Source organism: Akebia trifoliata, chromosome 4, assembly GCF_017979445.1.
Source record: "Akebia trifoliata isolate Shusen 1 chromosome 4, ASM1797944v1, whole genome shotgun sequence".
In the NCBI taxonomy this organism is placed as follows: domain Eukaryota; kingdom Viridiplantae; phylum Streptophyta; class Magnoliopsida; order Ranunculales; family Lardizabalaceae; genus Akebia; species Akebia trifoliata.
Window position 1 is genome coordinate 14,484,870 of NC_141378.1, and position 115,380 is coordinate 14,600,249.

The 115,380-nt window shown below is 34.2% G+C and overlaps 8 protein-coding genes and 2 pseudogenes across 10 annotated transcripts; 3 read left to right on the forward strand and 7 right to left on the reverse strand.

Moving 5' to 3' along the window:
- Positions 1–2,254: 2,254 nt before the first annotated feature.
- On the reverse strand, positions 2,255–9,307 carry LOC147404016 (protein ROLLING AND ERECT LEAF 2-like). Its single transcript, XM_086439819.1, has 5 exons — positions 7,350–9,307; positions 7,081–7,158; positions 4,921–5,135; positions 3,708–3,931; positions 2,255–3,077 (listed from the first exon to the last, which is right to left on the reverse strand). Exons 1-5 carry the CDS (start codon positions 8,326–8,328, stop codon positions 2,432–2,434), a joined length of 2,142 nt encoding a protein of 713 aa, XP_086295945.1. The 5' UTR covers positions 8,329–9,307; the 3' UTR covers positions 2,255–2,431.
- An 18,707-nt stretch (positions 9,308–28,014) lies between these two features.
- LOC147404017 (Glycosyl hydrolase family protein) lies at positions 28,015–32,267 on the forward strand. The gene is made up of 6 exons (XM_086439820.1): positions 28,015–28,548; positions 28,636–28,935; positions 29,603–29,772; positions 29,880–29,977; positions 30,456–31,220; positions 31,600–32,267. Exons 1-6 carry the CDS (start codon positions 28,168–28,170, stop codon positions 32,187–32,189), a joined length of 2,304 nt encoding a protein of 767 aa, XP_086295946.1. The 5' UTR covers positions 28,015–28,167; the 3' UTR covers positions 32,190–32,267.
- A 696-nt stretch (positions 32,268–32,963) lies between these two features.
- On the reverse strand, positions 32,964–34,498 carry LOC147404018 (annexin Gh1-like). The gene is made up of 4 exons (XM_086437697.1): positions 34,379–34,498; positions 34,040–34,191; positions 33,725–33,943; positions 32,964–33,651 (listed from the first exon to the last, which is right to left on the reverse strand). The coding sequence occupies exons 1-4, from the start codon at positions 34,446–34,448 to the stop codon at positions 33,109–33,111; spliced, it is 984 nt and encodes a 327-aa protein (XP_086293823.1). The 5' UTR covers positions 34,449–34,498; the 3' UTR covers positions 32,964–33,108.
- Positions 34,499–38,784: 4,286 nt separating this feature from the next.
- LOC147404019 (peroxidase N1-like) lies at positions 38,785–40,210 on the reverse strand. Its single transcript, XM_086437699.1, has 3 exons — positions 39,740–40,210; positions 39,366–39,528; positions 38,785–39,275 (listed from the first exon to the last, which is right to left on the reverse strand). Exons 1-3 carry the CDS (start codon positions 40,136–40,138, stop codon positions 38,869–38,871), a joined length of 969 nt encoding a protein of 322 aa, XP_086293825.1. The 5' UTR covers positions 40,139–40,210; the 3' UTR covers positions 38,785–38,868.
- A 16,560-nt stretch (positions 40,211–56,770) lies between these two features.
- LOC147404020 (cationic peroxidase 2-like) lies at positions 56,771–58,384 on the forward strand. The gene is made up of 3 exons (XM_086439821.1): positions 56,771–57,220; positions 57,453–57,615; positions 57,713–58,384. The coding sequence occupies exons 1-3, from the start codon at positions 56,822–56,824 to the stop codon at positions 58,117–58,119; spliced, it is 969 nt and encodes a 322-aa protein (XP_086295947.1). The 5' UTR covers positions 56,771–56,821; the 3' UTR covers positions 58,120–58,384.
- A 3,760-nt stretch (positions 58,385–62,144) lies between these two features.
- LOC147404021 (cationic peroxidase 2-like) lies at positions 62,145–63,634 on the reverse strand. Its single transcript, XM_086437700.1, has 3 exons — positions 63,167–63,634; positions 62,790–62,952; positions 62,145–62,693 (listed from the first exon to the last, which is right to left on the reverse strand). The coding sequence occupies exons 1-3, from the start codon at positions 63,563–63,565 to the stop codon at positions 62,287–62,289; spliced, it is 969 nt and encodes a 322-aa protein (XP_086293826.1). The 5' UTR covers positions 63,566–63,634; the 3' UTR covers positions 62,145–62,286.
- Positions 63,635–70,188: 6,554 nt separating this feature from the next.
- LOC147404022 (cationic peroxidase 2-like) lies at positions 70,189–71,576 on the forward strand (annotated as a pseudogene).
- Positions 71,577–74,030: 2,454 nt separating this feature from the next.
- Positions 74,031–83,049, reverse strand: LOC147404023 (type I inositol polyphosphate 5-phosphatase 5-like). 2 transcript variants are annotated; one of them, XM_086439822.1, is made up of 10 exons: positions 82,834–83,049; positions 82,590–82,677; positions 82,404–82,478; positions 81,892–81,970; positions 81,663–81,767; positions 79,355–79,931; positions 78,195–78,388; positions 76,947–77,055; positions 76,176–76,324; positions 74,031–74,449 (listed from the first exon to the last, which is right to left on the reverse strand). In XM_086439822.1, exons 1-10 carry the CDS (start codon positions 82,930–82,932, stop codon positions 74,227–74,229), a joined length of 1,698 nt encoding a protein of 565 aa, XP_086295948.1. In that variant the 5' UTR covers positions 82,933–83,049; the 3' UTR covers positions 74,031–74,226. The 2 variants fall into 2 exon arrangements, with proteins under 2 accessions (XP_086295948.1, XP_086295949.1); XM_086439823.1 differs by lacking the exons at positions 82,590–82,677; positions 82,834–83,049 and having other exon boundaries at positions 81,876–81,970; positions 82,404–82,420.
- Positions 83,050–84,458: 1,409 nt separating this feature from the next.
- On the reverse strand, positions 84,459–88,473 carry LOC147404024 (pollen-specific protein C13-like; annotated as a pseudogene). Its single transcript, XR_015177673.1, has 2 exons — positions 88,306–88,473; positions 84,459–84,963 (listed from the first exon to the last, which is right to left on the reverse strand). The product of XR_015177673.1 is annotated as a pollen-specific protein C13-like (transcript).
- A 5,157-nt stretch (positions 88,474–93,630) lies between these two features.
- Positions 93,631–96,759, reverse strand: LOC147404025 (protein SOSEKI 2-like). The gene is made up of 5 exons (XM_086437701.1): positions 96,505–96,759; positions 96,342–96,411; positions 96,120–96,232; positions 94,939–95,575; positions 93,631–93,855 (listed from the first exon to the last, which is right to left on the reverse strand). Exons 1-5 carry the CDS (start codon positions 96,692–96,694, stop codon positions 93,741–93,743), a joined length of 1,125 nt encoding a protein of 374 aa, XP_086293827.1. The 5' UTR covers positions 96,695–96,759; the 3' UTR covers positions 93,631–93,740.
- Between the last annotated feature and the right edge of the window lie 18,621 nt (positions 96,760–115,380).

Below are 115,380 nucleotides of genomic sequence, written 5' to 3' on the forward strand. Positions count from 1 at the left end.
CTTAGACTCAATCATGGTTATAAAGAGACTTCGCCTAATTTAACATACCCTATTTGTGTAATAGAAAATGTTTATGAAATTTTAGGTAATTGCTTGAGCCAATGTAGTGATATAGGGCTGTTTTGTACAACTACGCTCTCAATAGAAGTGTTTATATGGAATCACTTTTATTTGAATCATTTTCATAAGAATCAAAATCAGGACATTGATTATTTGTTGACATTGCTCAAGGAAGTGCTTTTGGGGGTCTCGAACTGTTCTGAGAAATTCGGGGAGCGTTTGGTGAAAAACAACTTATGTCACATTGTGGACGCCAAGGTTCCTGTTCATTAACTTGAAATTGTTAGCATTTTCTTCCAAAAGATTTTTTTTTCTTTACATTTCACCAAAATTTTCTTAAAGACCAGTGCTTATGGGGCTCTAATTAGGGTTCTTAGGGATCTTCTAAAATGTAACCCTAGAAATCCTACATTATTTCTCCATCTTACCAATTTGTTAGAGTGTCCAAATCGTTGAATCCTTGACACAGTTCGGACTTTCTCAAGTTTCCATTCCATGCTTCTTCTTTTGATTGCTCATTTTTTTAAGTCCCACCCCACTAGACACTATTGTGAGGAATTTTTGTGCACAGAAAAATCAATTTGAAATGTATAAATTTTTGTTTGATCAATCGCACAACTAAGGACATCCCCAATTTAGAAAGAACCCAAATAGGGATGCCTTCAATACATGCGACATCTTGAGAAAAACAAAAGCAATGAAGACCACAACAAGAAGAAAAAAAGATGCGATACACATACAGAAACACAGATTTTACGTGGTTTCCTGACGATCAAGGTACATGTACGGATCATATTGATTCCACTATGAAGAGAAAACCTGCATTTACAAGTTATACCCTTTCATCCAAAAAGAGAAATATATACCCGAGAAAACATAACTAGGGTTTTACATATACTAGTGAAATTGTGAAAATATCCTAGAAAATTTTCTTTCAGGAGCTCCACCCTTGAACCCCCACCTTCTGAGGAAGGGGGCCGTCGGCCCCCCTCTAAACCCACCAGCAAGTTCAACACTAAACTCTACCAACAAACACTATGTTAAATGATGAACAATACTCCTTACTAACCAATACTATCATACTTCACAACAATAAAACATTGTACCAAACTTAAGAACAAAAAACACAAAGATAAGTATCATGAGAGGATTGACAGTTTGGAATATTCAGGTTGTTTTGCTATGACAGAACTCCACCACAGTGAGCTTTTCTACCTCCCTCGTTGTTCTTGATTTCTGTATCTGTGAATTCCGCTGTTTGGATAAGCCTTCTTGACTAGTGGAAGAATTTCTGTACCTTTCGTACTCATTTTTATTCAAAAAACTGCCAAGGTTTATGCGTCAAGGCAGGGTTTAGGGTATTCAAGCCCAAGGCTTGCACAAAAGAATGATAAATTTCTTGTTTGTTGTAGTTTACTTACTGGAGTAGTATTGTTCATATTTATTTTTATTTTTAGTGGAGATCTCCTAGTTAAGATTAATGAGTGGCAACCCAAATCTATGTCATGTGCACTGCTACCATGGTAGCGAAGTTTCTCCCTATTCAAATGATCTCCCTATCATAGATTATCAGTCTCAGCAGCACAAGCTCATGCCCATGCTGGCTTCAATATATGCCAACTTTACGACCCTAGATTTCGTGGAGAAATATTCAGAGATGAAGAAATCACACGATGAAAAAATTGTGGGGGACGTCCATGCCCTCTCTGCTGGCATCAAAGCTTATGTTGTGGTTTATGGAGCCTAATGATACTGGTCAATAAGGAGATTCTTTTAATCAAGCCACGTGTCCTGCCAATCGAGCTTTGGTAAAATCCTAATTATGTTTTAATGAGGTATATATTTCTGTTCTTTGGTAAAAGGGTGTAATTTATTACTGCAAATCCTCTTCATAATAGAATCAGTGTGATCCATGGAAGTATCTCAATCTTAGGGAATCACGTAAAATCTCTATTTCTGTGTAATTTGCGTTTCTTGGTTCGATTACCTGTTTTCTTAACATATGTGACATCTTATACGTCCAGTTATTTGAGTGTCCGTCAAGTAGCATGTGGAGGCCCATGCTTCCGCAGAAGGTCGTGGACAAGTCCAATGACACACTTCACTTATTTCGCCTTGAGAACATGTATACATTTCCATCAGATAGTAAGGTTACTTTGGTATAATTTCTTCAATGCAGTATCGAACATCCCGGTTGCTTCAAAGTATTGCTGTCATTGACTTATTGTGAAAGAATTTTATTTGTATGAGATGTTACCAAACAAGCAACAAGTTTATTAATTTCAAAATTTTACAAATCCATAATCTTACAAATATCTACTCCTCAAACTTCCCTACCAGGTGCCTATATCTAATTTAATTACATATCTCTTCACAATCTATTTGTCCTGCAATTTGTGTATGCCGCACGAGCTGCTTCGCACCCTTGTCGAATATTTTCACACAATTTCAACGAGGCCTCTGTGAATTTGGTCAGCCGATCGAGTACTTTAGTCAAACTTGTCTGTATGCTACTTAAGTTAGATAATGATTTATCGTACTTTTCATCCTCTTTGCTTTCTGTCTCGCCATTGTTGTCTGAATCCGAGGGTCCTTGTTGTTCCACTTGGAGTACCACCGAACTACGCATATCAGATATAAAGGCTTTGATGGCATCTGTGAGTTCCACAGATGGCAAGGTTTTGATTCCAGCACACCAATCCCGGCAAAGAACAAAGATGGGTGGAGCCAGAGCTCTACGAGGTGAGAAGACCCTTCTTCCCTTGGAACGTTCTCGAGGCATTACAATGCAGTTTTGAAGCCACCCATTGAGAGATTCCACATACGATTTGTGTGCATCAATCAAATGTGCAAAACTTGAACCAAAACATTCAATCTCATGTTGGAGATGAGCCAGAACTAGCTTATAAGATTCCCCTTGCGTTTGCCCCATCGAACTCTTCGTGTGATAGGCTAACGAGATGGTGATGTACTGTGCATGGTGGCACTCTAGCATTGCCTTCCACATCCGTATCAATCTGCAGAGGGCCCATCAGTCATGAATCTGAGGTTTACTCTGATTTAGATACATCCCAGCCATCCACTCAAATGATGGATGCAAAAAATATTGAACCCAAAATTAGAGGATAAATGGGTCGGATTTTATCCGAGAATGGAGTGAGCCAAAATCTGAACTTATCGGGTTTGGGTCCTTGGTTTGATGTCCCATGATCTGGGTCGGATACGGATCGATTAATATATCTGCCTAGATAGGAATTATATTTTGTTTTCAAAATTATATTTTAGGTCTTTCAAAATATCCTTTTCCACTACTTTAATAAAACATAAATTCTTACAAAATAAAATGATTAAAATGGTAAAATAGAATAATATAGCAATTAACAAACAAGTATAGGTGAAATAATGTTGAATTATCGGACCCGAATCAAGCAATTCGATTGGGTCGGATTCAGAGTTTATCGAGTAAGATCCAAGTCAGATCCGGATCCATATAAAAGAATTTCGGATCTGAATATGGATATACTCAGATCCAAGATGAATCTGACCCATTTTAAGCCCTACCCAAAATGCATACACCCAACCAGCTCAAGAGGAAAACTTAAAAGTCAAATTGTTATCCAAGATGAATGAAACTAGAGAAGCATTACCCATGTATCAGCTCTACGAGCTGTGGTTGCAACTCTTCATCCCTCATTTTCTCAATCCGCTTTGCAATTGAATCAACAGCATGAAGGGCCACTCTAATTCGTGAATGAAGATCCTTTACAACTGCACGAGTTGTATCAACCACTTGGGTGCTTGCATCTCTTGCAAATTGGTGCTTGAGTTGGTCACACTTGTGATCATATTCCTTCCTGATAAATTCACTAGCCTACAAAAGAACATATGAAGGAATACTAGCAATTTAGTCTTCTAAACCAATATGTATGAATTGATTAGTTGATGGGCAAAGTAATGTTTAGGCAAAGCATGATTGATTTTTGTGGAAAGATTTTCTAAATAGCAAAGTTGTTGGGTATTTGTATTTGGAAACAAATAAAGCAATGATAACCCATTGATTGTTATTTATGACCCTAATCTCAGGTTACTTTTGTGGAGGTATGCAGGATTCGAGTTTATGGAAGAGTGCTGGGGGTTCAGGGATCAGAAGGTCCCCAATTTGCCTCGTGTTGTTTTTGGTGCCCGTACAACCATTGGGAGTATTTTCAGTATTAGAAAATATGTGGGAAGCCCTAGGATGCTATATATTTGTTCTCTGGAAAACTTTAAAATTGTATTGTTTTTTGTGACTTCATCAGCAACAAATCTTCATCGCCACCCGTGGACGTAGGCAATTTTGCTGAACCAAGTAAAATCTTGTGTCTGAGTATGATTGGTGTTTTTTATTCTCTTTTGCATGAATTTCTTTGTGTTCATTGTCTGATTCGTAGGGTATTCAGGTGCTTCCGCACAACATTGATAACCTTTCTAAGTTGCTGAGAACATATATAGATCCAATCTTCATTCTCTTCAATTGATTTTATTTCTAGTAGAGCAATACCACTAACAAATATATTTCAGAATATTACAAGGAAATAATGAGTTCTTTGAGGTACACGAAGTCCTCAAAAAAGGGATATCAAAACCTGAGATTAGAACAAACTAAAGAACTGGTTTGTCATCAAAACTTGATGGGATCGAGAAATGAAAGACCCTTACAATTGAACAACAATGTTGAATTTGGAACTTAATTGTTCTAGATCCAGAAGAGGAGATAATTAGGAACAAAAACCGATAGAAAGTAGATGCAATATAACTAACTAGGCAATCAAGAGGAGTTGGTACACAATTTATTTGAGTTGATTGGATCAGACAAAGTACCTTCACTTCATCATAAAGTTTTCTCTCCCATGCATATAGTCTGTCCAAGGTAGACGAATGGCTTCCTGAGATCATGCAGAACTCTTCAACAAAGTCACTCCCACTGTCATCGATGTCATCCTTTGATGCCGAAGTAAGAGGATTCTTGGACAAAGATGATTGTGAAGATATTGATCGGTTCCACGTGATAACCTTTGCCATATGTTGAGGAGGTTCTATACAGATATCATTAAATTAGATACGCCAATCCGAAAAACATATGTACCGAGCTAAATGTTCAATAGGTGATGCCAAATATATATATATATATATATATATATATATATATGGGTCGGGTTCCGTAGACACATAAAGCTACTCACATTGCGACACAGTGTTTTGTCTTATATGGGCAAAAATGTTTGGAATGGGCTGATTTTTTGTGAGGATGATCTCTATGGCGAGGAGATCATCCTTGCCAAAAATCAGCTCATTATGAAACTTCTAGCCCCATGTTTCCAAGTTGAAAAATTTTAGACCGTCCAATTTTTGTAAATCAATTTTGATGGGGTTAGAAGTTTTGGAATGGGATGATCCCCTCATCACAGAGATCATCCTCACAAAAAATCAGCCCATTCCAAACCTTTTTGCCCATATAAGACAAAAACGGTGTCGCAATGTGAGTCGCAATATGGGTCATAGGAACGTCACCCTATATATATATATATATGGGGGGCGTTCAATGGCAAACTTTTTGGCAAAACATTTTTCAAAACATGAGTTAGAGGTTTTGGAATGGGCTGATTTTTGGTGAGGATGATCTCTACGGTGAGGAGATCATCATCACCAAAAATCAGCCCATTCCAAAACTTCTAACCCCATAAAAAACAGTTTACAAAAAATGGACGGTCCACGATTTTTCAGCTTGTAAACATGGGTTAGAAGTTTTGGAATGGGCTGATTTTTGGTGAGGATGATCTCCTCACCGTAGAGATCATCCTCACCAAAAATCAGCCCATTCCAAAACTTCTAACTCATGTTTTGAAAAATGTTTTGCCAAAAAGTTTGCCATTGAACGCTACCCTATATATATATATATATATATATATATATATAGATATATATATATATATATATATATATGTATATGTATATATATATATATATAGGGTGGGGTTCCTACGACCACCATTACGACTCACATTGCGACACACCGTTTGTCTTATATGGGCAAAAATGTTTGGAATGGGCTGATTTTTTGTGAGAATGATCTCTGTGATGAGGGGATCATCCTTGCAAAAAATCATCCCATTCCAAAACTTCTAACCCCATCAAAATTGATTTACAAAAATTGGATGGTCTAAAATTTTTCAACTTGCAAACATGGGGCTAGAAGTTTCATAATGAGCTGATTTTTGGCAAGGATGATCTCCTCACTATAGAGATCATCCTCACAAAAAATCAGCCCATTCCAAACATTTTTGCCCATATAAGACAAAACGGTGTGTCGCAATGTGAATCGTAATGGGGATCTACGGAACCCGACCCATATATATATATGGGTAGCGTTCAATGGCAAACTTTTTGGCAAAACATTTTTCAAAACATGAGTTAGAAGTTTTGGAATGGGCTGATTTTTGGTGAGGATGATCTCTACAGTGAGGAGATCATCCTCACCAAAAATCAGCCCATTCCAAAACTTCTAACCCATGTTTACAAGTTGAAAAATCGTGGACCGTCCATTTTTTGTAAACTGTTTTTGATGGGGTTAGAAGTTTTGGAACGGGCTGATTTTTGGTGATGATGATCTCCTCACTGTAGAGATCATCCTCACCAAAAATCAGCCCATTCCAAAACTTCTAACTCATGTTTTGAAAAATGTTTTGCCAAAAAGTTTGCTAAAAAGTTTGCCATTGAACGTGACCCTATATATATATATATGCAACCCCAAATTCATGGCAGACAAGCATTGGCAAACCAAGTTGTTGATTGGTTTTTCATTCCGATGATAAAGATGGTCAGCTATTATGATTTTGGAGCTCATTAACAATCAAAGAAGTTAATAATTGATTTAACAGATCAAATTGACACATAGGGTAGCTACATACACAATGTTGCGTCAAAGACACAATCTTAGTGAGTTGCAAACGAGAATAACATTACCAAGAAATGAAAACCTACTATGAGGAGCAGAGTTGGTTTCCCTACGACAACAAGCTATATAACAAGCCGCCAAAAATACTGAGGCCGGCGATCTTCCTGCAAGAAATATAATTCAATGAGCTTATGCCATGAAACTTACATTGCCATGCCAAATGCATTCAATCCTAAAGAGAGTACTAGAAGTGAACCATAATGCTAATAGACTAACAAAGAACCAAAATCCAACTAGAAAATTATAAAATGTAGACCAATGTTTCACACATAAACCACACAGGCATATAGAATACCTTTGACCTCGGAACAACTGAGCCGAATTTTGTTCACCTCAAGCATTCTAGAAACCTCCTTACCAGATTCAGAAGCTCTAAAAAACCGGTGCTCGATATCCTTCATACTTGACAAGAAATCTTTAGCCCTATGAGTGATGAACTCCGAAGGATCCTCTCTTTCTTCACAAAAATCCTTCACCAATCCAAGTTTCTCACTTTTTGAGCCTGACTGATCCAAAGCAGCATTGCCCACCAAAGTTTGGTCTGCATCTTCATATCGTTGCGAGGGTGTAATTTGTTTACTTTGAGTAACTGAATTACCCGAAATTTTGCCAATCCTTTGTTCGTATTCGGACCTTATTAATCCCCCAAAATTTTCATTTTTACCTTCTAAATCAGACTTCTCCCTACCCTCTTCAATAAAAGGAACAACTTCCTCTTCCCTAAATTGCCCCAACCCTTTAACATTATCGAAATTGTGGTTGAACCCATTTACACCGCTGAACCTAAAACTTGATTTTTCATCAATTGGATCAAAAAAATCCCAAGAAGAATCTGTTTCAAGTGGTGGAGGAGGTGGAGGGAACATCAAGGTCTCACCTTCAACAAAAGATGGATCAAGTCTAACTGTTACGGCAGTGTTCACACACGATCTCATGTAGTTCAAGTTGAAGAGTGGAGGAGAGAGGGGACTCTCACTGTGTAGTGGAGAATCCATTGCTTCAGCATTGTGAGAAGGAGATGGAGATGGGTATGAAGAGTGAGATGGAGTTTTTTCAAGTTCAGTTGCAGAGGTCGATAGAGACGACTCTATTAAGGCCTCAGCTTCTGCGAACCTCCTTAAAGCGATCCCAATACTTCGAAGAGATTGAACATAAGAGAGATGAGCGGCTGAAAGATCGTACCTAGAATCAATGGCTTGCTTTATGAATCTCTTCCTTTCCTTGCAGAGACGAAGAGCTTCGCTTTTCTCGATTCTAGAGCTCGAACCACCCATTTTTCAAGTAAAACAACTGAAACTAAAAACCCCACTTCAGTAAACGTCCATTAACGAATCCTCCACAATACCCACTTGAGAAAAACTGGTGTTTTTTGCCTTCCTTTCTAGAAAGTTGAAACCCTACTTGCTTCTAAAAAACAGAGCAACCTTTAGTTCATCTGAAACTTTTTGGGTTGTCCATGAAATCGAAGACCACTCTGAGAAAACTTCAGGTTTAGAGTCTAAACGAAACCATGATGAGAAGAGATACTACTAGCTTTCGTTCCTCTTTTATTTTTTTCTTCCACAACTCGTGTTCTTCTGTGCGAGCGAAACAGAGGAAATTTTAGAAGTAAAGGTGGTGGAGCAGGGGAGGAGTGAGTAGAAGTAGTTGGGTAAACATAAAGTTTTTACCATAAGAGGATAAACTGAATCAATGCGAGAAAACGATGTGTGGTATCTGCTCTGAGTCTCCTTTCTGGGTTTCAAGCACAAATGGAATGATGAGAGAGAGGAATCTGTTCAGTCGATTCTGAGAACGAAGGATCCTCGTGGAGAGAGAGAGAGAGAGAGAGGTTATTGATCAATCAGAGAGAAGAAAACTGGGGATGCTTTCAAACAGAATCTGTATCGTCTTCTCTATGTATGTAGAGAGAGAGAGAGAGAGCATTTCCTTGGTGGTGTATTTTATGCAAAAATACAGACTACAGAGTAAGGTGTCAGAGGAGGAACACCTGTATTTGAAAAAGTGATGAGACAAAAATGCACCTAGGGTTCCTTAGAGATATTCTTCTATAGGCTCGTTCAAGTCCGGGTTTTTCGGTAAATGGGGTTGTGAGTTGTGACGGACTGCATCTACATGGAAGAAATGTATTAAAAACAAGGATGGTCGTGGCTAGTGGAAGAGTGAGTTGGTTCCACTACATGGAGAAGATGGGTTATGGCGGTGGTGGTGTATTTTATGCAAAAATAGAATTTTTTTCTTAGTGGTAGTATCGTCATTTTCGAAGACATGAATGTGATTTTCTGAGGAGATTAGTGATGATGTGCATGAGAACTTTAGAAAGATAGTAAAGTTGTCTTCTCTATCTTTAGATAATTAAAGAAATATGGGTTTTGTTAACGTGTGTCGTTAGGACACATGTTAAGTTGCATTTAAAACGCTTTGAAAATTAGCATTTTGAGGTGTTTTTGGTAGGAAATAAAGTTTTGGAGGCATTTTAAGTAGTAATGTGTGCCTAATCCTATTTAGTTTTAGCTGGCCCACATACCCATATTTGAAAGGAAAATATTGGAATGACACAAAAGAAGATACAAAGATGACAAAAATAATATGGTGGCACGCACATAACTGTAGATACTTTTTACTCATATCATGTGGAAAAGTATCTACAAATATGTGCATGACACCAGGCGTTTTTGTCACTCTTGTGTCTCCTTTTGTGTCACCCCAACAAAATTCAATTTGAAATTAGTATCCCAATCTTCTTCTTTTTTTTTTTCTAATTTAGGAAATTTAATAAACCTTCTTGATAAATCGAGGATGTTAAGTTTACTTTTTTGTAGAATGCAAAATTAGGGGTGTGTTTGATAATTGTATGTGAGAGTTGATTGCCTGCGCAAGTTTGTAAATTTATCATGTTTGAAAGCGCAATTTACGTGAATTGACAACTCACCAACTCTCAAAATACTTTGTCGTTTGTGTAGTTTAACATTCATCTTAAGGAGTGAATGTTAAGAACATTTGTTGTGAAGCCACAACCCATGCTCTTCATCACAGGTAATCTCTTTCTCTCCCCCCTATCCCAATCATTTATCTCCTTTTTCTTTTATAGTCCCAACCATATTTTGAATCATCTACCCTGTAATCAATTCTATTTGAGGAATTGTTAACCTGTTTGTTGTAACTCTCATCATTCACCAATCATTGAAGTTCATATTAACCCTTATTGTAAACTTTCGATAGTTGAACTCTTGAAAGTTCAATTATCAAGATTAACTCTCCCCTTTCAAATACACTCAAGGTTTATCCAAATTATCAAAAGTCAAGGTCATTTTTTCTATGAATTAAGATTGAAAATTTAATTTATTCATAATTTTCTTTAATAATTTAAGTTTTAAAGGGTATAAAAAATCAAAATCCCACCTTTAATTCATCAATAAAAAGAGTCATTGACTATCGATCAAGGGGCGAACCTAATCTTGTTTATTGTAGGAGGGTAAACCTAATTTCTCCAATTTCTGAAAGTGATTTTATTGAATGAGTTAGAATATGTAGACTCGTGGAAAAAAAACTCACATGTTCACACATGATTCCAAATGTGTAAGCGATAAATCCAATGGTTAAAAATAAAATACATATTTTTAAGAATATATTGAATATCTTTAAGATAAATCTCAACTGTTAGATTTCACATTTACACGATTGGGATCATGTGTGAATATATATGAGTTTCATTTCATGAATCTACAAATCCCAACCCTTAGTAATTAATTACCCTATTTTTTTCTTTTTGTGAGAATGCCATAATATAAATTAAATTTAATGAACAATAATATTATTTATATTAAGATTTATTTTCCTACCTTGGTTATTAATTTGTTATAAAGTTCTTTTGTTTTCTAAGTCTAGTGAAATAAATGTGACAACTTACTAAGATGGTCAATGTATGTGAATGTTGACTTCCAAATCTTATGTTAAGGCTTTGATGATGATTATTATATTTCATATGGACTAAAATAATTGAAGAACAAAAATATAATTAAAAATAATAATAATAACCTAATTTTCCTGGGCTAATTACTTACAACATTGAAGTAGTCACCTTTTACCACTAATGACTCCCCATTTCAAAATTTCAAAGAAATTACTTATCAAGTACATTTCAATTGAAGTTGCCTCCAATATTTTAAATTTTTTCTACTCATCTTGGTGAATATTTGAATTATCATTGTATTAAAATTTTTAGACAAATAAAAATAATAATATAAACGTCGTCCGATCTTCAACTTATAAAGAAAAAAATACTTGATCTTTCTTTTCGAAATTATTTATCTTCCACTTCTAAGTGAAAAAAAAAAAAAACTTTTTATGATAGATAATTTTGAAATTTTATTTATTTAAACTTGAAAAATAAATAAAAATTTACCTCTATCTTTAATGTTAAGATTCTATCCACATCAACCCTCAAATGTCAAGAATAAAATTCAATATATTATAAAAATAATTTAGTTATTACAATTACGACATTTTTTCTTCTCAAAATATATCGGTATGGTTGAGGGGTGTAAAGTCGTAACAATGTTATTATTACTACACACGTGCCACAGACAGGTGTGATGACATAATGTACTGTTGACAAGGCAGTCGAGAAGTAATGATAGAACATGAAGACTAAAGTACAATAAAAACAATCAAAGATCATAATAGAATTTTATTGGAAGAAAAACAAGATCTTATGTAATTATAAATCTCTTGATTTCTTCGTATCTCAGTCCATTACTATACTCTCTCTCTCCCAGTAAGACACCTCGTGACACATTAGTCCAGTTTCACTTTGTAAAGTTGTCACGCTCACACCATAACACACTGTCCCGAAACGTTACAAAACTGATTGGGAAGAAACATTCAACCATAAATAAATCGAATCCGTACAAAGGAAGAGATTCACAAAATCCTTGATGTGGGAAAAAGGGCGAAAAGATGGGTTGACATGTCACGGGCCAAATTTAAAGAATATTAAGTTTAAATTTTAAAAAATAAATAAAAATTATCTTAGGAGAGAGATGCTTTTGTTAGGGTTGCCACAATTGCCATTTCCGTTCCCAAATCTAACTCAAAACACTTCGCTGTAATTCAGACACTTTGATGAAAAAGCTTCGAACGGGGCAATCCGATTCAAAATTTTAAAGAATCCCCACTATTAGATCTCACGTGGCATTTCAAAGGAGATTGATCGATATATTAGAGATCATAAAAATTATAAAAATATGAAATTGAACAAATAATGAGATAAAATTTTAATGAGTAAGATTCGTTTCATAGGATTAATCGTGATTCAAATTTTCTTTTGAATTTAAACTAAAATAGAATTTTGAAAACAAAATTTTTAAAAATAAATTAGAATAATTACAACTAAGAAGTGAATTAAAATTGAAATAAGAGAAATAATAGAGATTGAAAATAATATAAAAGAGACTTAGAAATATTAAATTAATCTTTGCAAGTTATCCTATTACTGAATAATTCTCATTTTAACTCAATTAACGTAACAAATCGTTGTTCGTGGATTGAAAAATAAATCAATTAACACTTGAAAGTAACTAAAAAATAACAATTGTGAATCTTAAATTTAGAAGAGATTATCCAACTTATATATCAAATTCATTACAAAACATGATAAATTTTAAACTCATCAAAGTTAGAATTGGAAATACAAAGTTGATGATCTCACCTTAAGAGCCTTTACAATAGGGCTGTCAATGGATAGGTATCTGATCGAATACTGTTATATCCAAATTCGAATCCGAAAAAATAATAATACCGTCCGAATTCGAATCCGAATCCGATCGAATATCCCTAATAAACATTCGAATTCGAATCCAAAAAATATATCGGATATCCGATAATATCTGATCCGATCGGAGTTCGCACAGTCGAAACCCACAGATTTTATCTAAAAAATTATTCCGACGGGTTCAGATCGTAGAGAGAGAGAGAGAGAGAGAGAGAATATGTACCTGGATGCTCGCCAGCGGGAGTAGATGTATCAGAGTTCGCATAGTTGAAAGTTGAAACCCACGTATTTCCTTTAAAAAATTACTCCGATTGGTTCAGATCGGAGGGAGAGAGAGAGAGAGAGTTTTTGACCGAAGTAATGCTCTCATTTATAATTCGATCGAAACGGAAACCTCCATTACCGTATGGTGTTTTAGTGCTGGCGGGTTTGAGAAGATAATGTGTTGAAATTAAGTTTTGTTGTATGACAGCAATACTTACCACTATATATTTATATATATAAAGTTTTGTTGTAAAACATAAATACATAATATGTGTATTATTATCAGAGCGGATATTATCGAATTCGAATATCGCAATATCCGAATTCGTATCTGAAACTCATTCGAATGTTTAAATGACATCTGAATCCAAATCCGATATCCGAAAATTTCGAATTCAAATTCGGATTTTGGCTATCCATTGACACCCCTACTTTACAAGAACACAATTAAAGTATAAATAATGGAATTGAAACAACAATATTAAGATGAAGTCGCTTCGGTGTCATTGACCTCTTTAAAGAAAGTCTAGTCGATCATTGCAAGGAGCAAGTTGCAGTAATAGTAAAAAAAAGAAAACATGTTAGAGAAGATGATGAGATAAGTCTTTATTGTAATTCGATTCTCTCTTGATGATCTTTCAATGGAGTTACAAAAAGAAATTAAAGAACAAAGATGAAAGAAAAATATTTTTGAGATTTCATTTCTACAAGAACACTTTCTTTATAAAATTTTTTTTTTAGAAAATTATAAAAATTTTAGAAGAAGAAGAGGGACCCATTCATTTGGGACAACCACTCAATTTATAGTTTTCTAATCGGGTTATTGGGTCGGATTTTCGTCTTAATTGATTCGAGAAAGACCTTCCATTATAACGATCGAAGAGTCTGAAATTTGCAACTCGAATCTCAAGGCAAAATTCCTCGAGATTACTACGGCATTGTAAAGACCTATCGCCGCACGGTAACGTGGCGGATTTTGGCTCCGAAATTTGATGTGATGTTCCCTTTCGACTTGTACATTATAACAAAAATTGTTACAAAAATATTTGATCTCTAGTTTTGCCATTTTTACCTGTAAATAGTAGGAAAAATTATTAGTTTCAATATTTTGACAAATTAATACAATTTATAACTACTTGAGATAATTAACAATTACATGTTAATCATTTTTGTGTAATTATGACCTCAAAAAGTTATTATACGGGACCTTATTAGAGGTATTTAAAAATTTAGTGAAAATATAAAGACGTAAAGTAAATAGAATATGATTCCTCGGGTGGCATACTCATATGACTTGACAAGTTCGGATACTCTAGATCTGAACGGCCTCAGGATACACAACTTCACTTTCTCATAAAAAGTGTATCTCGAGGCTTATGGATCTACGATTCCCAAACTTGTCCATGTCATTGAGTCACACTACATGAAAACTGAAAAAATCAACACAAAAATTTGATGGGCCAAGGCCCACGAATTTTAGAAACTGAATTTTGACGGTCTAGGACCGTCAAAATTCTCGATTTTCCTAGATTTGACAGCTTAGAGCTGTTGAATTTCTCTCATCCTTCATTAATTTGACAATTTCGACCTATCAAAAAAAAAAAAAATTGACAATGAAAAATTCGATGCCAATTGGACCTATTAGTCCGTCGAATTTTTTGAAATTTGACGGCTCAAGACCTTCAAATTTGGGCCCTTTTCACATTGTGTCATTTGAGTATGCCACCTGACAGATCATATTATCAAGATTCAAATAGAAAATGCCACATGTTTTATAATGAAGAGAGTTCCTGTGAAATTTGAAGAAGTTGGACTTACACTTTGAGAGTTATTTTTGTTGTTTTACTCACAAATTTTGGGAATCTGTTTAACTTTAGGTGAAACTTGGTCCGGTTCAAATTGATAATCGAATCAAACCAAGAGCTTTGGATTGGTTCGGTTCGATTTATAATAAACTTCGGTTTGGTTCCATGTTAACAAAATAGATAATCGGCCAATTTAATTCGGTTCTTAGTTCATGCCTTGTATAGAACTGAACCAAACCGAGAATGGAATCCAAATAAAATTATTTAATTACCCACTTTTTGCTGGATAAATTAATTATTTTTTGTGGAATGGTATTTTTTTTTGGATGGATGGATGGATTAATGACTTTCTTTAATTGATGAAAAAATTATTGACTTTTGCTTTTTATGAATGGATACATTAATGATTTTATTTTATTTAATTGATAGAAAGATTAATGATTTATTATTTGAGATTTCATACACATATTTATTTATTTTTATAAAGAATATGTTGATTCAATTAGATTTTTAAGATATTAACAACCCATAGAACAGAACCAAACCAAACTAACCTTAGTTCGATTCAGATTGCTTTGGTTTTATGGGAATTTGGTTTAGTTCTGATATGGCTCCAAATATAACCAAGTTGCACCCCTACTTTTAACAGATTGAATATAAGATGAAGTAATAGAATCATAAATATGGGTTAAGTGAATCTTAGATTGAGTCACGTACTGTCGTGAAGCAATAATACAGAGATTTAAGAGTTTGTTGGGACATTTTGGTTACATCAATTCTAAAAGCTTTTGAATTTCCTACACCACAACCTCTTCAATGTTTAAGTTAATATCCAAAATTAACAAAGTATTTCAAGAATCCTTTCACCTTGATTCAATAGTTATTTTACCTCTTTAAAAATTTTGGTTAAGAGAACTTTTCTAGATTTATCTCAATATGTTCCTTTTAATGAGAATACTTATCCATATTTACCATTTTATCCTTTTTTTTTTTCTTGGGATTTGGATTGATCCACCAATGTTGCCTTTTCTGTTCTGGCTTTCAAGCTCCTTATTTTCCGAGCTTATTGATCGAGGGGAAGATAAGACTGGGGCTTAGGGTGACACGTGGAAGATCAGAGTTTTTTTTTTCCTCCAGAGCGTTGATATGAGGTTAGCAGACATCCATTCACATAATTCAATAATTAGAATAATTTAGAGCAGTTTCATTTCAATCTCTAAGTTAATTATGTGATCGATCCAACAATAATATTTTACATTTTCAATCGAAGGACAAAAGGATAAGGATTATAAAATTCCAAAAAAGAAGGTTTGCGCAGAAGAGAGAATACATAGATTATATAGTTCAGCTTGTTTTTTCTATTGTAGAAATAATCATGAGAAGTCTCTTTATATAGACTTTGAAATTTGATTTTTCTATCACCAAAGTAATTTATCAAACAGCTGAATATATAGATATCAAGAAATTATTTCTCAGATTTGAACCATGCTTTAGGATAGAGAAAATGAGACAAATAAGCTAATAAAAAATGATTACCAAGCATGGTTTTAAATCTTGTCCGATATATCTTGGTATCGTCCACTAAAGAAGTGAACAGACAAGTCAAATGCATCAAACAAGATTTAAAATCATGGTTCATTTTTTTCATTGTTAAACGAGACCACTCAAACATATCGGAAAACTTGTCTGAGACGACTCGATCTCTTTCATGGACGAGACAAGACGTCAAAACGAGTTTTAAAACCATGGTACCAAAAGACCCCATTCATCAGTGCATTATAGAAAATTTAAAGAGAAAATAATACATTTGAATTTTTGAATTGTAGGGATCGAACCACTGATTTACAAATCACTAATAGTCCTTCTCCAAGCCCCACTCTCAAAATATAAGGATTAACTCGAACAATATTTGAAATTTATTCTCCATGAAGAACCTGACTTCATCCTTCGTGTTAGTTATTTTTCTTTCTCAAATAGGTATTAATCCATAGTGATTGTAAAAATAATATTGTGGTCCTTGCAACTAGAAAATATTAGTATAATAGTGAAAATTTCATCAAACTTTAAAAACAAATGAAATTTCAGTTGTTAAAGACGTATTAAATGTTCATCAACAGCATATAATGATGATGTTGATTAGAGTGCTTAGTTGCACGTAGTTGGACATTCTCAGTTAAGTAACAACATTGGTGATATCAATCAACTCATAACAATAGTTAACAGGAAATGCATCTAAGCTGTAGACATATACATCTAAACTATGGATCACAATTATTTTTTGAAGGTTCATTCTAATTAATTAAAATTAATTTACCTTATCAGAGATAACAATTTAAGGTTGCAAAAATGACTTTTTTAATGTGAAATACTAAGTGGTGATAGAATGGTTAAACTTAAAAAAAAAAAAGAAATGGATAATGTTTTGGAGGGGCTTCACACCTTAAAATGATGAGTCGAGCTGGGGTGACATTAGATTTACTGCGGGTTTTCACATTTCTGATGTGGAGGTGCGCACATAACCGTAAATGTGTTACGAGGAAATGTAAAACTCCATAGTAAATCCTTTCACTCCAGCATCAATCATCAAGGATTCAAGATGTAGTGTTCCAAAAAGTGTTATTTCCTAATGACTAGGGTTCATAACAGTGTCCCGTTCCTAACCAAGGTCAGGTGGCACTCCATTTTATGCCTAGTGGCAATTTTTTTTTCTTGTTGATGTCCATCCCTTGATGACTCCACATGCAAAAGATTAGTTTGATTGGTGATGTGCATCCATTGATAATAGTGTTGTCTAAAGAATGATTTCCTAAATGTGTAACACGTGAGGTGCTACTGGCATCCAATATCATTGAAATTTTTATATGTCCCACAACCTAGGGCTGGCAATGACCTTAAATATACTCAATGTCCAAACCGATTCAATCCAATCTAAAAAAAATAGGATTGTCGGATCGGATTTGGATTTACAATGTGAAAAAAGCCCAAATTTGATAGTCTTGGACTGTCAAATTCATAAAATTCGATGGACCAAAAGGTTGAATTGGCGTTGAAGTTTTCATTGTCAAATTTTTTTTATGGGCCCGAATTTGCCAAATTAATGAAGGATGGGAGAAATTCGACAGCTCTAAGCCGTCAAATCTGGGAACATCAAGAATTTGACAGTCCTAGATTGTCAAAATTTAGTTTCTAAATTTCGTGGGCCTTGGCCTGTCAATTGTTTCTATCGAATTTTCCAGTTTTCACGTAGTGATTGAAATCTTAGATCCTATACAATTTCGGATTGGATTTGGTTGTACCCCAATTCGTTAAGAAAAGAAATCCGATCTGAACATATTTTAATATTTTTATTATTATTATTCTTAATTTCATATAAATACATATAGATAAAACATTTTAGTCTTTTTGATTTCCCTCTGTATTTGTAGTTGAAAAGTGGATTTTTTGAAATTTTATATGATTTTAAATTTTTTGAATACTGATCATTTGAAAATAAGGTATGTGCTTGAATCGAATTGGATCGATTTCAGATTAAGGATGAAATGAAACAGATTAGATTCGGTTCATATATTCATTAATCCGATCGGATCGGACAGGTACATGTTTACAAACATTTGGATCGGTATTGGAGTGGTACTAATTCGGTACTAAATTGATCCGTTGCCAGCCCCACCACCACCTAGGATTGGCAATGATCCAAAGTATACCCGTTTGAAACTATCCCATTTGAAAAATATGAAAAATCGGATTTTTGAATCAGGTCAACGAAAATCAACCTTTGCATTCAAATTTCAGTATTTGAAGGTGCCAACTTGCTAAGTTTGATAAAGTTTGTGAGTATTGATAATACGACTTAGTTTCAAACCGCACCTTCTTCTTCTAGTCACCAACCAATTACCCACTTGCTTATAATAAAAAAAAGCAAAATAGGTTTTTGGGAGTGTAGATGCTGATAGATTTTGGTTAGAAAAATTAAGGGTTTTCTGGCAATAATTGAAGATGAGATTGAATAGATTACTTTTAATAAGAGGTTATGATCTTGAAGATGAAGAGTTTAGGGAGAAAAATGAAGGGTTTTCGATCGGAGATTGGATGAAGGCATATAAGTTATTTTCTATTAATCTTTCAAAAAAGACCTAGGTTAAGGGAAGCATGTCATCAATTTGAAAGCACGGATATGCATCTCAAATATTAATCAAAATGAGGAAAGGTACATCTAAATCTCTGTACAAGTGAAAAAACATCTATGGTTCCTATCTACTTTCATGTCAAGATGTGCGATATGAGGTCCAATCTTAAGGTCACTCCAGCACCACTCCACAAAAAAATAAATAAATAAATAAAAATCCTTCAACTTATAGATTCTAATGTTTCTACACATTATAGAAGGAAACCGTAGCTGTTGAAAACAAATATTTGTTAGATGTGTTACTGTTAATGTTAGCCATGTCAGATATTATATGTTTCATGTTCGCCCTGATGGGCCTAAGTGTTAACCCTACCCCGAGCCTCTAAAAAAATCAGATGTTGCTTAGCCTGTTTACAACCTTTAACGGGCCTACTTTTAAAATCTACGACTGGTCCATGGGAATGTGCCGGGCTAAGGCCCAAGCCTTTGACATGAAAACCATCCATAATTGCACCTAATGTCACTTTATAGCCATCCATAAGTCGAAGAGTAGGCCTAAATTAACTAACATAGTCAAGCTAGAAAGCCTAATTAAGGGTTTTTTGTTTGCCATGTGGATCGAGTAGTGAAGGAAACCAGCTATATCCTTGTGTAGGATAACTTGCTATAGTCGATTTTTCCTCTGCAGGATGCACTCAACACCTTATTAGGACTAGAGTTTTCTAATTGGGATAAAGTCAAGTCCTTGAATTTGACATTTATTTTGAAATCCATCCATTATAGAGCCTATGTTTAGAAAATCGGCAATTCTAGTAACTATAACTCGGTCGTCAAGCTGATTTTTGACTGATGGAGTCCACAAGAAGTGTGTTTTATTCACATTAGTAGACCCAAAAGAATGTCACATGGTATTGTGTGTAGATATATAAGTTAGTCTCTATTTATTCGTTACTTGAACTCCTAGTTGTGGGGCTTATTATATAAAAATCATATTTATATGGCATCAATTACAAACTGATTAGTTTTAGAAGGAATAAATTTCATGAAAGGTTGGCTTGAATTTGAAAATTCTAATCAGAGAAAGATTAAAAATGATTGTGTATTCTTCAAAATTACTTTCCCAGCCATGTTTAATATATATTTATTTATATTTTTCTAAAGGTCTACATACCTATTTTGCTATTTATTGAGAAAGCTGCTATTGGCACCCAATGTTTACTTATTACACCCCAATTAAAAATAAAGAAGATAAATTAATGGTTGAATAAATAAAAGTTGGGGTGCCAATAGAAGTTCTCTCTTTTTCTATTAGATTTTTATTTTTTGGATTTAGGATTTTAAATGAGCCTAATTATAATTGTAAACTACTAAAATTATTTGAATGGGTATTATAATGTTTTGTAATGTTGAGATTATAATTTGAGTCAAAGCTTTGTAACGTTTGAAGGTGTGTTTTAATCTTTTAATTGGGGTGAAATAATTTAAGAAATTGGGGTGTAATAAGTAAAAGTTGGGGTGCCAATAACCCTTTCTTTATTTATTTTAACCAAAATGGGTACAGTCACATGAAAGGTTAACTTGAATTTTGAAAATTTTAATCAGAAAAAAAGTTAAAAGAATAATCATGTATTTTTTTTTTAAATCATTGGTCCATTCACATTTTTAAAATATTTAGCAAAAGGGCCATGTACTTATTTTGATATTTATTTGTTTACTAAAACAGGTATCTGTACGACTACGTTTACTAATTAAGTTTTTTAGCCATGTTGTGAACTTCAAATGAAAAAAATAATTACTTTTTTGAAAAATATCAGTTGATTTGTATGAAATTTTAAAAAATAAATTAAATTAAATATCGGTATCATTATATTATTAGAGCAATTAGAAAGTATGTATTGTAATAAGATGTATTGCGATGCATGGAATCTAAATAAGATTAAATCTGTTTATATAAGATAAGATCTTCAGAAAAGAGGAGATCTTCTCTATATTGAATCTGAGGAATATGCTGAAGTGACATTGGATTGACAACTATTTACTACTGATGTGGATGTATGTACCGAGTCATAGAATCTTTTCATCAAGATACAAGTGAGAAGGATTTATTGTTCTCTAATCACCTCCACGTCAGTGATATGTGATTTATTGTCAAGTTTATTGGTACTCCAACACCGACTCCAAAAATTATTCAAAAAGATTAAGTGACGATTTGTTAAATTGAAAGATTATAATTATTAAAATTTTATAAATGTTGAATTTAAGTGCTGAGAATATTATCTATTTTTCTATTTAAAATGTGTTGAACTGATTCAAATTAAACATTGTAATTACATAATATAATTTATTAGTTATTGTTGAAAGTTAATAAAAAAAATTGTATTACATTTTTAATCATAATATATTCTACTTGATTATTTTAATTGTTAATTCACACCACACATAATAAAAAAAATATAATGTAAAAGATAATATGTTTTGATATTCTAAATTATGTACACAATTCATTATACCCAAATTTTAAATTATAAGATAATAATTTTTTCATCCAAATTTAAATCTATTCATACAACACGTATGTTCTTTTCTCTCTCGTAGTAATAATTAGAGCATCCCATCGTCTTATTTTAAAGATGAAATAATTTAATTTTGGATGAATAATTTTTTTATGAAAATGAAGGATAAGTAATTATAAAAGCACCCCACAAATTAATATGGGCAACCTAAATCATAGTCAATTTTTTTTTTATGTCTTACATGAGTTAAATTTTTTGGAATGAGCCAATTTTGGCGAGGATGATCTATATGGTCTGGAGAACATCCTCACCAAAAATCAACCCCTTCTGAAATTTCTAACAACATCAAAATTGATTTTTTTTTATAAAATAGACGATTTACGGTTTGAATTTGTTTTGATGGGATTAGAGGTTTCAAGATAGGCTGAGGATGATCTCTTCATTGTAAAGATCATCCTCACAAAAAATCGGCTCATTCTAAAAATTTTAACCCATATAAGACAAAATAATTCGACTATGGTGTGGGTTGCCTCATTAATTTGTGGAGTGCTTATATCATTATCCATGGGACATAAGAGATATCCTTTTAAGTATAAAGGCATATTTGTTTGTGTCGAAAAATATCGGTGCTTATCGTTTTAACGAAAAAAAATTAAATGATCTAACTTCACCTAATTTTTTTCACTTATTTTTTGGCCATAAGTGCCGAAAATATGGAGTAAACAAACAGATTGATTTGACAAAAAGTATTGAATTATTTTTTTTCAGTAATAAATACTGAAAATAAGTGCAAACAAACAACCCCTAAGTCTAATCTAAGTCCAATTTTCAAGTTGATTTGATGCATAGTAGTAAATCTTATTATTATTATACATTCCATCCAATTGTGTAATAAATATCTATTTTGATAATTAATTTTTTTCGTTAAAGTAGATCTATGACCCTTCTGGAAAAAAAATCTTGAAATGTAGTTTGACTGATAATTTTGACTAAATACATTACCATTGTTATATAACACCCATTATAATGTGAATGCGACTTACTGTAATAATAAAATGAGCGAGAGAGAGTTGAACGAGGTGGGGGGAAGAAAAATGGTGATAAGTGGTAAATGAAAAAGGAAAGTTGTATATTCTTGGACATAAAGTGAACAAGACCAACGACTCTTTCAACTACTATTCATGTTTTCCTTTTAGGCAAGGCTAGTGGTGGCCACTCAAGCCCACTTTACTTTAACATTTGCCCAAAGTCAAGAAAATTGAATGCTAGATGGTACCATTATTTTGGAACATGTCTTTAGGTGTCATATTTCCCTCACAATTGAGATAAGATCAAAATGTAAGAATCATAGAATAATAACAATCATGGTTTACAATATCATAATGTATAGGTCAATACGTGCCAATAGACCGATACAAAACATTGAATGTTTTGGGAATGTATCAGATTTGCATTGGAATGTATCAGTTTGTATCGAACTTCTAAAAGAATATAGTCTTATTTCAACTTCTAAAAGAATTTCACCCTTCCTTTCATTTTGTCCAAAGCGAAGTTTTTTAGGATCTAAAACTAATTTTGTGTATATTTCCACTCTCAACATTTACATAAAATATATTTCTATTAATTTGGTTTTTTTCAATAACATTTTACGAACTCTAACTTAATTTGACAGTTTTTAAATATGATTATTCTAATTTTTTTTCTTTTCTGAATCTTTCCACTCATTCATCTCATCTTCCGTGTCTTTGTTATATTCAATATATTGGCACGATATGTCACTAATGAACATCATTCAGTTCTATAAATTATAGTTGATTTAACCATGATCTTCTAATATTTTTCTTCAAATTTGATTTCTACGTGTTTGTTACATGGCACTATAGAAGTGCATCCCCACTTTATTATCTAGCTCTGATTACGTTTTATTTATTTATTTATTATTATCAATGTTTAAAAAACCAAACCACCGACCATATCAAAAAAATCTGTCAAATTGACTAGACCACAATTGGACCCCAGTTCAATTTTGTTGGCCCAATTCATAATTATCATTGTTAAAATATTTAAAACCAAACCAGTGTGACCTGATCGGTCTACCGGTTTGGTCCGGTCTGGTTTGTTGAAATACATAATTACAGATAGGATGAATCCAAGCTGTAAAATCTCATCAAAACCGTGTAGTCTCTTTTCCCAAGTGGATGAAATCTTCTTGAATCATAAGGGACAGAAAAGCCAAGTGGACCCAATCCTTTTTGTCCTTTTTTTAGTTTTTGATCGTAAATCCAATCCAATTGTTTTACTTTTTACCTAAATCAGATCTGACACCAAAATTACCATAACCAATTGTCAAGGGCACATGACCACCAGATCACCACTCTACCTAAATTGCCCACCCACACCCCTTTGTTTCCGAAACCAAAGGAAAATAAGTAGAAAATCCAATGTAGAAGAAAAAAGATGAAATATCCTTGTTTTCCGAATGAAAACAAAACAAAAGCTTTAGAGATGAAAAACAGTAAAATATTAAAGGTACAAAGCAGATGCTCTATCCATCTAAAACCATAAAAAAGGGGATGAAGACGAATAAATGGTAAAGCAGGAAATAAAAATAAAGTAGAAAATTAATAATTAAAAAAAGAAAAAAAAGAAAAAAAAGAAAAAAGAGGAGAGGATGTCAAAAGCCCTTGAAATAACTTGAGAAAGGAAGAAGAAAAATAAAGAGAAATGCAGAAGAAAAGAAGACATTTGGTGTATTAAATGATATGTTTTTTTAAAAAAAATAATAATAATAAAAGGTTGGATAAATTCCATTTTGACCCTTGTAATTTGGCATAATTCCATTTTAACCCCTTAAGGTTTTGATAATTGCACTTACCTACTCTTTCACTGTTAAAATTCAGATGTTATTTTATATTTTACCCTCTTATTTTATCCTTTTTTTATTATTTAAAAATAGATTTTCAAACAATAATTAAAATGCCCGAACCTAAGCATTCATTGAACCTATTCTTCCACAGGCATAGTTTTATTTATAAAAAAAAAAAAAAACATAACATTTTAAAAAGAATTAAATGGTCTTTATAAAAGAAATTTAATTGTTAGGTTGACAACAATTTGATGGACGAGGGTAAGTGAACCCCTTTTATAATTATAAGTGAGGTAAGTGCAGTTAGGGGTCAAAAATGAAATTATGTCAAACTATAGGGGTCAATGTGAAATTTACCCTAAAAAGTTGGTGTGGCAACTTTAATCAAAGTGTTAAATTCTCAAATTTTAATACCCAAGCCTGGACCATATCTACAATGGATTTTATAAATAATTATGACATCCAACTAACAAAATTCACAAAACACTAGTCTAATTTGTTTGCTTTGTAATTTGTGAGAAGTCATCTAATCATTGGTGATAAACCTTGCTTATCATACCCACCATATATTAAATATTATTTTATTGGGCGTAATGACTGATAATGGACATTATTTTTATTTTTATAGGAATAAATCGGTCTTGAGCTCAGTATGTCAAGTTGTGTTGCAAGATGTCAACCAATTGAGCTATGGATACAGGTCCGGATTGATATTGTTGATCAAAATCATTATATTTAATAATAATAATTGGAAATATATTAACATCCCTCCCACGCACAATCCCCCCCCCCCCCCTCCTCCCACACACGTGGTGGTGGTGGGTGGGTGTATGTGTGTGTGTACGAGTGTTTGGAGGCCCTAAAGAGAGCCAAACATTTTTCAAAATATGGATTATAAGTTTTGGAATTGACTGATTTTTTTTTTTTGTGAGGATGGTCTCTGTGGTGAAGAGATCATTCTCACAAAAAATTAGCTCATTTTTAAAACTTCTAACCCTAGTTTACAAGTTGAAGAATTGTAGACTGTCTGAATTTTATAAATCATTGTTGACAAGGTTACAAGTTTCAGAATGGGCTGATTTTTTGTGAGGATGATTTTCTCATCATGCAAAAAATCAACCATTTTTTAAAACCTCTAACCTATATATCGAAAAAAATGTTTGGCCCTCTTTAGGGCTTTCAAACGCCACACACTATATATATGTATATGGGTAGCGTTCAATGGTTAACTTTTTGGCAAAATATTTTTCAAAACATGAGTTAGAAGTTTTGGAATGGGCTGATTTTTGGTGAGGATGATCTCTACGGTGAGGAGATCATCATCACCAAAAATCAGCCCATTCCAAAACTTCTAACCCATGTTAACAAGTTGGAAAAATCGTGGACCGTCCATTTTTTGTAAACTATTTTTGATGGGGTTAGAAGTTTTGGAATGGGTTGATTTTTGGTGATGATGATCTCCTCACCGTAGAGATCATCCTCACCAAAAATCAGCCCATTCCAAAACTTCTAACTTATGTTTTGAAAAATGTTATGCCAAAAAGTTAGCCATTGAACAAGACCCTATATATATATAAAGGGTTGGGATGCATAGTTAACATTCTAGACAACATGTTTTATCTTATATGAGTAAAAAGTTTTGGAATGGACTGATTTTTGTGAGGATGATCTCTATGGTGAAGGGATCATCATCCTTGCAAAACATCGGCCCATTCTAAAACTTCTAACCCCATCAAAAATAATTTACAAAAAATGGACTCGGGTTTTTTTGTGAGGATGATCTCTATTGTAAAAATCAACTCATTCCGAAATTTCTAATCCTTATTTTGAAAAATGTTTGGCTCTCTTTAGGGCTTTCGAATGCGTCCTCTCTCACTCTCTCTCTCTCTCTATATATATATATATATATGGGGCATGTTTGACACCTTACTATTTACCTTACGTGTTTTGTCCTACATGGGTTAGAAGTTTTAGAATGGGCAAAATTTTTTATAGAGAAATCATCCTCACCAAAAATCAACCCATTTTGAAACTTTTAACCCCATCAAAAATGATTTACAAAAAATGGACAATCCACGATTCTTCAACTTGTAAAAATGGGGTTAGAAGTTTCGGAATGGGCTAGTTTTTGGTGAAGACGATCTTCTCACCATAGAAATCACCCTCACCAAAAATCAGTCCATTCCAACACTTCTAACCCATGTAGGACAAAACACATAGGACAAATAATAGGGTGCCGAATATTTTCTTATCTATATATATATTATTTAGTTGAATTAAGTGAAGTTTTAAAGCTTCTAACTATGTTAAATTGCACAACTCATTGATCTCTACTATCAATAACCCATAGTAATTATGAATATATTTTGTAAGTCATATGCAAATGTGTATACAATCCGCTAAAATAATGACTAATCATTGTAGACCAACTTGTAAGGATTGATTTCACCTACTCTAAATTTGTGAGGTATGTAATTGGTAGGTTTGATCTTTCAAAATTTGACCCATTCTGGTTGAACGAAGGATTGATAAAAAGTACTTCTTGAAATCTTTTTTTTTTCCCTTTTCCTTTTAAGTTTTCACTGTTCTCGATACACATGACATCTGAATTAATAGAGAGCATTTTGTTTGTATGAATCAATATTGTCTGTGTGTGAGCTTTTAGAAAAATGTGTACTAGAAACAAAAACAACAATAGAAAATGTAAGTTTATATGAATAAAACATAACGATGAACTATGCAACAATTTTGTGGGTATAAACATCCATGTATCAATAATTTTGTGTGGGTGTAAACATTGAGACAAAGGATTTATGTCCACACAACTTTACTTTATTACATTTCATCTTCTTTCCCATCTAACTTTATGGTCTTTCTTTTCCTCCCTTATTTTTTAATAATACCCTTCTAGTTTTTTAATTTTTCTTCTTTTACTTCTTTAATCTCAAAAATGATGTTCATACCGTGAGCATGGGACAAACTCTAGTTATAAATGAAGAGATAACATTCCATTGAATTTACGTGGGTTAACAATATTGTCTATGTCCATTGATGATAATGAAATGTCTACGTCCACGCAATTCGTGGTAAAGCCTTTAGGATATTTAAATTGTGCAAAAGAGTGACTTACCCCCTAAGATAAATAATTATGATACTAAATAGAAATTAAACCCTGAAATTCAGGATTACGATCACTTAATCTCATTTTGTCTTAATAATACTGAAAAAAACTAGAAAAAATAAAAATAAAATTACAAATCCTAAATTTGTTATGAATATGTAAATCATAAAAAAAGATGCCCTAAAATAGATAGATAATTGTGAAAAAAACAATAACTCATTTTTATTTTTTAAGAGTCAGAGGCTCCACCCCCAAACCACAACCAAAGGTAGATCCACAATGTCAGCTCATTCATGTACAATCTCATATCAATGCAAAGTCACACAAGAATAGAAGACAAAAGCAACAAAAATGAAACTTGACCAAACAGACGCTCCCATCAATAAATCACTAAGAGCCTTGTTTTAATGGACCTTCTTACCCAACCACCCAACCCAACACTTACACCTCTTTTTGCATACATGAGGGAGACAAGGGTGTTTTAGTCATTCAAATCAACAACAGCAACTTGACAAGTGATCCAATCACACACTCAACTCTCAAGATTTGACACCGATAAATGTGAACTCTATTAAGTTTTTAACTCTACAAGTCTCTCACCACTACTCACTGTAAACTTCACTAAAACTCTTCAAGAAATCCACAATGAGACTTCAATTCTATCTTCTTCTCACCATTCTGATCTCTGCAAACGCATCTCAGCCTCCATTCTCTTGTGATTCATCAAACCCTTCAACAAACTCCTGCCCATTCTGCAAAACCTCCTTACCCATCGAAGAAAGAGTTCATGACCTCGTCTCTCGACTCACATTAGACGAGAAAATATCCCAACTCGTTAACACAGCTCCAGAGATTCCCAGACTCGGTATCCCCAATTATCAATGGTGGTCTGAAGCCTTACATGGCGTTGCCAATGTTGGACTCGGCATCCATCTCAATGGAACGATTCGTTCTGCCACGAGCTTCCCTCAAGTCATCCTCACTGCGTCCTCATTCGATGCTCATCTATGGTATCGGATCGGCCAAGTAAGTAATCAAACTCAACTAATTAACTAAAATAAAACTAGCCCATTTCGTTTATAGATTTTAATTCTTCAATGGGTGTGTTTGAAGGCTATCGGTACTGAAGCTCGAGCTATTTACAATGCTGGGCAAGCAAATGGGATGACGTTTTGGGCACCAAATATAAATATTTTTAGGGATCCAAGATGGGGTAGAGGGCAAGAGACACCTGGTGAAGATCCTTTGGTTACTAGCAAGTACTCTGTTTCTTATGTGAGAGGGGTTCAAGGTGATTCATTTAAAGGAGGGAAACTTGGTGAGAATCTTCAAGCTTCAGCTTGTTGTAAGCATTTTGCTGCTTATGATCTCGATAATTGGAAGGGAAACAATCGATTCGTCTTTGATGCTCGAGTAAGTGCTAATTAAAGCTTGGAAGATTTGAAATTGAGCTCTGTTTCATGTTTATGGGGTATTATTTCTTGGGTTTGGTTTTCCTCTGTTTTTTTAACTAATGGGTACTCTGTTCTTCTTCGACTTAAAATGGCTGTTGACAAACAAGTTTTAATTCATATTTGTTGGGCATTCTTTCTTGGGTTCCTGTTTCATCCGTTTTTTAACTAATGGGTACTCTGTTCTTCTTCGATTAAAATGGGGTTTTAACAAAAAAGTTTTACAAGGGATTCTGCTTTTAGTTAGGTTTTAACCGAGCTCTGTTTCATCCTTGTTGGGTATTTTTTTCTGGGGTTTGGGTTTCCTCTGCTTTTTGACTAATGGGTACTCTGTTATTCTTCATTTAAAAATCGGGAATTCTGCTTATAGTTAGGTTTTAACTGAGCTCCGTTTCATCTTTTTTGGGTATCTAGTATCCTTTTGTTGCGTTTGGGTTTCCTCTGTTTCTTTACTAGTGGCTTCTCAATTTTCTTCGATTAAAACTGGGTTTTGGACAAAAAGTTTTAATTTTTATTGGGACTTCTGCTTTTAGTTAGATTTTGGGATTTACTATTTGTTTTTTGGAGTGATGGGCAGTCTTGAATCTTGATTAAGGTACCTTAATGGTGAAACATTTTGATTTCTTCAGGTCTCTTTGCAAGATTTAGCAGATACTTACCAGCCTCCATTTCGAAGTTGCATCAAAGAGGGTCGAGCGAGTGGGGTTATGTGTGCTTATAATCAGGTCAATGGAGTCCCTAGTTGTGCAGATTTCAATCTCTTAACAAAGACTGCAAGAGAACAGTGGGGTTTCAATGGGTAGGTTTTAGAACTTAATATAATTGAACTTAATCACAATATTATACAATTACAAGGGTGTTTTGTGTGATTTTGAGAGTGTGGGTTTGTTTTATGATGATGATTAGGTACATCACGTCCGACTGTGATGCAGTTTCCATCATCTATGATTCTCAAAAATATGCTAAAACACCAGAAGATGCAGTTGGGGAAGTCCTCAAAGCTGGTATGTGGGACCTTTTTCTACATTGATTTTAGGAAAATGTTCTACCAGACATAAAATTTCGTGTCTTCGTTTTCTATTGAACTGCACTGTACCCTATGGGATAATAATAGAACTGCACTGTTCCCTATGGGATAATAATAGATCTGGACCGTTCAGTAGGTGGGGAAGCTCATAGTGATGGGTTCATCATGGCTGTCCATACTCCATACCCTCATCAACTTTTTGTCATCTGTGTCTCAACTATTTTTTATTTTTGATTATATTTTTTCGGTTCCTGGTAAATGGGTATCCATTGACACCCCCTAATTTGATGAAGTGGTTGGCCAAAAATTAAATGGCGTCGATGAATCTGAATAATGGCATGGTAGAAGTTCTTCATACATCTCAATGAGCAAATCTTCAGTTTCACATTGATTTCTATATGATCTAATACTTGAAAACTCCATAATTTTAATTGGGTCCTTAATTTGTTTGACAGGCATGGATGTCAACTGTGGCTCCTACTTGCAACAACACTCTAAATCAGCAATTCAACTTAATAAACTGTCGGAAACCGACATAAACCGAGCTCTCTATAACCTCTTCTCAGTTAGAATGAGATTAGGATTATTCAATGGCAACCCAAGCAAACTCCAATTCGGTGACATTGGTCCGAAACATGTCTGCTCGCCAAGACATCAAAGTCTAGCCCTTGAAGCTGCCCGTGATGGCATCGTCCTATTAAAGAACTCTGCCAAGCTCCTCCCACTACAGAAAACTAAGGTCAAGACGCTTGGTGTCATTGGACCGAACGCTAATGTTGCACAAACACTTCTCGGAAACTATGCTGGTCCTCCTTGTAAATCGGTCACACCGTTACAAGCATTGAATAATTACGTTAAGGAGACATTTTCTATCTCAGGTTGTGATTCGGTAGCATGTTCTTCAGTTTCTATGCATGATGCATTGGAGCTTGCAAAATCTGTGGATTACCTTATATTGATAATGGGGTTGGATCAGACACAAGAAAAGGAGGAAAAAGATCGAGTCGACTTGGTGCTCCCTGGTAAACAACAGAGTCTAATTGAAAGTGTATCGAAAGTAGCAAAGAAGCCAGTGATCTTGGTGATTCTCAGTGGAGGTCCAGTTGATATTACATTTGCTAAATATGATCGGAGCATCGGAAGCATCTTGTGGGCTGGTTATCCTGGCGAAGCTGGAGGAATTGCATTGGCTGAAATCATCTTTGGCGACCATAACCCAGGTAAATTTTTTGTTTAACCAACCAATTACTCCAAAAAACCAATCTGTTGGAAAGGGGGAGAACTATGAATATAAGAGGGGTCACGGGGCTTAATTAGGGTATGACACACTCAAGAGTGGAGGAAAATATATACACTCAACACTCTCCCTCACCTATAAGGATGGAAAGAATCAAACCCATGACCTATATGAACCTAGTACTCTGATACCATGTTTACCAACCAACCAAGCTACTCCAAAAGACCGGTCTATGGGAGAGGGGGAGAACTATGAATATAAGAGGGCCACAGAGCTTAATTGGGTAGGGCATAACATTTATCAAATTATTGACCTTTAATTGGTCAAATTATGAATTAATGGCTTTCATGTTGTTATTGCAGGGGGAAGATTGCCCGTCACTTGGTATCCACAAGATTTCACCAAAGTACCGATGACAGACATGAGGATGCGACCTGATCCAGCATCGGGTTATCCTGGACGCACTTATCGATTCTATAGAGGCAGAAAAGTGTTCAAATTCGGTTATGGTCTCAGCTACTCGACCTACTCATACAAGTTCACCTCTGTTAATAAAAACTTGATTTACTTAAACCAATCTAGCAATCTTGAGGCAGTTGGAAGCCAAGATTCTGTACGTTACCTCTCTGTCTTGGAGATGGGAACTTTGAACTGTGAGAAATTGAAGTTCTCGGCTACTGTTGGAGTTAAAAATACTGGGGAGATGTCTGGAAAGCATCCGGTGTTGCTCTTTGCACGGCAGTCCGAGGTTCCACATGGTAGCCCAGTAAAGCAGTTGGTTGGATTCCAAAGTGTGCACTTGAATGGAGGTGAAAGAACTGAAATTGAATTTGTTTTGAGCCCTTGTGAGCACCTTAGTAGAGCTAATGAAGATGGTTTGATGGTGATGGAAGAAGGGTCTCATTTCTTGGTTGTTGGAGATGAAGAGTACAAGGTTACTATTGTTGTTTAATTCACAATGGGAGGAAACTACAAATTAAAAGCCATTTAAGTGAAGTTATGAATAATATTTATGCTTTAGCCCAAGTTATTACAGAGACTATTTGAGTTTAAGTTTGCTTTTTTGTAGTTCTTATTTTAGACTTACTCAAAATCAACACACTTATGCATAGTGATTCCTCTGGACTACAAAGAAATGCCAGAGTGAACCATTATCTTCCAAAGCACTAACATGGTAAAACTTTTTTAATTACAGGCTTTTAATAAGGAAAGTAATACTGCACCATATTAATGGTAAACTTTCTTTGTAGTTTCTGTTTAATGATTTTCTTTCTATTTACCCAAATAATATCGTATAATATGCGTTTCTTGTATAAGTTCCTTTCAATGCTTCGAATCTCTCTAGGAAAATTATGGTAAGGTTCCTATGTAAAGGTGATGTGCTATATAGTCTCCACTTAACATTCGTGATCACGAAATGGTGTATCACTAGGATTTAAGTGTTTCGAGGATGTCTGGAATGTAGTTGGTGATTGATCACCAGGGATGAACTGTAGGGGATTCTACCCAAATTGGGAGTCAGAATTTCTAGCCGAAAGCAGGGGCAATTTTGGTATTTTGAAAATATTTGTATACATATATTTATTTATATATGTATGTATGTACGTATGTTCTTTATTTTTATTACCTTTATGGTTTTATTGGGATTTTCATTTACAAGACCATATATATCACAATGACCAAATTATATTTAACCATGCCGAAGTGAGAGACACTATTCAGAAAATTATTCAATCCCATTTATTCATCACTGGTAGTTCCAACTTACATGTTGAAAAATCCTAAAATACATAATCTCATTTATTCATCACCAATACTTCCAACTTACACATCTAAACTTCCAGCGTGACAGATGCACACCTAAAACATCCTTAAAAGCATTTAAGAAGACCAATTAGTAATTCAGCAACCAAACCATTGGCATTGTTGGTAGAATTATTTCGACTACTAGTCGCATTGAACTCCCTTCTAACAAGGCTCTCTAATGAGCAACCTGTTTTAGCTGCAAAAGCATTGTTAATATCTTTAATATCAACTCCTGATCGGGTGATAACTGTTCGGATCAGAACCTCACGGGCATCAAAGTTGTTTAGTGTTTTTCGTAGCTTCTTGGCAAAGTACTTCTCCGGATATTGTATAGATTGAATTACAATACGGAGTTCCTTTCCAAATTGTCCGCATTTGTTTCGTTTAAGTGACTTTGAGAATTCGTGGCCATAGAGTTGCTTATATGAGACAAGAATCGCTTTAAGTTGTCCGGTAGATCTTTGGCTCATGAGAGAAATGATGGTATTTTGATCTACGTATTTCCCACTCTCCATTGCTTCATAGAGTGTCTTGGCATCACACATGGCCATGCTCATGTCAACTTTACCACCATAGTTGCGACTAGACTTCAAAACCGCGATCAAAATCTAAAAATTTCACATGAAAATATATTACAAATTTGGCAACAAAAGATTTGAGAGTAAAAAAATAAAAATTTACCTCTTCGAAACCACCCATAGTTTTGTGAGAAACATCGTGCTCAATAGAAGAACTGTATCGAGAGTAGTATGCTTGCTTCACCGATTGAAGCCCCAATGAAGAGCGAGTGCAAACTACCTCAATAAGGGTGTAAAGGTCTGTACTTGCTCCAAACAATGCATCCCTGATTATCTCGGCATCACGTTCATTTGGATCGCTCATCAGAAGATATGTCGCTCTCTATTGATCCACCAACACATAATGGATACATTAGTATATTAGTTTTTCAAGCTCAAGTTGTGGAGAGTTCAACTTAGATGCATTTTTTAAGCTTACTGCGAACACGTTATCCCTTTGAGCATTATAAAGGACTCGGAGAAGATCTTGGTTGTAAAGAGCATTGTAAAGTTGTCGAATAAGCTTGATTTCTTCCAACTTCCTGCTTGTTAGGATCTCCACAAGCTTTTTGTTATTGCTTGCATCAATGTCTGTCAAGAAAGCAATTTAAATTCAACTTAAATAGAATTTCTTTAATGGGTTTTGTTCAAAACCAATCAAGAACAAGATTTAGGAGGTGTTTGGTGGCAATGATAAAACTGTGTGAACAGACTTAACACCAGAATAACTCTATTGCAACCAAACACCCCCCCTAACATTATAGATACAGAAAGTTACCTGAGAAATAAGAGCGAAGATGTTGGCAATCCAATTCATACTTCTTAGAAACTTGTGTGGAGCTACCCATCTCTAATAAGAGACTTGTTGTGTACAAGTTTTACAATGTAAGTAAGAGAGGCTTTAGAGCCACATTTTTATAGGCTAATGCGACCTTGTGTGTCTCCATCCCAAGGAATATTTACTTTATTTTTTCAAAAAAAAAAAAACTTTTCTCAAAGGAAGCATTAACAGAGGATGGAATAACATCCACATCTCAAGTCAAGGAACATAAGGAACATATCCTTCTTTCCAATTTCAACCATACTCTTACTACAACCCTTCATTTTCTCTACCAAGCTCTCTTTTTCAAAACATAAAATATTTCAGTTGATTTTGATGTGTCTCAAAGGAACCTATACAAAATAACAGGCTCTCCTAATGTCAAACATCTCAGTGGGACCATGATTTTGATTAAGTAGAGAGTGCATAACATCTGAATTAAAGTAAATATTCAATGTTAGAACCTTATGTACCCATGACAGCGTCATGCCTGCATTGGTGGGCCATTGACACCAATGTCATTCGAAGTGTCCACCTTGGAATTCTTCTACAGTGAAATCGTCTGATCAAATGATTCTGACCATCCAATATGTAGACCTTTATGAATGTCAGAAAGTTCCACTGTTAAATTAATTAATTGACTTTAATTCTTTTTTAGTAGAAAAATATGTAGCCATCCACATACTTTCCATTGAAATGTTTAGTTTGGTCATAACCCAATAAACATTTTGGTACTATATACATGTCCACTAGATGAAGTCAACTCAGCTAGATGCAGATGCTTTTGTTGAGGACAACATCAAATCAGATTGCATTTTAACCATTTTTCGACGTAAGGGATGACTTGGTTGATCCCACTTTTAAGAAATTGCACCACATTATGGAAATCTTACTTGGCTCATGATCGACCCATTCCTTAAGCAAAGTATCTTGAATATATGTAGATTGTGCCAATACACTGCTACATTGGTATTAAGTCTTTGGGCATTGGGTGGCACTAGGACCCAACATGAACACCACTGGAATACTGCACGAGTCGCAAAGACGCCACGTGCCAATAAAAAGTCATGTCATATTCCTTTGGAATGTTCAAGACACTTGCTCAACGCGTTAGGCATGTTTTGACACAAATCAGGGACAAAATTAACCTTATTTTTTTACTCCCCGTGATAGGTTCTTGGGGGGTGGGGGGAGGTCAATAAGTAATAAATTAAGGGGGGTATGTTTGATTGCACATGGAAAATATGGTGGAAAATCAATTTCCATGGAAAATGGCATTTTTCAAGTGTTTGATTGCACATGGAAATGGAAATTCATTTTCCACCCTATTCAAAAAGTCTACTAAATAATGGATTTCACATTCCCACCCATATGGGTGGGAAAATGAAATCCACCCATATTTTCCATCCTCAATTCTTCCCTACCACCACCATTACCACCACCACCACCACCATTACACTAACCTCACCGTCATTGTCGTCACTATCGCCATCGCCGTCGGCTTCGTCTTCGACTACCTTCTCTCTCTCTCTGTCTTCTTCTTCTTCTTCTCCTTCTTCTCCATCCCTCACCTCCTCTGCCATCACCACCACCACCACCACGTTTTCCCCCCATCTTCCTTACTTACCTCCGTCACCGTCGCCACATCCTCCCCCTTTCCTCTTCCTCGTCATCTTTTTCTTCCTCTCCCCCTCCTCTCATCTTCTTCCTCCTTCTCCTCTTCTCCTTTTTTCTCATATTTTTTCTATGATTTTATCCAAGTGAATTCAAACAATGGAATCTGATTTTCCAACTCTACCTATTTTCCACTACTAATTTTCCATGAATTTCAAATTCCATGGAAAGTGACTTTCCATGCAATCAAACATACCCTAAGAGAAAATCAGCTACATGATTTGGAAATGTTCAATGGAGACCAATTACAACCTTAATTAGAAGAAGTTTTCATGATGAATGTCCTAAAAGAATGAAAGAAAGATCCCCAAAGAATATGGGAGACAATGAAAGCAGAGATCATTAGGGCTGGAAAATGTATCAATATCTCCAATTTTGCAGGTGCGAATTACTAAATTCCTCCATTTTTTTGGGAAAATTACTTAAAGGATCCTGGCAGAGGGATTTCTTTCTAATTAGTCCCTGAGTTTTGAGTGATTGCTTGATAGTCCATTTATTAAACTTTCTTTTCTTAATGGCCCCTCATCCTCATCTCAGGTTATAGTATTTTTGAAATACCTAAACTACCATTTTTTCATCTTCTTCACATACTAAGGTTTTCAAAGCACGATTCCAATCATTTCTGTTGATTTTTTTTATTTTATGTTGTGAATGATGAATGGAAATGATATACTTCTTATTTTGAACATTTAGATATATTTTTTTAATCAATTTCAAATATTTAAAGGAAAAAAAAAAATGAGGAATGAAACCAAGATTCAAAACCATAGACTTTTTTCTAAGGATACACAACTACACATCCCCATAAAAATGCGCAGTTGCGTATCCCAATGAAAAAAATCTTTGGTTCTGGCACATGCCATGTTAGGAGTGTAAGGGGGAGTATGCCACGTGGGGGCGTCAAATTATCATTATTCATAATGAAAAGAGTCTTGATCTAAAACAGTATCCCATTCCTATAGCAACATAAATGGTGTCAACGTGGCACGCTTTAATTGGGGATTAAATACATCGGACTGTGTGCTATTTAGAAAACAATCATGATAATTTGACTCTCCCCTCTATAGCATACTCCCTTGACATGGAATGTGCATAAAACCATAGATTTTTCCTCGGGATACTCATTTGCACACCCCCATAAATATGTGCAGTTGTGTATCCCAAGGGAAAAAAAATCTATGATTCTATACACATGCCACGTCAAGAGAGTAGAGGGTAAAAACCTGCCACACATACACCATTCCTAGTCTATAGGAACGACAATCCTTACGTGATCAATTTTTTTATAGCTTAGCATAGGTATCGTCCCCCTTTTGGTGAGACTAATCCCACTGTCACATGCACCACCCCCTCGGAAAGTCTTATGTGCAACTGGTTGAGTCAAGGATCAATCGACCCTAGTGGGTGGCCCTAAGGAATTCATTGCTTTGTGGGGTTTTCGAACACTTAACCTATCCTTTCTGAGAGCTTATCAAGGCTCGGCTTGCCACTAGGCCAACCCCTTGGGTTTACCTTACCTGATTCTAATTCTAATGAAAAATACATTCTTCATCTTCATGTACAAAATATATGCTAACCAAAACAGTAAAATTTTCTAATTCTTATAAAAGTCATCTGCTAATCCTAAAATTCTTGATAATGAATATAACCCAAAAAAATGTAAAAAAATAAACAATTAGTGCTGATATTCTAACTAGAAAGTCTTCACTCGACTGACGTGTTACGGACACAGAATCATAGATCTGTTTCCTCGGAATCATAGATGTGCATTTGTGTAACCTGAGGAAACAGATTTATGGTTTCGTGTCTGTAACACGTCAGATGAGTATTGAGTATTGACCGAGTGAAGACTTTCTAGTTAGAAAATCATTATTCTAAAAAGAATCATGATAATATAACTACCCTGGCAAAGTCAATCGACTATCCTACCGTGACAAGTTTGGGAACCGGAGATCTGTGCTCCTCGGGATACATGGCTGCACTTCCCCATAAAAAAATGTGTATCTAGAGAGAACTGTGTATTCCAAGGAGTGCAGATCTACTGTTCCTGAGCTTGTCACGTTAGGTAGTCCATTGACAAATTATCACAGACTCTTCAACAAATAATAAGACGTGATACTCAAAAGGTATATTTTGACTATGAAACAGTATATTTTTCATGATCGCAACCACCATTGGCAATTGTTACGGTCATATAGTAGCTACATCTGTTTTATAAATTAGTACTATAATAGACGTTCTGATTTATGAATGCAGAGTTATATCCATTAATTAGATGTTAAGGTATGCATTTAGTCTTTCAAACTATTCTTCCCTTTGTGTCATCACCCCATATATTGTTTCCTGCTTTGTTGTTTTGTCGTAATCAGGGCAGGCTATTAAACGTTGCTTGAAATTAGAAAATTCCTCATGGAATTCTTTTATGAACATTTTCCCTTTTTTAGAGCTCTTTATTTATGAATACAGAATTATATATATGAGTGATAATAAGAGGTAAAATGGGTGGCCTTACGAAGAATAAATCCAAAATCTACTACGAATATAGAAGAAGCTTGGGCGGCCTTACGATGCCTTCTTGCCCAATACATTCAAGTGAAAAGGGATGGAGGATGATCAGGAATATAATTTCCAATTATTCAAAACATCAATAAATTAATTTGTTGATACATGCAATTAAATCTTCTTAAAAAATGATAACATGTTTCTTAGCTTACGCTAAGAAGCACATTCTTGAATTGATACATATGATCAGCACACTCAGATCAAAATTAGCACTAATTAATATCAGAACAAGCTCTACGAATCTCGCCTTGTGTACCCGTCTTCACCCCTATGTTACTCATCTTCACCATTGACCTCCCAAACTGCACATTAAATCTATTTGGACCACTTAAGCCTTGTACAAATGTTCTAGTGGAAGCATCAGTCCATAGCTTCTGATCAGATTCCAGTACTCCCCGCCCATTTCTCAAGTTTGTAAAGAACGAAGCGTCGAATTTGTTTTGGCTACCCGTGTCTAGCGCTATACGTCTGCTATCATCTCCGTTTTCTGGACAGAGATTTCGTAATTGAGTAAGAAATGAAGGGTTGATGCTCGGGTCGGCACCATTTCCAGTTGTATTGAAGTTATATAATCTGTCTTTGAAGAACTGACAAGCTGAAGTTCCAATGGTGTGCCCTCCTATTAACATAAAAACATATATTGTACCTTAGAAATTGGACTTACACAGTATTATAATCAATTAGAAAGAAAAAAATGTTAATTACTTACCAACTAGAGTAACAAGATCCTGAGTATTAAGTCCCTTATCCAAAAATTTTTGCTTTTGTACATCAATGGAGTCGGTGAAACCGGGAAGATTAGAAGTATCAGAAGCCAATGAGACTCGTCCATCTCTACGCCCAGTTGGCACTGACCAGCTTGGTCCATTAGTCTGCATGAATTAGTATGGCCATTTTGTTAAATTGGGACAATAGAGTATGCGAGTAATGTAATAAAATATATGGGTTACATCAAATCGTAGTACATCATCATAAATAATAATTCGTGATAGAGATGACATATGTTACTAAAAGATATGTAGGGCATGTTATTGAATTGTAAGCTCTCCTCTTTCTCTCAATCACCCTAGAGTGTATAATTACCAGAACGACGGAGTCTCGGGCAGCAAGGGCTAGAATATCAGCGCAAGAAACAACACCAGGACAAGCGGCTTCAAGTTGGGTCTTAGCATCATCGATGACATTGTATCCTCTCAATAATTGATTGGGTATTGCAGTTTTTTCGGTTGATGCTCCATTGATAAGGATAGAGGCGTCACACCCTTGGACGAAACAATCATGGAAATGCATTCTAAGCAAACCAGGTGCAAATGAAGGATTGGAACGGAAATGAGATTGCACGGTGGACCGTACTATGGACTCAGCTCGTGGGCACGTAGTCGAATAGAAACCGACTCGGGTTCCTTGTTCTTGAGCAGTAATGGTGGCAAAGGTAAACAAGAAAAATAGTGGGAAAGCAATGTAGGAATAGAACCCTTCCATAATGTAGTACTAGATGAGAATAAAAATAGAAGAGAGGAGAAGATATTGAAGGGTTTAGAAAGAGAGTCGGGGTTTTGCTGATTTTGATTTATGGAGAGGTGGTGGAGTTGAGGAAGTATTTATAGGCATAAAATTTAAGGTCAACAGTAAGAAAAATGGGTTCATTAGAAATGATCAACTTAGAGAGAAAATTTCAATCTTCAATAAAGAGAAGGCTGCGAATGGTCTTCATGTAATGGAATATTTGTGGGCCTGCCAATGGATAAAACTTTAAAATTCTCTCTTGATGCGTTTGTAATACATTGCATGGTCATGCCATGGTGCTATGGTGACTCTCCGCACCGATGGTCCAGAATTGAAGTCTGGATTGCATAGGTTTCCCCCTTAGTCTTGTAATATTATAGGTTTGGACAGCAATATTATCTTATGTGGCAGTTGAGGTTGAGGGCCCAAGAGGTCCACTTGTTTATCCACGTCACTCTCTAATTAATCTCTTCCTTCATGTGGCAAAATTATGAGGTAGATTCTTCGGTGTTTTCCATTAAAGTGAGAATCAAGGGATGACATTGTTAAGGGGGGTAATGTGAAGTATATGAATGAAAAATGTCCACATGAGAGATCCTGATTATCATATATCAATCCGAATTGAACACATCAACCCTCCAAGTGGCATAGTTAAGGAATGTCAGTGGAGAGAAGGGATTTGGACTGCCAGTGCAGGGGAAAAAATTGCCAATTCTACTCTATCCGTAGATGGAGTTGGTGTGAGACTCGTACGCGCTTTGAGGGAAAAACAAGAAAACTTCAAATATACGTACCGTCATTTCTAATTGTTTGACCGCAGAGAATAGTTGACTTTTGTAGGTTGGTTTTGCCTCTTTCATCTCTTTTTTCCTTTGTTTTTTGACTTGGCTACTTCCATCTCTTTTTCCTTCTTCTTGGGACTTTTTGAGAGTTTTACTAACAATTAGAGCTATCAATGGATTGATCAGACCTGAAATCCAATTTGATAATTTCAGATCTAGATGGAGAATTTGGGTTTCAAGAAGGATCTTATTTGATAACTAATTGGATCGGTTCTAGATCATTCAAGTCCCAATGCTTGATAAGCCTCGGTCCAATAAAATGTGAAAAATTATATAAATTATATTACATATTTTATTATGGGATCGGTACCATTGAATCAAGAAATAACACATGATCTTGAGCTAGAAAACATAAAATTCACGAGTTGGGAATTTTCTTCAAGATCAATGTCATCAAGTTATGTATTATCAAGATGTGCATAAATATCAATTGTGGATATTCTACTTACATAATTGAGATCGTGTGTTATTTCTTGAGTCAATGGAACCCTTTATTTAAATAAATAGAGCAATTAAGATGATCCAAAGAACTCTATCCTTATACCTTGGAGTGCTAAAGCAAAAAGCTTGGTGAATGATAGGAGGGCTGTGTTGTGTATTTTGGTATTATATTCGTGTATTCTATCCTTGTGGAGAGGATGGGGTTCTTTCGTTTAATCTATTGGTATGCTATTCTCTCAGTGATGATGATAATAAACTCATAGATCGATCAATCCAAACTTGTAAAAAAGTTCTGTCTATGCATAATGTGATACCTGCTAAGAAACTCTAATGCCAAAGTCAAATACCTGACATGTTGATGTGTTATGTGTATTATGTGAATATTTTCTTTATCAGGTAAATTTTCATTAGGCAATTTTTTAGATGAGATGCTGTTAAAATTTCGGTAGAATGATAATATTTATAAATTTATTTAAATTAACTTTAAATAATTATTTATAACATTTGTATCAAAATAACAAGTGTATTTATATTAATTATATATTTGTTGGCATCATTCTGTTTTAAATTGGTGCATTTTGAGTGTTAAACATTAAGGGCATTCTAGTCATTTTATCATAATATAGCATAATCTAATAGTTGTATCAATCATCAATTACCAAATTCTGGTAAACAACATAGTATTTTTACAGGATTTTATCAAACAAACTTTTTAGAGTTTCAATTTTTTACAGCTATTTTTTATAATTATTTCCAATCATAGAATTTGAGTATTTGACAACAAAAACTGACAACGTTATCAAACGAGCCTTTATTTTTCAAAATTACAAAAATATAATTAGGGTCGTGTTAAATTACAAAAAAGGCCTTTAATACATGTGTGTTTGCACATGCCACCTTCTACTTGTGTATAATGAAATTGGATTCAGTTCAATCAGATATATCGGATCTGGATCCAATTCGATCCTTATTTGATTGATCTTTGATTGTCCTAACTCAATCCTTGCCCAAATCCATTGAAGACCCTACACTAATGGTTTAAATGGGCCTAGGCATAACGTTTTCCTATAGTCTAGTTTTCTTAATTGGGAATCTTGTGGGACTATTTCCTCATGGAAGAACATTTAATTTAGCTACAATGCTAAAAAGTTGGTTAAAAATACAATGGCTTGCACATACCCTGGGACTCGTCCTTGGATGACAACATGGTCTATGGACTAGCAAAGCCCAAATACGGGCCCAGTCCGTTGTTTACAAGGATTCTCAGTTATAGGAAATATTTAGAGGCAAACATATTTTAACTGAAGTGCTAAAAGGTGGAATATAATAATAATAGTGGTGTGGTTGTACTTTGACTTTTTAATATATATAGGGAAGCGTTCGGAGGCCCTAAAGAGAGCCAAGCATTGTGCCAAACATTTTTCTAAACATGGGTGGTTAGAAGTTTTGGAATTGTCTGATTTTTTGTGAGGATATATCTCTATGATGAAGAGATCGTCCTCACCAAAAATCAGCCCATTCTGAAACTTCTAACCCAATCAAAAGTGGTTTACAAAATTAGACGGTCCACATTCTTCAACTTGTAAATTAGGGTTACAAGTTTCAGAATGAGCTGATTTTTGGTGAGGATGATCTCTATACCATATAGATCATAGAGATCATCCTCACAAAAAATCAGCCCATTTTAAAACTTGTAACCCATGTTTTGGAAAATGTTTGCCACAATGTTTAGCTCTCTTTAAGGTCTCCGAACGCTCCCCATGTATATATATATATAGGGTTAGGATCCGTAGGCAACATTCTAGACAACGTTCTAAACAATGTGTTTTGTCCTATATGGTAAAAAAGTTCTAAATTTTTTTTTTAAATTCATTAAAAGTGATTTACAAATTTTTGATAAAAAATTGACGATTCACAATTCTAAACCATTTTTGACGAACTTAAAAGTTTCAGATTTGACTGATTTTTGGTGAAGATGATCTCTGTACCATAGAGATCATCCTCACCAAAAATCAGCTCAATCCAAAAACTTTAAGCCACATAGGAAAAATGTGTTGGCTCCCTATATATATATATGAGATGGTGTTCGAAGGCCCTTAAGAGAGTCAAACATTTTTTCAATCTATAGGTTAGAAATTTCAAAATAGGCTGATTTTTTGTGAGGATGATCTTTATGATGAGGAGATCGTCCTCACAAAAAAATCAGCTCATTCCGAAACTTTTAACCCCATCAAAAGTGGTTTATAAAAATTTGATGGTCCACGATTCTTCAACTTGTAAATTAGAGTTAGAAGTTTTGGAATGAGTTGGTTTTTGACGTGGTTGATCTCCTCACCATAGAAATCATCATCACCAAAAATATCAGCTCATTCCGAAACTTCTAACCCTTATTTTGAAAAATGATTGGTTCTTTTTAAGGCCTCTGAACACTTCCCATATATATATATAGGGTCGGGTTATTACAACCCCCATTACGACCCCCTTTGTGACACACCATTTTGTCTTATATGGGCAAAAATGTTTGGAATGGTGAGAAGTTTGCTAAAAATTTCTAACTCATGTTTTGAAAAATATTTTGCCAAAAAGTTTGCTAAAAAGTTTGTCATTGAACGTGACCCATATATATATGGGAAATGTTCAGCACCCTAAGTTTTACCACACACTTTAACAAACGTTTTTTGTCCTACATGGGTTAGAAGTTTTGGAATGGGCTGATTTTTGGTGAGGATGATCTCTATGATTAGAAGATCATCCTCCCCAAAAATCAGCCCATTCTGAAATGTTTAGCCCCATGTTTACACGTTGAAAAATCGTGAACCGTCCATTTTTTGTAAACCATTTTTGATGGGGTTAGAAGTTTTGGAATGAGCTGATTTTTGGTGAGGATGATCTCCTCACCATAAAGATCATCCTCACCAAAAATCAGCCCATTCCAAAACTTCTAACCCATGTAAGACAAAACACGTTTGTTAAAATGTGTGGTAAAGCTTAGGGTGCTGAACGGGACACTCTATATATATATATATATGGGAAATGTTCAGCAACAAACATTTTGACAAACATTTTGGCAAAACATGGGTTAGAGGTTTTGGAATGGGATGATTTTTGGTGAGGATGATCTCTACGGTGAGGAGATCATCCTCACCAAAAATCAGCCCAATCCTAAACTTCTAATCCCATAAAAATGGACGGTCCACAATTTTTCAACTTGTAAACTGGGGCTAGAAGTTTTGGAATTAGCTGATTTTTGGTGAGGATGATCTCCTCACCGTAGAGATCATCCTCACAAAAAAAATCAACCCATTTCAAAACCTCTAACCCATGCTTTGAAAAATGTTTTGCCAAAATGTTTGTCAAAATGTTTGTTGCTGAACGGGACATATATATATGGGAAATGTTCAGCAACAAACATTTTGGCCAAACATTTTTCAAAACATGGGTTAGAGGTTTTGGAATGGGCTGATTTTTGGTGAGGATGATCTCTTCGGTGAGGAGATCATCATTACCAAAAATCAGCCCATTCCAAAACTTCTAACCCCATCAAAAATGGTTTACAAAAAATGGACGGTCCACGATTTTTCAACTTGTAAATTGGGGCTAGAAGTTTTGGAATGAGCTGATTTTGGCAAAACATTTTTCAAAACATGGGTTAGAGGTCTTGGAATGGGCTGATTTTTGGTGAGGATGATCTCTACAGTGAGAGATCATCCTCACCAAAAATCAGCCCATTCCAAAACTTCTAGCCCCAGTTTACAAGTTGAAAAATCGTGGACCGTCAATTTTTTGTAAATCATTTTTGATGGGGTTAGAAGTTTTGGAATGGGCTGATTTTTGGTGATGATGATCTCCTCACCGTAGAGATCATCCTCACCAAAAATCAGCACATTCCAAAACCTCTAACCCATGTTTTGAAAAATGTTTTGCCAAAATGTTTGTTGCTAAAAATTTCCCATATATATATATATATATATATATGGGGTAGCGTTCAATGGAAAACTTTTTGGCAAAACATTTTTCAAAACATGAGTTAGAAGTTTTGGAATGGGCTGATTTTTGGTGAGGATGGTTTCTATGGTGAGGAGATCATCTTCACCAAAAATCTGCCCATTCCAAAACTTCTAACCCATGTTTACAAGTTGAAAAATCGTGGACCGTCCATTTTTTGTAAACTGTTTTTGATGGGGTTAGAAGTTTTATAATGGGCTGATTTTTGGTGATGATGATCTCCTCACCGTATAGATCATTCTCAACAAAAATCAGCCCATTCCAAAACTTCTAACTCAAGTTTTGATAAATGTTTTGCCAAAAAGTTTGCTAAAAAGTTTGCCATTGAACGTGACCCTATATATATATATATATATATATATATATATATATATATATATATATATATATATATATATTTATTTATTGCATAGGGGTTCGTTCTATACAAACTTGATCCGAGAATCGAACCAAATTGATCGGTTCTTCATTTTGGTAGTCCGGAACCGAACCGCAACTTATTCCAAACTGAACCAAACCACCCCAAAGCTATCGATTTGGTTCGGTTCTCGGTTTGAACCGGTCCAAGTTGCACCCCTATATATGGGTAGCATTCTTTTGACAAAATTCTAGACAGCATTTTGTCATATATGGGCTAAAAGTTTCGGAATGGGTTGATTTTTTGTAAGGATGATCTCTATGATGAGAAAATCATTCTCATAAAAGATAAGCTAATTTTGGAATTTCTAACCCTAGTTTATAAGTTAAAGAATTATGAATCGTCATTTTTTTACAGTTAGTTTGTAACCACTTTTCATGGGGTTAAAAGTTTCAGAATTGACTAATTTTTATGAGGATTATTTACTCACTATAGAGATTATCCTTGCAAAAAGTCAGCCTATTCCAAAAAATATTAGCCATATAAGATTAAACTTTGTCTAAAGTGAGTTAAACATTTTTCAAAATATGGGTTAGAAGTTTCATAATGAGCTGATTTTTGGTGAGGATGATCTTTTCATTGTAGATATTATCCTCATCAAAAATCAGTTCATTCTGAAACTTCTAACACTAGTTTACAAGTTGAAGAATCATGGATCGTCCGATTTTTGTAAATCACTTTTGATGGGGTTAGAAGTTTTGGAATGGGCTGATTTTTGGTGAGGATAATTTCTTTATCATATACATCATCCTCACAAAAAAAAAATAGCTCATTCCGAAACTTCTAACCCATACATTGGCACAATGTTTGGTTCACTTTAGGGCCTTCAAATGCCACCCGATATATATAGGATGGCATTCGGAGACCCGAAAGAGAGTCAATTTTTTTTCAATTTATTGGTTAGAAGTTTCATAATGGACTGATTTTTTGTGAGGATAATCTATATGATGAGAAGATTATCCTCACAAAAAATCAGCCCATTCTGAAACTTCTAACCCCATCAAAAATGGTTTACAAAAATCGAATGGTCTACGATTCTTCAATTTGTAAACTAGGGTTAGAAATTTTGGAATGAGCTGATTTTTAGTGAGGATGATCTCTAAAAATCAGCTCATTCCAAAACTTCTAACCCTTATTTAAAAAAAATGCTTGGCACATTATTATCGGGATTCTTATGAAATGGAATTAATTAGGCTGAAATAATTCATTTGTTTAAGGAGATGTCATGAAACTCAAATTAAATAATACCGCTATTTAATAGTTGACTTGGCCTTCTTGTTCACGCTTTAAAAAAAAATACAAATTTCGTAGAGAAAAGCACATATTTAAGTCACAAAGCTAAAAGGTCGATTATAATAATACAATAGCATCCGTGTACTTTAAGCTTTTAAAAATTTCTTAGAAATTAGTACATAATTATAGGGATTCTTATGTAATGGAATCAGTTCATCTGAAATAAGGGCGATTGGGCATGATTTCTAGGTCACACCTTCGAATCTCTAGATGCCCTCCACTTAAAAAGTGATTATTTTTAATGACTAGCACGTGCTAAGGTGATTGGTATGTGCAGCTCACCCAAAAAAAAAAAAAAAAAAACTCAAATTAAATAACACCGCTGCTAATATTTGAAGGGATTAGTACATATTTTAGCTAGCCTACAATGCTAAAAGTTTTATTATAATAATACAATGGCCTCCGTAAACTTGGACCATCTTTTAAAAAAAAATACAAAAATTTCTTAGAAATTAGTATGTAATTATACAAATTCTGATGAACTGGTATCAGTTTATTTGAAATAATTTATTTACCTAAGGAGATATTATCAAACTCAAATTACACCGTTATATAGGTAATTCACTTGGCTTTCTTACGGATCAAAGTTTACCATTATTCTGCTAAATCTGGTGGGCCCTTGCATGAAGGTCATCCTAACTGTTCGATCTCAAGAAGCAAGCTCTAAAGTGGATTGTTATAATGGTATTGGAACTAAATTGTGGATCCACACCAGCTACACGTAATATGATATTAAAATGTTTGAAAAAAGGAAAAGAAAATATCACAACGAAATTTGAAATTAAAATCAGTTTGTTCTCTTTCCTGACAAATTTTACACATCGCAATTGTTTTTTCTAGGAGGACTTTATGTAAAGAGAGCATAGCAAGGCACATGAATCTTGACATTTGGATTTTATATGGGAGAATCAGGATCATGTAAGGTGTTCCCATAATAGGAACGGTGCCTAGGTGACACGTTTTGGTTGGATTTTAAAACAAATTGTTCCGAATGAAATCGTTTTCTACAATGGATGCAATCCAATGTATTTAATCTTCAACCAAAACGTGTCACTTAGACACTGTATACTGCTATGGAAATACGATATCCCAAAACTCAATCAATAATCAACTTTTCGAGTTTATGGAATGAATCATCAAGTTAATTCATCAAATCAGTCAAGTCTACTTGAGAAATGTATTGAGTTATATTAGGATCAAGACGAGTTAGACAAGTATATATGATATTTTTGAAGAAGAAAAAAAAATCATTTTCTAAATATTTTTAATTTAAATATATTGGTCATGTTGGTCAAATTTTAGATCTTCAATTTTTTGAATCTTGCCCACAATGTAGGAAAATCATTTTCCTAAGGGGTGGGATGGGCAAACATATTTTCTCATAGGTAGAAATTACTTAGGGTTAAAGTTGAATTCTAAGAAATTTCAAACCCCATGTTTATGAGTTGAAGAACCGTGGACCATCTATTTTGGGTAAATCACTTTTGATGGGATTAGAAGTCTAGAATGGGCCGATTTTTTATTAGTATGATCTCCTCATCATAGAGATCATCTTCACCAAAAATCAGCCCATTCTAAAACTTTTAACTTATATAGGATAAAACGTTTTAGCCAAATAGCTAACATCCGAATGGTCCTATATATATATATGAGTCGGACACAAGAACCAAAGTTTTTGTTTTATATGGACTAAATGTTTTGGAATAAATTGATTATTTGTGAGGATGATCTCTATGGTGAGGAGATCATCCTCACCAAAATCATCCAAAAATTTCTAACCTGATCAAAAGTGATTTACAAAAAATTGTACGGTTTACGATTCTTCAACTTATAAACATGAAATTAGAAATTTTCGAATAGATTACTTTTTTGTAAGGATGATCTCCTCATCATAAATATAATATATATAGGTGGCGTTTGAAAGTCTTAATGAGAGTCAAACATTTTTTCAATGTATGAGAAGATCATTTTTCCTAAAAATCAATTCATTCTGAAATTTCTAACTTTATCAAAAGTAATTTATAAAAATTGAACGATCTATGACTCTTTAATTTATAATTTAGAGTTAGAAGTTTCGGAATGAATTGATTTTTGGTTAAGATTATCTTTTTACAATAAATATCATCTTCACAAAAAATTAGTGCATTATGAAATTAGAGATAGTGTTTAGCTCTTTTTAAGATCTACGAATGCTTTCCTGAATATTATTCATATAAAATAATAAAGTTTTATCCAAATGGGAAAGAATGTAAAACTTGTAGATAAGAGATTGGGCATCAGTCATTGAATTTAGCTAAGAAAAGTCGAACTTTTTGCATTGCTTGGTGTCAAGCATCGAGACGTGGCAAATTCGAATCCTTAAAAAAAAAAAACATCCAATCAGAGATTTTCCATTGGTTGACAAACGCACACACTCTCCGACAGATACTATCATTCCGAGATATTTCCCTTCTATCCCGTACGCTTCTCAATCACTCCATACGTACGTAAGGGAATCTACGTCATCAAATGATGTACGGTTGAGATGAAAGAAAATTCTTAGAGATTCTACATTATTGATATTAGGAGAACTATATGATCCTCTGCCATCTCAGCCGTACATTTGAGGTTAGAAAAGTCCTACGTGCCAAAATATTTTTGTTGATATGCAATGTATTTTCAAAGAAAATGTTTTGGCAGTTGCCTATATTTTATTAAAAGGTCATTTTCACATGACAAGGGATGGGGGGACTGAGGAATAAAATTAAGAAGGGTGATTTAAACATAAGTTTGGTTAATATTTAAGGTATCCTATGTTTTTAAATTGATGTCATGCTCCCTTGACTCAAGTCTTAATAAAGATTAACATAAAATGACATAAATGCCTTTATCTTAAGCATCTTTCAGAAATCATTGATTTCCTTCTCAAAATCAATAATTTTTAATTTCTTATAGTTTAATCTTTAATTCATCTTATTCAATCTGTTGAATAAACCCTTAATTTTTCTATCAAAAATTTCATTCTTAAATTTTTTTTAATTATATTCTTGAGTTTTGAAGGTTGAAGAAGATCATATCTTAAGGTTGAAAATGAACTTAAAAGTATCGATATTCAAGTTGTTAACATTTAGAGTAACTTATTTTAAACTTATTCAATCTCCTTTTCAATCCAATTTCTTACAAAAAATCATTGATTTTTGTACATAAAAATCTAACATCTTGCTTCTCTAAAAATTCAAATCTTATCCTTGAGATATGAAGGTTGATCAAAGAAGATAGAATTTTAAAAATTTGAAGTCAAGGGTTAAAAACCTTTGCCCTAATGTTGAAGATGGTTGATTTTATTTATTTATTTTTGGGAGGGGGCATAGTGTTTTTGACAAAGGTTGAAGAGAAGACCTTTAAGTCATTTTACAATGTCCTTCTTACAAAACCTAGGTCAAGTGGAGGGGGTATGACTAAATTAAAATCCAATAATAAAAAAAGTTAGGCTAACCTAGCTAGTAAGATTTAAAATCTTACAAAGGGTCGTTGGGCCCAAATGATCATGGTCTACTCCATCTTTAAAAAAATAATATAAAAAAAGAATAATTCAAAATATAAATAATTTTTTTTTCTATGATATTTTCTCTCCATGTTATTGCACATTTGCTCTTATCATTGTTAGTGACTCAGTGTACATAAATTCTCTAAATTTCCTTGAGGGTCACTGAAGTTGAAAAGATCTCCTCACTGTAGAGATCATCCTCACCAAAAATCAACCCATTTCAAAACTTCTAACCCATGTTTACAAGTTGAAAAATCGTGGACCGTCCATTTTTTGTAAACTATTTTTGATGGGGTTAGAAGTTTTGGAATGGGCTGATTTTTGGTGATAATGATCTCCTCACCGTAGAGATCATCCTCACCAAAAATCAGCCCATTCTAAAACTTCTAACTTATGTTTTGAAAAATATTTTGCCAAAAAGTTAGTCATTGAACGGGACCCGTATATATATATATATCGGTCAGGTTCAAAGGACAACCATTTCAACACACATATAGACAACGTGTTTTGTCTTATATGGGCAAAAATGTTTGGAATGGACTGATTTTTTGTGAGGATGATCTCTGTGATGAGGAGATCATCCTTGCCAGAAATCAGCTCATTATGAAACTTCTAGACCGTCCAATTTTTGTTGAAAAATTATAGACCTTCCAATTTTTGTAAATCAATTTTGATGGGGTTACAAGTTTTGGAATGGGATGATTTTTTTCCAGGATGATCCCCTCATCACAGAGATCATCCTCACAAAAAATCAGTCAATTCCAAATATTTTTACCCATATAAGACAAAACACATTGTCTATATGTGTGTTGAAATGGTTGTCCTTTGAACCTGACCCTATATATATATATATATATATATATATATATATATATATATATATATGGGAAATGTTCAGCACCCTAAGTTTTACTACACACTTTAACAAACGTTTTTTGTCCTACATGGATTAGAAGTTTTGGAATGGGCTGATTTTTGGTGAGGATGATCTCTATGATTAGACGATCATCCTCCCCAAAAATCAGCCCATTCCGAAATGTTTAGCCCCATGTTTACACGTTGAAAAATCGTGGACCGTCCATTTTTTGTAAACCATTTTTGATGGGGTTAGAAGTTTTGAATGGGCTGATTTTTGGTGAGGATGATCTCCTCACCATAGAGATCATCCTCACCAAAAATCAGCCCATTCCAAAACTTCTAACTCATGTAAGACAAAACACGTTTGTTAAAGTGTGTGGTAAAATTAAGGGTGCCGAACGGGACCCTATATATATATATATATATATATATATATATATATATATATATATATATATATATATATGTATATGGGTAGCGTTCAATGGCAAACTTTTTAGCAAATTTTTTGGCAAAACATTTTTCAAAACATGAGTTAGAGGTTTTGGAATGGGCTGATTTTTGGTGAGGATGATCTCTACGGTGAGGAGATCATCATCACCAAAAATCAGCCCATTCCAAAACTTCTAACTCCATCAAAAATAGTTTACAAAAAATGGACGGTCCACGATATTTTAGCTTGTAAACATGGGTTAGAAGTTTTGGAATGGGCTGATTTTTGGTGATGATGATCTCCTCACTGTAGAGATCATCCTCACCAAAAATCAGCCCATTCCAAAACCTCTAACTCATGTTTTGAAAAATGTTTTGCCAAAAAGTTTGCTAAAAAGTTTGCCATTGAACGCCCTCTATATATATATTATATATATATATGTGTGTGTGTGTCATTTGAAGGCCTTAACGAGAGTTAAACATTGTGCCAAACATTTTTTCAATGTATAAGGAGATCATCCATACCAAAAATGAGTTTATTCTAAAACTTATAACCATATCAAAAGTGATATACAAAAATCAAACGGTCCGGGATTCTTCAACTTGCAAACTAGGGTTAGAAGTTTCAAAATGAATTGATTTTTGGTGAGGATGATCTCTTCACCATAAGGATCATCCTCATTAAAAATCAATGCATTCCGAAATTTTTAATTTTTATTTTAAAAAATGTTTGGCACAATGTTTAGGTCTCTTTAAGACCTTTGAACTCTTTCCTATATATATATAAATATATATAGGGTCCCGTTCGCCACCCTTAGTTTTACCACACACTTTAACAAACGCGTTTTGTCTTACATGGGTTAGAAGTTTCGGAATGAACTGATTTTTGGTGAGGATGATCTCTATGGTGAGGAGATCATCCTCACCAAAAATCAGCTCATTCCAAAACTTCTAACCCCATCAAAATTGATTTACAAAAAATGGACGGTCCACGATTTTTCAACGTGTAAACATGGGGCTAAACATTTCGGAATGGGCTGATTTTTGGGGAGGATGATCTTTTAATCATAGAGATCATCCTCACCAAAAATCAACTCATTCCAAAACTTCTAACCCATGTAGGACAAAAAACGTTTGTTAAAGTGTGTGGTAAAACTTAGGGTGCTGAACATTTCCCATATATATATATATATATATAGGGTCCCTTTCAGCAACAAACATTTTGACAAACATTTTGGCAAAACATTTTTCAAAACATGGGTTAGAGGTTTTGGAATGGGCTGATTTTTGGTGAGGATGATCTCTACGGTGAGGAGATCATCCTCATCAAAAATCAGCCCATTCCAAAACTTCTAGCCTCATGTTAACAGGTTGAAAAATTGTGAACCGTCCATTTTTTGTAACCATTTTTGATGGGTTAGAAGTTTTGGAATGGGCTGATTTTTGGTGATGATGATCTATTCCCTGTAGAGATCATCCTCACCAAAAATCAGCCCATTCCAAAACCTGTAACCCATATTTTCAAAAATGTTTTGCCAAAATGTTTGTTGCTGAACATTTCCCATATATATATAGGGGGCGTTCAATGGCCAACTTTTTAGCAAAACTTTGGCAAAACATTTTTCAAAACATGAGTTAGAGGTTTTGGAATGGGCTGATTTTTGGTGAGGATGATCTCTACGGTGAGGAGATCATCATCACCAAAAATCAGCCCATTCCAAAACTTCTAACCCCATCAAAAACAGTTTACAAAAAATGGACGGTCCACGATTTTTCAGCTGGTAAACATGGGTTAGAATTTTTGGAACGGGCTGATTTTTGGTGAGGATGATCTACTCACCGTAGAGATCATCCTCACCAAAAATCAGCCCATTCCATATATGGGTCAGGCTCAAGGGCCATATGAGAAAACTTTCGACGGTAAATAAAATTTTAAAATATGGGTTAGAAATTTTGGATTGAGCTGATTTTTTGTGAGGATGATCTCTATGATGGGAAGATCATCCAAAAAAAATAAAAATCAGTCCAATCTGAAACTTCTAACCCCATTAAAAGTGATTTAGAATGTGGATCGTCGATTTTTTACTAATTTTTATCACTAATTTGTAAATCACTTTTGATGGATTTAGAAGTTTCTGATTGAGCTGATTTTTTGTGAGGATGATCTTCTCATCATAGTGACCATCCTTGCAAAAAATCAGCTCAATCCAAAACCTCTAACCCTTATTTTGAAAAACGAAAGTTTTCTCATATGTTTTCTCATATGGCCCTTGAACCTGACCCTATATATATGTATATAATTTGAAAAGTATTTACTGTGATTCTCACAAATTTGACATGGGATATGTACATAACCATAGATGTATTTTCTCATGATACGAGTAAAAATCATTTATGGTTATGTTTGCATGTCCACGTAAGACTTCTAAGAATCGTAGTAAATCATGTGTCACCGCCAGCACGACTCATATAATTTTAAATTGAGCTAAACTATTTGTCTCATTTGAGACTAGATGACTCTCACGAGAATGTTTTTACACATATAAAGTAATGAAGTTTGATTCAAATGAGAAAGAACGAAGAACTTCTAGATAAGAGATTAGGCATCAGTCGTTGAATTAAACTAAGAAAAGTCATGCACTGCATGGTGTCAATCAGCTAAACGTGGCAAAATCGAATTAAAAAAAACATCCAATCAGACATTTTCCATTGATTGACAAACGCACACACTCTACGACAGATACTATCATTTTTTTTAGCATTCCGGGATATCTCCTTCTATCCCGTACGCCTCTCAATCACTCCACTTGTACGTCACGGGGATCTACTTCATCTAATGATGTACGGTTGAGATGGAATAAAATTCCTAGAGATTCTATTGTTATTGATCATTAGGAGAACCATGTGACCCTCTGCCATCTCAGCCGTACATTTGAGGTTAGAGAAGTCCTGTGTGACAAAATATTTTTGTTGACATGCGATGTATTTCCAAAGAAAATGTTCTGGCAGTCCAAACTATTTGCCGATATTTTATTAAAAGGTCAGTTTTGCCGACTAGGGGTGGGGAATTGAGGTTCGTCGATATCGATAAAATTAAGAAGGGTGAGTTAGACATATGTTTGATTAATAATTGAGATATCCTTTATTTTTAAATTGATGTCATGTTCCCTTGACACGTCTTGATAATGATAAACATGAAATGACAAAAATACTTTTATCTTTAAGCATTTTTCAGAAATCATTGATTTTCTTCTCAAAATCAATCATTTTTAATTTTTTATAGTCTCATTTCTATCAAAAATTTCATTCTTAAAAAATTCTACCATATTCTTGAGCTTTAAAGGTTGAAGATGAACTTAAAATTATCGATATTCAAGTTGTTAACCTTTAGAGTAACTTATTTTAAACCTATTCAATCCAATATACATAAAAATCTAACATCCCACTTTTCTAAAAATTCAAATCTTATCCTTAAGATTTGAAGTTAGATCAAAGAAGATAGAATCTTAAAAGATTGAAGTCAGGGGTTAAAAACCATTGCCCTAATGCTCAAGATGGCTGATTTTATTTATTTATTTATTTTTGGGAGGGGGCCCAAGTGAAGGGTGTATGTCTAAATTAAAACCCAATAAAAAAAAGGTTAGACTAGCCTAGCTAATAAGATTTCAAATCTTACATAGGGTCATTGGGCCCACATGTTCATGGTCTACACCATCTTTATAAAAAAAGAAAAGAATAATTCAAAATAAAAATAGATTTTTTTTTAATAATATTTTCTCTCCATGTTATTGCACCTGTGCTCTTATCATTGTTACTGACTCAGTGTACATAAATTCTCTATATTTACTTGAGAGTCATTGAAGTTGAAAGAATGTCATCCTATCCCACTCGGTAATAAAGGAAAGACTCACATCTCTAGTAACTAGAAAGAAAAGAATAAAATCATGGAAGTCCCTTCAACAAGAATTGAGATTTTGTAACAAAAAGTAAGGCTAAGCTAATGAATTAATGGCATGATGTCATATGCATTGGAAAAAATATCCAATTGTTTAAGTGGAGAGAAAATTGCAAAAGGAGGTGATTAAGCGCACGGCTATGATTTTTGGATTTTACCCCTTTTCATTTAGTACATGTGATGTCAAACCATTGGTTAATTTATCAGCTTAGCATAATTTTTTATTATCCGAAAATTCCACTACATAAAAAAACAGGTAAATTTGACGAATCTTGACATCAAGTTTTACCCTTATTTTTACGTAGCGTTCAAAATCTTTGACTAATACCACAACAATGCCAAAAATGGAACATACCTAAGTGAAGAACATTATCATGTATCTCAAGGTCTTGGTGAATGAAATAAGATGTCTTTATAATTGATCATCCTAAGAATAAAAAATATTCTAAGAAAGTGAAACTTTTCATGAAAGAGAAGAAAACAAAATCTCTTAGGATCAAAATGAAGTTTTGATCCAATTTCTTTCAAGTCCTACAGATTCTTAAAAACAAGGAAGCCAGCTGTGCCATCCACACTTGACTTTTAATTTGTCAATCAGCAAAGAGAGCCAGCCATGCACGTGTTTCAAATAACCATGCAACCTATTACACACTAAGGGACAGAATCTTAAAGTTGGCCATTAGAGGTCCCACTTCAATTGATGAGGATCCCACATGCTTGTTTTTGTTCAAATTTTCTCTAAGTTGATAAGTTTTAGTGAGCCGGCTTTGCTTACTTTGACCTCACATTTTTAGTTTATAAATACTACATTTTCATTCATCAACTTCACTACCACACTCAAAACATTCTAATCAACCCAAAACCCTATCATCACCTCCTCTCTTCAAGTATGGAAGGGTTCTACTCCTACATTGCTTTTCCACTCTTTTTCTTGCTTACCTTTGCCACCATTTCTACTCATGGCCAAGGAACCCGAGTAGGTTTCTATTCGACTACGTGTCCACGAGTCGAATCCATAGTACGGGCCACTGTTCAATCCCATTTCAGTTCCAATCCTTCCATTGCCGCCGCTTTGCTCAGAATGCATTTCCACGATTGTTTCGTCCAAGGGTGCGATGCGTCTATCCTTATCAGTGGACCCAACACAGAAAGAACTGCAGGACCCAATCAATTTATTAGAGGATATGAAGTCATTGATGATGCTAAGACCCAACTTGAAGCCATTTGTCCTGGCGTCGTCTCTTGCGCTGATATTGTCGCTTTAGCTGCCCGAGATTCTGTCGTTTTGGTAATATAATGACATGACTTATATGATTAGAACATATTAATTCATATAACTAATCTTGAATATGTATTCTTAATCTCTACAATTTATCATTTATGATGAAATAAATTAATGATGATTTGGTTATCTCGTATTTATATATATATATATATATCATATTAGTAATTACTAGACATATATGCTCTATTATTTCAATTAAATAATAACTATACTAATTAATGGAAAATTCATGCAGACTAGAGGACAAACCTGGTTAGTGCCGACTGGGCGTAGAGATGGACGAGTATCATTGGCTTCTGATACCAATAATCTTCCTGGTTTCACTGACTCTGTCGATGTACAAAAGCAAAAATTTGCTGATAAAGGACTTAACACTCAAGATCTTGTTGCCCTAGTTGGTAATTAATTAACATTTTTTTTCCAAGTGATTATAGTTATAAAACTTGTTGAAAAAAACACATTTCTTAGGTATCATATATGTTTTCTTGTTATTAGGGGGTCACACCATTGGAACTACAGCTTGTCAGTTCTTCAGTTACAGATTATACAACTTCACTACAACTGGAAATGGGGCCGACCCAAGCATCGATCCTTCATTTGTTCCTACATTAAGGAATCTATGTCCCCAAAACGGAGATGGTAACAGGCGTGTACCACTAGATACGGGTAGCGAAAACAGATTCGACACTTCATACTTTACAAACTTGGTGAATGGGCGAGGAGTGCTTGAATCAGATCAGAAGCTATGGACTGATTCTTCCACTAAACCTCTCGTGCAGCGGTTCAATGGTCCGGGTAGCTTTAATGTTGAGTTTGGGAGATCAATGGTGAAGATGAGCAACATAGGAGTGAAGACTGGTACACAAGGCGAAATTCGTACCATTTGCTCTGCCATTAATTAGTGTTAGATTTGATACGGGTGTGTGCCAATTTGTATCATCAAGAAGAACATGTTTCTTAGCGTAAGCTAAGAAACATGCTATTATTTATTAGGAAGATATATAGATATACATAAGTGTCATCAAGTATAGTTAAGGATCTTTTGAATTATTAATTGGAAAAATGTATTCCTCATATCCTTGTACCCTGCATGGATAAGTTCTATCCAGGATTAGGACAAAGCAACTTCTGCACGCAAAAGCATCAATAAAACTATTTCTTACGTCACCAGATTTTGGACACCTGGCTTGTGAAATTAAAAGCATCTATATATAATTCGTGGGATAATTTAATAGTGATTTACAGAATCTTATGTTGACAAAATCGCAGTTTGTCACCTATCCCTATTGGAACATATCCTTCTTTCCAATTTCAATCATACTCTTACTACCGCCCTTAATTTTCTCTACCAAACTCTCTTTTTCAAAACATAAAAATATTTCGGTTGATCTTGATGTGTCTCAAACATCTCAGTGGGACCATGATTTGGATTAACTAGAGAGTCCATAAAATCTGAATTAAAGTAAATATTTGACATTAGAAATGACGTAGTGGAAGCTTATGAAGAAGTAGGCACTGCTTGCTTCTTGGAAAATCGTTCGAATCCACGAGCTTAGAGAATAAGATCTCAGAAAAGAAAAAGATTCTTTATTGAATGAAAAGTTGACCTTACAATGAAAAGAAACAGTCTTTATATAGGCTACAAAATCTACTTCTGTTGGAATTATAACTTTAGGAAAGAAATAACTAAAATAAGGAAAAATACTAACAATTCAAAAACTATGAAAAATTCTAATTAGAAGCATAAATCAAAAGTCCTAAACTTAAGCAGCAATCTAATGAAAAGGACAACTCCAAATGACAACTTCCGAAATTAAGCAGCACATTATTGCCAAAAATAGCAAAATGAAGGAACTTGCTCGAAAAGCATCATAGATCCTGGCTAACAGCAAGAGTATTGGACAGCACATTGAGTCCAAATCACCCATTGAATTTCATGCAATATGTTCTACATCAAGAAACTTAAGTACCCATGACCTTTTCATGGCTGCATTGGTGGACCATTGACACCAACGTCGTTCAAAGGGTCCACCTTGGAATTCTTCTACAGTCAAATCGTCTTTGATCAAATGATTCTGACCATCCAATATGTAGACCTTTATGAATGTCAGAAAGTTCCACTGTTAAATTAATTAATTGACTTTTATTGCTTTTTAGTAGAAAAATTTGTGCCATCCACAAACTTTCCATTAAAATGATTAGTTTGGCCATAACCCAATAAACATTTTGGTACTATATGCATGTCCACTAGAAGAGGTCAAGTCAGCTGACGCTCGATCTAGCCTGTTTCACCGCCTTAACATCCTCCACGCTTACTTTTCATAATGTTTTTTTATTTTCCTTTTTTTTTTTTAGCCCGGAAGACATTTGTGGGTGATCAATTGAATCACTCAAACCTTAGATGAATGTAATTCCTTTTATTTAATATAAATACTTGCTTAGCCAAAAAAAAAAAAGATTGCATTTTAACAATTTTTTTGATGTAAGGGATAATTTGGTTGATCCACTTTTGAGAAATTGCACGACATTATGGAAATCTTACTTGGCTTATGATCTACCCATTCCTTAAGCGAAGTATCTTGAATGAATTGTGATAATCTGACTCTCCCACATGGCAAACTCAATTGACTATCCTAACGTGATATGTTCGAACTGTAGATCTGCACTCCTTGGGATACACAGCTGCACTTCCCCATAAAAAAGTCTCTTGGGGGAACCGTATATCCTGAGGGGCGTAGATCTACCGTTACAAACTTCTCATGTTAGGGTAGTCAATTGAGTTTGCCACGTGGGGTAGTTAGATTATCACGACTTAATTATCTTGAATATATGAAGATGGTCTCAATTCACTGCCACATTGGTGTTAAGTCTTTGGGCATTGGGTGGCACCAGGACCCCACATGAACAAAGATGAGTCGCAAAGACGTACACCATGTGCCAATAAAGGAATCATGCCATATTCATTTGAAATGTCCAAGACACTTGCACAACTAGTTGTGCCCAAGCATCAAGGTGTAAGGCATGTTTTGACACAAATCAGGGATAAAATTAAGCTTATTTTTTACTCCTATGATAGGTTTCTTAGGGTGGAGAGAGAGAGAGGTCAATAGGTAAGAATTTAAGAGAAATCAGTTAAGATGGTTGGAAACGTTCAACAAAGGCCAATTACAACCTTAATTAGAAGAAGTGTTCATGTTGACAATCCTAAAAGAATTAAGGAAAGACCCCAAAAAGAACATGGGAGACAATTCAACTGTTGAATTTCATTTTTTAAGTTTGGGAGTTATGTGAAAGTTCGAGAGCCATCCATTTTCTTAACAATATACAATTGGCACAAGAAAACGAATTGGAAAACAAACGTAAAATGCAATCAAACAAAGAAATGTAGAGATTTTATGTGATTTCCTCAATATTGAGGCATGTCCACGGATTATACCGATTTCATTATGAAGAGAAAACTCGTAATAACAGATTACACCCTTTCTCCAAAAATGAGAAATATAAATATCCTATGAAATCTAACTAAGATTTTACATAATATTAATGAAATCATGCTCAATTAACAAGGTGTGACTTGATTTACAGTACCTCATTATCGACTAGTATTATCAAGCTCCACAAATCACAACATATGAGTTTTTTGATAAAACTGATGTGGTGTTGGATTTTTGATGTGGTAATCCATTTTGAACAAAACGACGTTTAGTGAATCTCAAAAGCTAATGTTAGTAGAATGGGTTTCATTAAGCATCACCCAACTATTAAAACAACCTTCTTGTTTGGTCAAACATGAAACGCGTCCGTTTTATAATCTAGCCCATAAATTTCAATCAAATTTTACATGTTGATGCCCCCTAACTATGGCAACGGATACTATAATATACTTGTAGGAATAGTCATTAGCTGCAATTTGGGCGGGCTGGGCCGAGCTCAATCCCATTGATGGGGGAGCTTGGCAGAGTTATGCAAAACATGAGTTGAGTTTGGGTTAGTTAATTTGGGTTGAGGGATTGAGTAACTCAACTCAACTCAAACTTGAGGCTACTTAATCATATATACTTTTTTTTTTGCTAATCAAAACAAAATTAGACTTGTTGAACGAGCCCAACCCGTCCAAAACTATCTAAATTTGGCTAATCCGACCTCAACCCAAGGTTAGAAGCTCAAGCTCAGATTGAGCTTGGATTAATGAGCTCATGCTCAATGCTCGAGCTGAGTTAAGCTTGGATTGACGGCTCTGCAACTTGAGTTGAGCCTGGGTCTACCCTCCAACCCGCCCAAGTTGCAATCTTAATAGCAGTCCAAAAGTCTTTCACAAAAGCGCGTATGAGACTGAACCGGCCCACACATGGATATAGTAAAATTTGGAGCGATTTAATCATACCCCTGTACATTTTGAAGAATATTTGTGATAATCCCTATGTTTTCAAACTGTTGCAATGGTCCCCTTGGTCTTGGTCTTGGTCTTGCTATATTGTGTGTGCATTAATGGATGTAAAGCAAACAAGTTAAATTCTACATTAATATATATATTCTTTAATGGGTTTTGTGCAGAAGCTACCAAGAACAAGATTTAGGAGGTGTTTGGTGGCAAGAATTAAACAATTGGAACAGAGTTGGTAAGGTTTTCTCCCAAGAAAAGAGCTTATAATTGATACCTCCCTTAGAGTTAAAGATAGATAACGAAGGTTAACAGAGAAATGACAGTAAAGTATTGGTGATCCAATTTATATTTCTTAGAGAATTGTATGGAGCTCTACTCATCATCTCGAATAGGAAACTTCTTGTGTGCAAGCTTTACAATGTAATGTGAAACTTCACCTTTAAGCACAACATGCATGCTGACCAAATTAAATAGTAAAATTTTCTAATTGGCATAAAAATCATCTACTGATCCTAGAATTCTCGTAATTAAATAAATTTCCAATTATTCAAAACATCAATAAATTAATTTGTTGATACATGTAATTAAATCCTCTTAAAAAATGATAACATGTTTCTTAGCTTACGCTAAGAAACACATTCTTGAATTGATACATATGATCAGCACACTCAGACCAAAATTAACACTAATTAATAGCAGAACAAACTCTACGAATCTCGCCTTGTGTACCTGTCTTCACCCCTATGTTACTCATCTTCACCATTGACCTCCCAAACTGCACATTAAATCTATTTGGACCACTTAAGCCTTGTACAAATGTTCTAGTGGAAGCATCAGTCCATAGCTTCTGATCAGATTCTAGTACTCCCCGCCCATTTCTCAAGTTTGTAAAGAACGAAGCGTCAAATCTGTTTTGGCTACCCGTGTCTAGTGCTATACGTCTGCTATCATCTCCGTTTTCTGGACAGAGATTTCGTAATTGAGTAAGAAATGAAGGGTTGATGCTCGGGTCGGCACCATTTCCAGTTGTATTGAAGTTATATATTCTGTCTTTGAAGAACCGACAAGCTGAAGTTCCAATGGTGTGCCCTCCTATTAACATAAAAACATATGTTGTACCTTAGAAATTGGACTTACACAAGTTTAATTATAATCAATTAGAAAGAAAAAAAAATGTTAATTACTTACCAACTAGAGTAACAAGATCCTGAGTATTAAGTCCCTTATCTGAAAATTTTTGCTTTTGTACATCAATGGAGTCGGTGAAACCAGGAAGATTAGAAGTATCAGAAGCCAATGAGACTCGTCCATCTCTACGCCCAGTCTCTACTGACCAGCTTGGTCCATTAGTCTGCATGAATTAGTATGGCCATTTTGTTAAATTGAGACATAGAGTATGCGAGTAATGTAATACAATATATGGGATACATCAAATCGTAATCAGTACATCATCATAAATAATAATTCGTGATTGAGATGACATATGTTACTAAAAGATTTGTAGGGCATGTTATTGAATTGTAAGCTCTCCTCTTTCTCTCAATCACCCTAGAGTGTATAATTACCAGAACGACGGAGTCTCGGGCAGCAAGGGCTAGAATATCAGCGCAAGAAACGACACCAGGACAAGCGGCTTCAAGTTGGGTCTTAGCATCATCGATGACATTGTATCCTCTCAATAATTGATTGGGTATTGCAGTTTTTTCGGTGGATGCTCCATTGATAAGGATAGAGGCGTCACACCCTTGGACGAAACAATCATGGAAATGCATTCTAAGCAAACCAGGTGCAAATGAAGGATTGGAACGGAAATGAGATTGCACGGTGGACCGTACTATGGACTCAGCTCGTGGGCACGTAGTCGAATAGAAACCGACTCGGGTTCCTTGTCCTTGAGCAGTAATGATGGCAAAGGTAAACAAGAAAAATAGTGGGAAAGCAATGTAGGAATAGAACCCTTCCATAGTGAAGTACTAGATGAGAATAAAAACAAGAGAGGAGAAGATGTTGAAGGGTTTAGAAAGAGAGTCGGAGTTTTGCTGATTTCGATATATGGAGAGGTGGTGAAGTTGAGGAAGTATTTATAGGCATAAAATTTAAGGTCAACAGTAAGAAAAATGGGCTCATTGGAAATGATCAACTTAGAGAGAAAATTTCAATCTTCAATAAAGAGACGGCTGTGTAGGGTCTTCTTGTAATGGAATATTTGTGGGCCTGCCAATGGATAAAACTTTAAAATTCTCTCTTGGTCCGTTTGTAATACATTGCATGGTCATGCCATGGTGCTATGACGACTCTCCGCACCGATGGTCCAGAACTGAAGTCTGGATTGCATATGTTTCCCCCTTAGTTTTGTTATATTATAGGTTTGGACAGCAATATTATATAACGTGGCAGTTGAGGTTGAGGGCCCAAGAGGTCCACTTGTTTATCCACGTCACTCTCTAATTAATCTCTTCTACATGGGGCAAATTTATGAGGTAAATTCTTCATTGTTTTTATTGAAGTTACAATCAAGGACTGACACTGTTAATGGGTAAGGTGGAGTATTTGAATATAAAAAAATTTCACATGAGCAATCCTAAATATCATCTATCAATCTGAATTGAACACATCAACCCTCCGTGTGGAATGTCAGTGGAGTGGAGGAGTTTAGACTGCCAGTGCAGAAGAAGAAATAGTACATGGTCTACAGTTGGGCCTTTTCTACACTATCCCTAGATGGAGTTGGTGTGAGACGCGTACGCGCTTTGAGGGAAAAACAAGAAAACTTCAAATATAGGTACTGTCATATAATAGGGTTTTATTTGCTGGATTGTAAAATGAGGTACAGTTTAATTGTTTGACCTGGGATGAAAGTTGACTTTTCTAGGCCGGTTTTGCCGCTTTCATCTCTTTTTTCCTTTGTTTTTTGTTTTAGACTTAGCTCCTTTCAACTCTTTTTTCCTTCTTCTTTGTACTTTTTGAGAGGCCTACTAACAATTAGGGCTATCAATGGACTGGATCAGACCTGAATCCAATATGATAATTTCAAATCTGATGGAGAATTTGGGTTTCAAGAAAGATCATATTTGATAACTTATTGGATCGGTTCTAGATCATTCACGTCCCAATACTCGATCTAATAAAATGTGAGAAACTATGTAAATTATATTATATATTTTATTATGGGTTGGGTTAATGAATCAAGAAATGGCACATGATCGTGAGCCAGTAAACATAAATTTCAAGAGTTGGGAATTTTCTTCGAGATAAATGTCACCAAGTTATGTATTACGGAGATATGCATAAATATCAAAGTTCGATGATGATAAACTCTTAGATCGATCAATCCAAACTTGCAAAAAAGGTCTAGCTATGTAGAATGTGATACCTGCTAAGAAACTCCAACACCAAAGTCAAATTCACAGATAAATTTCAATTGGAATCAATTAATCCAAAAATAAACACATTTACCTCTACTTATAGCTCAAGGTTATCATTTCTTTAAGGCAACTTTCCCACACTTTATTTATTTGATTTGTTTTCCTCGATTGGACTTAATCATAATTTATTTCCTGATTGAACTAAATCTGAATTGAATCCCTTGTTTTTCGTTGAGAATCTTTTGATTGATAGGCAAATAAGTTTTTAATGAGTTTAGTAACTCATAACTAGTGGGATTTGAACCTAGGTCTTTAGTATCATCACCCAAAAACTTTAGCAACTAAGCTAATAGGCACCTGCAAGATTGTTTGGATCTAATTGTGATTGGGCTTCCTATTACTCCTGAGTAATGTTGGGCACTCCATAACTATTTGCTTATGGAGAGTTCCTCTGAACTCCAGAGGATGATCTACAAGATTTCTCTTGATGATCTCCCAAAGATTATCTTTAAACAATGTGAAAAAAGTCTATATTTGACAGTCCAAGACTGTTGAATTTAATAAAATTTGACGAACCAAGACATTAAAATTTTCATTGTCAATTATTTTTTTGATTAGTCCTTGGACAAGACCATGATCTACGGACTGGGCAAAGCCCAGACACGAGCTCAATCTACTATCTTCAGGGATACCTGATTATAAAAAAAAAAAAAACCAATTTCCTAGAGACAAGTAAGTATTTATAGGGATTAGTACATATTTAAGCTACAATGCTGAAAGGTTGATTATAATAATACAATGGCGTCTGTGTACTTTGACCTTTTAAAAAATTTCTTAGAGATTAGTACATAATGATAGGGATTTTTATGAAATTGAATCAGTTAATCTCAAGTAGTAGTTGACTTGGCTTCTTGTGCAAGGTAGATCATTTTTTTTTTAAATACAAATTTCCTGAAGACTACTAATATTTATAAGGATTAGAACATATTTTAGCTAGCCTACAATGCTAAAAGGTTGATACGATAATACAACGGCCTCCGTGTACTGAGATCATCTTTTAAAAGTAAAAATAAAAATCTTAGAGATTAGTACATAATTATACGGATTCTTATGAACTGGTATCAGTTAATTTGAAATAAATTATTTATTTAAGGATATATGGTCAAACTCAATTACATTTACATCGTTATTTAGGTTGACTTTAGCTTCTTCTGGATCAAAGCTTGCCATTGATCGGCTAAATGTGGTGGGCCCTTGCATGAACGTCTTCCTAAGTGTCTGATCACAAGAAGCGAGCTCTAAAGTGGACTGTTACAAAATATTTTATGTAAAGAGAGCATAGCAATAAAAGGCATATAAATCTTAATATGAATGGTGTTTACGTTGCATGTTTTGGTTGGATTTTCAAATACATCGACTCCTAATGAAGTCATTTTCTACATTGCACGCAACCCCAATGTATTTAATCTCTAACTAAATCGTGCCATGTAGACACCATTATGTTGCTATTGAAACGAGACATCGTTCTGATCTGTGACTCTTGTACGATTATAGGAAAATGATTTGATTGCATGTAGTAATATATTGATAAGAAAGTTGGTTATAAGTATAGTTTTCGAGTTTATTGAATGAACCATCGAGTCAACTCATCTCATCAGTCAAGTCAACTTGAAAATGCACTGAGACATATTAGGATCTAGATGAGTTATTTGACTATATATAACATTTTTGGAGAAGAAAAATCTATTAAATTTAATATATCAAAAATCATTTTCTAAATATTTATAAATTATATATATTTTTATTTGACACACAAGTTTTGAACTCGACACAACACGATTGTCATGTTAGTCAAATTTAAAACTATAATCTTTTAGTTTTGCCAATGAGTTAGTAACATTGTGAGGTAGGAAAATCATTTTCCTCATGAGATAGGCAAACATTTTTTTATCCTAGGTAGACATTGCTTAGGGTTTGGAAATTGAATTCCAAGGAAAATACGTGGTCATACACCTAAATCATTGACTGTTCTAAGGGGAATCATTGTCTGTGTGTAATCATATAGACCCTCAGAGAAGAAAAAAATGGAAGTGAAAAAATACCATTGAATTGAATATGATCTAGCTATGAGTGATCAGTCAGAATTTACAAAACCTCCTTTGTGTTAGGCTTGACTTTCTAATTAGAAAATCGGCCTTTTAAGATGTTTTTCTTAGTGAAAAGGCATATACGGTTCTTATTGATCACTTTCATGTTAAGATGTGTGATATAAGGTCCAATTATGAGGTCACTCCAACATGACTCCTTTATTGTAAGGTCATTTTCCCCCGGGGAGGGGGGGAGGGGGAGAGAGAGAGATTTCTTATACCTTTCAACAAAAATTAAAAATCTACTTCTTCTCAATCAATATCAATTAATTAAATAAAAAGAAGTGATTTAGAAATACTCATTTTTGTCAATATTTGAAATATCCCTATCTTTTCAAATTGATGGCATGCCCCCTTGCCGCGGGTCTTGAATCTTGATAAAGACTAACCTGAAATATTTGAAATACCTTTCTCTTCAACTTGTTTCAGAAATCATTGATTTTCGTCTCAAAATCATTCATCTCAAAGTTGTTTATCTTTAGGTTAAACTATTTTTAATCTATTCAGTTTAATCTTCAATTCATTTTATTCAATTTGTTGAAGAAAACCCTTAATTTTTCTATCAAAAAAATTCATTCTTCAACAATCCTCTCATATTCTTGAGGTTTGAAGGTTGAAGATGATCCTAAAATCGTCCATCTTCAAGCTATTTACCTTAGAGTAAATAATTGTAAACTTGTTCAATTTCCTTGTCAACCCATTGTCTTCAATGTCTTATAGAAAACCCTTGACTTTGCTACCTAAAAATCTATCATTCTACTTCTCTAAAAATTTGAATCTTGATCAAAGAAGATAAAATCTTACAAGCTTGAAGAAAAGGGTTAACAACCTTTGCCCTAATGTTTGAAAATGACTGATTTTGGAGGGAAAAAAATAGAGGTTTTGACAGAGGTTGAAGATAAGGCATTTAAGCAGTTTTACAATGTCAATGTTACAAAACCTTGGTCAATGGAGGCATGTTAGAGGTTTGATAAAACAAAGGCATATATATTATTAACCAAAACGTAGAGGGGTATGTAAAATTAAATCGCCCAATCAAAAAAGAGTTAGGCTAGCCTGATTAGTAAGATTTCAAATCTTAGAAAGGGTCATTGGGTCCACATGTCTCTACATTTCATGATCTACACCAGATTTAAAGAAAAAATAAAAGAATAATCCAAAATAAAAGAACTATTTTCTATGATAATCTCTTTTTTGTACCTGTGCTCTTATCATTGTGATCAGTTACTCAGATTACATAAATTCTCCAAAGTTACTTGGGAGTCATTGAAGTTGAAAAGAATGTCACCCTATCTAACGGCATAAATCTTTGGTACAATAGTCATGCTTTATGAACATCAGTAAATAATAAAGGAAAGAATTCACATCTCAAGCATGGTTTTAAATCTTGTCCAAGTCTGAGTCATCTTGGTATTTTCAGCAACAATACGGATTTACACGGTGTCTCAGCATTCACATCATCTTGCGAGATAGACACGATGTCTTGGATGATGTTTTAAAAATCTCGACCGAGTCAATTGGGATTTTTATAGATTTTAATTAAAATAATTATTATTTTTTAAATTTAAAATATTTATTATATAAATAAACACATGATTTTATGACTAAATATTGCCTAATCTATCGTATTTTATTATAAAATTTTAAATATTTTAATTTAAGTTTTATGATTGTCTAATTCAACTCTAGCAGAATATCTCAAAAAACTCATTGACATGACATGTGCAAAAACCTTCAATTTTTCCCTCGCAATACACAATTGCACATCCCAATAAACATGTGGAAGTTGTGTACCCGAGAAAAAATGATTGATTCTTGTACATGCCACACCAATGAGTTTTTCTATCAAATCGAGTTTTGAGACCATGATGTCAAGTAACTAAAGCGAAAAGGCTAAAATTATTGAAGTCCTTTAGACAAGAATTGAGATTTGTTGTTTAGAAAAAAAAAAAAAAAAAGGTAAGTAAATGTATTAATGGCATGATGGTACATGTATTGAAAAAAAAAATCACCCAATTGGTTAAGTGGGGAGAAACTGGGAAAGGAGATGATTAAGCGGACGGTTTACATATTGGAATTGACCATTTTTTTCATTGTACATGAGATGTCATTGTCATGCCATTGGTATATTAGCTTAGTATAGTTTTTCGTTCAAAGAAAATTTGAACCCACAACATTAAAAAACCCATCTTCGACAGTCCAAGACCATCAAATTTCTTAAAATTCAATGAATCAAGTGTCAAATTTTTATTATTGAATTTTTTTTTGACGAGTCAAAATCATCAAATTAATGGAGGAAGAGAGAAATTCGACAACTCTAAGCCGTCGAATCTAGGGAATATAACCATTTTCAACGGCCATGGATTGTCAAATTTTATTTCTAAAATTCGTGGGTCTTAGCTGGTCGAATTTTTTTGTAGAATTTTCCAATTTTTACGTAGTGGCCCTTTAACAAATACCACAACAATACCAAAAATGGAAGATATATGGGAGAAAAACATTATCATGTATCTCAATGACTAGGTAAATATAATAAGACACCATAATAGCCAAGTTATATCTTATTGATTAATCATCCTAATCAGAATTGTGACCAAAAAAGTAAAATATATTCTAAGAAAATAAAACTTTTCATGAAAGGGAAGAAAACAAAATCTCGTAGAATCCAAATGAAGTTTTGATCCAATTTCTTTCGAGTACCACAGATACTTAAAAACAATGAAAACCAGCAATCATCCACACTTCACTCTTTGAAAACCAGCAAAGAGAGCCAGCCATTAACCATAAACTAATTAGTGATGCATTTATCTCAAATAACCATGCAACCTATCACACACTAAGAGACAGAGTCATAAAGATGGCCATTATAGGTCCCACTTCGATTGAGGACGCCACACATGCTTGTTTTTGTTTAAATTTTCTCTAAGTTGATAAATTTTAGTGAGCCGGCTTTGCTTACTTTGACCTCACATTTGAAGTTTATAAATACCACATTTTCCTTCATCAACTTCACTGCCACTCAAAACATTCAAATCAAGCCAAAACCCTTTCACCACCCCCTCTTCTCTTCTAAGTATGGAAGGGTTCTATTCATACATTGCTTTTCCACTCTTTTTCTTGCTTAGCTTTGCCAAAATTTCTACTCATGGCCAAGGGACTCATGTTGGTTTCTATTCAGCTACATGTTCACGAGTCGAATCCATAGTACAAGCCACCGTTTGATCCCATTTCAATTCCCATCCTATCATTGCTACCGCTTTGCTTATATTGCATTTCCATGACTGTTTTGTCCATCGGTGTGATGCCTCAATCCTTATTGATGGACCTAACACAGAAAAAACCAGAAATCAATCAATTTGTTGAGGATATCTTGTCATCGATGATGCTAAGACCCAACTTGAAGCCATTTTCCCTGGCGTTGTCTCTTGCGCTGATATTATCGCTCTAGCTGCCCAAGATTTCGTCGTTTTGGTAATTCAATAATGACAAGACCTATAGGATTAGAGTATATTAATTCATATAACTAATCTTCAACATATTTTCGTAATCTCTACGACTTGATTGCATTTATGATGAAATACACTAATGATGATTTGGTGTATCACATATATCACTATGTGAAAAAAAGGGTTAAATTCGACCTCAAGGTCCATCGAATCTAGTTACATCAAAGTAAATTCGACAGACCTTGACAACGAATTTACTCATTTTTCCACTAGTCATATTAGTTTAATTACTTCACATGTTCTATTATATATCTAAATTAAATAACAATATGCTAATAAATGGATAATTCATACAGACTGGTGGACAAACCTGGTTAGTGCCGACTGGGCGTAGAGATGGACGAATATCATTGGCTTCTGATACTAATAATCTTCCCAATTTCACTGACTCTATCCATGTCCAAAAGTAAAAATTTGCCCATAAGGGACTTAACACTCAAGATCTTGTTGCCCTAGTTGGTAAGTAATTAACATTTTTTTTCTAAGTGATTATAGTTATAAAACTTATTGAAAAAACACATTTCTTAGGTACCAATATGTTTTCGTGTTATTAGGGGGTCCATTGCAACATCATCTTGCCAATCCTTCAGATACAGATTATACAACTTCACTACAACTGGAAATGGCGCTGACCCGACCATTAACCCTTCATTTATTCCTGCATTACGGAATCTATGTCCGGAAAATGGAAATGGTAACAGGCGTGTAGCCCTAGACATGGGTACTGAAAACAGATTCGACACTTCGTACTTTACAAACTTGGTGAATGGGCGAGGAATGCTCGAGTCAGACCATAAGCTATTTACCGATGCCTCCACCCGACATCTCTTGCACCGATTTACTGGTCCGGGTAGCTTCAATGTTCACTTTGGGAGATCAATGGTGAAGATAAGTAACATAGGAGTGAAGACTGGTACACAAGGAGAAATTCGCACCATTTGCTCTGCCATTAATTAGTGGTAGATTCGATATGGGTCTATATTAGCGTAAGCTAAGAAACAGGCTATTATTTTTTAGGAAGATATAGAAAAGTGTCACCAAGTATGCTTAAGGATCTTTTGAATAATTAATTGGAAAATGTATTCCTCATATCCTTGTACCCTGCATGGATAAGTTATATCCAGGATTAGGACAAAGCAACTTCTGCACCCAAAAGCATCTATAAAACTATTTCTTACGTCACCAGATTTTGGACACTTTGCTTGTGAAATTAATTCCTTTCTAATTCATGGGAAAATTTAATGGGTTGTGATGAATGCCTGCTGTAAATCATACACAGTCTATAGACGTGGCGAGGGTAAGAATAGATCTTTTCCTTTGAGATACACAAGGAAAAAGATCTATGGTTCTGTTCCCTTACCACATCAAGGGTATACAAACCCCATATGATTTACCATATGCATTGATCATTAATTTAACATAAATGGGGTATACAAACCCCATAGGTACTTACAGAATCTTATGTTGACATAAATGGTTTTACATATTTTGAATTGAACTTTTCTTAGTCCTGTTGTAGTAAACTCTTAGTTAAATTAACTTCTATGTTGTTTGTCTTACATTGATCCTAACATGGGTTTACTGTACATAATGTTTGTCTTACAAAATAAAATTTTAATACAACTTAAATAATAATTAAAAGAATTAAGAAATATTACATGATCATGATTTTTGAAAATCACTCCACATTGACCCAACAACTGATTTTTGAATTCATCCAACAATTTTTCGTTGCTTCTTATCTTCCTCAAGATCATTCAGTTTGAAGATTGAAAATTTTTAAATAGATTTTTGATAAAATGAAAGATCAATGGAATCTTAGAATGAAAAATCAATGGAAATAAGGCATTTTTTTGTAAATTGCCACCACAAACTTTTGACAATTGGCCTCACCCTACTCAAGTTTTTGGGTCTATTAGAACCCTTCTACTTGATTAATATTTAGTAGTTGCCCCCACTCTCACTGATGACATTGCTTCTTAACTTAGGTCTTTTATCATAGACTAAAAAGAAATGATCTAAATGTCTTTTTTTACAAGCTCTAACAAACAACCCATGAATTTTCACCTCAAAACCACTCATCTTCATATTCTTCAAACTTATCGGACAATTATAATTTGCCCCCACTACAAGAAAATCCTGATTTCACCCTTGACTACTGCATATGTGTGCATGTTATTACACACACGCACATGATTATTTTATTTCAAATGTAAAGTTGACTTGGTCACCTGGTTGATTTGTATTGACCCAAACTTGACAACCTTGGTGAGATCCACGGGTTAGTGGGTCCAGCTCAAGCTTGTCAACCATGAAAGCAAGTAACAAGTCTGACCTTGCTATATATCTCATGTCGTAAGTGCAACTTACAAGGATGATCATATCTGCATGAAAGATCTCCAATTCTATCTGAAAGTCATATCTTCCATTAATTCAAGAGTATTGAATTCTTTCATTTTTCTTTTGAGTTGTGCTGTAGTGACCTCAAATTGGACCTCATATCACACATCTTGACATGGAAGGGGATATGAACCATAGATACTTTTCACTTGTATCTTGAGGAAAAGCATCTATGATTCCCATACACTTTCATGTCATGGTGTGCGATGTGAGGTCCAATCTTGAAACACTTCAGCATTATTATTATTATTTTTTATTTTTTTATTTTTTGTGTTGAGCAAGCAAGTGAACTTGTATTAATAATGAATAATATATGTATAGAGATATCAAGATATACCCCATACTCTACATTCTCAAAAAACTCCTAAGCACACCTTATTAACTCAACATGATAAATCACCTACTGATCTGATAATCCTGTTCTATCCTTATTACTAGAAGCCATTATTGCCAACGTTTCACCTACGCTATTGCCACTCATTATGCATGCATGAGTAAGGATTTTTCAGTAAATAAAAAAATTACTCACAAAATAGTCATTATGGGACGTCATAGAATTCCAGATTGACCAATCACACGAACACATGCGTATTGAGGGCATCAACAATTTATTAAACTACCCTTTTTAGGTATCGTGCGATTGGTCATCTAAGATTTTGTGAAATTTTAGATTGACTTTTTTTATAAGGAAAAAATCTCTTATTTTCAAGATCCTAGTGCGGTCAATGAGGGTATATCTTAAAGACGGGTTGATTTTCAGGCTTTATAAAAATATAAATTTATGCACATTTATAAAAGGGGCTTAATGTTGGCCAGATGGTGGACTCGATTATTCGCCATTTAGACCTCTATTAATTAGGTCTTAAGTTGATATATATCAGGCCTCTATGGATCAAGATAAATTTGATCGTCAAGGATTTCGATATCCTGAAAGTAATTAAGGAGCTTGATCATTGGGGATTTACTAGTCTTTGAGCAAATAAGAGCTTCCAAGATAAGATGACAGCCAAGGAAAATGCAACCGCTGGCTTATGTTATTTCCATTAAAATGTGTAAATCTATATCAGACACATAACATTTCAGATGGACAAAAAAAAAAGTGAAAAATAAAAGATCAATGAGGGGTCATTGATTATAGTACTAAGAGATGGTACATGTTAATCCTCATCCTCTATTTCTATAAAAATATACATGACTGAAGTTCTCTTCAGAACTCATAGAAACTATGCCTTAGAGGTATTATATCATCAATCTCCATTCTTGTTCCAGCAGCTGAGAAGCCCTTCCTGAACCTACTCTTGTTATTTTTCATCATCTCTACCTCTGTTACAAAGACGGCACACACGGGTCTATGATCTGAAAATCTTGACTCCCCACGAATATAAGATAATTGTTCGATGCCATTCCCGTACCATAGAATCCTATCACACCTGCAATTCAAACATAAACTCATTTATTTTGATTCATTAATTATTTCTTTAGTGGAGTATGGTCACAAAGTTTCATATTTTTATATGAATTTTACATGGGTTGATTGGATCCACAAAGAGATGAGTCCACAGAAATTTTTTTTTTATTTTTTTTTTCTAAAAGAGAAAATAGAGATTGCTTTTAAGAGCCATACTACATACATACATACATACATACATACATACATACATATATATATATATATATATATATATATATATATATATATGGGTCCCGTTCGCCACCCTTAGTTTTACCACACACTTTAACAAACGCGTTTTGTCTTACATGGGTTAGAAGTTTCGGAATGAGCTGATTTTTGGTGAGGATGATCTCTATGGTGAGGAGATCATCCTCACCAAAAATCAGCTCATTCCAAAACTTCTAACCCCATCAAAATTGATTTACAAAAAATGGACGGTCCACGATTTTTCAACGTGTAAACATGGGGCTAAAAATTTCGGAATGGGCTGATTTTTGGGGAGGATGATCTTCTAATCATAGAGATCATCCTCACCAAAAATCAACTCATTCCAAAACTTCTAACCCATGTAGGACAAAAAACATTTGTTAAAGTGTGTGGTAAAACTTAGGGTGCTGAACATTTCCCTATATATATATGGGAAATGTTCAGCACCCTAAGTTTTACCACACACTTTAACAAACGTTTTTTGTCCTACATGGGTTAGAAGTTTTGGAATGAGCTGATTTTTGGTGAGGATGATCTCTATGATTAGAAGATCATCCTCCCCAAAAATCAGCTCATTCCTAAATGTTTAGCCCCATGTTTACACGTTGAAAAATCGTGGACCCATTTTTTGTAAATCAATTTTGATGGGGTTAGAAGTTTTGGAATGAGCTGATTTTTGGTGAGGATGATCTCCTCACCATAGAGATCCTCCTCACCAAAAATCAGCTCATTCCGAAACTTCTAACCCATGTAAGACAAAACGCGTTTGTTAAAGTGTGTGGTAAAACTAAGGGTGGCGAACGGGACCCTATATATATATATATATATATATGTCAGGATCAAGGGACATATGTAAAAACAATGTAATAATAAAAAAAATTAAAATATGGGTTAGAGGTTTTGGATTGAGCTGATTTTTTGTGATGATAATCTCTATGATGAGAAGACCATTATAAAAACAAAAATCAGTCCAATCTGAAACTTTTAACCCCATCAAAAGTGATTTAGAATGTGAACGATCGATTTTTTACCAATAATTTGTAAACCACTTTTGATGGACTTAAAAGTTTCAGATTGAGCTGATTTTTTGTGAGGATGATCTTCTCATCATAGACAACATCCTCACAAAAATTCAGCTCAATCCAAAACCTCTAACTCATATTTTGAACAATCATTGTTTTTACATAAGATTTTACATGTCCCTTGATCCACCCCATATATATATATATATGAAAGAGTCAAGGTCAACGGACTGAAAAACATACTCAACTGCCGTGACATATGCATAAAATCATAGATTTTCCTTGAGATACACAAGAAAAATATCTATGGATTTGTGCACAAACACTTCAGTTAAATATATTTGAGTCAATTTTTTTTATATAGTTAATTTATCATTATTTATATGAAAAATACATGTTGGTAGAGGTTACCAACGTCCAATTAAATAAAAATGTTTTATATATGTGAATGTGACATGCTAAGGTTCTACATACCACGCAGGGGTTCTACGTTTCTTTTTGGATTTGGCCGTCTCTCCAGCGTAAGCATCAGAGTTATGGGAATATTTGTAAGTAGGAGCAAAGAAGATCTTTCCTTCGTTCCACCCTGCAAATACTCGCCCTGCTTCTCTTTCTATCTTCAACTGTACTCAACAATGAAACGACATACATAAAATAAGTAAATAAAATAGTTAGATATGTAAAAACATATGAAGTAATAATGTTGAATTTCTCTCCCAATATTGCATGTTTAATAGATTAATATATGAGAGTCCAAGGTCAATCATATTCAATGAATCCTACCACCATATGACACATATTTCTCATTAACTCATTGATCTCGACCATTCAATTGGTGGATCTGCATAAAGGGTAGGGTCCCTGCATGAACTCTTAGATACCAATCAAAGTGAGATATTGCGAGGTTGGCTTATTGGTAAAACTAGCGATAAGGATTTGCTACTTCTGGTTGAGTGTTTAAAATTAGGTGGTCCTCTGACTTACCTTATTACATGTGGAGACTTCCGTGGGGTCAGGGCATGTGATTATAGGGACTAGTCTCATCCGAAATGGGTTGTGGGATATAATACATTGAGTCAGAAAGAAAAATGATATTTGGAGAGTTATTTATTTGGTATGGTTTTTTAAGTGGGGTCTATCTTCCATGACCATCCAAATGATATTGATGAGGATCAGATACACTTATAAATATGGCTGGTTTTGCATTAATAAATAAACCATTAAAGTACAGAGAAGCATCCAAACCTGATCCTTCAACAGGAGGGCATCCCAGTCATTATCTTCCAAAAGAACCCTTGTTTCTTCATAACTTAGAGACACTCGATAATTCAAATCTCCAAGCCAAATAACTCGGCTGAAAGGTTTGGTACATTAAATAAAACGTCACCATCCATAAACTTACAAAAAGATACAAATAATAATAATAAGGGAAAATTACTAAAACAGCTATATATTTTGCCAAAATACTGAACCAGTCATTTTTTTAATATCTACAAAAAAGATCTCATACCTGCTTTCACAATTGTTATTTTTATACGAAAAACATTTACAGTTCATCCGATGTAGGTCATGGTACATATAATTTGATTCAGAAAAGGTAATCAACGTGACCATAGAATGTATAATCATTTTGATAAGAATCTTGATAAAATGACTCCCCCACGTGACACTCAATCGACTTCCCCTGACGTGACTTGTGATAGAATTGTAGATCTGTGATCCTAGAGATACACAATTGCACTTTTATGAGGATGTGTATCTCAAGGGGTACAACTTTACGGTTTTCATACATGTCACATTAGGGGAGTTGATTGAGTATGCCACATGGGGGAGTCATGTTATCAATTGATAAAAGTAAGAGTCGTGATGATCTGACTCCCCCACTTGGCACACTCAAAATTCTCTCCTGATGCGGCATGTGTTAGAACCATAGATTTTTGCCTCGAGATGCACATTCCCATAAATATGTGTAGTTGTGTATCCCAAGGCAAAAAAAAAGATCAATGGTTCTAGCACATGCCACATCAGGAGAGTACTTTGAGTATGTCATGTAGGGGAGTCAGAAAATCATTATTCGAGTAAGTAATTATGAAATTAGGTATTATCACTATATGTTTTCATAAATATTAAGTTAACGAATGGTTCAATAATTTTCGGTAAATACTCGGCCATTTTCGAGTAAACTTGATTTGTTTCTCGTTTTTCTTCAAGAGTGTTGATTTTCAAATTAGAAAGTCTTCACTCGATCAATATTTGGCTGACGTGGCATGGACACGGAATCATAGATATTTTTCCTCTGGATACACAATTGCACTTCCCCATAAAAGATGTACAGTTGTGTATCCCAAGGAAAAAAATCTATGGTTCCATGCCACGTCAGCCATGTATTGACCGAGTGAAAACTTTCTAGCTGAAAAATCATTATTCTTACTTTAAATATAATTTCAGCATTTTACGTAGCAAAATAAATAATGAAGAGCAAAATGAACATACTCGTGCTCAAGGATTCTCTCAGGTATTCGATGAGCGGGGCTCTTACAAATTTTCGGGAATTGGGTGTTCTTAAGTATCTCAGCCACATCGGAGTTCCTTCGGAGCTCATCTCCCTCCTTTTCTCCAGATGCCAAGTGACTACAAACAAAGCAAAAGGTCGTTTGGTGCAACGACATGCTCACCGATATACATCCCTACAATATTACCTTAAACATGTAAAAAGAATGCGGAAAAACCTAAAGGATTTTTCTAACCTCAAACAACATTTGATGCACAGCATCTAACATATGACTAAGATGCAGGAGGAATTTTATTCAAACACATCTTCGATATTCGACTCGTACATTTTTTGAGACTAAAATTTTCTAGAAAATAAATAATGAAACTTTAATGGTTGAAGTTTTGATTTACATATAGTAAAAAGGATTACTAATTCCAAAATTTTATGTTGAACATGCATGGAAAATTTATATTTTAAAATGGTTTACAAAATCGATGGTTAATTGGATTAATTCAACAGTTGAATCATAATTTCTGCAAAAACCGACAATTCTTTAGAAAGCTTTTTCTATTTGAATCGAACCGATTTATTATAATTGCATCCAGATCACCAATTCAATTGGACTTTTAAAACACTGATAATATATTAAATAACTAAAAGATGACAGAAACTACTGTTTTTAGCATTAAAGATAGATTTTGGCATATTTTGAAACAAGTAAAATTTAAAATATATACATTTTCCCTTATTAAATTAATGTAGGAGTTTGGTCTACAATAGGGTGTTGACCAACAAAGAGTTGACCTATATCGATAAGATGAAGGATCACGATGAATAGAAGAGATTGGTCAATTTCATCATCACCGTCATCATTGAAGCCTCATTCCAAAGATAATGTAGGAGTTTTGTCTACAATAACATGTTGCCCAATGGAGAGTTGACTGATATGGTTAAGATGAAGCGTCACAATGAATAGAAGAGATCGGTCAATTTCACCATCTTTGTCATCATGGAAGCCTTATTTCAAAGATAAGGAGTCAGGCTAAACAAATCTTGTTCTTCTATTCTACTTTGTTTAGAGTCACGTCTTCTATTATTGAAAGTATGTTCATATCCGTTTTCATTATTTCAATACCAAAGAGATTGCTATTCAACTAACCTTATTTCCGAGGTATCCCATGATCCCTCTCCCCGTAGAGGAGACTCTAACATGACCAATGTGTTGCACGAGCTCATTCCTGACCCACACCGACAAGAATATACCCACCATCTGCTTGCTCGTTATCAACCGGTAATTCATCTGGTTTGGTGACCGTGCTATCCCCGCAACAGAGTAGAAGTCGTCTTCAACCGAGCTATCATGACGAAGACGAAGAGATGCAGTCTCAACTCGGTGGACTAACTCACCGAATTCTCTCGGTCTCTGTCTCTCTGAGGCCGATGTGTCTAAGGGGCAGTTGCAACTCTTGACAAGGCTACTGTCCACCCTGTAATTCCTACTTAGAACTTTGAGTGAAGGCTTTTGGAAGAAAAGGAGACCAGTCTGAGACTTGTCCTTTGAGTTGTTGTTATTGTTTGATAATCTTGAACCATGGCTTGAATCAGAAGAAGAGCAATTTAAGTCTTCTTGTGGTCTGTTAAGTGCTTGGCTTATAATGGCTAGCCATTTGGCTGCAGGTTCATTGTCTTCTACCACTAAAACGTTTCCTGCATTTAAAGGAACGATTTCCTGAAACCTGAAGAAGAAATACAAAGAGAGGAACAAAAATGGATTATTCTAAATTTCTAGTCCACTTTTTGGTTGCATGGGATATCAAGAATAATTATAAAACAGCAAAAAAAATTGAAAATTTTTCTTTCGAACTTCAATTTAACAACCCTTTGACTAATAGGGAAAATTAATGGAGACCTCCTATACTCATTAAAATCAGTCCGACGACCTTACTAAGTTAATAAGGAATCCACCCTTACTAAGACTCACCTTTTGTCATCCAAAAACATGATTCGATGCTTCAGGGTTGTAGAGGACAAAATTCTATCAACTTTCAAATAAATAAATATGTATACTTTTCACCCTTGTTTAATTTTAAAGTTAGGAGTTGATAGCCACCCATTTTCGAAACCTTGGCCCAATTTTTTCTTCTTTTCATCTGAGTTTTTTCATGAAATTTAGAGGGCTGTGGTGTTGGACATCCAATGTGGTAATCCATTTTAGCAATACGACCCTTAGTAAGGGTTAAAATCTTACTGTTTATTTTAATTCCCAAAATGCGAACGGTAACGATTTTGGAGGTTTTAAACTGAATCTCGAAGATATCAAGTGACTTTCTCACAGGTTCACTAAAAGTAGTGTGATCATCACTATATAAACCAGCGAGATATTCATTATATAAACCAGCGAGATTGTCACCTTAAACATGTAATCTCGTCACTTGAAAAACTTGTGATCTCAAACGTTCACGTTTTGGGAATTAAATTGAACAGTAAGCCGGAATGGGAATTTCGTCATATTTGACTCACAAAATGGTAATTCACCCAAGTGTTTTTCTTTAAAATTAGCTAGTAAAATACCCTCTTGAATGTCGATCATCATCCTCAACTGATATTTAAAACCTAAGGGACTCCCTTTATCCCCATAAATTCAGTTTAACTTGTGACACTTGGTTCTTTGTTATCAAGATGGGAATATTAAGGAATAACTTATCTATATAATTAGAGTTGGATGGTCAAAGTGGAGATGCGGTTATGAAAATGTGATATAGCCGGCCAAAAGGACAACAGTAAGACTATGATTTATGGAGCTGATTTTAGTTTTTATCGTTTTTTCTTTTTTATAGGAAACCAAGTGAAGGTGGGGTTTTGATGCCAGCCTATGGTACTATCACCCATAGACTTCACCAACTCACAAGTTGGCACCTTCACATATATGGAACAATCAAAACTATATGGATTAAGCATGGAAGAGATGGAGATATTGAAGTAGATATATTTCAAGAAAAAGGAAATGAATGCATTCTTTCATATGTAAACCTAACAAATGATACATTAAGAGAAAGTCACTAAAGTAGCTGAATATTGTATAACAATGAGAGAAAAATCAAAGTGGGCATGAATTAGTTGAGATATTGAGAGTAGATAAAAACATACTTGAATTGTGTTTCCTTTGTTGTTTCAATTCTTTCTTCATTACACCTTCCATTTCTTATTGTATATATAGTTGAAATTCCTCCTTAAGACCTACACTCTTGTAACTTCAATGAAATTTTTTAGGACAGATCACTAAATATAGTGATGTTTTGGAATGAAAAAACAAGAAACATAAGATTTATGTTGTTCGATTATTCACAACACATTATATTTCCATTTTAGATAAATCAAGAAGGTTAATTGTTTATTTCATAATATAGGGGTTTTTTTTTTCGAAGCATAAATACAGAAGGGAATGGAAGAAATGGAAATTGTTATACCCCAAGACATATATGTCTGAAGAGCCCTCCACCTGCAAGAAATCTTCAAGGTTAAGACTACTGTTGGGAGTCTTACCTCCAACATTCCATGTGGCAACAAATATTCTGCAACAAGAACCACATTCCTTTACTAATGGACAATTGAAGATTATCTTAAGCAAGCAAGAAAAATAAAAATAAAAATAAAAAAATTGCTTGATATAATACACTCACTGGCTAGAAGTCATACCGAAAATCTTGAATTTCAGGGGCCGGTTTCATCTGGCGTTCAAAATTAGAGAGGTTCAACCCCTCGATCGTATGCCTTTCTGAAGATAAAAAAGAAATTAAAACCATGGGATTTATATGTTTTAGTATAAGATTTCAATTTCATCCTGGAATTATTTTATTCTTTGGTTATCAAATTCAGACCAATTATCAAAGTGCAGGTTGATTAAAAGTAGGTAAGCTACCAAAACTTATGTGGGACAATCAGATCATAAAAATTTAGTCTTTTGTGTTGATGGGTACAAAGAGGTTGAACTCATTACTTTCAATGTCTCTATCAATCTCAACTGACCCACCAAACAAATAAGGATAATGTTTCTAAAAGAACCAAGGCCATGATCCTCGGCTTCCGTGTGTTGTGAATCTCAAGGATTGTCCAATAATCTTGACCTAAATCATGCCACCCAATTAATAATAATATATATATAAAATGACTTCAAACAAAGATTAGTTTTAATTATATTTGTGTCCCACCTGAGAAGCTTTTTCTCATAACAGGTGATGCTTCTATAAATGCACTCCTCCTTGATGTAAACTTCCTTTCAAGATCTGATAATCAAGCATTTTTAAACAGTATCTTAAAAATATAAGACATTTAATTAACACAATAATATTTCTTTAATTAATTATCCAACTAAACAATGAAACAAATTAATTTACCAAGAACAATATCTCTCCCTCCAAGAATATCATCATCTAGACCTTTCCCAATGCGATCCTTCGAACTGAAAATCTTTGGGATGATAGACTTATACACACAAAAGAAAATTTGAACAAAGATTAATATGATATACTTTGAACAATAGAAAAAAAAAAAAAAACATGGGTATCTCTATAAAGTGGTTTTTTATTTGATTAATTTAATTGGATCTAATAAAAAAATTAACAAAATTAATAAAAATACCTTCTTTTTCTTATCGTTCTTGGCAGGATTATTAAGAGTTTTAGCTTTGGTCATCTCTCTGTTAGGATTCGGCTTCGATGGCTGAGTCAATGACGACATTCAATTATTCAAATAAAAAATGTGGGTCAGATTTCGCCGACGTTTATCTGTCATAACGCCGGATTCCGATCTTGTAAAACCTAAAGCTCCAATGTAGAGAGAGAGAGAGAGAGAGAGAGATTTGTTTTAACAGAAACAGACTATAACGCCATTTCCTTCGGGGTGAGGACTGAGGAGAACGCGACAACCCAAATCACGCTGCAACGGTTCCTACAGTTTCAGATCCTGTAGACCTGGAAGTGGTCTTGCAAACCAACTTCCGGTCTCTTTGGCATTCCACATGGCACAATCTTTTGACCCATGATTGTCAAACAAAATCACGGTAGCGTTTCCGTACAGCATATTTTGTCATGAGCTATAATGCATCCATGGGCCGTTAATAAAGCCCATGATTATAAAGACAAAAGATTTTGTTATAATCATGGGCACATTTTTATATAGGTTTATTAAGGAGACATGATCATCATCATCAAAGTATAAGAGAGAAAAAGAGAGAGAGAGAGACCTCAAGTTAGATGATGATCAAATTTGATTTAAGATAATCGCCTTAAAATTATCTTCTATGAACAACAAGTTATTGCACAAGGGTTGACGATAGTCAAATCATGAGATGTAGTGGATTGGCCTTGGGTGAGGTTCGATGGGAATTTAAGTTATTTTATTTATATTCATTTACTTGGGAAATGTTCAGCAACAAACATTTTGGCAAAACATTTTTCAAAACATATGTCAGAGGTTTTGGAATGGGCTGATTTTTGGTGAGGATGATCTCCTCGCCGTAGAGATCATCCTCACCAAAAATCAGCCCATTCCAAACCTCTAACCCATGTTTTGAAAAATGTTTTGCCAAAATGTTGTTGCTGAACGGGACCATTTACTATAAGTAACTATTGTCTTGATTTAGGGCAGTTGTCAAATCTACTCTCTTCAAAGCACGCACGAACACGCATTTCAAACCATTATCACGTTTACAAAAAAAATATAAAAAATGCCTTTTTATTTTTATTTTTATTGGGTTAGTCCTACACTTCAAACTTTTCTAGAGAGATTCTATTGTCACACCAACTTTTACTAAAAGCTCTCCTAGATGTGCTTATTCTCTAGTACATTTCATATGAATTGGGGTGCTCTTATCAAAAGTTGGTGTGGCAATGGACTCTTTTTTTTTTTTTGGACCGATTCCTATAATATCATCAAATGATGTAAGGTTTGGATAAGAATCTATAACGTACTAGAAAAATTACGGCCTTTGTATTTCAATGAGGCCACAATCTAAATCCACCAGAAACAATGCATGGAATTTCCTATGATGGAGGGAAGAGCACCAGTCATAGAAAGTTCTTTCAAACATTAAAAGCATTTAATAGTATTATCAAGGGTTAAACTTTGCTGTTTAGGTAGTTTTAATTACCCTCATAGATATATCGCCCTGAAGGAATGTCCACGACCCTCCAATCGACCTGATTAATTATTGACCATGAGATTTTCAGAAATGCCCATTAAAAGGAGGATCCAACACCAATGTGTACTACATCAATCCCATTAGTGGTAACATTGGGTAAGCCACATCAATGTGACTTCATAAGTAACATATAATCTGACAGTCAAATAAACATAAATAAAGGATGGCATCCCATAACATAAAAAAACCCAAGCACTCACTCTTAAATTCTTAATCACTTAATTAGATAGAGTTGTGCACTATAACTCAGACTTCTTCTTGGTATTGCTTGAGAACTTGAGTGCAACCAGCCAAGGGATGGTCCTTTATGAAGCCCAAGTTGTTGGCATACCGATAGTTTGAGTCAATCCCATTGTTGTTTGTGAGAATAACTCGGGCTTTCTCACGGCCAGGCTCAATTGATGCACAGTCACTCTGGGGGCTACTCACAAGCACGCTGTCACAGACCTGGTCCTCATGGTCATCTGCAACGTGAATCTCATATGTACCTGTCGAGTCTGCCATTGCTTCAACACTGAATAACAGCTGCAGTGTCTCCTTGTCCTTGCACTCTACCCTGACCTTAGCACCTACACCATAATAGAGGTTGGGCGTTAAGTACAAGGGTGGAGCCAGGATTTTCTTGTAGAGGGGGCTAACTATAGTTGCCCGATAAAGTTGAAGAATATGAATATGAGTGATTTTGAGAAGAAAATTCAAGGGATTTTTCTTGAAGGTTGAAGAAAATGGCATTTAGGTCATTTCTGAGAAGACCTAGGTCAAGGGGCAATGTCATCTGGGGGTGGGTCCAATTGCCAAATATTAACCAAGGGTAGCGATCAATGGCCAACAGTTTGGCAAACATTTTGGCAAACACATTTTTCAAAACATGGGTTAGAGGTCTTGGAATGGGCTGATTTTTGGTGAGGATGATCTCTATGGTGAGGAGATCATCATCACCAAAAATCAGCCCATTCCAAAACTTCTAACCTCATCAAAAATGGTTTACAAAAAATGGACGGTTCACGATTTTTCAACTTGTAAAATGGGGCTAGAAGTTTTGGAATGAGCTGATTTTTGGTGAGGATGATCTCCTCACCGTAGAGATCATCCTCACCAAAAATCAGCCCATTCCAAGACCTCTAACCCATGTTTTGAAAAAGTGTTTGCCAAAATGTTTGCCAAACTGTTGGCCACGGATAGGGACCCATTAACCAAATAGAGGGGATCTAATAAACCCAAAAACTTGAGTGGAGTGGGGTGGGGTGGGGTGGGGTGGGGTGGGGGGAACTGCCAAAAGTTCCATGGGAGCAAATATAGGGGCAAGCTCAACATCTATCAAATTATCATGGGGACAATGTAATTTTTTTTACAAATTTGTGAGGGCAAGTGCACCCACTGTAAATACCTTCGATTGGAGTAATGGATTAAGAGGATAGATAGAAAGACTCTCCGTTGCTGTTCTTCGATACTAATTATTTGATCACAAGCTATTTCTTTGTACCATTGCCTATGTTGCTAGTAAGGACATAAAAGTAGGGGATTGTTTTAACAGTATGGGAATCGAATCAGTGTCATTCGAGAGAATCTTTATGAAGATTGAAGACCAGACAACATAGGATAGAATTCCCATAATTTGATTTCATAATTGGTTTTAGAAGGAAATGAATCTGAAACGGATATATTAACATCATAGGGGATGTGTACAGGGTGCTACAATTAGTGTAAGAACAAGTGAGGGTTGGACAATGAGTTCCAAAACAGTTAGTTTAAGCAAATGTAAGCCCTGTACAGAACATGTTCTTAGATTGATTTTAGCATATACAAGGATGTGAGTGAATAAAAACTAAGATACAATTAGAAATGAAAGAATTCGTGGAAATGCGAGAGTAGCCCCAAGAGGTGATAAACAGAGTAAAAGTTGAATAAGGTAGTTTGCTCATGTGAAACAAAGGTCAATTTCAACCTTGTGCCAAGGACATTGTAAGTTGAAGGTTCTTAATGAGCTAAATCAAGAAGAAAGAAGACATGGATTGAGGTTGTAATAGTGTATATAAACCTCCATGAGCTTATTTCTTTGCCTATATATTGCTTTGCTTGACATTGTAATGCTATTAAATAGGACTAGGCCCAAGGGAAGGTTGAGCCACTTGTATTAATGGAAGACGTGGCTTCAGATAGAATTGAATGGAGGAATACGATTCATTCAGCCAACCTCAAATTTCTGAAATAAGACTTTGCTTATGATGATTACAATCCCTCATGACATGTCCTTTAGCTATTTATCATAGAAACCATAGGTAACCTTTTTTGATTTGGGGTTTTTGCTTTGAGCTCAAGGTAAGCCACTACAAGAAAGTAACAAATCATTAACTATGGACTATAGTTACTGTACTTGGACCACGAGAACTCCAATATATATCATCAACATCATTGAAGCCTTATCCCAAAGATTTGGGTCAGCTAAACAAACCTTGTTCCTCCATTCCATCATGTCCATAGGAAAACTTTGGGATATTTTTCCCTTTATGTGCAAATCAAAGAGGTAATTGGCATGTACTGAGTAACAACGACTTATAAATAAAGAAGCAAATAAATAAGAGACTATAACATATAATTTTTTCTTACATGGAAAACTCTTCAATGTCAAGGGAAAAGGCTCATGGGATACATACACAACGCCCTATTCTAACATACACTGTGAGATACATGTAGACACACCTTGTATGATCCTCACACCCCAAGACACTAATGGATAATTTTACAAGGTCTCTCACCACCTCAATCCGTTCTACAAACACACTTTTCAGAGACTTCTCCTTACTAAGCTCAGTGTCTAAAACATACAAACAAGGGCAAGCTACATAATTATAGATGAAGTATATGTCGGTTTTCAAAACCGTGTAGATCCAATTGATAACTCAAGGCCTTACGGATACAAAGAATTCAAAAGTCTTAACATTTCGGCCATTATCCTTTTCCCCATGTTCAAAAAACAAAAAGGGTTACGAGAGTCAATGTAAATAATCTCTCAAGTCCAGGCCCTAGGAGGGGGGCAATAATCACATAGGAATTGTGTGTGTGTGTGAATATCACAATGTTAAGAAAACAGGTGCAATCGAACCAGTACTATCAGGCTCCACAAACTAAAACAAGAAAGAGAATGTGTGATTCAAACTTTGTGCATAGTGGACGTTCTTCTGGACTTGGTCCTGTGGTTTTTTCTTTTTTACATTAAAGCTTTTCCAAGAAAAGCATGTCAAGGCTATCACAACAAACACCACTCGGGGGGTCCGGAGCAGAGTTCCATGCTATTAGTAGATGACATATGTTAATTAACAACACTAGTAAATCCAAACATGCTAGAGAATAAGATGCATTGCATTAAAGGAATGATTGGTAAGTAAGATATTTAAATTTAAATATTATGAGAGATTTATTAAATTGATTAGGATTTTACGTTTATTATTTCTTGGTTGATGTAATCTCTATAAATACCCTATTACTATTAGGGTTCATGTAATGATCAACCAAGAATTCTCAATAAAATCATTTCCTCTACAAAACCAACAACCTTATTGGAAACCAAGGACTAAAATTAAAGGTGAATGGGCTTAATTTCTCTTTTTAACAACAAAATCATCAAATCAGAGGGTTTTAGATGCAAGATCTCAAGGAAGGTACCACATCAATTGGACAGTGTGGATCAACAAACAAAGAGGCGTATATTAGCCTCTAGATACTGCATTTGGGTAAACTTGCGCACCCCCATGGCACATTATAAGTTATAACACCCCCAAAACAAAAACAAAAACAACAACAAAAACTGGATTCTTCTATAGATCATTGAAAAGGAGCATAACCCCCTACGGCGTACAATAGATGCTTTCAGTACAATTTTTTATTAAAATGTGGGTTGGAGTATAAAATACCAGGAATGTAAGTGGTAGCAGAGGTTTCGAAGCCAGCTCGACAAGTGTCGCAGTAGACCTTGCCTTGAACTATGAAAGGGTTTTTAACGGGTCGTGTTGCGCTAACGAACGAGGGAGGACACAGAGAACAAACAGGATTACTAGCTTACCCATTGTTGTTACAGTACCAGAGAGAGAGAGAGGTGAGTGATGAGGATAAGAAGTAAGAGTAAAGCAAGTTGTTTGCAAGAGAAAAGAGAGAGAGAATATAAGGCAGGAATAGGATCACTCGACAGTGTCACATGCGAAAAAGGAATGCGGTAATGAGTAGTAGATCCGTATCAAAATTTTGATAAATATCTAAGCAACAAACAAATCACACACTTTTGTGGGCCATGAAACTTATAATTGTTTGGCCCGGCCCATCATCAATTAAAATATTTTACTTCTATAATAACCAAATTTGAGTGTTCGTTTTTTCTTTTCACCTTTCTTCTACAAGTAAAATATCTTCTACATTTTGTACTAAATTTTTGTTTTTTCTCTCTCTAGTCTAGTTTTAAGTCCACTTTTGTGTTCTAAGGGATGTCGATTGTGCCCGTTGGCCTGCTAACCTGGCTTGGTCCACCCAAACGAAGAAGGGTTAGGACCGTAAACTTGCGCACACAAAAGTATGATTGGACTCATAAATTTTGAACACATTGATTCTGGGTTGGGCCCTTGTTAGCAATTTGTGAAAAAATCACGAATTTTTTTTATTTTCTCAATAAAAAATAGTTTTCTCCTAATTAATTATATGATTCAAAAAAATGACATTAACTTAAGTTATCAACGAAGCTCCAATCTCCTCTATCAGTTGGACTTTCCAATCTTTGCACTATCTCCATTCTCTAGCAACAAATTTAGCAGTTTTATCTCTCTCCCTCTCGCTCATTTGAAAATCGATTAAATGAAACTAAAAATATCATATTTGAAAGCAATGAAGGAGTTGATTTGAAATCAAATCAATCTCTGCAATTTCGTATAGAAGAATTGAAATCAAATCGATCTATACAACTTTTTAAATAAATTTAATTGGTTCTCCTTTTTAAAATTCTCTCTCTCTCTCTCTCTCTCTCACTCACACATTCATTCAAGCTCAATGGATGTTCATATATTTTGTTAGATTTTTGTTAGTTTATTATGTTTTGAGAGGGTTGCTTGAGATCTAAGTTGTAATTTTTAAAAATTAAATGCAGATGTTTCTGATTGTTCAAATTTTTCAAAAGAATTTTATTATAATATTATAAATATTTTATTATATTTTTAATTTTATAATTAAATCATCGTAATTGTTTGCTCAATTGCCTAAGCGGATGAGGAATTAATTATTTTTTGGATTCTAAATTTTATTATATGTATGCCATGTATTCTAAATTTTAGAGTCGTAGCTCACATAATTCAAAACCATTGCATTATGAAAATTATGTTACTATTTAGGTTGACTCCCTTTCAAAAAATACCGAATTATTTATTTTCAAAATTTTGATGTGGGACATATAAAACATGTATAAAGCATATGCAGCATATTTCCCGTCTAGCGAATGTTTGACCAAAGTTTTTATTAGATTTTTATAACCCAAAGTAGAATAAAACTCAAACTTTTCATGTATCAAATTTTTGTCGTATTCTGAATTTGCTAACAAGGGGTTGGACTAGAGCTTAAGAATGTCCAACCCAATTCGGCTTAATATAATGTTTTGCATGAGTAGATGCATGATCAACTTAATAAAATGCAACCATAAGTCCCACCTTCTTAGTCTCAAGATTCATACCCTCATAAACAATGTATCTCGATGACATGTTTTACATACTTATCTTTTTGCTCCTTCCAAAGATATTACTAACTTTATTTTCTTTCTTCTTAAACCATTTTCCAATATTACGCCCCCAACTTTATTTTCTTTCATCTTCTCCTCCTTTCTTAAGAATGTCTCTCCAACTTTTTTATTTTTTCTCTTTTATAACATTATTCGAAAGACTTTATAATAATACACTTCCAAATGTATTATTTTTCTTCTTTAACCCTGTTAACCCCAAAGAGGATGCCCATATGTCATAGTCGTGTTTTTTCGAAACGAGGTCGTGCGACGCAAGGGGTGTCAATCCACTTGCAAGCCTGTAAAAATGATCGTACACCACAAATATAGTTAGCAAACAAGTAAACGAGACAAAGCCCGGAGGTAACTTTGTTGATATAATATTGATTGCACGGGGTAGCACGTTACAAAAGTAAATTGATGTGTTACTAGCAATAGATAATCCTATGACACGCGGGAGTTCCACACAGCTTGGCTCGAGAGTTTCAGTTAACGTGGGTGTAGGCTGGGGATAGAGAAGCACTAAACACCTTTCCTACAAGGATGTTAATATTCATTTTTTAGGTTTCTAGAAGGAAACATCAAAAGTGGAGGCTGATCATATTCCCTTTATTACAAAAATGTCATTAAGCTAATAAATATGCCCTGACACAGGGCTGACATATGCCTCTAAACTAACAAATATGCCTTGGCACGGGATTGACATGACTTCATATTGAGCCTTACATACTGTTACATGGTGTTCTCGGGTAGTTCCAAGACGAGCTTACACCTAACTCTAGGTAATAGAAATTATGGCCGTGACACCATGGCATAGGCATAGGCATAGGCATAGGCAAATCTAGTTTGTCAACAATAGATTACTAAAATATATTATAATAATAAATTTATTTTCACTCAACCATTTTCAATTATTATGGATAATGCAATTCTAGCTTTGCAATGATTTAAAAAAAATGCATAAATTCAATCTTTTATAGAACCCGAAAGTCAATCCAGCCCTAACCCAGATACAATAGTGATGGGCTCAAGTATAGCGAAATTAGGCCCAATAAGAGTATTGGGCTGGCTTAAAACATAGCCTACTTTTTAAATAGCAGACTAGGGCTAGGCTAGGCTAGGCTTGCAAGTTAGGGCTCAAGCAAGCCCGGCCCAAACCTGCCCATTGATGCCATTGTTCTTATTTTATTCTATTTTAGTTTTTATGGGCAAGCTGGAGTTGAACCCACACCTTCAAAGTTGTTTTCCAACATGTAAAATCAACTAAGATAAAGGTCCAAGCCCAATTTGATGAGCCAATTTTGGATTATACAATAACCTTTTTAAATATTTTAACACATTTTGGACAACAATCAAATAGAGAGAATCCATTATTTTTAATAAATTGTAAATCAATAAATATATCTTTTATATCAAATTAAGTAGACAACACCATTCTTCTGGTTAGATAAGTTCCTGATTGGGTTATAGGAAATTTCAGAATAAATGGTATAATAAAGCCACACAGTTAAAAAAAATGTATAAAACCAAGTAAAAGGTAATTTTTTGAGAGCTCAATTTTAGGAGAGAAAATGCTAATGGCACTTCAATTTGGGGACTACCTATTATATTTAATTTTATTTGATATATGGGTAAGATCATTAATGGTGAAGTCGTTATTTAACCAAGAAGGTGGCATGTGCAAACACACGTGTACTAAAAGAGCTTATTTGTAATTCATAATATTAATTAAAGGGTTTTTGAAGATTACATTTTAAAAGGAGACATTTGTAATTTTGAAAATTAAGCATGATGAATAGTAGGTCTCTTGGGTTTTTTACCCAAATGACCTTGATTATATTTATTTTAAATATAAAAGTGGGGCCAGCTATGACCACTCAAATTTTTGTGTCGACCCCCTTGTACTATGCCTTCTCTCATTAAAATAGTAAAGATGATTAAAGAAAACTTGGCTTTTGGGAGAAGATAATCAAGGGTTAATTTACCTGAGATGAAGATGAGGGCATTTAGGTTATTATATTAAAATCTTACAAGGAGACCAAGGTCAAAATGTATGCCAAATATTCATGGAGGGGCAAGTCCAAATAACACTAAAATATTTAGGCCCACTCTAACAGAGCCACAGATTAACTCATTCTAGTGTGACGGCTCAGGAAATAAAAACGGCCCACAACTTTTGATCCAAGTAGGGATCACACCCAATGCATGTCAGGGCCACAAGTAGATCACACATGTGAAAACTTTCTGACATTGGGTCATTATTGTTAGGTGGCCAAGCGCCCGGTACCAATCTAAGGATGGGGCTGCAACCGGGGTGAGATGGAGGGCAAACCCGGGCTCAACTCAATCAAACCATCAGGCTTAAGATCATTAATTGAGCTCAACCCAATGTTGAACTTCTAAAATTAGGTTGAGCTTGGGTTAGCCCAAATCAGGTAATTTCGTATGGGTTGGACCTCATTTAATATTGATCAAAAATAATATTTTATGTCTGAAAAAATATTAAACATAAAAAATAAAATGACAAGTAAATAAAATCCCATACAACCTCTAAATCTATCATTGAAATAATATTTAGACAAACCTTACTAAACCAAATCCCACATTAAATTGATTCAAATAGGAAAAAAAATCAATTTAAAAAAAAAATGTATTTCCTTAATTTTACAAATATATGGAGGAAGAGAAAACTAAAAAAATAATTTAAAACTAATTACATATTAATATATAGAACTTCGGGTTGAGTTGCGTTGCATATTCTTTTAAAAAGATTCTATTATCACATCAACTATTTGCTAATGCCACCCTATTTCATATGTAAATCATAAAAGAATTAACCACTTTTGCATTTACGCTAGCAAAAATTGGTGTAATAACAAAAGTTATCTTCGTTTATATATATATATATATATATATATATATATATATATATATATATATATATATATATATAGGGAAATGTTCAACACCCTAAGCTCTACCCTACACTTTAACAAACGTGTTTTGTCCTACATGGGTTAGAAGTTTTGGAATGGGCTGATTTTTTATGAGGATAATCTCTATGATTAGAAGATCATCCTCACCAAAAATCAGCCCATTCCGAAATTTTTAGCCTCATGTTTACAAGTTGAAAAATCATGGACCGTCCATTTTTTGTAAACCATTTTTGATGGGGTTAGAAGTTTTGGATTGAGCTGATTTTTTGTGAGGATGATCTTCTCACCATAGAGATCATCCTCACCAAAAATCAGCCCATTCCAAAACTTCTAACCCATGTAGGACAAAATATGTTTGTTAAATTGTAGGGTAAAGTTTAGGGTGGGGAACGGGACCCATATATATATAACTCACCAATCACTGTGATCGTTACGATTTCGGAGATTAGAAGAGAGAATCAACCTCCTTATAACAATGGAGAGATTTCCACATTGGTCCAAAAGTGAATATCCACCATTACTTTTTTGATAATAAAAGATCAGTATTTAATGAAGTCAGACTATTACGTACAATGCTAATAACACTTAATAATTACCTATCCAACAACTCCACAATTTAAAGGTTGTAAGATATTATCATGGGACAGATTGTACGATAGTGTCATTTCTTGGATTGCTTTGTCGAAGATTTCTTCGAAGGGATGCAATTTCCTCTCTTGCTTTTCTCCTCCACTTTTTCCACTGCTTCTGCTTCTCCTAATCTTGACTTTGAGCTCCTACACAAAAATAAATACATTAGGAGGTGTGATCTAATGCAACTCAACGCATTAGGATCTCCATACACTTTGTACTGTAGTCAAAATATGATTTCTTGATGAGACAAGAAAATTGACCTCACATTTTGATAGGCCCCACAAAGAATTTGATGGTCTCAGATTTGATAAAAGAGATCAAAATATGATTTCTTCATAAGTTGATGGTCTCACATTTTGATAAGGGCAATGGAGATCTTGAATTCAAATTGCCACTTAGGAGCCATCCGCAACGATATATAAAAAAATTACTTGTTAAACAAAGGAATTGCACATGCCTCTAGTATTAGTCAAGTGTTCTTAAGAGGATTGGATAACTTTCTTCTAATAAAAAAAAAAAAGAGTTCAAAAAAACCAATTGAACTTCCATTGATAACCATTGATTTTTTTGATCGATCAGAATTTATCATATAATTAGACTTGGGCAAGGGCGTCCTCTTCCGGGTCATGGGAGTTACAAGGAAAAAATATTATTAAAAAATTGAAATTAAGAAGATAAAAGATAACAATAATAAAATATATTAAATGAATAAAAGATGAAATATAGTAAGTTTTTAGAGAATTTAGGAGGATCTTCTTCAAGGATTTTATTTATAACTGTGATGGGATGCTTTGTATTTCTAGTGAATAACGTCTTTTTAGAAGGTCTTGCTAGGTTGGTCACCTTAACTGGCCTAATATTATTTTCTTTTCATATGAATATATTGTTACTTATAATATATAAAAAAAAAGTAATATTAGAATGGAGAAGAAAATAGACAATGTAGTGAGGATGCCAAAAAATTCTATCACCATGGGTGGGGTGTGGTTATTCTCTATAAAACTGTAATGAAGTGGTCCTACAACGTTTTATTTTATAAATTTTTTTTTAAAATCATTTAAAATATAATGAGGTAATTTATTAGGTGAATAAAGTTAATTCAGGATTGTGACTCATTAAATAGAACATTGCATGGAGTAAAACCAGGTGAAATGCCAGAGTCAACCCAATGAGTCGACCCAGTGAGCCTAATCCCGGATGGAATGAAGGATTGTTGGAGAAAGTACCTTTCTTCATTATAAGACGACGATTTCTTCAAAACCGGCTCAGTCGCAACTCGTTCTTCAGTCATTGACTCAATAATACTCCCACTAAAGTACTCCTTCTCTTCCGATTGAGGATTCCCAAACCTTGGATTCTCAGACATATAATTGATCTCTTCTTCAATCACCTTTGTTGCAGTCTTACAGAGAACCCCTTTATGAAGACTACTACTTTTCCTCACATTTGTACAAAAAACAGGAGCTTTTCTTCCTTTAATGGCAACCGAGCTACCACAAGCGATGAGTTGAAGCAAAACCGAGTTTCGACTCATCTTAGTTTCATGGGCTTTTTCGGAAATTGTGGAAGTAGTCGAAGGAGGAGAAGCGTCTTCAAGGGTAATTTCGGTATGATTGTTGTCAGTTTTTGGGTGGTGTTTGTGTTCGGAGAGTTCTTCTGTAGAAACACCTCTTGAGATGTTGATTCTTTTCTCTTCTTGGTCTTCGTCTTCGTCTTCGTCTACTTCTTCTTCATCTCTCATCATGTCTTCTACTTCCATTACTGGTTCTTTGTTTTGAGATCCAATCAGTTGTTTTCGTTTTGGTTGGAAATTGGGTTCTGGGTTTTCTTGATTGTTCCTCACTTGAAGCTGTTGAAATCTTTCTGAAACATTAAAGTTGTGAGAACGAAAAAAAATAAATGAATTAAGCCAAAATGCTAAAAGGTTGTTCTCCACTAGCGAATCAACCGAGTCGAGTCAACTCATAACTCTAGATTCAACTTAAATAGTCAATGTACATTTTTAAATATATAATAAGTAAAATTAGAGAAGCATCATCTATCGCCACACCAATTTTGTGCTAACAGCACCCCAATATGTGAGCTAATTTCTTCCATATCACACATCTTGGAGTGCTCAGAGAAAAAATTAGTGTTGCAATAGAATGCCTATAAAATCAATATGGATTGATAGAGTCATGGATAAATGGTTTTAAAACTCATATTACATTAAAATAATTATACTTATATTTATTATAACATAATTCCGATTAGAGTAAGCTTATTTACAAATAAACAAATACATGAAAATCATTTGATTTCGGAAAAATCTTTTAAAAAAAATATGAATAGATGACTAACGCGGAAGAATTTTGAGTCGACTCAGCGACTTTCAAAAGTGTTGTTGAGAGATGAGAGTGAGACTAACCAGCACAGCCTTCAATCAACTCGGAACCTTTGAGGACATACTCAGCTCCTTCAGATGGGTAGATCACATCGTTTTCTGCTAAATCGTTCCACACAAACCCATTCTTGTAACTCCTAAACAAACAAACAGACCCAGAGACCCAAAATAATCAAAGAGAGATGAAATTAAGACACATAGTTTATAGTTGAGAAATTAACTTGAAGCATAGAGAAACAATCATACCTTTTGCAAGACCAGGAGAAGAGAGAAGGCATGTTTCTGCCTCTAAGAATAGTGAGTCGATCAATTACATCTGAAATTTAAAAAATAAAATAAAATGGTTACTTAGAAATTGAAACAAAAAACAACATGTTTTTGTTTTGGTGATTAAGTTTTTGAAAGTTACCTCTTAAGCGAAGTGGTTGGTTGGGTAAGTGAGAGACTTCCATGAAATGGGGATGTTCAAGTTGACCATTTCTGCTAAGATAATACAAGACTTGGACTTTTCTAAATGGTCGTGTCTTTGGGTGCACATATACTCTTGCTTTGTCTGGGCTTATTGCTTCTCTGCCTCTTCTTGCTCTTACATGATCCATCTCTCTCTCTCCCTCTCCCTCTCCCTCTCCCTCTCTCTCTCTCTCTCTCTCTCTCTACATACAAACCCTTTACTTGGTGACCCTTTTAATAGAAAGAGAGACAGAGAAACTGTGTGTGTGAGAGAGAGAGAGAGAGAGAGAGAAGGACCCCGAAAGTCGTACACTCTGAAGAACTTTTGCTTCTCGTGAAGATCTCTTGTTGTATGAGAGAGAGAGAGAGAGAGAGAGAGAACAAAGAGAATAAGAGAGAGAAGGATCACTGTTGGATTTCCCACATTAAAGTTTAAACATGGTTTCCTCTCTGGCTATAAATCCAGAATACAACAACAACAACTGAGGTATTAAAAATTTAAAAGGGTTAATATCAGTAGAAGATACCGCTACCAACCAACCCAAAACTACCTTTTTGCACCTCTAAATAGAAAAGGGTCAATCTCAAACAACGTTTGACAATATGCATCAAACAAACGGTTTCGATGAGAGGAAATTCCTAGAAAATCCACCGAACAGATCCCAAAAGAATTTATACTTATCTGTAGAAAAAAAGTACTGATCTCCTGAAATTTTTTCAGCGGCATGTTTGATAAAGAACATCACACCTCGTTTGGGTTTAGGAAAATCAATATATTACTAAAGGGCCCCTCGTACAAACGATCGCACTTTAACAATTTCTTTTAGGAAAAATTACATAATGCAACCTAATAGAGGGATTTCTTTCTAAATGACTCATTTTAAACTTTAATTGGTAAGGTGGACCATTTAAATTGCCTATATGCTAATTAACACCATTGAGATGATTATCGACTTTTTTACAATCATCAAGATCAATGATCGTAAATCGTCAATCTTGACATTTGTATATGAAACATTGAGATATTGATTCAAATTGTTGAGATCAACCATTTTGCTATTGACGACATTTAAAAGTTAATAGTCGAGAACAATCATTTGGATCTCATGAGTTGGCACATCAAGTACTAGGTAAGGAGGTGTGATAATAACCAGTTAGTATCCTATCGCAAAAGGTGCACAAATATTCATGATTTGCAACTAATTTGTCACATCTGATGATAATTCCATAAGTGGCTTCTTTTCTCTAGACCCCTCGTGTGTAATCTTCAAAATTTGAATGATTGTTTGACAATTTAAATCAACAACCTCAACTATTTGAAGTTTGAATTTACCATTTTAGGAAAGAGGGGGGATTAAGAAAGAAAGATTTTACTAACTAGGATGTTAAACTGCCACCCCAAAACTCAAGGTGAATTTAAAAAGACGTCCTCTCCTCATTGTCTATTAAGTAATTATCCCAAATATTTATAGTTATTAGATTGAGTTTTATTTATTACATTATTTGTATAAAAAAAATATTTTCCTATTAAATCTCGTGGTTTTGTTACGATGGTGAATGAGCCTTAGTAAGGCGTTTTTTTTTACCTTACTAAGTTAGTCAGGCTAAACCTACTCCTTTTTTTACTGGCAAGCGGGCAAATTAGTTGGTAAAGTAATTTTTGGGTGAAGACAGTTTTTGAACCCTATGTCAACCTCACCAACTTCATGTGATTACACATTTTAAAAAAAAAAGTTGATTTCTATTTTTGGTGAGTTTTGGGGGGTGGGAATGATAGTATGAGAATAATATTAGGATTCCACCCAGAATTGAAAAAAAGTTGGAAATCTTTTTTCCAAATGGGCTGTGTGAGGAATATATTCCACCCAGAATTGGAAATATGATTTTGTTTTTCCTCTGAACTATGGAATCATACATAGAATATATTCCACCAAGTATAAGATAAAATGACTTTACCTTTAAAATGTTAAATCATGTATATCCAAATCTTAATTTTTCTCAAAAAACATTTTCTTGCCAATTTTTACTTTGTAGAACAGTGTAGCTCCTGCCTGGGATAAAGAATTTGATTAACCAAATCATGACACTCGCGACATAGGTACAAAGAAATCCTGTGAATCGATAAAGCTATAAGATTCTTGAATAGTCAACCAATATGCAAGCACCACTAGCGGAGCACACGAAAGAAAGTACAATATTGAGAATGACTCAAAAAGCTAATAATTACTCTCACATCATCGATGAGTGAGAAATAACAGAAGGCAAAGGCATGTAATTTTATCGAATCCAATCCCATTTTTAATAGAAAATTAATCTAAATCATCACATATTGTGGTTTGTAGGCTCCCTAAGTTTCAAAATGACCTCGAATCACTTATCACATATCTTGAGGTGGTTCTTATCATGTATCATGTATGGCAGAGTTTAACAAAATAACTAATCAAATTGGTAATTTCTATCTGTTAATTAACTTGAGATTCTTACAAGTACAGGGTTTATATATGAATAGGCCAACAGATGAATTTCAAGCACATAAAAAAGATGATAATTTTTAATGGCTATACATGTTGTGCTTGGAAAAAAAATTAAGGATCGATTTCTTTTTTTTATAAAAGGTATACCTATTTTTAGGTGAGAAAATCAAAAGAGGAGGCACTACCTTTAGTTGCATCCAAAAACATGACTGAATGCCATAGGGATGTAGGGCAAAAAAGTTTACGAACTTCCACTCAAGAAAAAAAAAAGAAAATTTAAAGAAAGTTAATTTTTACTGTTGAACTTTAATTTTTAATTTTTAAATCGTTCTAGGCTACGACATGTAGAGATTTGTGGTGTTTTGCAAGCCAAGTGGACCAAACTACCCTTAATTAGGATTGAAATCTTACCAAGTTAGTCAGGCTAGCCTATCTTGAATAGAAATGTCATTTGACACCAAACATTTATTTTTTGTATGGTCACCAATCAGGTGAGCATATACCCGCAACCCACCAAAGCATTTAGCCCGGACAAAACATGGGATGGGTCCATGATGTTGAGTTCACAAAGGAGAGCCGGAGTGCCAGACTAGTAATTTTCAAGCCCATAGAATGTATAGGTCATATTTGGGCTTAAACCTGAAGGGTGGCCCAACCCAGTATATATCATATACTATCTCATTATTTCTCCTTATATGTTTTTTTTCTTTGACGGCCATACATACCTTCCCACCGGCATGTAAACAATAGATGAATAGTCATCTTTTGGTGGATGGGCATATAAAAATTTAAAGACATATTCTAAAAAACAAATCCATTCAGTCTTGCCATCTCAATTAACGTCCGATGAATTCTTTCTCTTTATACGTGTTTACACTTGAATGGGTCATATAAATATAATGTTAGAAGTTCTAATTGTGAAATGAATTACCCAGAGTTGGGTGATCTTAGTAAAAGTTAGTATTGCAATAGAAGCACTCAAAATAATAATAATAATGAGAGGGACAAATCTAGCAAGTCAAAGGCATCCCAAGTTGACAGATGAACTGCTTCAAGTCTGTGATTTTCTGCATTTTGTAAGAAGGTAAAATAGGAATTCTCTTCTTCCAATACATCTCTTTCGATGTCTTTTCAAGCACGTCCTTCACTTGGTTTGCATATTAAAGAATGGCAGAGAATTGAACCTCGATTCTCCAACTTCTTTTCATTGGTCTCCCTTCTGTACACACCCTTTTGTTTTCTCTATGGCTTGTAGAGAGGTGCTCCATGCAAGTCAACTGTTGCATTTTTATTAAAAGAAAAAAAAAAATCCCCATTGAAGTTCGAACAACTCTAAGGGAAACTTATTTTATGAAATTTATTACCTATCAAAGACCTTCAAGGAAAACTTATTTTGTGAAGTTTGTTATCTATCAAATCTCACTTTATCAAGTTCGTTATCAAATCAAACCCTAAAGTGAAGATCCTATGGTTAAGTTTAAATTTATGTTATTAATTTTTTGCTTAACATATCTTGAAGTTGATTCGAATCACATTAATTTGTAACATCCAAAATCTTTATCTAATGACACAGGGTTATAATTAAAGGACAACAGTATAAAAATTTTGAAAAGAAAATTAATTTTTTTTATAAAAAAAAAATTCTTCATTAAATTTTAACTTTAAATTTGAGATTTTAATAATCATCTAGTTTTAACATCAACAATCAAATTTCAGAAGTATTGTTTTTTTTTCTTTTTTTAAATTTAAATTTTTCCATGAAACCTAAAATTTGTATTGTTGGATTATTAATTTGATCATCCATGTGGGCTCAAAAGACCTTTAATAGGATTTGAAATCTTATAAAATTAGTTATGATAAGATGATTCATAAAATAAGATTTGTTCTCATATCCAACATAATAAAATAAAGGAGTTTTTTAAATAAAATTTTAACATAAAAGTGTACCAGGTATATCTACCTAAAAAGTCACCTCTATTAAATACTTAACAGGTTACACCATTTTAAACTTAAGTTCGACTGGCCTTACTTAGAAAGGATTCCACCGTTAGTGAGGGTGTAGGGCTGGAAGGTGGTGGATGACAAAATTCTATTAACTTTCATAAATAAAATTTAAAAAATTACTATTTACAGTTGAGTTTTATTTAAAGAAAAAGAGGATTTGAGGCCTGCTTCCTTTCCCATAAGGGTATTACCCTGTCTCGTCGACAAGATTGAATGAGACTTGTCCCATGCACATGCTGCATGGTTAATAATGTGATGAGGGAGGGACCGGGGACGATAGATATAGTATAGGTGTAGTTAGCGAGAAACTGAGCTACAAAGTAGTGTCTTTTTAATACATTCTGAGTTGCTGTGGCAGTTTTGTTTGCAGATAATCGGCCTGATGTGACTTAAGATGTTCTTCTCCCTTTCTTTCTCTCTCTCTCTCTAAAGAGAGAAAGAGATGAAAACGACGTCAAATCAAACAAAGCTACAATGTGGAGGGGTCGCCAGGAAATAATATCGTCATAATTATCTGTACCAAACTTTTTTACTTTCTTCCACTTTTTAAGCTAAATCTCAGCCGTAGCCGTAGGAAAATGCAACTAAAAGTCAACTACGAACGCTGCTTCCAACTCTGATGAACCCTGTTGGGGCTAAGGTACGGTGGACCTCTAACGGCTAACCCAGATCTGTTTAAAATATATATATATAGGGAAATGTTCAGCACCCTAAGTTTTACCATACGCTTTAACAAACGTTTTTTGTCCTACATGGGTTAGAAGTTTTGGAATGAGTTGATTTTTGGTGAGGATGATCTCTATGATTAGAAGATCATCCTCCCCAAAAATCAGCCCATTCCGAAATGTTTAGCCCCATGTTTACACGTTGAAAAATCGTGGACCGTCCATTTTTTATAAATCAATTTTGATGGGGTTAGAAGTTTTGGAATGAGCTGATTTTTGGTGAGGATGATCTCCTCACCATAGAGATCATCCTCACCAAAAATCAGCTCATTCCGAAACTTCTAACCCATGTAAGACAAAACGCGTTTGTTAAAGTGTGTGGTAAAACTAAGGGTGGCGAACGGGACCCATATATATATATATATATAGGATCGGGTTCCTGCGACAGACATTGCCAAACACATATAGACAACGTGTTTATCTTATATGGGCAAAAATATTTGGAATGAACTGAATTTTTTGTGAGGATGATCTTTGTGATGAGGGGATTATCCTGACAAAAAATCATCCCATTCCAAAACTTGTAATCTCATCAAAATTGATTTACAAAAATTAGACGGTCTATAATTTTTCAACAAAAATTAAACGGTCTAGAAGTTTCATAATGAGCTGATTTTTGGCAAGGATGATCTCCTCACCATAGAGATCATTCTCACAAAAAATCAGCCCATTCCAAATATTTGTGTCCATATAAGACAAAACACGTTGTCTATATGTGTGTTGAAATGGTTGTCGTTTGAACCTGGCCCATATATATATATATAGGGAAATGTTCAGCAACAAACATTTTGGCAAAACATTTTTGAAAATATGGGTTGCAGGTTTTGGAATGGGCTGATTTTTGGTGAGGATGATCTCTACAGGGAATAGATCATCACCAAAAATCAGCCCATTCCAAAACTTCTAACTCATCAAAAATGGTTTACAAAAAATAGACGGTCCACGATTTTTCAACCTGTTAACATGGGGCTAGAAGTTTTGGAATGGGCTGATTTTTGATGAGGATGATCTCCTCACCGTAGAGATCATCCTCACCAAAAATCAGCCCATTCCAAAATCTCTAACCCATGTTTTGAAAAATGTTTTGCCAAAATGTTTGTCAAAATGTTTGTTGCTGAAAGGGACCCATATATATATATATGTCAAGTTCAAACGACAACTTAAATATATAACAAATTTAGAACTTAATCTTGAGTTTTGATCGACAATTTTTATTTTTTTCTTTTTTGGACTAATGATAAATTGAAATGGTAAAACACAGGCAGTCTGTATGTGGCTGACATGGTAAGGGTACAAAACCATTGATCTTTTCCTCATGTATTCCAAAGAAAAAGATCTTTGGTTTTGTGCTCTTACCACATACAAATACCATATGTTTAACGGTATCTAGTTTTAATAACTTTTTTTTTTAATTACTAGTAATAAATTGTCTCACTAAAGGGACGCAGTGACTGATGTGGAAAGTGCACAAAATCATAGACCTTTTTATTGTTTATCTCGAAGAAAAAGATCTATGATTCTCTACATTACCACATCAATCGTATGAATTTATCTCGAATCTTTTTTCCAAACTAGTTAGGGTTTGAAAGGGTTTATTAGATTTATCCCAACTCTATATATTATAGAATCCTAATGGTACGCACCTAAGGTGGAGGATTGAAGTCCTTGCGACACACCTCAACACGTGCCACTTAAGTAACAATTCTTTCAATATTTTTTTAAATTTTCTTTGTATTGTGGCTTATGTGGGACGTGTTGAAGTGTGGGAGGATAATTTCAATCCAACACCCTGGGTGCATACTATTTTGAGTCAAGATTGTATGCATCGAGGGTGAGGGATTGAAATTCTCCTCCCACACCTTAATATATGCCGTGTAAGCCATAATTCAAGGAAATTTTAAAACTGAGATAATTTAGGCATTAATTTCATGAATTTAGGTTTACATGGCATGTATTGTGGTATGTGAGGAGGGTTTCAATCCTCCATTCTTGGTGCATAAGATCTAGACCCATATTTTATCGTATACTAGGGTTTGCTCGTATATTCTCTCTCTGGTTAATTAGGGGAGTCAATAGAGCTTGTTGACTGCAAGTCCGGCCCGTCCAAACGAAGAGGGGTTAAGGCCTTAATCTTTACCTTGCAAAGGTTGGGTTAGACTCAAAATTTTTCAGCCCGCTAAATTTGGGCTGGGCTAGGGACTAATAATGACCAACCCTACCCAATCGATGCACTAGTATATTTTAGATTTATATATAGATGCATGTATGATTTTATAACAATAGATAATTCAAATAAATTATAAATTAGAAATTCTAGTTTCATCTCTAATCAATTTTCAATTAGTATAGATATTAGACCCCTATTTTGATGAAAAATAACTAATAGTTGATGCCAATGATTTCAAAAAATGCACAGTTTTTCATTTATTATTTTATAGAACCCAAAATCAATCCGAGCCAAGCCGGGCACTATGATCGGACTCGGAATACGAAACATAGACTCGATAGGTGTATAGGAATGCCCTAAGTATAGCCCGCCACTTTAGGGCTGAGTTAGGAATCAACCAGGCCTGGACCAAACCCGTCCATTGACACTCCGAGGGTTATTATGCTGGAGGTAATAAAACTTGAGGGCTATTATTAAAATTAGGTCTGTCCCAGTATAAGTTCTTTCTTTAATTTTTATTAAATTTATAGTTGTTATATTAGGATTTTATATGTATGTAATCTTAATGGTAAACAACTGCTGAAGTTGTTTAAATCTGTTATAATGCTTTTGAATGTCGAAGTAATAACTTGAACCACACTTTTTAATGTTTTAATGGTGTGTCAATCTTTGATTATGGTGTGATAAATAATTTGAGAAATTGGGGTGGCAATAATAGCTCTCTCTCTCTCTCTCTCTCTCTCTCTCTATATATATATATATATATATATATATATAGGGTCATGTTCCGTATACCCCTATTACGACTCACATTACGACACACCGTTTTGTCTTATATGGGCAAAAATGTTTGGAATGGGCTGATTTTTTGTGAGGATGATCTCTATGGTGAGGAGATCATCTTTGCCAAAAATCAGCTCATTATGAAACTTCTAGACCGTCCAATTTTTGTTGAAAAATTATAGACCGTCCAATTTTTGTAAATCAATTTTGATGGGGTTAGAAGTTTTGGAATGGGATGATTTTTTGCCAGGATGATCCCCTCATCACAGAGATCATCCTCACAAAAAAATCAGCCTATTCCAAACATTTTTGCCCATATAAGACAAAACGGTGTGTCGCAATGTGAGTCGTAATAGGGGTCGTAATAACGCTGTCCATATATATATATATCATATCTAATTTGAAGTATGATTTTAAAATAAAACATAATTAATATATGATATAAAATAATAAGTTTACATATATCCCTAACCATTTCTCAATTAAGAAGGAGATTTGATCCTAATTTGATGAAAGGTAAACATTAGAAAAGTACTTATAAAACAAGAGAGCTTCTATTGACACACCAACTTTTCTGAAAGCACCCCAATTCATATGTAAATAGAAATTGGGTTGCTGTTAGTAAAAGTCGGTGTGACAATAGAATCTCTCTAAAACAGTCATGCTAAACCCGCCCGCTTCTATCGGATGAGTAAGGAATTATTAAAGCCCAACCCATTGACAAGCCTATTGACACGAACCCATGTTTGTGAATGCCCACAATTGTCAAGTCCATCTTGTTTTGGACTCATTTCAAATCCTATTATAGGTGCTTACATTACTCTGTTACTTAGCCCAATAATGGCCCACAAATTTTCTCTTTTTCATATGAGATATATATCCTGTCCACTTAAACCAATGAGCCCCAAAATACTTCAATCTCGAGCGCTTCCTTTACCCAATGAGCCTTTGAAATTTTAGTGATCGAAGTCCCTACTTGAGCCATTAAATCGAATTTATATTATTCAATAGAAGCCCATCTCCCTTTTAAGGTGCCATGGATTTGTGGAATTTAGCCCATTTTTTTCAAATCTTTGGATTGTATCTGCATTCTCCTCTCCTATTCCTTCCCAAGTGTGTCTAGAGCTTGCTAGTTCTACTTTTGCTTCACGGAAGCTCTAAACATTTTATTCATCTCCTACACCAAACATTCTTCTGCGAGAGATATCTTCTATATTGTAAGAAATGCATCATATTATGAGGCATGAGATACATTGTATCATTATCAATGTATCTCATAATAAAAGTAAGGTTGAGGTGGTGATTGAGAATAATGTAATTCATGCATCATAATATGTATATATATATATATACTTCTAACACTACGGCATAAAATCACTAGTAATTTCAAAGAAAACATCATTTTATATAAGACGTGGTAATTTAACTTAATAGGCCATTACAGAGATAGATGATCCCAAAGTTTGAGGACATACTAGATATTAGAGAAGCATTAATTATAATATAGTGCATGGTTTCTTGAATGGTGTACAAAGTTACCATTAGCAAGAGGAAGGTAATATTAAAATTAGGAGGCACCAATTCATATTTTCTAAATTAAGTTTTGTTTTTCGGAATTAAATGAAAGGATGTGAAAACTAAGAGTAAATGGCCTCAATCATAATCTGTTTACAACATTAGTTGACAAAATCTGTATGATTAAAAATGGAAAAAGGGCGGAGAAATAATTTACCTGGAATTTTGTAATTTTTAGTTATATAATTGCACATTTTCCGTAAAATTTAATTTCCCTCCCAACCCATCTCTCAGGAAATTGATTTTCCCAACTCCTTATGTTATTATCTTACTATTCCCCTCATGCACAGAACTAATGCTAACTCTGTTTTCGACATTTTCGGGGGATCTATAAAAAGGTAAAATTGATTTTTCCATGACTGTCTTCCTAAGGAATTCATTTTCCCTTTTGAAATGAATAACTTGCAATCATATAGACTCTAAGTGGAATCCATTGAAGATGAGAATGAAACCTTTAACCAGGCATAGTAACCATTGTGTATGCTCTAGTGGGTGGGAAACATCAATTATTATGGTTCTACTGCATATATTTCTCTCTGCTACCATTGCATTTTCAATAATTAAAAAAAAAAATTAAAAAAAAAAAAAAAAAGAAGCTAAGTACTCTTATCATGGCCCAACAATATCAAATTGAAAATGAAGAAATTTTTTTTTTCCAATATTATTGATATTATTATTATTTTGATTTAGATGTTTTCAATCAATATAAAAGTAAGATTTTGCAAGAAGCATCCACTAATCTTTGGGTTGTCTCTTTCCTCCTTTCATGTATTTTTATCCAATTTTCACCCTTTGAATTATGCATTAATAGCACTTCAACGATTAAATTAGTTAAAATTTTGACAGATGTGTAACAGGTCTTAGATTGAAAACTACCTACCTTTCTTTTTATGGTGTTCTCTTTATAAAGTGATGGTTAATTCCTAGCTTTATCAAATCGAATCTGGAGAGAATAACCTATCAAAGTTGTCCATTATATTTTAGATACGTGTCGGAACCCCACCAATGGCATCTTTTTTTTATTATTATCATCAAGCTCATTGAGCATGCATCCACATACATGTTGCTTGGTACGTTCATAACTGTTGTTTTGATTTCTTTTCTAAATGCACAAATTCTCGAAAGGATCCGTAACGTACATTAGAGGTCAACAATGGGTACTTACGATATGTTGTGCTTGGGAAGGGGCAAGAACTTCTATTTCGTCGACAATTCCGATGGTGGATTTGATCAAACTTTTGATGATGACTACCTTGTGGCATAACTTGAGCCACGATAATCTAAAGGTTTGTTCAAAAGTTTTTTACATCATCCCACAAAGTATTTTTAGTGCACCATGACATGTTGACTATGACGTTGATTCCTGAACGCCACCTTTTAAGAAAAACTTTTATTCTAAAATTTGAAAAAAAAAAAAAAAAAAAAAAAAAAAAAAGGAGAAAAAACAGTAAAACTTTCTTCTTCCTTGTACTTAAAAATAAATAAATAAATAAATAAAAACATCGGTCAATGTACTTTTTATGAATAAATAAGTAAAGATCCTTTTATTAATTAGGTTATTAAATCAAAGCCAAATCAATCTCTATAGATTTTAATTTGGGTAGTAATCAAATACTTACAACTTAATATGACATTAACTTATAAAGGCCCTTTTTTAAAATTTAAAATTAAATAGATAAATAAATAAAAATGGGTATCAGTCGCTTTTTCTTTCTTTTGCAAATCATCACAAATTTTAGTATATGACCCCCATTAAACATTTCAAAATTAGCAATAATTTGGAGGACTACAGTTATACCTTACAAAGAAATAGATTTTATTGTGCCATCTCAACTTTTCTTCTATGGGGTACCAAATTATCTAAAGTTGAAGAATCTTTTGACTAAAGGTTCAGCTCCAGCTCCTGCCCCTACTCCTGCTTTCGAATCTTTCATGTCAGTGCTTATGTGTAACTTTCCAATCCAATTTCTAATCCGTCACCTGTTGGAGCTGAAAGGATTTGATCATATCTGCCTTAAATATCACTAATATTGGATTTTTTTTTAAGGTAAATTTGGAGCAGTTTAACTTACATCATTGTTTTCCCAAAAAATTACTACATTTTGTTTATTCCAAAAGTGTTACAAGTGTCGACACTATCACATACTGCTGACACTTCAGAAAATTTTTGTTAACTATGGGGTAGTTATATCAATACATGTTACACTTTGGACATTTTTTAAGACTTTAATAATTATTTGAGAAATTTTCCTTTAAATTATTGCACTTTCAAAAAAGTTCTTCAATCTTGGTTGTTGTGATCAATTAGCATAAATATGGGGATCATGCTGTGATACTCTGAGATCATTAAATTATTGCACTTTCAATGGATCTTATTTTTTCTAGGGGGCCATTCAGTACATATCCTCAATAAAGAGTCCATTGCAATCATTGTCCCTAAATTCATTTTTCAAACATGTATAAAATACAGATCATCTATCAAAGAAAAATTATCTTTTGTCTCTATCAAAATTATTATGGTATTTGAGAAATGATCTGTTTTTGCAAAACTTTTAATATTTTTGTCCCTCTCCAATAAGCAATCACTTCATTGTTAACACCCAGAGACCAGTTCATCTCCTGTAAATTTTTTTGACATTGTACCCTCTTCTGACCTTCGCCATGACATAACTTTCCAATATGTTAGAAAACCATTTTTACTTGCATTCATCTGATAATCCCGACACTATTTTAGTATCATCATCATCATTAATTGACACAAATTACATAACTTGGAGTTGAGATTTGATCAAAGCTCTGGGTTCTGAGAACAAAGTTGGTTTCGTGGATGTGACCATACCAAGACTTCAATGCATTGATCCAATATACTGTCAATGGAAACAGTGCGATGATATAGTCTCATCTTGGATCATGAATGCCCTTTACGAGAAGCTTGGTGGCAGTGCGATTTATGCTAAAATGGCAAAAGAACATCAAGCTCGATAGCTCTATTTCTCAAGGTGAAGATTCAATATCAAGCTACTTTACAAAGTTAAAAGGCAATATGAGATGAGTTGAACTTCTACAATCCTCTCCCCATGTGCTTTCGGAAATATGAAGTTTTTAGATTGATTTCAACAAAAAAATAAAAAATAAAAAATTGAACTATTCAGTTCTTGATGAGTCTCAATGATAGTTTCACTTTTGTTAGAGGTCAGATCCTTCTCATAGATCATATCCCTACTATTAGTAAGGCCTACACTCTTGTCTTACAATAATAAAGGCAATAATCCATTGTAGCTCCACGACCATTATCAATGTTGCAACCCTCATGGTGAAAAGAAGAGTGAACTCAAATAGGGACCATCAATTCAAGAATCCCTAGAGCGACCCACTTACAAGCACTGTAGTTGGAGTGGGTAGAGTTCGTGATGGGCTTTATCTCTTTTGCTATTCCCAGTACAACAACGACAACACCTATTGCCACCATCACTACCTACGAGCTATGACACCGAAGTCTTGGCCATCCTTTTCGTGATCTTCTTAAGTTATTGTCTAGTCATATTTCTAATATTAAGATTCATGTTTCTGGACATTATGGGATTTGTCCTCTTGTTAAAAACGTTCAAAGTGCTCGATGATTTATTACACCTTTTGATTTAACTCACCACGACATTTGGGGGTTTGTCGTTCTGCTTCACTTTCAGGGGGCCGCTATTTATTTATCTATTGTTGATGACTAAACTCAATGCACATGGGTATTTCTCAGACAAACTATGGTTGAAACTGCAATCTCTTACACTTATTATATAACTTTGTTGAAACACAATTCAATTAAAATATCAAAATTGTTCGATCTAATAATGGCCTATAATTCGATATGTATACTTTCTATCAAGAAAAAAAACATCCGTGCAGTTGTGTTGAAACTCCACAACAAAATGACATTGTAGAGTGCAAACATAGGCATTTAGTTAATGTCGCTTGTGCATTGTCTTTTCAAGTTAGTTCACCCATTCAATTTTGGGGAGAGTGTGTTTTAATTGTTGCTTACCCCATAAATCGGATTCCTACACCTCTCCTTTCAGGGAAGACACCATATGAATCTACACTTTCTTTTTCTCATTTAAGGATTTTTGGTTGTTCGTGTTATACTATCAATACTAGTGCTTCCAAATCTAAATTGGATGCAAGGGCAATTTGTTGCGTCTTCCTTCGCTATTCTTATGGTTAAAAAGGTTATAAGCTTTTATAAGGTGGAGGTAATTCAACTTAATAGATTAGAACCGTTAAACTCACAGGGATAGAGGACCCCATGAGTTTAGGAGGCACTAAATAATAGAGAGGCATTAATTGTAATATAATGAATAAGTTATATGGTTTCATGATCAGTGCACAAAGCTACCCTTTAACAAGAGGAAGATATTTTTTTAAATTAATTGCACCAATAAAGTTTTGTTTTCCACAACCAATAAGGTGATCTCGATCATAATAATGTGTTTGTGATATTAGTCCAAAAAAATTGTATGATTGGAAATGGAAAGTGGACGGAGAAATGATTTTTCTCAGTAAATTATGATTTTCAGGTATATTATTGTGCATTTTTTTAAGAATTTAATTTCCCTCCCAAATCCCTCAGGAAAATGATTTCCCACCTCCTAATGTTGTTATCTTACCATTCCCATTGTGCCAAAAACCAATGCTAACTCCGTTTTCAAAATTTTCCTAGGTTCAATAAAATGGTAGATTTCATTTTTCCACGACTGTTTTTCTTTTTAGGAATTCATATTCCCTTTAAAATGAATTCCTTTCAATCATACAAATTCTAAGTGGAATTCATTGAAGATGAGAATGAAACCTTTAAGTTGGCATAGTAGCCATTGTGTATGTTCTAGTGGGTGGGAAACATCATTTATTAGGGTTCCATTATGTAAGTTCTCTCGCTTACCTTTGCATCATCAATAATTGAAAAAAAGAGAAAAATATAAAAAATTAAAAACAATGAAAGAAGAAGCTGACTACTCCTCAATGTGGCCCAACAATATAAATTTGAAAAAGAAAAAAAGTTTGGAAATATTTTTCTTTTCTTAATGGCTCAAAAATAGTTTTAATACATCTGAGAAGATCACTACCCTACACGATAATTGGATAATTCGGTCGAGTTTGGCTTCTATATATTATTTTTTTCTGTAAAATAATTAATTTTTATTAAGTAAGCATTCACTAATCTACTAATCTTTGAGTTGTCTCCTTCCCCCTTCCATGTTTTTTTGTCCCATTTTTCACGTTGTGAATTATGCATTAACACTCTGACGACTAAATTGGTTGAGATTTTGACAGATGTGTAAAAGGGTCTTGAATTAAAAATTACTTACCTTTGTTGCAATGGCCTTTTCTTTATATAGTGATGACTAATTTCTAACTTTATCAAATAGGGTCTTGAGAGAATGACCCATCGAAGTTGTCCAATATATGTATAGATTTGTGCCAGAACCCCATCGATGTCACCTTCTTTATGGCCAGGCTCACCAAGCACACGTCCGCATGCATATAGCTTGGCACGCACTTAACTATTGTTTTGATTTCTTTGCCAAACGCATCAATTCTCATAAGGACCCGTGTAAAAATGGGAACTTTCGATGTGTTAGGCTTGGGAAGGGGCAAGAGCTTCTATTTCATCGACAAATAAACGTTAATTGATGTGGGTAATTGGTCTATTTGATCAAAATTTTGATGATGACTAATTATTTCAAAAGTGTTTTACATCATCCCACAAAGTGTTGTTAGTGCTTCGTGACGACGATGGTGATTATGGCGTTGATTAGTAAACACCACCTTTTAACTCACTTTTATTCTCAGAAAGAGAAAAAAAAATCTTCTACCTTGTTCTCACCTTTTATTTTTTTTATTTTTTACTTAGGTACAATGGTCAATGTAACTTTATGGATAAATAAATAAATAAATATCCTTTTTTCTTTTTTCTTTTTCCTTTTTTCAGATTATCGAATGAAATCCAAATCAATTAATATTGAGATATTAACTTGGGTAATTATTGAATAATTACTACTTAATATGATATTAATTCATAATGACTCTTTTTTAAAATAAAAAATAAATAAATAATTGCAGATTAATATTACTTGCTTTGTTATCTTTGCAAATCATCACAATTTTTTCTTTTTTTAGTAAACTCTAGAAATCTCTTGGGAATCAAGGAAATTTTTAGGAATTAACCATAATTTGGAGGGTAAAGTAATACCTTATTTGAAAAATGATTTTAATGTGCCAATTTTAACTTTTCTTCTATATGTGCCAAATTATCTAAAGTAGAAGGATCTTTTGACTAAGGCTCTAGCCCCTGTTTTGGAATCTTTCATGTCAGTGCTTACGTGTAACTTCCCATCCAATTTCCAATCTTTTATCTAGATTAGTTATATCAACCTTCAACATCACTAATATTGTACTTTTCTGTAAATTCGAAGTGGTTTAGAGAGTTGCTATAGCCACACCATTTTTACTAACACCACACCAACTGTGTATAATTCTCTTTACCTTTAAAAAAAAAAAAAAAAGTGTATAATTCTTTGGTGATTTATAGAGGAATTGGTGTGGCATTATTAAAAGTTCGTGCATCAATAGTAAATTTCTTAAATTATTGCAATTTCTAAGTTGTTCTTAAAACTTGATTGAGGTGATAAATTAGTATATATCAGTAAACTAGATTTAGTTTTTAGAACCATGATTTTCCTCAATTTGTGCTGGGATGACATGGCAATGGCACAAAACCATAGATCGTTTTCCTTGTGTATCCCGAAGAAAATGATCTATGGTTATGTACCCTTGTCACGTCAATCAAGTAAAAAAATCACGACTATTCAAAAAAATAAGCCACATGAGCAAGAAAATAATAAACAAGAACTTTGGTTTGGACTTGGTGGCAGGATGAAATAGGATTCGCTTAGCCAACACCAAATCTTTGGAATAAGATTTGTTTTATGATGTGATTGTTGTTAATTTTCTATGATGCATAGAAAACCTTCTTTTTTTTTGTGTAATTTAAAATAATAACTTCCTAGTTTCCATTGCTTAATCACTATGTGCTCCTACCTTTACCCTGTGAGCAATAAAATGATATTTTTCATTAATTCATTAATATTTATTCCTCGTAAAGAAAATATTGATTTTATTTATGCATTATTGATAAATTTAGGGGTCCAACTCAAAACCAATGGACTAAGAGTAGAAGGGCCCAAGAGCTTATAAGGAGAGAGACAAGACAAATTAAACTCAACACACCTCGGCACATGGAGATATGAATTGAGTGACGTGGAGGAGAGAAATGCCCACTTTAATTCCATGATAAATTTGGGGGTCCAATTCAAAATCAATTGACAATGAGTGAAGAGGATTAAGAGCTTATAAGGAGAGAGACAAAATAATTTGTATCCGATATGGGCTTATAAACTCAACAATTATTAAGATGCTTCACTTTGCATCTTTTGCACATCATTTTCAATCTCTCTCTCTCAATGGAAGCGTTTAACATGCATTAAAGTCCATTTCCCATTAGCGTTGGTCATTGATCTTTATTTCACATATTCAAAATACTTGTTCAAATTTGGTTTGTTTTATTTCTTATTGGAATCCCCCAATGTTGCCTCAAATATGATTTTTTTTCTATTTTTATTTTACTTTTTTCACTTATTTATCTTAACGGGTGTTTTATTCATAACGTTGCAATCGTCTTACATCATCCATACAAGATTTGACTCAATCTATTTTTCCCTAATCATGTTCGTATAAGTTGGTAATCGTCTATGACTTCTGTTATATTTTAGATCTCTTTTGCTTGCATCTCACACCTAATTGGGCATTCCTTAATTGTAGGGCTTGTAATCCTCATTTTTGTGGTTATTGACTCTTAACTTCTTTTACTTATGATGATCCCCACGTTTTTTCACCAAATTGTTGTATTTTTAAGAGTGGTGATTCTCTTGACTCAAGTATTTTCAGTCGGTTTGACATGGTAAGGGCACATAACTGTTGAATAGTTTCTTTGGGATACATAAGAAACCGATCAATGGTTCTATGCTCTTGCCACGTAAGACCAAGTGAAATATACCCAAGTCAGAAAATCATTAGCCTATTATTAAAGGTCAAAAACTTCTATACACATGTGCGGTATTAATGTTTTAAAAATCGGACCGATCATTAACCCATAGATTGGTAGGGTCGGTCGAAAAATGGTCCAACTGGTGGGTCAAATCGGTCGGATCCAAAGATAAAATATTAAATAAGTATTTTTGGTTTCTTCCCAAAATTAGGTAACTTCAACTTCAAAAACATGATTTAATGCCACATGTGTGGATTACAATATGTTAAGAGATTTTACTATATAAAAAAAAAGTTAAAAAGAAAAATTTTCACCATTGGATTTGAATTTAAAATTTAATAGTTTAGTGGTAGTTCATTTTCAAAGCATGTATCAAGCCAAAAAAAATTATTATTTTTCATTTAAAATTTTGTCTAATCATGAATTTTAGAGGGTTGTAGCGCTATTTTTTCAATGTGGTAATCCAATGGGTCATTAAAAGCTTATTAAGTTTGATCATTTTCCATTAATTTTTAAGAAGAGACCTTAAGTCAAGGAGTTATATTATCAATTTCAAAACACAAGAGACATCTTAAATATTCAATAAATTGTTAAGGGGAATGTTAAAATCATCTAAAAATTGGACCAGCCTTTTCACAAATCCAGTAAAGTCATTGATTAAACTAGTTGAACCAGTAGAATCAGGTAGGCAATTTGAGTTTTTCAATTGACTCTACACGTAGAAGCTAGTGAGTATGGTTCAACCTGGTCGAACGGGATAGTCTAATCCAAGTGATCCAAAAATTGACTTTAGCTTATTTTATTCTTAGATTAGATACCAAAAAAATGAAGAAAACATTGTTTATTGTCCCTTTAACGAACATTACCTAATCACTTCTTTCACGTTTTAATGTGAAACACAATTCAACCTAACCCAAAATCGATGAATTCATATATGGTATAAGTTAGTATGATCCAAGTTCGATTTTTATCTGGGTCCAAATTTTATTGCGATCTGAAATCTGAATGTATAGAT

What these genes read in the sequence shown, in the direction of transcription:
- LOC147404016 (XM_086439819.1), bottom strand. Translation starts at nt 8,328, where the DNA reads ATGGGTGGTTCGAGCTCTAGAATCGAGAAAAGCGAAGCTCTTCGTCTC. An exon ending in CAGTTGTTCCGAGGTCAAAG is followed by an intron (nt 7,159 to 7,349) that starts GTATTCTATATG and finishes TATTTCTTGCAG; the next exon opens with GAAGATCGCCGGCCTCAGTA. An exon ending in AACTTTATGATGAAGTGAAG is followed by an intron (nt 3,932 to 4,920) that starts GTACTTTGTCTG and finishes GTTCTTTTGTAG; the next exon opens with GCTAGTGAATTTATCAGGAA.
- LOC147404017 (XM_086439820.1), top strand. Translation starts at nt 28,168, where the DNA reads ATGAGACTTCAATTCTATCTTCTTCTCACCATTCTGATCTCTGCAAAC. An exon ending in GATTCGTCTTTGATGCTCGA is followed by an intron (nt 28,936 to 29,602) that starts GTAAGTGCTAAT and finishes TGATTTCTTCAG; the next exon opens with GTCTCTTTGCAAGATTTAGC. An exon ending in CTTTGGCGACCATAACCCAG is followed by an intron (nt 31,221 to 31,599) that starts GTAAATTTTTTG and finishes TTGTTATTGCAG; the next exon opens with GGGGAAGATTGCCCGTCACT.
- LOC147404018 (XM_086437697.1), bottom strand. Translation starts at nt 34,448, where the DNA reads ATGGGTAGCTCCACACAAGTTTCTAAGAAGTATGAATTGGATTGCCAA. An exon ending in TCTTCGCTCTTATTTCTCAG is followed by an intron (nt 34,192 to 34,378) that starts GTAACTTTCTGT and finishes CTTTCTTGACAG; the next exon opens with ACATTGATGCAAGCAATAAC. An exon ending in CTATGGGTGGTTTCGAAGAG is followed by an intron (nt 33,652 to 33,724) that starts GTAAATTTTTAT and finishes TGAAATTTTTAG; the next exon opens with ATTTTGATCGCGGTTTTGAA.
- LOC147404019 (XM_086437699.1), bottom strand. Translation starts at nt 40,138, where the DNA reads ATGGAAGGGTTCTATTCCTACATTGCTTTCCCACTATTTTTCTTGTTT. An exon ending in CCCGAGACTCCGTCGTTCTG is followed by an intron (nt 39,529 to 39,739) that starts GTAATTATACAC and finishes TAATTCATGCAG; the next exon opens with ACTAATGGACCAAGCTGGTC. An exon ending in GGATCTTGTTACTCTAGTTG is followed by an intron (nt 39,276 to 39,365) that starts GTAAGTAATTAA and finishes TTATGTTAATAG; the next exon opens with GAGGGCACACCATTGGAACT.
- LOC147404020 (XM_086439821.1), top strand. Translation starts at nt 56,822, where the DNA reads ATGGAAGGGTTCTACTCCTACATTGCTTTTCCACTCTTTTTCTTGCTT. An exon ending in CCCGAGATTCTGTCGTTTTG is followed by an intron (nt 57,221 to 57,452) that starts GTAATATAATGA and finishes AAATTCATGCAG; the next exon opens with ACTAGAGGACAAACCTGGTT. An exon ending in AGATCTTGTTGCCCTAGTTG is followed by an intron (nt 57,616 to 57,712) that starts GTAATTAATTAA and finishes TCTTGTTATTAG; the next exon opens with GGGGTCACACCATTGGAACT.
- LOC147404021 (XM_086437700.1), bottom strand. Translation starts at nt 63,565, where the DNA reads ATGGAAGGGTTCTATTCCTACATTGCTTTCCCACTATTTTTCTTGTTT. An exon ending in CCCGAGACTCCGTCGTTCTG is followed by an intron (nt 62,953 to 63,166) that starts GTAATTATACAC and finishes TAATTCATGCAG; the next exon opens with ACTAATGGACCAAGCTGGTC. An exon ending in GGATCTTGTTACTCTAGTTG is followed by an intron (nt 62,694 to 62,789) that starts GTAAGTAATTAA and finishes TTATGTTAATAG; the next exon opens with GAGGGCACACCATTGGAACT.
- LOC147404023 (XM_086439822.1), bottom strand. Translation starts at nt 82,932, where the DNA reads ATGTCGTCATTGACTCAGCCATCGAAGCCGAATCCTAACAGAGAGATG. An exon ending in AGGGAGAGATATTGTTCTTG is followed by an intron (nt 82,479 to 82,589) that starts GTAAATTAATTT and finishes CTTGATTATCAG; the next exon opens with ATCTTGAAAGGAAGTTTACA. An exon ending in TCAGACATATATGTCTTGGG is followed by an intron (nt 79,932 to 81,662) that starts GTATAACAATTT and finishes TTTCTTCTTCAG; the next exon opens with GTTTCAGGAAATCGTTCCTT.
- LOC147404025 (XM_086437701.1), bottom strand. Translation starts at nt 96,694, where the DNA reads ATGGATCATGTAAGAGCAAGAAGAGGCAGAGAAGCAATAAGCCCAGAC. An exon ending in CCAACCACTTCGCTTAAGAG is followed by an intron (nt 96,412 to 96,504) that starts GTAACTTTCAAA and finishes TTTAAATTTCAG; the next exon opens with ATGTAATTGATCGACTCACT. An exon ending in TTCTCCTGGTCTTGCAAAAG is followed by an intron (nt 96,233 to 96,341) that starts GTATGATTGTTT and finishes TTGTTTGTTTAG; the next exon opens with GAGTTACAAGAATGGGTTTG.